Source organism: Mustela lutreola, chromosome 5, assembly GCF_030435805.1.
Source record: "Mustela lutreola isolate mMusLut2 chromosome 5, mMusLut2.pri, whole genome shotgun sequence".
In the NCBI taxonomy this organism is placed as follows: domain Eukaryota; kingdom Metazoa; phylum Chordata; class Mammalia; order Carnivora; family Mustelidae; genus Mustela; species Mustela lutreola.
The window spans coordinates 4,930,727-5,071,926 of NC_081294.1; the positions used below are offsets into that span (position 1 = coordinate 4,930,727).

A 141,200-nucleotide genomic window follows, 5' to 3' on the forward strand; every position below is an offset into this window, starting at 1 on the left:
GTCAGTTAAGCATCTGCTTTCGGCTCAGGGCATGATCCCAGGGTCCTGGGATTGAGCCCCACATCAGGCTCCCTGGTCAGAAGAGAGCCTGCTTCTCCCTCTCCATCTGCTGCTCCCCCTGCTTGTGTTCTCTCTCTCTCTCTCTCTGTCAAATAAAGAAAAAACAAAAACCTACCATTATGATTGTGAGTTCATCTATCCTCTATGTCTTGTCAATTTTGCTTCACATGTATTTTAAAGCTCTGTTATTATATGCACAGATTAAGATTGGTGATATCTTCTTAGTGGGTTGGCCCCTTTCTCATGCTCAGATGTTTATCTCTGGTAACATGCTGGCCTTAAAGTTGACTTGGTTTGGCATCAGTGTAGCTATATCAACTTCTTCTGGTCTGGTTACCAAGCATATCACTTTCCATCCTTTTACTTTCAACCTACCTGTGTCTTGGTGCTTAAAGTCTGTTTTCCGTAAATGGTGTATAGTTGGATTTTAAAAGCTATGAGTCACAGTCTTCATCTTTTTTCGTGGAATATCTAGGCTACTTATGTTTAATGTAATGACTGATAGAATTGTGTTTATATCTACCATCTCACTGTTTGCCTTTTATTCCATCCCTCTGCTTTATGTCCCTTTTTTCTCTCTTTATGACTTATGAAGTAATCAAATATTTCCATCATTTTATTTTTCCCATGTTAATATTGGTTATACATTCTCACAATGTTCTTATAGTGATTATCTAGATAACTTTTTATTTTAAAATCAGGAAAAAATCTATTTAAACAAGTATCAAAGTATGCTACAGAGCATACTGAGAAAATATATCAAAACAAAAATAGCAATTATAAGCTATAAATGCCAAACAATAATTCAATGTATATTGGTTTGTAGTATATAAATCAGGTGAAGACTAATGAAACTACATTTCCCAGAACCCCCTTTTCTGTATGGTTCTGTTTAGACCTGAAAGGAGAAATGCACAAACTTGGAAGTCCGGAATGCTCAACCTTAGCAGCAGAAGTCACTAATCATAGAAGGATGTGATGGCCACCTGTAGTGACAAACAAATGCACAGACAACTGGTAGACCCTAGCTATCTTTACTTTCCCCCACTCTGGGTCCAACTCATCCTCCTGATTGCTGGCCCTTCTAATCAACCATGTGCCCAGGCCACCACCAGACACCTGTTGGTCCTACACAGGTGACAGTTACTCAGAGGCAATATCTCCCTTGAGGCAAAAGTTTCCCTAGATTTCACCATGGGCGCTGCCCTGTGTGGTCCCACCTGTGGAGGCTAGACCTGCAAGGTCCCTTATGTCCACTAGCTCTGGGTCTTCAGTGAGCTGGTGAATAGCTTCTCTGATCCTCCCTTTCCCTTTCTAGATCTTCATTCACTGAGCTCCTCCCACACCTGGAAGCTCTAATTCCTAGGATAAGTCCCTTATTCTCTTATTCTCATAATACTAACAGTGGCTCTGTTCTTCTGACAGAATGCTGACTTACATACAGCACAAAGAGAATGAATAGAGCACAGGAGGTCATTTTATATTGTTAGATTGTACAGTTCAGAATGTCATATAACTTTAATGAATCAATTACCAAAAAACAGTACTTAAAAACAAAAGGCAAAACTATTCAGAAATACCAAAAAGAAATTGATAGAAACATGGTTTCACGCTATCAACTTGAAAACATTGATGTTTTGCTAGAAAGATGCAAATAGCTGAAGAGGATTTGATAAACAGGAAACCAGGAAAAGGATCTTGAAATTTCAGAAGTTATCAAAAATCTGTCTTCAAGAATTTTGTTGTGGTCAGATAATTTTACAAGTCATTATCATGAAATTTTTAGGGAACAAATGCCACTATGTCAACTATATAAGACTCACAAAAACTTTAATAAATATTAATGTATATTGTCTAGTAGTCTATTCTAGTAATAATCCCCCCAGTCTAAAGTATATCTTATTGCTGGAATGTAAAAATAATTTAACATAAATGAAACCATTTTATAATTCTTGAATGTATAACTAGGTGAAGAGGAAAAGACTATAGGCCTTCTTGATAAATATAAAAAAGGTATTTGAAAAAAAAAGGTATTTGATAATATTCACTTCCGAATTTTTAAAAAGCTTCTAGAACTAGGAATATAATGCAATTTTCTGGAGCACCTGGGTGGCTCAGTGGGTTAAGCCTCTGCCTTCGGCTTGGATCATGATCCCCAGGGTCCTGGGACGGAGCCCCACATAGGGCTCTCTGCTCAGCAGGGAGCCTGCTTCCTCCTTCCCTCTGTGGGCTTCTCTGCCTACTTGTGATCTCTGTCTGTCAAATAAATAAATAAAATCTTAAAATAAAAATTTTTTTAAATACAATTTTCTTGTAATCTATTACAAGAACCTATTGTAGAACCTACTGTAAACCACCAATGAAAGTATATTTAGCAATTTAAAAATATGGGCACTCCCCTTAAAATCAAGAATACAAAAAAACCCTGCAATCACTAGTACCGTTCATCACTGATTTGAAATTTTAGACAACGAAATAAGATGAGAAAAACATGAAGCTGCATACTGAAAACCAGGAAGCAGTATCATCTGTCTTTACAGACAGTTTGATCGTCTATCTGAGGAGCCCAAGGAAATCAACTTCTTAAAACTGCTTTAGTTAATAACAAACTCAAATGGAGTGGCTGGTTAGCGATCCAACATACAGAAATCAGTATCTTTCTGACACAGCAGCAGTAACAAGGAAAGTTTTAAAAAATCATCTCTGTATTTTTAGTAAAAAAAAATAAAGATACCATCAATAAACTTAGAAGAGAATGCGCAGAGTCTCTGTGAAGTCACGAATAACTAATAACAGTCACTAACAAAACTTAGAGACACACATTTCTGAGTAAGTAAAGTGATAAAATATCCTTCTGGGTGGGAAGACATATTAATTTTTATAATATTTAATACAATTTAATAGAACTAATTCATAAAATCTAAAAATGTAATAGTTAATGCATTTGAATCTATAGAATTATGGTTTTTCTTAACCTTGAAAAAATTATTCTAAGATTTACCTAGGACAACACATTTATTGGAATACACGTGGTAACTTGTTTCTTGTACAAAAACATTCAATTTTGGAGGTGGGAAACCCCCCCCCTCCTTACCAGACACTAAACAGATCAATTTACAATCTAATAATTAAAATTGTATTTTTCTGGTCAAGGAATGAATAGACCATTAATCATCAGAGAAAATAAATAAATAAATAAATAACTTTCGAAACACACAAGTGTTTGTAAGAATTTAGTATAGCATAATCTCAACAATCAGAGAAATAGTAATTGGACTGAATGATCATTTGAAAAAAATAATTAGATTTCCTATGTCACATTTTACAGGAAAATCAATTCAAAATGCATTAAAGTTTTAAATGTAGGATATAAAGGCAGATGGTGGAAATAAGGGTATTTGACTGGGGGAGGAAATGCTAAGAATGACTCACAAAAAGTATTCTATAAATAGCTCTTCTCTTTGCTTTAGCTGATCATTATTCTTAAAGTTTGCACTATATTTTATTCCATATTTATTTATTTTTAAGGAATTTGTACACCCAACATGGGGCTCGAATTCACGACCCTGACGTCACGTTGCACGCTCCGCGGCCGAGCCAGTGATGACAGTGCCCTCTGTCATCATTCTTAAAATATTATACTGACCCATCAAACTGTCGTTTCATGTTTCACGACCCAGTAGTTGAAAATAGTATACCTGGTTTTGTCTCAAATTATCCTGGGGGGGGGCACAGAAGTAGAAAATATTTCCAGCCTAATTTACCATATGTTTTTCCTCCCATAAAATCACGTGTCACGTCTCGGACCTCAGGAGACTGAGTCTCCAGGTGTCCCAGTTTGAACGTCAACCTTCCCGCCTCTCATGCGCTCGCCAGCCGAGCGGCCGGCGCGCACCCGAGACCGGCCGGCGCGCGCCCGAGACCCTCCGGCGCGCACCCGAGACCGGCCGGCGCGCACCCGAGACCGGCCGGCGCGCACGGTGCGGGCCGCGACCGCTCGCCGCTGGTCTCCGTCCGAGCTCGGACTCTGGAAACGCCCGCGCCGGGCCGGCCCGTTCCGTGGGCTCCGGGCGTTCCGCAAAGAAGATGCTGGGGAGCGGCCCTTTCTGTGTCTCCCGCGAGCGGCGGGAAGGCAGCGCCCCCGACGGGGTCAGGGCGCGGGGCACCCGCGCCGCCGCGAAACGACGGCAGCGAGTCCTAGAAGCGCCGCCGGACCGAGCCGGAGAGGAAGAGCGTCCGAGCCGCGCGTCTCCCGGGGGGGCCCCCGCGTCGCGGTGACGCTGAGGTCGCGGTGTCCCCGCCTGACGCTGCGCCCGCTCGGGAAGGGCCGCCGCTGCCCCCCGGGGTCGAAACCCGCGTCTCGCGCTTTCCTGGGGGCTCCGGGGCGGCGGAGCGGAGCCTCCCGACGTGTGCGGGTCCCCCGCCGCCTCCGCCCCGGCCCCGGTCCGGGCGCTGGGCCGTGACACGGCGGGCCTTGTCCGGGTCTTCCGAGGGGCTACGCGGGCGGGGGTCCCGGGACGGCTCCGTCCGGGTGAGTCCCGCCGGCCCGGCGCGGAGGGTGCGGGTGGCTCCCCGGGAGTCACGCCCGGGTCCCCAGCGCCTCCCGCCCGCCGGCCTGGGGCTGCGCCGGCCGAGGGCTCCGACCCCGGGGAGGTGAGTCCGGAGCGAAAGTCTCCGATTCGAGGAAAACAGCGAAGGGACGGGGGCGGAGGAGCGACTCCGGGAAAGTGTTCTGCGACCTCAGGACTTCCGACTGCGCCCCCCGGAGCCGCACCTTTTCACCGCCCGCGCGCGGTCTGGGGAGGCGCATCGCAGCAGCCTCGCGCCGCACCCGGAGCCTGCAGGGGGCGCGTCCGCCCGGGTGCGCCCGGGTGGTTACCGACTGCGGCCTGCGGAAGACCGCGCTTCCGCCCCCTCCCCCTCCCCCTCCCCCTCCCCCTCCCCCTCCCTCCCCCGCACAGCCCCTCCCCTCCCCCACACTCCTTCCCTCCCCCTCCCACGCCCCTCCTTCTCCCTCTCCCCCTGCCCCTCACAGTCCGCCTCCCCTCCCCCTCTCCCTCAGAATCACCTTCAGTCTGCGGGGCCCGGCCCCACTTTGCAGCGGTGGGGGCGAGCCTCTGGTCCTGGTCCCCTGGTGCCCACATTCAGAAGGAAGGAGGCAGTAGGATGAGCCCTTGTTCTCAGCACACAGCCCATTGCCGATTGCTGCAGAGAGCCCAGGCGTCGCCTCCATCTGTTTTTCTGGCCTCACAGAATTCGACGGAAAGCTCTCTGCCCTGTCCATCCTCCAACTGCGCCTGTAAGGGGGCCGCGCCTCCCCCTGTGCCTGGCTGGGTCCCGGAGGCCTCGCTGTCATGAGAAAAGAATTCACGGGTCCAAAAACTCGCTATTTTTAGGTCTTGGTGGATTTGAGCCAGTTTCCTGAGTATAGTAATTACCCAAATATTTTATTGAATAGGACCTTGAAAAATAACAGCTCGCATCTTACTCTACTCGGAAGTTCAAACAGGTTTAGACCCATGCCCCTAATCCGCGAAGACAAGTGACAGGCTTCTCTCCTAAATGCAGGACTTGTGTACCCCCTGCTTCCTGGACATCTCCTCAGACCTGACGTTTCCAAAGGGAACGCTTCTTGCACAACCGGCCCTAGGTGCTCCTCTGGGGAGAAGTTTTGGTCCATGGCTCCAGCCACCAGACTGGGACCCCGCCCTTTGCCTCACTCCCCAGTTGGCCCTGGTGCTCCATCTTCAGACTCTGTAATGAATCTGCCTCTGGGTCCCCGCAGCCCCCACCAGCCTGGTACCACTATGTCTCTTCCCCTGGAGCTGGTGCCTTGACTTCCCCCTCCCCCAGCCTAGGTACCTCTTCACACACACACAGATGGATCTGTTAGAGAACGTAAATCATAAATCGTAGATCCCATTTGGATGGCTCGCCTCAGAGCCATGCAGGTCTCCACCCCTCCCCCGGCCTGTGACGGAGGAGTCAGGTGCCTGTGAGTCCTGTCCTCTTACCTCTGTTTGCTTAATGTCCGGTACAGAAGCTTCGGACTCCGGTGAAGGTTTAGCAACGATTGCAAAGAGAGATGCCTCCAGCCAACCCAACCCCAAGTTTGCACAACAGAACAAAACACTCACCCCAAAGTTCAGCTGGGGAACGAGAGCAGTCAGAGAAATAAAAAAATTAATGACGTCATTAGAGTGGGGGCCAGTAAGCGGCTCCCTTGCATCAGCGGGGAAGTTGGAGTGTGCCCAAGATCGGAAAGCAGGCAGCAGTGCTCCGTTGGCCGCGTCTTCCCCTAATTAGAGAACAGACCGCAAGGGACAAAATTGCAAAAGAAATTCCAGCTTCTCTAAGAACCTCAGAACGATGGCAGCATGAGCACACAGTGGGCAGGTTCAACGCACGGGTCACTCTGGCAAGCATTTCACGGGCGCTGATCCTTCTCATCGTCACACAGTCTGAAAGTTACAACTCTTGTCCCTGTTCAGCAGATGAGCAGACTGAGGCCACTGAGGCTAATCAGCTCACCCGAGACCTCACAGTCAGGAAACGGCAGAGCCATTGCAAAGAAAACTGGTTCCGCACTCCCTGTTCCTAACCAACTCAACAGATCTGAGTTTGGGAATGGACTGGACGCCCTGCTTCAAGTCCAAAAACAGGGACATTTCAGCAAACTTCATAAGCCAGACCATCGGACTCATGCACCCAGAATGGCCTCCCTGTTCAGCCATGGCAGTGAGGTTCAGACAAGGCTGTCATGGACCTCAGCAGGAGAGGGGCCTGGCAGCCGCGGGGCAATTCGCTGCAGGTGTGTGGGACGGAGGATGACACACACAGACCCACTGTGTCCCTTGCTAAGGCAGTAGCTATTGTGCGCACCACCAAAACGTCCACCCCAGGCTCCTTGGTGGGAACCTGGAAGCTCTCCCCTCCTCCATATGGGATTAATTATGGGGCCTGAGGATGATTTTACCTCTGAAACATTCTGTGGCAGAGTCAGTACTGTTTGTTGGCCAGACCCGTTTCCTTTCTGCTCTGAGCTCAGCTCAACTGCACTTCTGAGACTCCTCCTCAGCAGCGGGGCCACAGGTCCGAGTTCTTTCTGATAGCCGGGATGCCAGGACGTCGGCCAGAGTCCCGTGTGGGCCACCGCAGCCTGGCCCCCCGGCCTCCTGCAGCATCTCCCATCCTCTCTGTTCCCTCTCCAGCAGGCACGCTGCAGAGGACAGCCAGGCCCAGGAGAATGGATGGAGGGGGGCTGGGTCCCTGGATGACCACATGGAGCGGACCTCCCTGCCACAGCCAGGCCCCGTCGCAGACTCACACTGGGCTGGGATGTGAGTAAGAAACACATTCACCGCACTGAGGTTGGAGGGTGTGTCCTGCAGCAAACATAGCTACTTGACTAATTTCTCTTCTCCTAGGTGATCCTTCCAGAGCTACCGCTGTGCCCATCACTGCCTTTCTACCTCTCTCCTTGCCCTCCCCGCCTCTGCCCCGCCTTCAGCCATCCCAACTCCAGCTGCTAAGGCAGAGCGAGCCTCTTAAAGCCCAAGTCAGTCTATCTGCTCCTTGGTGTACAGCTGACAATGGTACCGCCAAATGCAGCCTTGGAGGGACCCCAGTGTGGCACGTGGTCTTCCCAGGCCTGCTTTCGTCCACGGTCCATGGGCCAGCTTTGTGCCAGCTCTCTGTTGCCACCCACAGGGCCTGGCCACGGGTGCACTGGGCATTTATGTCTTCATGGCTGCTTCTCTCACCAGACTCCTTCTGGAATGTCCTTCCATCTCTCTGCTATTTCCCTCTGTCAGCTTAACTGCTCCTCATCTTGTGGGATGAGTCTGGCCACACCGCCTCCGTGTCCCCCCGCCACCCCCTAGGGACCCGCACACCACATACCACCACTGCACTAGGAGTGCTTGGCATAGAGAGTGTTGGTTGTCTGTGTCATTGACACAGAGCAGGGCCTCAACAACTACCCAACACCCCGGGAGAGGACAATAAAATTATCTCCGGACATTGTCCAATGTCCCCCGGAAACAAAGTGGGGCCCACCCGAGAAGCCCTGCTCTGGGGTCATGTCAGAGAAGGAACGTCTGCTAACTGTAACAAGAATTCAGAGGGCACGTTATCTTGATGAGCTCACCCTAGTCAACGCTGACCTGAAACCAGATTTTGTCCAAACTGGCTCTCAGAAGCCAAGTTGTGGGGACCCAATTCAGAACAGGTTCAGGGTAGCAGACCTGGGGTCTACTGAGTACCCACCAGCTGCTTCTCCTTTGCCAACAGACCCCAGGCTTTTTCAGCATGGCCATATGGCCAGCACAAGCAGTATGTTGAGATTGGTCTAGGCCATTCTGGATCATTCTGGATCTTAGTATCCCAGCCTCTCCTGCAGGTAAGGGTAGCCTTAAAACCAGTTCAAGACAAGGAGATACAGGGGAAGTCTGTTGTGAGGGTTTCTTAGATACTTTTGCTTTTCTGTTAGGGTCAGAAGCAACAGACACCACCCTCCTCCAACCTCTCTCCCTTTCTGATTGCAGGCATGAGGGCTAGGGCAGGGGGAGAGTCACAGATGAGCCAGCTTTGGCCTCCTGGAGCACACACCAAGGCCCTCTACCTCCCGCTTCCTTATTACGAGAGGAAAAGAACTCCTGGCATTTGTTTGTGTCCTTGTTTGGGTTGAACAGTGCCCCCAGCCGTTCATGTCCACCTAGAACCTCAGAATGTGGCCTTACCCAGCAGTAAGGTCTTTGCAGATATGACTGGACGGGGATCTTGACATAAAGTCAGCCTGGGTTTGGGGAGGGCCTCAATCCCATGACTGGGGGCCTCACAAGAAGGGAGGGGTGGAGACAGTCCAGGGGACAAGACCACATGGGGGCAAGAGGCGATGAGTGCAACAGCGCTGCCACATGCCTAGGGACACGAGGAGCCCCCAGGATCCCTCAGGAGCTGCAGGAGGGACCTTCCCCTGGGGGTTCTGGAGGGCAGCTGGGCCCGCTGACAACTTGATCTCGGTCTTCTGGCCTCCAGAACCGTGAGAGAGGCAATTCCTGTTGCTTCAGTCCGTGCAGTTTCTGGTCGTTGGTTCCGGGCCGCCTCAGGCAACAAGTGTGGCCCCTCCTGAAGTCTTCTGTGCCTTTAGGAGGACCGACTCATGAGCACATGGACGGGGAGCCAGCTCAGATCGCAGCCTAGGGGGGTTTCTCTCCAGGTACCCTCCGCTGAGGAGAAGGGAAGCCAGGTGGAAGGTCACTGTGGGGAGAAATGAAGACGTCTCTTCTACTTCTCCGCGGGACTTTTTTTTTTTTTTTTTTTAATGTGGCTCCCAATATGTACCACTAATTTATTCCTTACTTTTCACCATCGAGGCATTTACAAGGTGGAAGATTTATACAATCTGAAGAGAACCCTGAGTATCACTGAGACCTTTAAAATGGAGGAGGCGCATAGGCCGCTTCATTTGTCTTCCACTGTGAGGAAGCACAACTTCCCACACAAAGTGGCGTCACACAGAACTGAGGCTTCCCATTCTCTGTGGTCACAGACTTCGAATATTCTCTACTTTATACCTATTTAATATCCACTGTTAATTTGAAGCACTTTGAAATATCTATTTTTTGCTTTCTCAAACCAATATTTTTAAATATGCTCTAACTTAAGTAAGAATTTTTTTAATGTCATTTCATTTATATTAATACAAATTGTGTATGTTTAAGGTAGGTATACAACATGGGGATTTGATCCACCTATACACAGCAGCACAAATATTGCAGTGCTAATGAACTGATCCGCCTCCTCACTTAGCTGACCCCCTCCTTTTTTTTTCCCCCAGGTGGGGTCTTTTGGGATCTGCTTCCTTTCACAGAGCTCACCTTCTGGTGAAGGACCTTGTATACTTACCAGGGTCAGGGAGTGCTTTCTTGGGCAAAAAGAGCCCAAGTGTAATTTCTGGACCCCCTAGATCTAGATTCCCTACAGACCATTTTCTCAATTTTTCCATGTCCCATTAGGTCATAGTCCATGTGACATACCAAAGTTAATTTTTTATGGGGTTTAATTTGTAGGACTTGCTATGCTAAGCCCCCAACACTGCTCATCCCTATGGGCCTTTGGTGGCGGGCCAGCCTCAGAATCCCCACCTGGAAAGCAGAGACCCTGAGTCTGCTTCTTGAATGCTGTGAGAGGGGCTGTCCTGGGATCCTGCGGCATTTGAAGGGTAGGGAGATATAATTGGCAAATCTAGACTGTGGGATGAACCATGTTCTTCAACAATAGATGCCCCCTCACAACCTGCCCCCCAAAAGATGACAGAGAAACCACAGATTAAAAGCATGAGAAGATCTAAATCATTATAAGGACCTTTTGTTTTTGACAAAACCACCAGTAAAAAATTTTAGAAGATAATCAAAGATAATATGGATCAGATATTTGATGATATGAAGGAAGACATTGTTACTACTACTTAGATGTGGTCATATAGTAGTTACGTTTCAAAACATATGCTATAACTCACTAATGCATACTGTGTCATTTATGGATGAAAAGATGTGTTACCAGGGATTTGCTTTGAAATAACTGGAGGAGAAATCAGGTGAGGACATTGGTGAGCAAGTCTGACCTTGAGCTGATAGCTATTGAAGGGGTTCGGTATATATAGTCTCCCCAGTGTTATGCAAGTTTGGTACTTTCCATAATTAAGGATAGGAGGAAGATAGTTTTGCAGAGAAACTCACTCCCAAGATTTCCTTTAATGAGTGGCACTGGCGCCTAAAACTTTCAAAGGGCTCAGGGTTCACCCTTGCAGGCGGGAACCCACCTCTCTGAATGAAACCTTTCTTCAGGACGGGCACCACTCACCCTGCCCCATCGTATTATTTGTCTTCTGGTGACCAGAGATTACCCACAAGCTACGCATTACTCACAGAGACTTACAGGCGACCCTCCATGGCACTTTAGCATTTTTCTGATACTTGCTATCCTGGGTGCTTTCTGTAGCAAATTACAGTGTGACCTGCCCAGAACATGAAGCAACCAGGGTGGGGCTGGACTGGGGGCTATGGTGTAGTACGGCGGGCGCTAGGGGCCGCCACATTCATCCTGGTTCCCATGGCACCAGTCCCATCTCTCTTCTGGTCTCAAGGTGGCCATGGTGGTGCCAGGCATCCTACACAGAGAGAACTGTGTCCACTGGTGATGTGGAGAGTGTCCTCTGGTAGACCTCTTCTTCCTCACCTGGAAGACTTTCCCAGGAGTGTTCTGGCGGCCCCCTCCTCTAGAATGGGGGTGTGTACTATGCTTATGTTGGCACTGGCATACAGAAAGATGGCACCGGGGGCAACCTTTCTGCATACCTGCCATGCAGATTCCTGGGCAGGACCAGGGCTCTGCCACCCTGAGAAGAAAGGGGCGGTGGGGACAAAGGACTTGTGTGGGCAGCCAGCAGCATCTGCCTAGAGGTTGACATCTCAAACTGGGAGGACTCAGGCTCACGTCTACCTGTCCAGGTTCTCGGGAGACTTGACGTTGCTGACCACCTGTGGAGGAGTGCCTTTCCACTCCCGTACACCAGGCAGGTGCTCTCCTGGATCCTACGGTCCCCACCACTCCTCCTTCAGGTCCCACTGGAGTCCCCATGATTCTCCTCCCAGTGTCCCGCGCCCCTGACAATGTGACTGCAGCTTCTTCTGTCAGGACATGGAGGCTATTTCTCCCCCTCTCGAATCTTATCAAGGCCCCGTCATTTACTTGGATTCACAGAATGCTGAGGATTATGCTGAGGAAATAAAGACATGCCAGGTCTTACTTCAGGCATGTCTCTTGCTTTCTTGAAACCCTGTTCAGCCACCCTGAGAATAAGCTGGGGCTCCCCTGCTGGAAAAGGAGAGACACATGGGCCCATCAACCCTGGTGTTCCAGCTGCCAGCCAGCCAGCTGCCCGTCACGTGAGTGTGGCCACTCTAGACCAGCCAGCCTCAGCTCTCCTGTCAGCTGAGTGGAGCCTGAAGTGACTTGTAAGCCGAGATCCGCTGTGTCTGACCCAGATCAGCAGAACCACACAGTTGATCTGTAGACTTGTGAGCAATAATAAACACTTCCTTTGAACCACTGTGTTTGGGGGTGGTTTGTTACCCAGTAGTAGCTGACCGATGCACATACACCTTGATTTTTTTCAGTTACTTACATAACCTATTCAGTTCCTGTGAGCAATTGAGTTTGGGAACCCTGAATTAGGCTTAAAATTGCCCAGGGAATTTACTTAAAATGCAGATTCCTGGACCTCACTCTGAATAAGTTTCAGGTCCGGTGAGCCCTCGCTGTCTGCGTTTTAACCAGCATATCCGATTCTGGCACGGGAAGTCCATGGTAGTCAGAGTTCCAGAAACGATTTGTTCATGAAAACAGCATGAGAAGAGAGAGGAGTTGGTTTTGGCCACGGAAGGAAAAATCTGGGCTTATCTGTGAAAACTGATAAGCAGTGAGAAAGGCTTCCTCTGCCCAGAGCCACAGGGACTGCAACAGGGACTACATATGACTTAGTATTCCTTCTTGTTTTGCAGAAAGAAACATATTGCTTCTAATTTACATAAGAACTTATGATCAAATACATACAGCATGAAACCTTGTTTCTAATTATAAGAAATTAACTATGGCTGATGAATCAAAGTTAGAGGGATTAGCTAGAGACAAATTGCAAAGATAGAGCAGGAAGCCATAGGAAAAAACAACTTAAAATGTTGTAAAGAAGTAGAGCAATCTGTGGCTAGATCCTGAAGCCAGGCAAGGCTTTCATTCCTATTGAGTTGGTCAGCCGACTGTTGGTCATTTCACCAGTAGCCATCCAGGACCCGCCATGTGCCAATCACAGTTCTCAAGCTCACACACAGCAGGGAAAAGCACAGATAAAAAGCCCCCTCCTTGTGTAACTTAGATCCTAACTGGATGAGAGGACACAGATGATAAATAAGGTAAATAAAATTCATGAGATGGCACAGTGGATTGAATTGTGCCCCCGCCCCCTCACCAAATGAACTTCAAGTCCTAACCCTGGATATCAATAGAATGTTAGCCTTATTTGCAAATAGGGCCTCTGCAGATGGAATCAAGGTAACACGAATTCATTAGGGTGAACCCTAATGCAGTACGAATGGCATCCCTGTGACAAGAGGAGACACAGACATTGGGAAAGCTCCATGCAGTGATGGAGGCAGAGAATGAAGTGAGGCACCTACAAACCTACCTGCCCTGGAGACCTCAGAGAGAGAGCATGGCCCTGCCAACACCTTGATTTCAGGCACTGAGCCTCTAGAACAGTAAGAGAATACATTTCTGCTGTTGTGAGTCACCTAGTTTGTAGCCCTAGGAAACCAATGGAGATAAATGCTAAGAGAAACATAAAGCAAGGAATGGAAGCAGGGAGTGTTGAGGGTTGGGTTTGTAGTTCAGATCGAGCAATGTCGTCCCTAAGGTGTGAGAGTGGGTAAGGTGGGACCCATGGGGGTATGTAGCATCCAAGGGGAGAGAGAACAGCAAGTGCAAAGGCCCTGAGGCACATCTGTGCCTGCTATGCTTCTGGCTGGAACAGGCTGGGTTAGGGGATGAGCTGGAAGATGAAGTTGGAGAAAAGGAGAGAAGGACCAGCCAATGTAGGAACTTGTAGGTCATAATAGGCCTGAGTTTGAGAAAGGAAGCCACTGGAGAGTTTCGAGCGGGAGACTGACATAATCTTACCTCTTTTTTTTTTTTTTTTTTTTTAAGGATCACTCACAAGCTGCTCTGTGGAGAAAATGCTAAAGAGAACAAGATTGGAAAGTGACAAACTAGCTAGGAGGCACTGTTTCAAAATATGCTAGAAATAGTGGTGGCCTTAAAGGGCTGTAGGTGAGTAGATGGAGGGAGTGAGGGGTAGTTGTTGAATTTTGGATGTTTCTTGCAGGTAGACACAAGAGAATCTGTTGGTTATGGGGAGGGGAGACTGTGATGACCCCAGGGATTTTGGCCCTAGGCACTGGAAGCAAGAAGATCCAGAACAACTGCTGTCTGGCTTGTGTGTGATCTCCCAATTTATTTAATGCACAAGTTCTAATCCTTGGTCGTAATTTCCACGTCTGTATTGTACAGACGCCTGAAGCAAAAAGTCATTTATAGTTCGGTTAGCATTTGCCAAGAAGCCTTAGCAGGCAATACATGGATTTTCACGTTGTTAAGATGTCCTGAAGTGTCAAGCGCTGAGTAACGTGTACTCAGAAGAGCAGGTTAGAAAGGGCTTCTCTCAATGTTTAAGAGGAATACCGGCCCAAGCGCTGAGCTTCCTCAAAGTTGCCTGGCCAGGGAATGCACCCGCTGGGTGGGGACCAGGACAGGCCTGCGCTCCAGAGGGGCCACGGTGTCCACCACACCGGCTGGGCTCATGGGGCACTCTGGCATTTGCTCTGCACTCCACAGTAGGTGTGGTTAGCGGCAGAGTCCTAAAGACAGCACGGTCAAACCGGGCTTGAGGCATCCTCTGGACACAGGGGACTCGCCCCGCGGACAGGGTCTCTGTGGAATCCGGCCACCACTGTGCCAGCTGCGAGCCCAGACACCCAAGCACGTGGGCCGCTGCCCTGATAGGCAGCACTGCCAAGCCTGCCTGGGGAGTCACGCCAGTGAGCTAACTGCAAAGTTTTAACTTCATTCTAGTCAATAGGAAATCATTTCTAAAAGGAAACAAAAATGCCTACGAGGAGATCCTCCCAGGAGGGTCCGCTCCGTCCAGGGCGGCGGCTTAGCGGGAAGCGCCGCCCGGGCCGCTGGCTTGTGACCGCTGCTCCCGGAGGACGCCGGCGAGCACGTGGGCGGGCACGAGTGACCGCAGCGCTACCGGCTGCGCACGGACCCCGGAGGGTGGACGGCAGGAAGCCTGGGGGCACTTTTGTCCTTCTCCTGGGAGAGCGGCCGGACAGTGGTCCGTGCTGCCTCGGCTCACTGGCACCGCGAGCCGGCGGTCCCCGGGCCAGGCCTGGGGCCGGACCTCCGGCCTTGCCGGGCGGCGCGGAAACATCCACGCAGCTGCGGCGGCGGCGGCGGCAGCTGCGGCGGCGTCTCATCTCTGCGCACGCGCAGTGCGACCGGGCGGCTGCCGGGACCCCGGCCCCAGCGCGCATGTCTCCAGGCCTCGGCCTGCTAGCGATGGCGGGAGGTGGGGCTGGCGGAGGAAGTCGCGGCGAAGGTGGCGTAGAGTCCCCTCACTTCTTGCGCGCCACACTGCAGCCAAGTCTAGTCTAGAAAGACCCACGCCGCCGCCGCCCCTTCAGCCCCTCCCAGTCGCGTCTCCTTCCGACGCGGTGCCCTCCTCACCCGCAAGGGGGAGCGTCCCAGTGCGCAGGCGCGGTAACCAAGGCGGCGGTGTCTAGTGAGGATTTGAAATCGGCCGCGCGTGCGCACGGACGTCCCGGCCCCGGCGAGGGAGGCCGCGCTTCCTCCCCGCCCCGCTCCCTCCCCGCCCCTCATTGGAGCGGAGGCGGCGGTGCCCCCTCCTTCCCCCGCGCCCTGTCGCCGCCGAGAGTGTCTTTTCGCCGCCGCCACCACCGCTGCAGGAGCACGGAGCGAGCGGCGCGAGCGTGACCGAGGGCCCGGCGCACGGCGGCGGCCCTCCCGCGGGTCCCGGGCCGCGCGGCGCCTGGGCCCGCCCCCTCGGCCCGGCCGCCCGCCCCTCTCCGATGGCCTCTCCCCCCGGCCCGAGTGGAACGCCGCCGCCGCCGCGGCCCCCGCGCCCGCCCCGCGCCGCGTGAAGGGAGCCCGACAGGCCCGAGCCGCCCGCCTCGGCCTGCCCCGGGCCCGCCCCGCGCCGGGACCCCGACGGGAGCCGCCGCCGCTGCCGCGAGCCGGCCGGAGCCGCGGTCGCAGGCCCGCGCGCCCGTCAGCCCGTCCGCCCGCGGCCCGTCCGTCCGTCCGTCCGTGCGCGGCGCGGCCGGGGCTCGGGGCGCGGCGGGGGCGGGGCCGCGGCGGGGCGGGCGGGCGCGCGGGCCCGCGGGGCGGCGCGTGGATGGATCCGCGCGTGGCCTGGATCCAGCCCGAGCAGAAGGGGCCGGCCAATGCCCTGTGGATGCAGATCTGGGAGACCTCGCAGGGCGTGGGCCGCGGCGGGTCGGGCTTCGCGTCCTACTTCTGCCTCAACTCGCCCGCGCTGGACACGGCGGCCGCGGCGGGGACGGCGGGGCTGGGCGGCGGCGGGGGCGGCGGCGGCGGCCTGGCGGGGCCCGCGCTGCCCGCCGCGTCGCCCCCGCCGCCCGCGCCCGGCCCCGCCGCGCTGCCCCCCGCGCTGCTGACGGCGCTCGGGCCCGCGGCCGAGGGCGCCCGGCGCCTGCACAAGTCGCCGTCGCTGTCGTCGTCGTCGTCGTCCTCGTCCAACGCCGAGTCGGGCACCGAGAGCCCCGGCTGCTCGTCGTCGTCCTCGAGCAGCGCCTCGCTCGGCCGGGCGGGCGGCGGCCGCGGCGGCGCCTTCTTCCACTTCGCCGACGGCCCGCCCAGCGCCCCCGGCGCGGCCAACGGGCACCCCGGGCCGCGCGGCCCCGCGCCCGCCGGCTCCCCGCCGCAGCACCAGTTCCACCCGGGCCGCCGGAAACGCGAGAACAAGGCCAGCACCTACGGCCTCAACTACCTGCTGTCGGGCAGCCGCGCGGCCGCGCTCAGCGGAGGGGGCGGCCCCGGGCCCCAGGCGCCGCGGCCCGGCACGCCGTGGAAGAGCCGCGCGTACAGCCCCGGCATCCAGGGGTGAGTGCGGGGCGCGCGGGGGGCGCCGGCGGCGACCGCGGCGGAAGGCTTCTCCTTGCGCTGCACAGTAGACGCTGGTGCAGAGGAGCGGCGGGCTGCGGCTGCGATCCCCGGACCGACCGCGGAGGACGGCGGCCGCCGCGCCCGCCTTGGGCCCCTGGAAGGGGGTCTGGGGCCCTTCACCTTCTTCCCTCTCCCCAGACCTGTTGGGGACCCCGTGTCAAAGTGGGGCGCAGATGGGTGTGCAGCTTTATGTCAGCTGCAGACGGTTTTAGTATTGCCGGGAACTGGAATCGAGTTGAAGGCAGATACTCGTTAAATAATAACTTTTTTTTGAGAAAAATCTTTTTGGAAGATGATTCATTGTCTTTTTTTTTTTTTTTTTAAATTAGTGATACAATTTAACCAACAGAGAATTTAGAAGTAATTTTTTTGGATGAGGGTGTGTGTGTGATGATTCAATTTTATGCAGAAATTAACATAAAAAGCATTTTTCTAGTTTTGAAAAAGTAGTTGATTGTCTTCAAAGAAGACAAAAACATTTGTACCACGTATTCTTTGGAAGATGCTATTTTTATTTAAAATATTTCCACGTTGGCCTAGAGGGGATTCGAAGTTCTACTTAAGTTTAGTGCAGTTACACATGACAGGGACTCTTTAAAAAACAAAACGTGGGTGTGGGAGTGTTGGTTGAAACAGTCCCAGGTGAGGCTGCTCAGGTGGGAATGCTCCCTGCCCAGCCCTTTGGCCTTCCTGTGCTTTTCTGAGCATCTAGAAACAAAACCTTTGTATATAGATATTATGTCGTTATTTTAAGACTTAAATCATAAACTTTCTTTGCAATTCGTATGCTGATTTAAGAGCTGCATAAGGATTTTCCAGGATACTAGGATTTTTTTTTTTTTTTTAACAAATATTAGAGTTCTACTAATCCAGGGATTGCTAGGTGTTGAGATTACTTAAAGTAATTCTTTTTTGTTATAAGTCTGTTCATTCAGGTTGGAATATGGTTAAGTTGATACTACTTTAAAGCAAGTGAGATGCATCCTAAGAGCTTCATGTCCTGCAATTTGTTTCACCTGGTTTGGGTTAGAAGTGTTACATTCTTAAATTCCCTGAAGCCCCAGTGTGCATTTCAGCCCCAGGTAGGAGCCATTCTCCTCTTGCTTCTCTTTCTCCAGTCCTTACTTGGCAAACTGTCCAAGAAAGGGTGGTCTACAGCGATTTCTCGATGTATAGCATCATACCCGAGTTCCTTGGTTGGGGGGTGGGGTGAGGCATGCAGGTTTCCAGGCTGTCATGTTTCTGGAACTGACTCTGTGTCTTAGCACTAGGAAAATAGGAGGACATGTGGTCTTCACTGGTAGAGCATTTTGGGGTCCAGACGGCCCCAAATCTTGCTTCTTCCATGAGCTGTTGGCAGTGGTGGCATCATGCCCTTCTGCAAATTACTTAGGTCCTGGAAAATGTTTCCTCACCCTTAGGTTTCTAGCAATCTTCAATACATACATTATTTACTTATTTACTTATTTACTTGAGAGAGGGAGAGAAACACACACCAGGTGTGGGATTGGGGAGGAGGAGTAGAGGGAGAGGGAGAAGCAGGCTCCCCGCTGAGCAGGGAACCAGAATGGGGCTTGATCCCAGGACTCTGGGATTTGGACCTGAGCCGAAGGCAGATGCTTAACTGAGTGAGCCACCCAGGTGCCCGTGCTGGTGCTTTTATTAATAAATAAGCCCACCAAATATGAGGTTCTTTGCTAGGACCTGAGGTAGTAGTTGGCCTGGAAGATGCCCGTCTCTTGATCCTGCCTCTGAACCCTGGCCTCCATCCGCGTGCCCCTGCGCAGCACACACTAGCACAGTGTGCAGATCTTTCCTCCTCCTTGTCCGTCTCCCCCATCTAGTCTTTGATCAGATCTCTTTACCCTCACGCAGCACGGCACTGCTCGCGGAGATTGCTCCAGCGGCCAGCGGTCCTTGCACACACTGTTGCTGGCCCTTGGGCCTCTCCCAGAGTGGCCAGTAGGAGAATCTCCCCCATCAGCAGGTTTGGTTACATCTGTCCCCTTTAGAACGCCGTGATGGCATCTCTGCGGTCCTCCTAGGGTTAAAGACTGCAGCCCACAACTAAGCCTGCCTCCTGGGTGCTGCTGCTCTGGGCCCTGCCTGGGGGCCTACTGCGGGTCCTACCCTGCCCCCACCATTGGCCTGTGAGGTTTCTGCTCAGAGGCTGCGTGGAGGGTTGAAGAGTAGGTTCCGAAGCAGCCCAGCCAGGAGTTCCCCGTTTTAACCTACCTGAATAGGAGCTGGTGCAGTCCTGCTCTTGGTGATGCTCCTTCTTTTCTCCTTGGCTGCCTCTGTGGCTGACGTGTACCACTCGGGGTCTGTCCACTTACTGCCATCTCTGCCTAGAGGAGGAGCCTGCTAGGACTGCCTGCCGTGTGTCTGGAAGGGTGGGGTGCCCCGTCTTGGTTTGCTACACGGAATGCTTCTAGCAGGCCACCGTTTGGGGCGGGCGGGACTGAGCAGAGGAGCAGGAAGTCAGAGCAGCCCTTGGACTGTGGAGGTTTGCCTGTGGTCAGAGGAGGGAGGTGTCCCTCATGGTCCTGCCCGTGGCGGGCCGCTGGGCTTATGGCAGCTTTTTGGTATCGAGAAATAAGTCGGTCTAGAACTCGCCGCCAGCCACCAGCTTACTCAGAGTGATGAGGAAGGCCACCACCACGTGTTTCATTTATAGCTCAGAAGGGGAAAGGTCTGCGATGGGAGAGCCCTTGACCTGGTCAGTAGAAAGGAGCCTTGTTGGTGAGTAGTGGCTCAGACTTACTGTGTAGGCCCAGGACAGGTGTTTCTGGAAGGACCATGTCTGTAGTCCCTAGAAAGGCTGAGCCACTGGCTGATGCTGCGGGAGGCTGAGTAGCATCAGCCGAAGCCAGTCGGGCGTTTGCGTGGTGGCGTGTGGAACAGGCACACTGTCTGCTCTTTTCTGGGCTGGAAGGCGTTGCCCTTCGAAACTGTACTGGTGGCCTGGCCTCACAGGGCTGCCGGTCTGCTTCCACCCTTGAGGAGGTGACGAAGCCAGGGGAGGCAGACAGGGATCCAAACGGGAACCCTCGGAGCAGGGAAAGGGAAGCACTTGTCTTGGAGCAGCTGTTTTGTGTCTCCTTTGAACTCTCAAACTTTTGTTTTGGGAACGGTGTGGAATGTGCTCTCTCCCCTCTACCTGGGTTTCTGACTTAGGGACGTGGGCAGGTGTGGACAGGCTCCTGGGCCCTGCACTTCCCAGCTTCCAGCCCTCGTCACCTTCCCATGCCCTCACCTCCACTTCCTGGCCCAGCGAGTTGTTACGTTGCTCTGGTCAGTGCTGCCGGCTTCAGAAACCTCGTGAGCCTCAAGGCAAAGAAAAGTCCCAGGTGGGGGTGGGGGGAGCTTGGACCCCAGGTGTGTTGCTGCGTCCTTACTGGTGCCCTGTAGAGCCCCGGAAGGAGCGCAGTGAAACGAGGGAAGGCCCCTGGCCTCTGGCGGGCCCCTGCAGGCCGGGCCCTGACAGGCTTCAGTGTGTGCTTTGGCCATCTGTGGACTGTCCTCTCTGGTGTGCCTGAGTGTGAAATGGTCATGGAGCATCCTTCCTGCAGGGCTTTTAACAGTGTTTATTTTTTGACATTTTCTGTTCAAAATTCAGCTCTTCGTCTAATACTGGTGAGAAACGGACCCGTGTGGTTTGTAGGATGGTGACCCACACCCCGCAGGACTCCGTGTGTGTTTCCTTCACTCTTGTTTGGAGAGGCTGAGCCTGGAGGAGGCTTCAGAAGGCTTCACGATGCCTCCTCTCCCTCTGTGCTTCCAGCCTGACTTGGCACTACGTAAAGTAGCGTGTGGGTGACCCTCTCCCCCAGTGCGTCCTTGTGGGGACCCAGTGGGAGGGTGCAAGTGAAAGCCCAGCAGGGCTCCTGGCAGACGACAGCATCGCCACTCCTGGTGTGTCCTCTCCGTCCCCTGTCCGCCTATACACATCATGGGACACATGGGAGAGGTTAGAATGAGACCTGCCCTGCAAGGTGACAGTAGCACGCACAGGCCTCATTTTCTCAGTGTTCAGCATCTGCGAGCTCTGCGTATGGGGTCGTGCATGGAAGCCGTGCCCGCATTGCTGCTGCGCTGAGCGTGTGAAATGAGCTCCTTCTCAGAGGTTCCAGCCCCCTTAGTAAGAGTGTCGCTTGTTCCCACCCAGTGTGCCCTGGCCTGTCACTGCAAAGTGAGATTGAACATCTAGGGTGGCGTGCGGGCTGTGAGGAAGTTGGGGAGAGTTGCGCCTGGTTGCTGGTAAGTGAAGATGCACTTACTGCTGACCCTCGGAGAAGGGCTGGACAGACGCCTTGGAAAAGGATTGTGGTATGAAACAGGCTGGAGGAGTCCTGGGGGAAGATAGAGACCTCGAATGTTTTTTGCAGAAAACAACCTTGGTAATGCCCGCGCTGCCACTGCGGGGTGGGGCGGACCCTGTCGCTGCCGGGCTGCCCAGGGGTTGTGAGGGAGGAGCAGTGATGCCAGTGGCTTCTCAGCAGTAGCACGGGTGAGACAGCACCTTGGAGAAAAATTTTTAAGTAAATGTTTTAAAGTATCAATTTTTCATAACTTTGGGATTTTTCAAGGTAAAGCCTCAGACTTCCTTTGGGCACTATTTAATAAGAAATTTTGTTTCCCGCTGTAAATGGAATCGTGTACGTCCGATGGGTGGAGGCATCATGGTTATCCTGGGAAATGAGGACTTCTTGCGCATTGGTTTAGGACCTGTTTTTTACGGTGCAGAATGAAAGAAGCTATTAAAAAGCAAGACGGGGGCACCTGAGGGGCTCAGTGGGTTAAAGCCTCTGTCTTCGGCTCAGGTCATGATCTCAGGGTCCTGGGATCAAGCCCTGAATTGGGCTCTCTGCTCAGCAGGGACCCTGCTTCCATCTCTCTCTATTTCTCTCTCTCTCTGCCTGCCTGCCTACTTGTGATCTCTATCAAGTAAATAAAATCTTTAAAACAAACAAACAAAAAAATCAAGACAGAGCAAACAGCAGCCTGTGATGTTGAAGTTGAGAAAAGCTGTGTTGCTGCTGCACCTGGGCACGGGCTGACAGGTGACGGGGCGCGGTGTCCTGCTCACGGGGTCTCAAGGAGACTGCTGCTGGCCGTGACTCTGGAGAGGCCCCTCTGGACTCTCTGGTGTGAAGGCTGCTGGGTGAGTGTGGCACCGGCGTAAAGGCAGATGGGTGACCTCGGTGACTGAGACAGTTGCCCGAGATGCCTGTCCCCCATGCCAATCTGTGTCCCAGGTGAGGTGGTCAGGGGTGCATCTTCTTACAGTGCGGGATTTGCACCGCACATTAAATGGCTTACTCCAGGGTTTCCAGGCCGCAGTTATTCTTTGTGGCCGTGTGACAAATGAGCATAAACTTAGCAGCTTAAACCAATACTCCTTTACTGTCTCATGGACTCTGTGTGTCAGAGGTTGGGACAGCTGGGTTGGCTTCCTGCTCAGGCTCTCACCAGGGTGCAGGCACGGCGTTGGCTGCTGCGTTCCTGACTGGAGCCCAGGCTCCTCTTGCATACTGCTGGCGAATTCAGTTCCTTGCTATTGTAGGACTTAGGTCCCCCATACTTTGCTAACTGCCAGTTGGGGGACTGTCTCAGCACCGTAAAGCCATCTCTGCCTTCCTTGGCTTGTGGTCCCCCCATCTGCACACTGGCAACAGAGCTTTGACTCTCTCTGGCCACACCTGTGCCAGCTGGCGGAGGCCCTCTGCTGGAAGGGCTTGTGTGTTTGCGTCAGGCCCTTTCAGGTAGTTGTCTCTCTTAAGGGCATGTGGGGATGATTTTGTCTCCGCCACAGTTCTGAGGCTTGGGGCATGGGGTCTTCTGGAGGCTTCCTTCCATGGCTGAGGGCATGCTCCTGTAGGTAGACTAAACCATGTGGTTGTCTTTTCCAGCACTTCTCTCCCTCGACTGGACTCCAGCCCACTGTGATGACTCTGGTAGACTGTTGTCTGTCCTCTGGCTTGGTCGTCACGACTGAACTCAGGCAACCAGAGACTAGCTCTCGGGGCATTTCTGTGCTTGTCTCCTGTGTCACCTAAGAGACGTGTATGTGAAAGCCGTGTGAACGAGTACATGAGAACTACCGCAGTTGAAAAGTCCTGTTCCTGAGGCCACGTGCACTGGGCAGCTTGGGAAAGCTGTTATTCCTCTCGGGGGTCGGCGGGGATGCGACATGATTCACTCATGTTGCCTCTGGAATTTGGGTCTAAGCACATAACAGACCATGTGTGCTTTGCACAAGACCCCACACCGTGTGTACAGCAGCCCGAGTTAATGCGAGTGGGCGCTTCCCCCTCCACAGGCTGTGGCCCTCGCTTCAGAGCAAGCACACTCCCACGCATTTCTTCCGTGGCCTCTTCTGTGGAGTGACCGCTGCTCATACACAACTGACCATTGACCGCTGGTCTTCTGCTTCCCCTGGGGCTGAGGGGCCGTGTCTTAGCTGCATCCCCAGGGCCAAGTGGGTGCTGCTGGCCAGCTCTGCATCAGGCTCTGATGAATGAGTGAGCGTGCGTGACAGGGTCTGGCCGCTTAGGTGGTTTAGGTCAGATGCTGAAAGTAACTTTGTTGTCTTGGAATTTTTGAAGATTTGATTGCCAACTCTGAAGTTACTTAAGTGCAGAGTATTAAAGTAAAATTGATTGTAGTTTTTCTGTTTATCTTCCCAAAGAGTGTGGTTAAACCAGTTTTATACCTTGCAGTGTAGAATCAAAAACAGCTCTCAAAAAATTGTGTTTGAAAGGCATTTCCACTTAGATTTAGCAAGCTTCTCTTTGTTGTTCGAAAATTAATACCTAACCATGGCAAAGTCTGAAAACTTCGGGAAGTATGAAGATACATTGCCTGTCCTTCAGCCACCTGCTGAGTGTCCTGGGATCAGGCTGAGCATGGCCTGAGCTCAGGGGCGTGTGCTCCGAGCCCTAGCAGCAAGGAGGAGACGCTGGCTCTCCCTCGTGGCAGAGCGGTCCCTGCTCAGGGGTCTGTCTGTCTCCAGGCTGATGGGGCAGGCTCGGTGGGAGTGTCTCTGAGGTTCCCATTGGCAGGGAATGTCTTTCATTGTCAGAGATGTGCCTTTTTATTGTGGGTTTGTGCTCTTTTTAATTCCCAGATCAGTTGCTCTGTAGAACCATTTAGGTCCTCCTGTGGTTTAAGACTGGAGTTAATTTCCTAAGTGATAACATGTGGATGTAGGTGGTTTCTATCTTTCCGTATTTGAGAGAGATTTCAGATCGTCGTGTTTCTGGAATCCGGTGGATCTGAAGCCATGGCTGGGATGCAGGAGTGGAAGGGAAATGAAAAATCAGATCCTTCTGTTTTTTGCTCGGAGCCCTTCGGCTGCGATCTGCACATGGCCTTGAGCTCCCTTGGTTCTCCTGTGCTCCGCTCCCCTGTAGCCTCATGCACAGGCCTGGTGTTGACTGATTTCATGCTGGTTCCTGACTTTTGCGCCTCGGTTTCCCCACCTGGGAAGTACATCCACGACATAGCCCTGGCAGGATGTGCTAAACAGAGGAGACTTGGAAGTGCCATGTGAATTGTGACGTGGAGAGCTGAGCAGGCCACTCCTTTCCTTCCCTTTTCTCCTCTCTTCTCGGAGGAAATTGAAACCAAAAATTAGGTGGGGCACATTGCCAACTGGACAGAAAAGGCCTTTTGCTCCGGGTTTGAAAATACAAGTTTCCCTCTCAGGCCTGAGCTTTTCTCAGAGAAGCTGCTAAAGCCTGAAGGTCCGAGTCTTCAGGAACCCACGCGGTATCGTGAGACGCTTCTCCCTTGGAGTCAAGGCATTCTTTTCGGATTTTAAAAATTTAAACCGTGCCTGAGTAACGTGTTCTGAGGGTCTTAAATTAAGCGTCTTTCCAGATCTTTCCGGGCACCGCTCTAGTATCAGCTGTGTGGCTTCATGCGAACGGTGGGGGGCGGTTTAGGATTTCGGGTTCTGTGCACATAGTAGGAGTGCGTGCTCTTTCTCTGAGCGCTTTGCAGCTTCAGGCTTGGCCTCTGTGAACGGTGGGACGGGGCGCTGTGGCGCACTCTGTGAGGGCGGCCGGGCCCGGGTTTTGTGCGGCCCGAGCAGTTGCTGCTGGCTCCGTGTGGCCCTGGAGCGCTTGCCGTGCGCCTGATGCAGCTGTGGAACTGAATCTTAATTGCATTTCATTTTAATGAACACTTAAGTAGCCTTCTGACTTCTGACAGTGCCGACCTAGAGTAGCTTTAGACTCTCTTTATTGCAAACTCAGTAGTTGGTTCGTTAACTGCTGCCTAAATGAATCCAAACTGCAAACAGCCGCGGAAGCCGTGGTGCTCAGCGAGCCACCCCTGGAAAGCTCTAGAATTGGCGTTTCTGAGTTTCCAGCGGGTCTCCGTCTCAAAGGGCCACCTTTGAGTTGCGCACACAGCATGGTCTCAGTCACGCAGAGTGCGATGCGGAACAACTCAGTCCAGCCTGGTGGGGGGGGGGTAGCGGGGGACAGCGCTCCTGCCCGCCCGCTGGTGCCCTGCCTGGAGCCTCTGCTCTTCTCGGGCACTCGGGGCGGCCACGGCTCCCGGGGCGAGGGCTCCGCCGGGGTGGGCTCTCGGGTCGCTTGCAGGAGGGTCGTGCGTTCTCCGAGCAGGCCTCGAGATGGGTACCACACACAGAAAGCTGAAGCCTGGCCAGGCCGACATCCTCCTGGCCTGCTGGGGGAAGGGGACCTCTTCAGGACTTGGAAGGGGGTGGCAGCTCGCCCTGTGAAGCCAGCCTCCGTGTGGCTGTAAGGGGACATTGCAAATCGAGGGAGAGAGAGATCGAGGGAGAGAGAGAACCTGGGGGCACCTGGAGTCAGATGGCAGATGATGGAGATGCTGGGGGTGGGCTTGTGGGGGGCTTTGTGGGGGAGGGTCTGCAGGGTCTGCTCCGGTTCACTGAAGGTCCCGCTTTCTGCAGACCGTCCCGGACAGTGGGGCAGGCGGGGCTCCTCCCGTCTGGATTTTTTTGGCAAGTTGTCGTCCGGGAAGAGTGGAGCAGTTGGTGAGTTGCTGTTTCAACTGAAGACTGTTGAAAGCCGGAAGCAGGGCCAGTGAGCGTCTGTTGCCTGCCGCCTCCCATTTTTTCTCCTCAATGTTTCGGTTTAAAGAGAGTCAGCTTCAGTAGATGGAGCGTCTCCCCGAGGGGCAGCCAGGCAGTCGGAGAGCTGCAGCCCCCCAGCGGGCGCGCGGGGCGGTAGAGCCCGTGCAGGTCACCGCCACCCCCCTGGGAGGGAACAGGGGTGCCGGGATCAAGAGCAGGACGCAGGGACAAGGCGACCTGGCAGAGGTGGCGGCCTGCGTGCAGCGCGCTTCAGGTTTTTGGTTATTAGCATCTTCTCTAAACTGAAGCAATCAGAGTTTTAAAAATAGAAGGAGAACCTGAAGAGATGGCCGGCCTGGGAAAGAGGACACACACCTTCCTCGGTGGCGCCCTGCGGAGGTCCTCGAGTACCACGGAGCGTCTGCGGCCCCGTCAGAGGCTGGCTCCAGGAGACTGAGCAGCCCCCCGTGGCCGCGGCAAGCACGTGGGATGGAGACCAAGCTCCAGAGAAAGGGGACCTGTGCGAACTGCCCCAGGTTAAGGTTTGGGATGAACTGCAACTCACAAAATTGTTAAGAGTAAAAATGGCCTTTTTGGAGGGCTTTTGGGGTAAGACTATTGGCAGTGAGCACCTTGCAGTTGGGGAAGAGGCCCTGTGTTCTCCGGCCTTCCTTCGCAGCTGCTGTCTCCACCTCTCCTTCGCTGCCACCGAGCGAGTGGTTTTCCGCACTTGTCACTGTCACATGTGTGTGCTGTGTCACTCATCATTGGGGCCCCGTTGAGCCCACAGGCCTTCATGCCGCGCCCCCCGCCGCCCTCCCGGGTGCGGAGCAGGGGCGCAGCTCAGAGCACAGGGGTTGGCTAGCTCGCACGGCAGGTCAGTGAAGCACTGGCTTTGGATCCCAGGCAGTCTGAGGCCACAGCATTTCTTCTTAACCACTAGACGTGCAGAGCAGAGAGGGGGTTGTTCAGAGAGGTCTGGTACTAGCAAGAAGAGAAAGACACGAACCCCAGTCTCTGGGTAGAGACAGGACCTCTCAGGTTGCAGAGACCATCTTTAGGTCTGCCCAGGCTCTGAATGTGCATCCCAGTCTCCCCAGGAGGAGTTGGAAGTATTTTCTCGCAAACCGGGCCTGCGGTCTGGTGCTGTCCCCTACCTTGCAAGAGTGACTCCTTTAAGTGGTCAGTGACACACACTGCCACCGTGCGTGATGCTGATCCTCTTAACAGTTCTGTTTGCTGATTGCTTTAGTGAGAGGTAATGTCTAAGAGTGTTTTCTGCTGACTTTTAAATGATTATTTTTATTAAGTGGATTTGTGTGTGTGTGTTTAAAAAAAGAAGCTTAAAAATCATGGGGTCCATCCCCCGGCAATACCAAAATACAATTAGGTGACTGCCACTGTAGACCTCTCCTTTTAAGCCCATGGTGGACGGACACATGAATTGATCAATGGAAATACTTCCATTGCGAGTCATGTTCTTTTTAAACACGGTTTACTGAATTTTTGATTTTGGTGGAAAGTGAAAATAATGTGGAACCTCTCAGATGGAAATACTAGTTTCTAGGAGGTATTGCCGAGACCAAGAGCATAAATGATGAGGGGTGCCTGGGTGGCTTAGTTGGTTAAGTGACCAACTCTTGGTTTCAGCTCAGGTCATGATCTCAAGGTCACGGGATTGAGCCCCATGTCCTGCTCTCCTCTGGGTGTGGAGTCTGCTTGAGATTCTCTCTCTCCCTCTGCCCTCCCCCCCTCCTTAAAAATGATGAAAAGCTTAAGTGACTGAGTGCAAAAAAATCAAAGGAAAAGTTTTGATGACATCATATCCGTTTGCTTACTGCTGTGTAGTGTACAGCTGTTGTTAGTTCTTGCTGCAGACTGAGTTGCGTCCCCTAAAATCCGTATGTTGAAGCCCCGACCCCAGTGTGACGATGCTTGGGGAAGGGGCCCTTGGAAGTGATTAGGGTTAGATGAGGTCACAGAGGCAGGGTCTCATCCTGGGATTAGTGTCTTTCTAAGAAGGGGCCAGATTGCTTGCTGGCTGTCAGCCCTGTTACAGACCGAGTGAAAAGGCAGCTGTCTGCAAGCCAGGAAGAGGGCTCTCACCGGAGCCTGACTGCGCCGGTCCCCTGATCTTAGACCTGTAGCCTCCAGAACTGTGGGAAATAAATGCCTGTTGTTGGACTTGCCTAGTCTGTGGTGTCCTGTTCCAGCGGCCTGAGCGAACTAAAATAAAATAGCTCTTTCATGTATCTTCACTTCCTGATTTGCACTGAATTATTTTGTCAGCAGCAGTTAGGCGTTTATATTTTGTTCTGTAATTATAATCACTGCCATCTATTGAGCCTTGACTAAGTGCCGAGTCCTGTTCTGAGTACTTTGTCTGGAGTCATGAAATCTTCATGACAGCACCGTGTGGAGGCACTGGCCGCATCCCGCAAGGTCTGGTCGCTGGAAAGCAGCAGGGCCTCTGACCCCAGGCAGTCAGGGTTCCTAGTGACACTGCAGTCCTGCCCGGATGTGGGAGACCACAGTTTGCGGTGGGTGAGTCTCGGTTTTGTATTTACAGAGACGTCCTGCTCCCCACCAGCACTCGTCCCTGGACTCCTTCAGATTTCGGAGTTCTTTGCGTGGTCGGCATGTCTGGGGGGCTCCATGGAGGCTGTGTCCTTGCGGGCAGAGCTTGCAGGAGCGAGGCCGTCTTCCTGGCCTGCGTGTGCTGGAATGAGCTTCACAGCAGCAGACCGTGCTCCTCCGGCTGTGACCCTGGCCTTGCTCCCTGTGGTCCTGGCCCTGAGCTCGGCTGAGCGCCTGGGGCCCCGGCTCCCGCCCTGTGCTCATTCACCAGCTCTGCACGGGGAAGCCTGCGTCAGGATCTTTTTGTTGTGTGTGTTCAGTCAGGTCTTTAAAGAGAGCTAATTGGTGCCGCGTTCCCTGAGGCCTGCTGTGTGTCTCAATACCCATCTCTCGGCCTCAGAATTGCTCCAGAATTGCTCCATGTCTCTGGCTGTGAGTGTCGTCAGAAATCGGAGGCAAGACTCACTCCCCTCTTGGTGAAGGTGGTCCATGTTGGTTAATTTGTTAGTTGCCTTTTGGAAGCCGCCTTCTAGTCCACACATGGCCCTTGGTGCTGCGTCTGGCTCAGTGCGGGCCCCCAGCATCTGTTCTGCCTGGAGCACAGCTTCCCTTCCCCCCCACAGAGCGGGCTGTGCCTTTGCTTCAGGTACACCGGCTCTTCCACGCGACTCTGCGGGGCCTTCTGGGCTCCTCTTCTGCTGGCTGGCAGCGCCTCTGTCCCTCAGGAGACCTTTTCCCCTTGGATGACTTGAATCATTTCTTTTTTCTCTGTTCATCTTGTTGAACTAGGTTCTTGTTGCTCTGGCTCGCGGTGTGTGTCCTTAGCACGGTAGCTCCCCTGTGCCCTCATTCTGCTGACTGTCACCAGGTTTCTGACCCAGGTTGCTTTTCTATAGAACAAGGTCCTGGAGCAGGTTTTTCCTGAACTTGGCTTGTGTGTCTTCTTCGGTGCTGGGTGTTGGGTGCTGGTGTTGTTTCTGTCGTGTACTGGGTTCCTCTCCTGTTTGTTTTTGTTTGCTGTGGCCTGTTCATGGGGTTGCTGCCAGGGCAGACCTCATAGTCTGTCTTTCTGCTGAGGTGATGTGCGTGTGTTCCTGCTGTGCACCTTCCGCCTCACTGAGAAATTTCAGCTCAGGCTACAGGCTTGAGAGGCTGGCCATGTCCTGGGCTAGCTTTTCTGGGACTTGGCAGCCCCGTGGGGAGAGGGGACAGGCTTGGGGCAGTCGGCAGGCACCTTTGTCAGGGCCCAAGTCTTCCAGAAGGGCTCCGGCTTTCTCAGGCCTCTTTGGTCCCCTTCTTCCTGGCCACTGGGTATCTTCCGAAGCCTGGCACTCTCGTTTGCCCCACAGTTGGCCCAGGGTTGCTGCATTCCAGACTGACGGTGCCTCTGTTCCCAAGGCCACACGGGCTTCTCCTGGTTCCCGAAGCCTCCCAACCTCATCCTGGCTGCTGGGGCCTCGGCCTGCTCTTCCTTTTCCCCGGATGCTGCCCTGACCTGTGTGTGTCCGGCCGCCACTTGCTCTTCTGTCCGGGTTCCAGTACCGGCCCCTCAGCACCTAACCCGGGAGCCATGGGCATGGCCATGGGCCACCAGTTGGCAGAGTGCACTCTGTGCCCTCTGGTTTATTTTGGGGATCATTTCCCCTCTCCATGCTGCCCTGGCTCCGCTCCCAGCTCAGAGCAAGGGCCTCAGTGGGTCGCGCTCACTGCTCTGTAGCCAGTGTCAGAATAGTCGGGCTGCGGGAAATCACCGGACAGAGGCGTCTGCTTTCCACGCTTCCGTGTTGACTTCGACCTTTGGCTCCGCTAAGTCCTTTCCTGTCCTTTCCGTTTGGCAGTGTTCCAGCACTCTTGTGTTTTTTTCTTAAAAATTGTTTCTGGTCATCTTGGTGGGGCCTTGGGAGGTCGGTGAGTGTGATGTCTAGTTTGGACCCAGGAGAACTGGTGCACATGACTCGTTTCCTCCTTCCAACTAGTTGGCATCAAACCTGGCTGACTGACTGACAAGTCAGTGCTCTGTGTCAGCTTTGCCTCTCTGGACTTAACTGCGTACACGTATCGGATACAGTGAAGTGCAGCAGCTTCCTTCCTGTAGACCTCCCAGGTGCACCGACGCGCTCGCATGGGGGCCAGACCCGGCTCTCGGTGGCGCTGGCGTCCGGCAGGTGATGAGTGTCCGCTGTGCGCGTGTCTGCGGGCCACGCGGAACTGGACACGGGCTCCCTGGGTGCTTCACCGGTCTTGGTGATCATCACATCCCCTGTGGGGCACTGAGACGATGTGTCCCGTTAGAACAGCAGCACCGGAAGTGAGACTCCTCCTATCTGGCCTCTGATACCTGCTGAGGGGTCAAGGTGAGGCAGGCAGCCGGTCGGAACAGGGCAGTGCGGGGAGGGGGCCGAGTGGGCGGGTTCGCGCTCTGCAGGAAGCCGACAGGGCTGGGTGGCTGGGGGCCGGGAGGCTCCAGGGAGCGCCTGGAGCCGTGGGAGCAGCGGGAGCCATGGGAGCCTTGCTGCCCTGCCTGAGCTCTTCAAGCAAGACGCGCGCCGCTGGCAGGTGCTTTACGGGCCGAGCCGTCCGGAGAAGGGGAGGTGATGGTGCTTACGGGGATCGTGCTCAGTGACGTGTCGCACGGAGCCCTCACGGAGCCGGCAGGTGGCAGATGTCAGCTAATAATATGGATATGATGCACTCACCAACGAGTGGTGGGCTTTTTCCCGGCGAGCCTAAATGTAGCCTCCGAATCTTCTCTCAGCTGTGTGACCGCAGTGCCTGTGTGGAGAGCGGCCCGCGGAGAAGGCCCGTTCGCCGTTCGCTGCGCTTGTGGTGGTGTGGCCAGAGCGCTGCGCTGCTTCAGACCAACCCTCTTCCTCAGACACATCTCCTCCGGGCCGGTTCTCCCGCATCTGCAGAGGATTTTCTGGGATCGTAGGGGCGGTGTTTCTAGGAGCCCTGTCTGGTGGGGGGAGGCTGTGCCGCAGTCGGGAGTCCCTTCCAGAACCAGTGGCTCGGGTGGCTCTAGAGCCAGAACTTGAGGGCTGAAGGGACCTGTAGCCTGCTGGACTTGACGCTGAGCCGTCCGTGGGGTCCCCTGGGCCTCCGCGGTGCCGCGCCTGGCTCACTCGGGGCCTGGGACGGAGCCAGAAGGAGATGCCCCTACGGCGGCCCCTAGAGGAGAGGCAGGAGACCAGAGAATGAACACAAGCACACAGAGTTCTGCCCTGTGACCTTTGGGGGTGAAGTTGGTGTCAATTAACCAAGCCAGACAGAGTAATGCTTTTTTTGGGAGGGGGTTATGATTATAAAAACAGTAATGTACTTATTGAAGAAGTTTGGAAGATACAGAAGAGAAATTACCCTTAATTTTCCTGCTGACATTTGAGCATATTTCCATGGTTTTTAATGCTACTCTAAATACAGTGCACAGATGGCCTCTTGTATTTGTTTAAATCGGATTCAAGATAAGTGGTTCCTCTGGTCATTGAAAAGCTCTTTTAAACAATTTAAAAATATTACATGGATGTACATGATTCTCTAAATAAAGTTCTGTTTACAACTTTCTACTCTTTATAAAGGGACCCACAGTGAGTTTCTGCCCGTGTTTCTGTATGTTGGGTCACCCGAGTGTGGCTTGAGCTTTCACAGCTCTGGGTCTGAGTTTTGGCGGCATGATACTGGCTGGTGACCATCGGCCTAATGAATACTTAAGTTTTCTCATCTGTGATACAGAGACAGGAGTATTTGCTTTGAAGACTGTTTGGGAGGCTCTGATGAAAATGCCACAAACGTGGACAGTCCTGGCTGGTGTTCCCCAGAACGCTAACGTTTTCAGACTCTCACTAATCTTCCTCACAGGATCTTCCCAGCTCACTTTCCCAGTGAAAAGGGCTCTCTGGAAAGACGACAGAACATACAGCTATTTTCATTTCAAAAATGATGCAGCTAGTTCAGCTGGCGAGCAAGGCTGGGGACCCTGGCTTTTTGACATAGCCACGTGGTTCCCTCTGAGTCCCCTCTAGGTGGCTGCAGTAGTTGCTGATTATGTTGTGGCTGCCTTGCGTGCCTTGGGGCCGGTGGCCTGTGCCGGGGCAGGAGAAAGCAGCACAGTGTAGTGCCGTTTTGGCCCCTCCCTGCCCCCCAAGCAGCTCTCCTGGCTGTGAGCTCCTCCAGAGGCTTGAAGGCCCTGGATTGCATTGTGGGCTCTCTAGGACACCAGAGTCAGGAGACTGAGTCCTTTGGCCATTTTTGCCCCATGCTGGGTTATGGACGTGCTAAGCAAGTGGTTTTTCTCCAGCTGGTCTTTGGAGCATGGGGTGGTTTGGAGGTTTATAATGCAAAATGGTTCAGAGTAGTACTGACCCTCCGCAGGACTGTTGACTGAGGTTGTGAAGTGCTGGGTTACCTTCAGTCCGGTCTGTAGGTGCTCCCAGGTGCTTTACTAGAGTTTCTCTAGAAGCCAGTTTCTCTACCAGCGACAGGTAGATTGAGAAGAAATGGTTAAATTAAGAATGTTTGTCATAGCTTAAGTATAAGCTTGTGGTATCTGAGTTCTTGCTCTCTGTTCTGAGGGGAGGAGAAGACGGCTGTGGTTCTCTGGCTCCCGGGTGGCCCCAGGGCCTTTTCTTGCACTTGCAGTGTGCTTGGGTTTCCTTGGCTAAGGCAGAAGAGTGTCATTTCCTTTGTTGGCCTTCAGTTGAGGTTCTGAAACCCTGTCAGACATGTACCTGAACCAGGGTTCAAAGTGACCGATCCCCCGAGGGGTCTTGGTGGGAAGGGGACAGAGAGCTCACTTTTCTTGGGAGCCGATGGGCAGGGACCAGAGTTAGAGTAGCAGTGATGATTCCAAACTGTAGAGCCTTCTGACCTGGCAGTTTTGTGAATGCTTGGATGGCTTTAGCCTCTTCAACCCAGCTTGGCCTTGACCTGCCCCATGGCAACACTGTGCCCTCCCAGCCCACCCTGCCTACTCCCCCCTCCCCTAAGAGGTACCTCCTTTCCCTGTCTGTTGCTCTCAGCCTCCTCCTCTGGTAGCAGCTTCTCCCAAGGGCGTCACTCTTCCATTAACATATTAAAAGCATTGTAAGAGTAGCTTTGTTCAAAGCTTTTTGGGGAGAGATGGGTACACAGGTGGTCTCTGGAGTGGAGAGATGCTCATGGGGAGGCCCTTAAAGCAGGCTGATGGGAGCCTGGCGGGACAGCTACCCCATTAACAACATAAGTAAGGGAACATTCTGGAAACACACTGGGTTCTAATTTGCAGTTTCAGTTGTCTTTCTTCCATTTTTGAGCTTTTATTAAAACAAAACAAAACACGAAAAACCCAAAAAAACCTTTGAAGGTCTGCCTCAAGGTTTTCTAAGTAATTGGTGCAGGCATTAATTTCCTTGTAATGTAATTAAAAATAAATAAAAAAGGATTTGTGTCATTAGCTGTATCCACACATGGGTAATTTAAAGAGGATCATTCACGCCTGAAAATGGAGATATTCAGCCATTCCCGTGTGGATGTCTGCACTTGCCGTGGGCTCAGCAGCTCATTTCTTTTTTTTTTTTTTTTTAAGATTTTATTTATTTATTTGACAGAGATCACAAGTAGGCAGAGAGGCAGGCAGAGAGAGAGGGGGAGGCAGACTCCCCGCTGAGCAGAGAGTCCGATGCAGGACTCCATCCCAGGACCCTGAGATCATGACCTGAGCTGAAGGTAGAGGCTTTAACCCACCTGAGCCACCCAGGTATCCCTCAGCAGCTCATTCTTTCTAGTTAGGGTCTGTACCTGCGCTTGCCTCTTGCCAGTCTGTGCCTGTGCCCGAGGGGTGCGGCCCGAGTCCCTCGTCCCACTGCAAGTCCATCAGCGCTTTAACGTCCGTACCACTCCAGCAGTTAACTCCAAAATGGTTTCACTAAGACATGATTTGGGCAAAAATTTAGACCGTGAACATTGTGGAGCCAAGGGGAAGGAGCTCCAATTTCTGAGAAACCGCTGGCTTTTTAAGGCTTTTGAAAGGTTTTAAGAAGAGTTGGGCAGGGTAGGGCAGGGGAGATGGAATAAATTAACAGTGGAAGATGATTTCTAGTATTTTCTGTTGCATTTTCCATTGTAATGGAAAGCTTGGTTTTCCCCCAGCATTTGGAATTGACCAAGTTCACGGGGGATGTTCCGGGTAAACTGGGACCTGTGGCTAACAGTATGGACAGGGACCATGGGGACGGGCCCTGGGAACCAGTGTTTTGGGTTTAAGATCTCAGGGAGCTGGACAAGTCCAACATTGTGACCCTTTAGAGCGTGTTTGGAGGTTCAGATGCTGAAAGCTAGAGGCCATGTTGGAGGTCGCGCACGTGTTTATCTGCCTTCCCTGTTCCCCTAAGAAAGTGATGCATAAAATCTGCCCTGACCATTGCTTTCTTTAGAAGAAACAATGGGATTTAAAATCCCTGGGAGCAGACAAAGCCCCCTGTGCTTCTCCCCTCACAGGCCGGCATCATTCACCGTCAGGGGTGGTTCCTTTGCCCCCATTCTTCCCATGCTGTTTTATTTAAAATACATTTCATTGTCTTCACTTTGGGCCCCGTGTTTGTGTGCTTTACATGCTGCAGCACATCTGCCCGTCCTCCCTGGGGAATACACAGAAGTCTCCTTTGGGCCACTTGCAGTTTGTGCTGGGCTGGGAGAGGGATTGGGGCCTGGCTCTGCCTGGGGCCTGTTTGCCCAAGTCCCCCGAGTGAGGGAGGCACTTGCCTGAGGCACCTGCAGAACCAGTGCCCCATGGCCCTGACCCAGGCTCTGAGAACCATGGAACCCCACCAGCTCAGCTTCGAAAATCAGAAATCACCCTTCTGCAGTGGGTTGTCTGTGTTCATCAATAGCTCTATTTGCTGTGAATCAGATAGTTTGACTTGGTAACTGAATAATACATCTTTCACCTTTTAAAATAACCCATGGAATTGTGTTTCACAAATATTTACAGCAACCATACACCAGTTGCTCATAAGATAGACACTAAAATGTTGCTGACCTTCATTATTTGGTACTAAAAGCAGAAATTAATTTGGGAAATGTACTAAAAATTGAGCAGTCATTACCCTTTGAACGGTTGGACTCATGTAAGAGAGCAGTTGTAGATGAGAAACGCCTTTCTCATTCATCACAGAGCTTTATTTTCTAGTATTCTAGGATTTAGTTTAAAAGTACACCGGAGAATAATGCTTCGGAGGTCCAGTGCTTTTGTGATTAAAACTGAAAGTTACTGCAAGCCAGCCTCACCATGTCCATCTTAAAATACCCAGAAAAGGAATCATTCGGGGCTCGCTCCACTGTGATGTGCCAGTGTGAGAATCTCCCGGATCGAATCTCAGAGTTGCACCTGGTCTGTACCAGCCGTTGCCTTGGCCGGAGTGTCCGCTGCGTTCTGCTTCCAGAGACGGGCCGTCCGGGGTGTGCCATGCATTCCCGTGATCCTGCTCTTGTGCACAGGGCAGCAGCCCTCCTTCCCCACTGCCCATGCCCAAGCCGGTGACCTCCTGCAGGGTGAGGCGAGCATCTGTGTGCTCTCTCCGCGGCACCGGGTGCGCTTGGCTTCTTGGCTCCGTGCAGAGGTTCCTGACTCGATTCATGGCTCTGTGGCTGGACAGTGGCTGAGTGGGCCTCGCCTTCGTGTGGGTCCTGGCTACATACTCTTGTTGCTCCCCAAGCCTGTCATATGGTCAGCTTCTAATCCCGTATCCTGCTGGGTTCGAGGTGTCATTGCATGTAAAAAGTCGAACCATTTGAAGCTGCCGTTTTTGTGGGTCGGAAATACAAACTTTGTGTATAGGCACCTTCCTGTAGGGATCAGCTGACCTAAAAAGATGCACCGTTGTGCAGTGTACCATGAAGGAAGAAAAACGCTTACTTTTGAACTGATCTGGTGCCCAGCCACGCATGGAAACTTGCCTCCCCATTTCAGACCCGTGAGTGCTTCTTAGTGAAGATGGAACAATTGTCTGCCCGGCTCCGTAATCAGATCAGTTTCTTCGGAAATGCCCTAATCAGCACCGCTGTTACTGACCTCTTCTTGGGCCGTCAAAGCCTAGCTTCATTGTAGCGCGGAACACGTGTTGAAATGACATCAAGAGCTGTAACACCTAGCTTTGGCAGACATGGTTTGTGTCCACATTTAGCCCCAAGGATTTAAAACGTTTGTTTTAGAGGAAGTTTAGAAAAGAGAGTCCGGAGACCTACTAGGAAGTGTTTTGTTTGTTCTTAATGGAAGTGCAGTTGTCACACCGCGTCACATTGCCTCCGGCGCCCGGCACTGATGCAGCAGTTGCGTCTGTCTGTCACCTGGCGTTCCCTCCAGATGCGTGTGGCCACCACCTTTCTCCAGACGTGGCCTGCATTCCAGTCCCCGCTGCGACTCCGCGACTTATTTTCTAACCGGAAGTTTGTATCTTTTCATCCCTTTGCTTATTTGCTGCGTCGCCCACCCCCGCCCCTCTGGCAACCATGTTTCTTCCCTGACTTTATGAGTTCATTTCTGGGCTTTTTTTGTGGTTTGCATATTCTTTGGATTCTACATGTAAGTGAAATCGTCTGCTCTTTGTCTTTATCTGACTTATTTCACTTTGCATAATATCCTTGAGGTCCATCCATGTAGTTACAAATGGCAAAATGTCCTTCTTTTCCGCGGCCGAGGACGGCTGCAGTGTACCCGGGTGCCGCATCTTTGTCCGCTCACCTGCCGCGGGCCGCTGGCTTCTCCCGCACGTCGTTTGTGCAGATGCCTGACATCACGCATCGTCAGGGAGATGCAGGTCAGAGCCCCGAGGGGGTAGAGCCTCACACCTGTCAGAATGGCTGGTGTCAGAAGGACAAGAGTAACAGGTGCTGGCGGGGGTGTGCAGAAAAACCTTTGTGCGCTTTTGGTAGGAACGTGAATGGGTGCGGCCACTGGAAACCAGTGTGGAGTTTCCTAAGAAAATTAAATACGAAACTACCATATCATCCGGTGATTTTACTGGGTATTTGCCCAAAGCAAATGAAAACAGTACGTTGAAAAGGGAGGTGCACCCCTGTGTTCACTGCAGCGTTGTTTGCAGTAGTGTGTTGTTACTCCACGTGGCCTCCGTTGGGAGGGGGTGTTTGTGCAGGTGGCGGAGCCCCCAAAGTGAGCCTTACCTGCGGCGGACCACTTCTGTTTCTGTGGGCTGCCAGGCGTGCGAGGGTGGGAAGACGGACGACCTGGGGGAGTAACCAAGCCCATGCGTCCTGTTCTGGAGAAGCTTGAGAAGTGTGCTCTCATGGGGCTCCCCCTGCCTGCTCCCTCTTAGGTTTGGCCTGTCTGGGAAGAAGCAGCCAGAGAGCCTGTCTGAGATGTCACAGGTGGCTGTCCAGAGTTAAATGAAGTCAGGTGACAGCTGCAGTAGCCAGGGCAGGTGCTCAGTAGCCCCTCGCACAGAACCTGTCCGCGCCCGCCAAGTTGTGTTGGCTGCACCTTGCTGGAGAGCAGGCGGCTGCCTCCCCTCCCCTTCTCCCTCCCCTCCCCTCCTTTCCCTCTCCTCTTTTCCCTCCCCTCTCCTCCCCTCCCCTTCCCGCCCTGGGCTTGCTACCTGTGCACCCCTCAGCTGTCTGTGCTCAGCGCCTGCTCTGTGAACCCGGACCCGCACAAGCCAGCCTTGCTCTGGGAACTCATGGTCTTGGGTTAGGTGGACGGGAAGAGGCTTCCGGAGTTTGGAAGCTTAATTTGATCTTCTTCTTCTTCTCCCCCCCCCCTTTTTTTTTTTTTTTAATAAATCTGTATTCGTCATTAAAATTAGAGAATGCACGCCAGTAAAAAACAATATAAAAATCACAGTCTTGTCATCTAAAATGCAGTTGACTTTTTCCTGTGTATTTTTTAAATTTATATAATGAGCACGTTCTTGTAAAACACAAAAAGGCCTAAGTAGTAAAAAAGTATCTGGAGTAGAAAGCGGAGTGTTCGCACAGCAGCCCCCCTGCCCTTCTGGGTGGGAGACAGTGTGGGCTGGGCGTTGGCATGTGGCCTACTGGACCTTCTCACGTATGTGGTGCGTATGTGGGGCAGACATTCGTGTGGAGGTGGGGCTGTGTCTTTACCTGCACCAGCCGTCTGTCATGGGGGTCTTTCCTTTCTGGTGCACACATATCTTCCTCGTTCCTTTTCTTTCTTTCTTCCTTCCTTTCTTTCTTTTTTAAGAGTTTATTTATTTATTTGACAAGTAGGCAGAGAGGCAGGCAGAGGGAGAAGCAGGCTCTCTGCTACCCAGGGAGCCTGATGCTGGGCTCGATCCCAGGACCCTGGGATCATGACCTTAGCTGAAGGCAGCTGCTTAACCCACTGAGCCACCCAGGCAACCCCATCTTCCTTGTTCTTAATGAGAGGACAGTGACTCACATGGGACCATGACCTACGGCCAGAGGTCCCGCTTCATCAGAAGCGGTGAGTTGTCCGCTTACCCCAGGGTAGGCCATGGCCTGGTCTAGTGCAGACTCAGATTTGTCATGTTTCTGCCCTGTACAGTTGTCATTTGGCTTTTAGTTTGTTTATACTCAGCATGGTTTTGGATAAAATTCTTCAGTCTTGGTGTTGTGATTGCCGTTTTATATTGGAGTCTGGAAAAGCCTCCTCCAAGTCCAAATAGGGGGTGGTTCCTGTGGGTTTTTTCTTCTCTTGGCTTTTTTTTCACCTGGAAATTTCAACTCTGCATCTGTATCCCATTCTCAAGTGTAGAACAAGGGAGGAGTCTCACACCGTTCTCTTTAGCTTCCTGCATCAGGATTTGGTTTGGCTACAGAGGACAGAATTCATGGAGCCCTGGTTGTCCAATCCAGATCACGGGCTTATCCCTCTGTGTTGCCTGCCTGCCTTGCTCCACACTAGGGGCCTTTCTCAGGGTTGTGTGGGCCTCTCTGCCCTGAAGAAACCGTCTGAGGAAGTGTGTTGCCAGCCTCCGCTGGGGAGCATGTGCTCCTTGTGCTTCACAGGGGCCAGGCGATGGCTCGCTGGCCACCTGAGGCTATGGGAGGGGCCCCTTAGCATCCTGGTGGACAGCCAGCTTCTGCCACAGGAGGCCGTGTCCCAGGGCCTCCCATTAAATAATCATAGTTTCCTGCTGGTTTTGAGATGCCACCTCTGTGATCTTTCATAGAGGAGTTTCTTCTGTGATGGTCACAGCATAGAAATTGTCATGGGAGATTTGGAGACCGGCCGCTGGTGGGCTGACGCTGTGCCCTACGAGGCAGCAGCTAATTGTGGAGAAGGAGACTTCGGTGTGGTTTTCTGTCGATCTCTTGTCAGCTGTGAAATGCCTTTGAGGTTTGATACTGAGAGCTTCCTCGTGTTTGTTTCTGGGCAGTAACGATCGTATGGATGTAAATGATGATGTACGTTCATGAGGAGCTGCTTTGGAGAGTTGAACATGTGGGTCATAGGCCCATAAAATGGCCAGGGTTGTGCTGACGCCTGCAGTGGTGCGCGGCTGACGGCGCGTGCTGGTGAAAGTGTGTTGTCAGACACATGCAGCTTCTTAAAGTGAGAGTAAGTACGGGTAACGTTAGCACGAAGTAGAATATTGCGGGCTCTTTGGCACTGTTTGGGATGTGAAGGTGGGATATATTTTAAGGGAAACGTGATCTTAAATGACAGGCGCATAAGTGAAATATTTATTTAACTAAATGGTGCTTTGATTCATCCGTTCCCGTGGGTCAGATGCTGTCCACGAGCAAGTGGTGTTCTGGTGCCGGGATTAGGCCGTGAGCCGTGAGCCCTGCACCGGGCTCCGGAAGGGCCCAGGGAAGAGGGAGGGAGGGGCGTGGGGGCAGGGGTGCTGCCTGCCCCGTCTGGCGTGGGTTCTGTTCAACGGCTCTGATTCCACCGTTCCTCCCGGAGTGGTCAGCTGTCCCCTCCCTGCTCGAGTCCCCTGCCCCTCACCTGGTCCTTGGTCTTTGGTGCTTCCTCACTTGGAGGGCAGGCAGCTGAGGGGGTCTTGGAGTTCGCCTGGATGTCACGATGGTTAGACCTTCCTGTGTCTCTCTGGGCCGCTGGTGTCCTCACAGCCCAGAGCGCCGTGGTCTTGAGGCAGCTCAGGGGCCACCAGTGCCTCGCCGAACCTTGTTTGCCTTGAGGAAGGGCCAGCGGGGGCTTCTCACACCCCTGGTCGGCCGGAGTGCTCCTTCTGGTTCCGGAAGGCAAAGCAGAAATACTCTTCCTGGCTAACACTGGTTACCGCGGGTCACTTTTAGGCCCCATTCCATGCTCATTTCAGATGTGTGTGTTCTTAGTGCATCCTCTTGGCAGACGGGACACTTGAAACCAGCAGACCTGTGTGTTCCTCTTGGCGCCGCTTCCTGCTCTGGGAACGTGGGCATGCCTCGACCTCATTGTTCATCTGTCCTGAAATACGGGCAGGAGAGAAGTGCTCGGCAGCCCCTTCTTCTGTCCAAGCAGACATCAGATAGAACTGACACTGTCCCACCAATGGGATCGTGTCCGCGCGGACCGGCGCAGGCCTTCCCTTTGTGCCCCTTCGTGTCCCGGTGTGTGGAGGGTGACTGAGCACGGGAGTCCTGGAAGCCGGCAGGCGGGGCGCAGTTTTATGTTGTTATTTCAGATGTGCCGAGCCTAAGAGAAAGTTGGTGGCACAGTGCGCACGTTGCTATGCCCTGTTTACGAGGTGTTTTAGCTACTAAATTTCTGGGGTGTGGGTAGAACTTTAGCGTGCTAGCTTGGATATGCTTCTTTGACTTTGGGCTGATTGTTTAATTAGGTCTCTCCTTGTTATTTTGTCTCTAAATTTTACACTGTTAGCAGTACTAGGAGTTGTAGGAGAGCACATGCTCTTGTGCTTTCCAGGGACCAGGTGATGGCCAGCAGAGCGCCTTCTAGCAGTTCTCCGCCTCGACAGTGACTGACGCAGGAGACCCCACAGGATGTCCTTGCTGACAGCCAGGGTCACCTTTGGCTCTTCCTGGTGTGGCCACTAACCCACTAACCTGACGTACCGGGTCCTTTTAACCATGTGGCCAGTTGATGGCAAGTTCTAGATGACGTCTCAGACTCACACCGGCCATCTGAGCTACTCAGCCATAGGGCTGTGGTTTGATGCTTTACGGTGTTGTTGGTGCTTAGTGACTGTTGTTGAAGTGACAGAAGCTTTACTCCCCAAACCTGGGAGTTTGATAGGTATTTTGGGAAAATTCAATTTTGTATGACTTATAGCCTTCTTGGATATGTTAAACACTGTCCTCATGGCTGGCCGAACCACTGTCGTAGACGCGATAGACCTTAAGTTCCAGCGATAGCGTAATTGGTATTGTAGGTGTACCGAGAACAAGGGGCTTGAGGACTGGTTTCCTCCTAGGGTCCCGTGAATGCTTGCAGGGGCCTCCAGGCCCCCTCAGACCTGCTGCTGAGTGTTAGGAATGGTGGCTCTGTGTGGATTTTCGGGGTGTGGGCAGCACTTCAGGTGAGACAGAAGGGCCAGTAGAGTATGTGAGGGGATAGGAGGCCCCTTGCCTTTGTCACTGGACATTAATTGTCCTGTTGAGAAGTATTCCCTTCTGGTGTGCGAACTATTTTGCTAGCTGTTGAGCTAACATTGTATTATTATTGAGCAAATTTTATTTTGTCTTCTCTTTTATTAATCAAACTTAGAGTGAAACAGGTGAATTCGATTTGTCTTAATTTCCAGGATTTGGTTACTTGGCCCTTAGAATTTATCTTTCAGACTGACTGGGGATGAGGGTCTTTGCTTCTCCCAGGAGGAGTCTTCACTGTAGATCCTTGGCCCTGAAAGTGAACTCCACAAGCCCGGCCTGCCCCAGGACGGCCTTTTTCGCTTGGGGCGGGTGGAGGGCGCGAGAGGTGGCTCCTGGGGTTAGGGGAGGCTGAGTGCCAGCAAGGCGGCTCTCATCTCCCTCTTGTGGGAATGCTACTGTTGGAGCTCTGTTCCGAAGAAGGCCCTATCCACCTTGGCTTGGAGACTCCTTGGGTGGCTGGCGCCTTCAGGAGAAGCCAGCTGAGTGGTAGCCCTGGGGGGCTTGGTGGCCTGCAGGGTCCCGCTCTGGCCTCCAGGAATGGGATGTCCTTGGCTTCCCAAGGCCGGCCCCTCCGTGGCCATCGTGGATGCAGCTTTCAGCGCCCAGAGCAGTGTCCGTCCTGGCGCTGGCAGGGTTGGCCTGTGGGTCTGCACCGCCGCAGTGAGCCGGCTGTGGGGGAGTCTGTCGGGGGCACTCTGGGGGGTCTGCTGGGGGTTTCTTTGGGGGGGGTCCGCCTTGGGGCTCCTGTCTAGCCTGGGGCTCATGGTGGGAAGAAGAGCCGTTGTTTCTTGCGCAGCACGTGCTCAGCTATAACAGTAACTCGAGTGTGTTTTCTCTTTTGTCCTCCAGACTTCATGAGGAAATCATTGACTTTTATAACTTCATGTCCCCTTGTCCTGAAGAAGCAGCCATGAGACGGGAGGTGGTGAAGCGGATCGAAACCGTGGTTAAAGACCTCTGGCCAGCGGCTGACGTGGGTCACTCTTTACTGCACTTGGGTCACCCCAGGGATGGCGAGGGCCCGGGCTCCTAGGGTGTCCCTGGCCCTGAGTCCCTGGTTTGGCCCTCGAGGGCCCGGGGTGGGTGGCTGGGTGGCACCCGCGGGTTCCCAGGCCCTGCCTCGCACTTTCCCAAGAGGCTGCCGGGGGGCGGGGGCACAACCCGTGCTTCACACGCGCTCTGGGTGAGTGTGGGGACCGTGGGCTGAGGGAAATTTGTGTCTGGAGTAGTGTGATTGCCGTTCTTTTCAGCTCCCCTTGAGGTTAGAAATTCTACCCCTTGTCCTCATTATGCAACGTAGCATACGTTCCTTTTTGTAGAACTGGGAAGAATTCCCTCACCTCGCACTTCTACTGTGCATGAACGTGTGTGCCTTGAGATGGGGGTCGTGGGCACATGGGGTGCTTGGCATAGGCAGTGACCTGTGTCCTGTGACCAAGCTGACGACGGTCCAGGGCTCCCTGAACAGTCAGCCTGCCCTGCTGGTGGTGACATAACTGGAGACCACCCAGTGAGGGACGGTGAGCTGGGCTGGGAGGGTTTGCGTGCCCCCAGGGGGCAGGGGCAGCCCCTTCACTCCCTTCCTCTCCTGTGATTTCACTCCGCATCTTTGTCTGTGATCTTGGGTGCCCTGGGGCAGAGCCCAACTTCTACACTGTAGCTACAGGTTTGAAAATTGTCGCCAATAATTGTTTCATCTCTTAACCCGAGTTTGTAAACATTCCTTCTTGGGGTAGGTCTTTAGCTGGCGGGCAAAGAGGATTTTGCTTGGTGGGGCTTTGCTGCACCCTGCCCCGCCCCCCCCTCCGGCCCCTGCCTGCAGGGCAGGTGTGTCTGGCCCCAGAGTGAGCTTGTGGCCTGCCAGGGCACAGCAGGGGCTCAACAGTGGCAGCCGGTAGAGTGACGCGCCGCGCTTCCCTTCCAGGTCCAGATATTCGGCAGCTTCAGCACAGGCCTCTACCTCCCGACCAGGTGGGTTCCCGGCCGAGCCGCTCTGCTCGTGCTGCCGCGCGCTTGGGGTGGGCCCATCTGCGTGTGTGTGTCAGGGCTACAAGTAGGTTTCTCAGGCTAGAAATGGGAGCTAAAGGAAAAGACTGGAGTACAGAGGAAGAATTGCAAGTGAAACTGAATGTAGTGTTAGGATAATTGAATGTAGTTTTCTCTTGCACTCAGTACTGAAGTACCGTGCAAAAGTGCAGGCCCCTGAAATGTGAAGACCCGCGGGAGCGTCACCAGAAGAAAATGCAGTGGAAGACGCTCTGCTGGTTTTGGATAGGTTTTTGAAAATTGATCTTCCGTTTTAATGAAGATTCAAGCAAAATTCTATTTAAGTAGTATTTTGTCTTTTTTAATTGAAAAACATCCAACAAGATCGCGTCTTAAAGTTGTTCTGCAGTGTCTTCGTGTCAGGAGCTGTCTCGGTACCCAGATCCATTTTATGTGCATTGTTTTGTTAAGAGCTTGTGGTCTCCTCGCCCACTCTTAACAATTTGGACTGCAGAGGCTGTCCTTGGGGTCGGCATTAGCAGGGCCTGTAGGGAATTGACCAGATTCCAGGTGCCCAGGAAGCCCAGGTCAGCAGGCATGATGCCGTGTAGACGGCACAGGAGGAGGAAAGAGCCAGGGAGCCTCAGAGGGGCAGCGGTTTTCATTCCGGACCTCCTCGATTCCCTGGGGATGCAGGGGAACTCAGCCTTTTGGCTCTCCATCTCTGTTTCCAGTAGTTCAGGAAGTGCGCCTTCCCTCCCTCAGAGGGGCGTGCTTCACAGGGGTGTGTGTGTGGCCCTGGAAAGAGCTGGGTGTGTGCACGCCGTGGCACGGTCCGCCCCAGATGTGTGTGTTCCTGGGGAGTGATGTGAGCTGAGCCGAGCCTTCACACTCACTTGTTCTTCCGTCCAGTGACATCGACTTAGTGGTCTTTGGAAAGTGGGAGCGCCCTCCTCTGCAGCTGTTGGAGCAAGCTCTGCGGAAGCACAACGTGGCCGAGCCGTGCTCCATCAAAGTCCTTGACAAAGCTACAGTAAGTGTGGGTCCTCGGCCCGCAGCCCCGCGTGGGCGCTCACACACCTGCCGGCAGTGTGGTTCGCCTGCGGCTTTAGCTTAGGCTGTGGACAGGAGACCTCTCTCCTGCTGATATAAATGTACTTGCATTTGTTTAGAATGTTGGGATCACTAGCCGAGAACGTATTTCATGACGCCCCAAGTGACTGCAGGCTTGAGAGCATCACACTGCCCTTGGTGCTAAAATACGATTGTTTGACTTTCATTAGGACTGTGAGAAAAAGACGCGTTCAGGGCTGCCATTTCAGGCACACATAGTTGAATGGTGAAAGCATGCCATCTGCCCAGAAAGTGGTTACCACTGCCAAGTTATATTTAAGAAACAAAATTTGCCTATTCTTTCATTCAAAATTTTACCCGTATAAAAACCTTTGATCTTGGGGAGAAGTTGGAAGATGAGGGTCCTTTGACGTGTACTCGTCAAGGTTTCTCGGAGTCCAGGATTAGAGACGGCTCAGAAATGAAGTCACTTGCCCTCTCTGTGGTCACGATTAAATCCCGGAGCCCTGTCCTCTCGGGGCTCTGCCGTTTGTCCCGTGGTGTTGGCTTCTCGGAGAGAACAACGTGATGGCTGTCTCTGACCAGGTATCCTGCTTTAGATGGAGAGAGGTGAAGAGGCCAGGCCTGCTTGTCCTGGGCTCCAGAGCATTCTGGAGGACAGACCGCGTCCGGTAGGTGTTGCAGTGACACCACACCGTCTGCTCTGCTGCCAGGGGTGCAGCAGAGAGAGACATAAGGGCAACTGAGCCGCCCTGGTCTTCCGCTGCTCCTTTCTCTCCTTGCGAGCTCTTGCAGGGCAGCCTTCTGCGCCGGGCAGCCTCCACATCATCTGGCTCGGGGCCCCGGAGCCCAGTGTGATGGCTGTGTTTAAGAAGAAAGGTTGTGTATATTGAACACCCACTGAAAAAAAAAGTATTGTGGCACTGTTAGTAATCTCTAGGATCTGGGGTTCAGCCTGGGAGTATGTAGGAGAGTGTGCGGGGGCAGGTGATCACCAGGAGTGGTTTCGGGGAAGCACTCAGTGAGCGTGGAGAGGAAGGTCCCCAGTGGTGATGGGGACAGCAGTTCTTCACGAGGGAGGTAGTATGTTGTGGAGGCTTGGGCTTCTTCTGAAATAGTTCGTGGTAAGATGCTTGGGAAAGCGTCTTTTTTTCTGCCTTCCTAGACCACACTGGCTGGGGCTCACTGTGCCTGGCGGTCCTGGTGATCTCCAGGAGTCGCTGTCACCACCCGCTGCCCATCCCTGTCACAGTGTGTCCTTTGCAGTTTGCCACCCTGGATTCTGTGAGGTGTCCTAAGCCTCTAATTAGCCCTCGCTCGTTTTGGTCAGAGAACGTCCTTTTCCATTCCTTGGAGGCTGAGGGAGATAAAGTCCTGCCTTTTGTTCAGGGAAGGAGAGTTTTGTGTGGGGGTCGGGAGGAGTGTGGCCTCTGTGGCTCCTGGGGCCGCTTCGGTGAGGCTGGTTTTGAGCACCTTGTCTTTTGGATGAGAATATTTCCAAAATAGCTTCTTATTCTCCGGTTTTACAGGGAAGTGGTTTTTTGGTTTGGGTTTGTTTGTTTTTTTTAGTTAAATTGTCTTCGTGAAAACACTAATTCTCTTAGTGTAGAATTGTTTGAAGAAACATTAGCACAAAACCCAATTGAAAAACTGGCTTTTAACTTAATCTTAGTGTTTTCAGAACTTCTTGCAAATGTCATTTGGGGACCTGGCGCCCTGCTCCATCATCAGGCACCCCTAGGGGGTTGGAACTGGGGGGTCAGGGACTTCGCTTGTCCTCCTGGAGCCCCGGCCTTTCCGCAGATAGTGGCTGATTTTGAGTCTGTCCAGGAGGGCTGGGCAGAGGTAAACCCTAACTGTTTGGGCGTGGGGCAGGGGCCTGGGTGCCAGGACTAAGGTGGCCGACCCTGGCAAAAGTCCCTTTTCTTCTGATTTTTTAAAGTCTGGGGTTCATGATCTCTCAGCCCTTTCGTGAGTTAGGGAAAAAAACCTCTGTGTACAACATAGGAAACATTTTGATGCCAGACTGCAGTGAATGTTGGCCATTAAAGCTTAGTTTTTTTTTTTTAATTAACTCTTCACAGGTACCGATAATAAAACTCACAGACCAGGAGACTGAAGTTAAAGTGGACATCAGCTTTAACATGGAGACTGGGGTCCGGGCAGCAGAGCTCATCAAGAATTACATGAAGGTGCTGTTGCCGGCGAGTTAGCACTGTCAGAATGGGGACCTGTTAGGTTGGGCATCTTATGGGACTTTAAACTGAACAATAGTCTTTAATGATAAAGACTTACAGTTGAATTATTTATCTTGCAATATTATTTCTAGAGATACACCGAAGTTATGTAGCTGTTTTGTAGATTTACTTTCCTGGCTAACCACAAAGTTGAGTGTTATTTTAGAGAGTTTGTGAAAATGCTCTTCTCATGATTACAAAATGACCATCCCGAGAGCTCAGTGTGCCTGATCTGCGAGTTAAGTTTATTGGAAGTGGAATGCATCGTGATATAGTTGGCTTACTTTGGATCATCTCAGTGCCTAACGATGGGAGCTAGTGGACCAAGTGTGTGGTCCAGTTAAGTAGATGGTCTTTCGCTCCTGTTTTAGGGAAAGGGTTGAAATCCTTTACAGAGGCAACCTCAGCATCGTAATGTGGATAACTGCCTCTTCCCACAGGTTCAAGGACCTTGGTCCTTCAGTTTTTCCCTTAACTGTGCAGCAGCAGGCTTGTCCGCCTAAACTGCTTCCCTTAACTTCTGGGCCCAGCAGAACATGAAAACAGCAGATGCTTCCACTGGCCCCCAGCCCTCTTCGCCAGCCTCTCCATTTCCTTCTTACCTTCAGCTGCTGTCCATGTTCTTCTGCTCGTGGCTTCCTGCCTCATGGGCTGTACCATCCCCCCCCCCCCCTCGGTTCCAGGACCTTCCTGGCTCACAGCCTCATCCCCTCCCTCCTGCCCCCAGCCTGCACCCGTCACGGAGCAAGCTAGGCCTCGGGAACTAATCGGAAGGAAAACACTCCTTTCCTTCTCCCTGAGCTCTACTTTGGGGAGGAGCTCCTCCAGCCTCGACCTGGGATGTGGCTCCCGGGGGGCACTTAGCAAGTCTTCACACAGTTAATTCTCAGGCACCTAAAAATGGAGGATGATGGGCCTAGAGCCTTCTAGGTGGTAAGAGGATTGAGAAAGCTTTTTTTTCTACTATGTGAAGTTTGCTATGTGACACATCTTTAAAGGTATATTAACTGATCTTTTTTCTTTCTTTTTCTTTTAATTTACAGAAATATTCATTGCTGCCTTACTTGATTTTAGTATTGAAACAGTTCCTCCTGCAGAGGGACCTGAATGAAGTTTTTACAGGTGGAATTAGCTCATACAGCCTAATTTTAATGGCCATTAGTTTTCTACAGGTGAGTGTGCACGTGCTCCTTTGATGTTGTGAAGCCATTGCCTCGGGGGTTCCCACTGCCCTGGCTCTGCACGCTTCTGCTTTGTTTTAGAGAAACTGACTTCTGATTGTCACAATACAACTATTTTGATGGGTACTTCTTTCCTCCTCTCCTTTACAGCTCATTGTCATAGTTGATTGCACAGTTTGAGGGGGGCAGGCTCTCCTCGTCTGTCCATCAGGCTCATGCCGGTCTGAACTTGAGGACACTGTCCATGGAGAGACTTTCATGTCTTGATGGACATGAAAAACTGATTTTCTTGGTTACTGACTGTGATTTATGAAAAATTTGTTTCAGAAAAAAAATTAGGAAACACATATGGTAAAAAAAAAATTGCTGAGGAGAGAGCCTTTCTTCTCAGATTGACAAGACATAAATATTTTGTCTCAGATTTTATGTTGCCCTTATTTTATTGAGTACCGTGGGACAACCTGTCAATAGAAAACCTACCTAGACGTATTAAGTGCTGTGATGTTGGTACTTACTTGACATATAAGATAGTTTTATTTAATGTGTGTATACACTTACTTACATGTTAGTTACTTAACATATAAAATAGTTTCTGAGTTAATGGAAACCTTAACCCCATTTATATTTTCTTGAATGAAGGATATTCTGTTTTTCATGAAATCTTTCCTGTATCTTCTAGCTGTTTCTCCACGTTTGTCATTAATTTTGTATTTGTGATTGTGCTTAGGGTTTTATGTCCAAATTCAGCTCTTTTTCCCGTTAATACTGCTGATGGAGGTCGCGGTCACGCCGCCTCATTATTTTGACTTCCGTGGCGCATATTTGCCAGAAATACTGGAGGAATAGTGAAAACAGAATCCCCGCACCTGTTTTCTTACAATTTAATCACATTGCTTTGCCTTCCGTGTTTTCCTCCGTGATGCTACCCTTGGAGACATTCTTCCCTAATGTTTGGATATTTTCTTTTGAACTAAATATAACCTGTTGCTCTTGACTTAGTTCTTCATGTTTTTCCTGATTTGAATTATTTCAGTAGCCTTGTTATCATGCCTGCCCCTTGTTTCTATGGTGCTGGGCACTGGCCTCAGTGCCTCCTGTGTCCTTACCCCATGGGGTCCTGGCAGCAGCCCCATGACCCCACGGAAGCTCCCACGCAGAGTGGCTGGCTGGCTCGCCCCTCGGTGCCTTAGAGCTGTGCCTGTCGTGGCGTCTGAGTGCCTTTCTTGACTCACTGAGGTAAGAGGGCCCAGCCTTGCACCGGCCAGCTCTCGGGTGTTTAACTAGAAGGCAAAAGTGAGAATACTGTCCTGCCCGAGCAGATCCTCAGAAGCCACAGTGCTTGTGGACCCTAGAAATACTGGTGAGCGTCTGGAGGTGCCTCTCCTCAGGGAGTTGTGAGTTGTAAGTTCTCAGCCCTCCTGCTTCCGTCAGGAGCTGTGATTTCCCCTGGATGTGACCATCAGTATCCAGACCTGCGCCGTCCGTTAGACCTTCCCATGCCTCTGGCGTGTCCTGGGTCTGCACAGGCCATCAGGGACCCAAGCCACACGTGCCGACTAAGCGCTTGTCCTGTGGCCAGCCAACTAATTGTTTAATTAATTTGTTTTAATTAACTTAAGTAGAAATAGCCACCCATGGCTGTGGCTGTCCTCATGGGCTGCACAGGTCTGCACTGTGGGCCTCTTGGGTCAGGACGATGTCCGCAGACAGAGGCCGATGTTCAGAATAGGTCCATTACCTGCTTGAAGAAAATGTGGCACTGAACTGGGGCCGGCACTAATCAGTGTGACAAGCAGGGATGTAAATTTGGTGTAAATATTATGACACAATCCTAATCACCTGTACACAGTTAAAAATTAATCTCTCCTCTTCCGGACTGGCACACTGACACCGTTCAGTCTCATACTGCCCTCTGTGGGTTGTCTTGAATAATGGGATTAAGGTTAGAACCTATAGCATGATGTCTAGTTGACTCTAAATTGTGGAGAATACGGTCTGCTTAGTGATCCATTTTGGGTGACTTGTTAATCAGAGGTCTGTGTCAGTAGGAAGACCCTCAATGGATGATGAGTTTCAGAGAATTAAAATGTAATAAAAAATCCAGATTAGAGGTTTTCTTTCTTTCCAGCACTGTGTACTGACTAAGGCCTCCAGGCTGCGCGGGTGCCTCCGGGTGTCGCCCGGAGCGCCCGCAAGGACGCGGTGAGTGAGCAGGCGGCGCTGGGTTGTGTCCTTGCCGAGCCATGAGGTAGCGGACCTCGCTGCATGCAGTCTTCAGAAAGTGACTTGAGTCCAAATGTGGGGTCTGTTGCTTTTCCAGTTGCATCCGAGAATCGATGCCCGGAGAGCCGATGAAAACCTTGGAATGCTTCTTGTAGAGTTTTTTGAACTCTATGGAAGAAATTTTAATTACTTGAAAACTGGTATTAGAATAAAAGAAGGAGGTGCCTATATCGCCAAAGAAGAGATCATGAAAGCCATGACCAGTGGGTACAGACCGTCGATGCTGTGCATTGAGGACCCTCTGCTGCCTGGTAAGGGTGCCTTGCTCCTCACTGGCTGTGAGCCGGGGGCCTGGCTGGTGGCTGGTGCAAGGGAGGGGAAGCCGGTGTCTGCGGTCCCCAAGCCAAGGCTCCTCTGCCTCGATGCCGGTTCCCGCTGTCCTGACAGTTAATGGGGATACCTTCGGAAGTGTCTTAATGCCTTCTGGTTCACTTCTTATAAAGTTGGAATGTGTTTATGTTCTGTAATTTTACCAGAAAAATGTAGAAAATAAAAATTAAGGAATAAAAGTTTATTTTTTCTGATTAGGAAGGTATTTGTTACATTTCATCATAAACCACTCACTTCCAAAAAGTATATCACAGAAAAGCAAAGTAGACCACAGTCCCCTTCCATTCTGATGTGCATTTCTCCATTTTTTTCCTACATGGATATTAATATTTATTGCAGTCTTGTTAGTTAAATGGATCATGTAATACATATAGTTTTGCGACTTGTGTTTTTAATTCAGAACAGCTTCTAGATCCCCTCCGTGTGTGTGGATGGCATGTTCTATTGTGCGGATTGCTGCATTGGCCGTCCCGAGGTGGTGTCTGGTTTCCCTAGTTCTACTCCCAGGAGCATAAGGAAGGGCACGCCTTCCGCCTTCATTAGGGTTGGTCTTTATAATCCTCGCTGCTCCGATAGATCCATGCAACATACATGTGCCTTGAGTTTGCATTTCTTTTTTTTTTTAAGATTTTATTTATTTATTTGACAAGAGATCACAAGCAGGCAGAGAGGCAGGCAGAGGGGGGGGGGGGAGCAGGCTTCCTGCTGAGCAGAGAACCCGACGCGGGACTCAGTCCCAGGACCCTGAGACCATGACCTGAGCTGAAGGCAGAGTCTCAGCCCACTGAGCCACCCAGGTGCCCCAAGTTTGCATTTCTTTAATGATGAGTGAGGAGAAGCAAATATTTATTTATCTAGTCCACAAATACTTATTGAGCATCTAGTATGTGAGACACTGTTGTTACTGTTGGTGATGAAGTCAGTGACAGGTGACAAAAAGTGGTGGAGACCTTCCGCCCCAGGTGCACTGCACCGGTCTTCCTGTTGTGCACATTCACATGCTTTGTCCGTGTGTCTGCCTGGCTGTGTTCCTAGTGACTTTGTGGGATCCTGCCTCTTTTCCATCGTCATGCTCCGCTTTTTTTTTTGCCCAAGTTTGTCCCTTGCATCTGTATTTGGTGTTTTTTGTTATTCTGTTTCTATATATATTTTTAATGTCCTTAAATTTAATGGATTTTTTTGTTTGTTTCATTTCATGGCTGCTGGAGTATGAAATTCACTTCTTAAGAATCTTGTGGCAGGAAACTACTGAGGGTCCTGTTGTTCACAAGTAGCAGGACTGACGGATGTTTTTTCAGTCTGGCTTTTCCCAGCAGCAGAGGAACGTATTTTCACATCCGTTTGTCTGTGTTTGATCAGTTAAATTACAGGGATTCCAGTGTCTTCAGTGTCTGTTTAAATGTACTTGAAAAACGAAAGCCCACGTTATCACTGGATTATAGTGTCAGACCTGGAAAAGAGAAAATTCCAGTCCTCAGAATGGCTTCTAGAACGTTCTGCTTCCTTGAATTGTGAAGAATGAGTTCATGTGAATTAAAATCCCAAACTGTGCTGTTATTAAACGTTCCTTGACTGGGGTTCACTTGGTGACTGCAGTGACGGTGGCTTCATCTGATCTGCCACCCATCTGGTCCCAAGGAGACCTCATGCGTTCTGCCCTGAAGGATTTTCTTCCTGCAGGTCCGGCGGGTGCTGACTGAGCTGCAGGGTGCCCGAGCCAGGGGCCCGCTGCAGTGCACGCCCTGTCGGCACGGCTGCACTAGGACTGAGGCTGCTGCCTTGGCTCTCTGGTGTGGTCAGGGAGTGTGTCCATGGCCAGGGCCCACTGCAGAAGAACTGGGACGATCACACAGGTCTGGACGAAGGGCCCGGTGTCTGCAGGGTCTTACAGCTGCCTTTCTGTCTCAGGAAATGACGTTGGCCGCAGCTCATACGGGGCCATGCAGGTGAAGCAGGTGTTCGACTACGCCTACATTGTCCTCAGTCACGCCGTGTCGCCCCTCGCGAGGTCCTATCCCAACAGAGACTCGGAAAGGTAATGCAGGTCATGTGTCGCTGTCCTGGGCTCACAGCCCTGGTGGCCTGGCAGCTCTCTGCCTCCGCCTCTGTGCGGCGGGGGCGCTGTTGGCCTCGGTTGTTGGCCTCCATGAGGTTTATGGATGGGTTCGCCATTCATAGTACATTCTGTGTATATCCTACTACATAGGCGTAGAATGTGTACACCAGTATGCACCATTCTAGGACCTTCTAGTAGAACTTGCGATGATCGATGAGGAGGGCCATGTGTGGTTCATCCGTGGCTGAGCACTGAAAATTTCTTACTTGGGGGTTGTCCACCATTTCTTCAGGGCATTTTATTTTGGGGAAATGATTTCTGGCCTTTTCCCACTTTGGAATGTGATGCTTTTTCTTCAGGTTGTTCTCAAAATGCACATGATGAGCTTAAAGGGAGAGTACACGTGGGTCCGCACCCCCCCCCCGCCCCGCGTCTCTCCTGCAGACCAGTCCCTCATTCTGCGTTTGAGCTCACTTGTGCAGTGTGCACTTTTATTGGCAGTGAGAAATCCTGCAGAGTGGCTGGGAGGTGGCGGGGTTGGCGGGCGGAGGGAGGGAGTGAGGGCAGTGGAAAGGAGGAAGAGGAAGATGGTGGCGAGAGGCGGCGGGCGCTGTGCAGCACGGGGATCCCGGCGCTCGGACTCACCGCCTTTCGGTGGGTTCTGTGCCTCTGCCTACTCAGCGGGGCTTTCCGGCAGGGCTCTGTGCCGGGGTCCGCAGTCTCGGCACCGTCTGCTGGTACCAGACCTTCGTGGGTGCTGGGCGGGGTGGGCGGGTGCTCTCCTGCTCATGCGCAGGGTTGAAGCCATCTTCTGTAGTAGCCGGCTCTAGGCTCAAGGACATCTGTGTAAGGGAACCCACTTTCTCTGTAGTGTGATCTCAGAGTGCACTTGGGCTCCGGCATCAGAAATCAGAACACAATTTGTAAAATTATTTTGGCTTTCTTGTTTTTTCTTGACAAAGTGATATGTTGTTGAAAATATAAAAGAGCTAGTCAGAAGGGCTTGTGGGTTCCGCAGCCGCTCTGCAGCACGTTGGTTCCCCCGCTGTCCCTCTGCAGTACTCTAGGAAGAATCATCAAAGTGACCCAGGAGGTGATCGACTACCGGCGGTGGATCAAGGAGAAGTGGGGCGGCAAGGCCCCCCCGGCACCTGAGCTGGGTGAGAGCTTGTCCGGCCGCGCTACTCTTGAGCTTCTGATGCCTTGACGCGGGAGTGTCTTTCTGTCCCTCGGTGCTCATTGTTCCCTCTAAGGAAAGGCCTCGTCTTCCGTAAGCGTTTCCAGCTGGGAGATTTAGGGCAGTGGGAATACAGTGCCTGCCCTGCACGGACCTTTAAAGTTTCCTGTAGTAACTGCATTAAAAATGTGAAAAGAAACAGGTGAAATTCCTTTTCCTATTGTATTTTATTCAGCATAGTATTGAAAATAGTAATATTTCTTTCTTTTTTTTAAAATATTTTATTTATTTGACAGACAGAGATCACAAGTAGGCAGAGAGAAAGGAGGAAGCATGTTCCCCACTGAGCAGAGAGCCTGATGTGGGGCTCGATCCCAGGACCCTGAGATCATGACCTGAGCCAAAAGCAGAGGCTTAGCCCACTGAGCCACCCAGGCGCCCCCGAAATAGTAACATTTCAACATGGAGTCTGCATAAAGAGTCTTGGAGCGATTCCACCCCCCCGGGCTGGTGCTGTGCCCATGACACCCGGTGTGCACAGCGCTCCCTGCCCCAGCCTCCCCAGAGACGTGTACCCTGCTGCAGAGTCCCTAAGATTTACAGTTGAAAACTGTTTACACATCCAGGTTGTTCTAGACATATCTCAAGGTTGTCTAATAACTGAAAGAAGTACAATTTTTTTTTAAAGATTTTATTTATTTATTTGACAGAGAGAGATCACAAGTAGGCAGAGAGAGAGGGGGAAGCAGGCTCCCTGCCGAGCAGAGGGTCCGATGCGGGGCTCGATCTCAGGACCCTGAGATCATGACCTGAGCTGAAGGCAGAGGCTTAACCCACTGAGCCACCCAGGTGCCCCAAGAAGTACAATTTTTAAAATTAAGTAAATTAGGTAAATCAGAAATCAGTTTGGGAGTCTTGTTAGCAACGTGTCCAGGCTCGGTGGCCCCTGTGGCTGGAGGCTGTCTGGCGGGGTGTGCGCGACTGTTCTCTTAGCGAGTGGCTCAGCTGGGCTGTGTTGTTCCCACAGACAACAGAATTAAGATAAAAGAGCGAGTAAGTGCTTGCGACGGGGATCCGCCCCAGCGCCGGGACCCGGAGGCCCCGTTCAGCCAGCGCCTGACCTTGTCTCTGCCCAGCCCCCAGCTGCTCTCCTCCGGCTCTTCCGCCTCCTCAGTGTCTTCACTTTCCGGGAGTGACATCGTGAGTGTGCCCTTGGGGAGCGTCCGTCGCAGGGTGCGTAACCTCCCCTCCGGGTGTGTCTGTGCAGCCCCCCAGACAGCACCGCGGGGCCCCCGCTCTGCCACGAGCCTCTGCCGGCCGTCGGGGACCCCATCCTTGCCTCTCACACAGCTGTAGCGACTCCCTGGGAGAGCGTCTTAGAGCTTGCGTGGGGTGACGCGCTGAAGTGAGGGGTCTGTCCTGTCCCGTGTTCCCTGAGGGAACTTGGTGGGAGGGCATCTCAGTGGCTCGGGCCATGTGCTCATGCCCTTCTGCGGCAGCGTCATGAGGAAGCAGCACAACTCTCTGCGGTTGTCCCCGTTGTTTTTCCTACTCCAAGGACTCGGACACGCCGCCCTGCACAACGCCCAGCGTTTACCAGTTCAGTCTGCAAGCGCCGACGCCCCTGCTGGCTGGTCTCCCCACCGCCTTGCCCATGCCGAGTGGCAAGCCTCAGTCCGCCACTTCCAGAACGCTGGTCATGACAACTAACACTCAGGTATGCGGCGCGCCGATGCCCTTCTTCCAGACGGGCCCCTGGGGACCGCGTCTGAGCTGGTGCAGGTGCTCTTGGGGGCGCCTGGTACCATAGAATTAGAGACAGATCTTCGGAAATCTTCAGAAGGTACATTCCTATCTTGTAGGGCATCCTTGTCCTTCGTGGACAGATCAAATTAACTCCTGTCATTCTCTAGAAGACTGTGTCCTTGAGGATCACCCTGTGCAGTGTTTGTGCCAGGGGGGCTCCTGGCTCTCGAGCACTGAGGGTCTTCAGACAAGGTCCGGGTTGAGCATCTTTCTGAAAATGACTGATACCGTGCCCGAGACTGTGGTCCTTGGGGCCACGTCAGTTGGATTCTGGTACTACCTGCCCCACGCCCCTGGCAGGAAAGGACCACCGTCCTGCTTCCTCTCAGAGTGTCTACATTTATACTGTCAAGAAGTTTACACTAAAACTTTGACTTCCTCAAGTTATTATTAGACAGTATATAGAATATGTCCTCTGTTCTTTTTTTTCAACTTAGATGAAATTAGAAGCCTGAAAGATAATTTAAAAAATATTAAGTGTGGTATCCAAGGTTAAACATAATTGAACATGTATGTGTAAAAACCTGTGTTAATTCACCTGTGAAGGAAGGTCATCTCTGCGGTGTGGGTTGTAATTTGAGCAGAGAGAGATGTGGGCGCTGGCAGACCTGCAGATTCCTGTCTGTCATCAGGCTCTGCCCTGGGAGGGCCAGTTCTCACGGGGCTCCCGGGCCTTGGGGATGGTGTCAGTCCTGCGTGAGCCTAACGCTGGAGCCCAGGGCAGTGGTCTCCCTGATGCTGTGTGTGTGGTTCTGGCTGGTCACAGGCCGCTGCTGGCACCCTGGTCCCCTCTGTCACTTTGCTAACAGCGGGTAAGGTTGAAGCTAAGATCATTTACATCGTAAGCCAAGGCTCGAGGCCCACTTTCTCGTTTTGTTTCTAATCTGTAAACTTGGCTTCTAGTGGAGCAGCTCAGTACGCGCCCGCCGTGCACATCACCGGCACTCTGTCCCTGGGAGTTTGCGGACGACAGAGTGCCCCGCTTGGGGTGACATGGGCCCTGAGAGCCGGGGGCATGAGTCCAGCTGACCCAAGCGTTGGCTCTTCCCAGGGACATGGGCTCCCGGGTGAGGGAAGACCCCGCCGAGGAGAGAGCCTGCTGCATGGGCTCCAGCCCCCCGTGTGTGGGCTCTGTCACCCCCATAGAGCAGCGCCCGGGAGACCCCAGCTCCCGCTCCATCCACTGCTGTTGGGGTGGCGCCGCAGCCAGTCTCCGAGAGGGCAGATGCGTGGGGCTCCTCGGGGTGAGCTGTGCAGGTCCCGGAGGTCTGAGAGAGCTTCGCACCGGCACCCCTGCCCGCGGGCTCTGTGATGCAGAAAGACAGGCGGTCCCAGGGCCGGAGGGACGGGAGGCAGGGAGGGACCAGCCTTCTGCGGCACCCATCTGCAGGCCGGCAACCCTCCACGGGCCATCGCCTCGACCGGTGTCCGGCCTCCCGTCCTGGGTTGCGGGTGGGGCTGCGTTTCCGCTCTGTCCGGAGACCAGGGGCAGGTGTTACTCTGAGGACTGATCTGTTGAGCTGTGGCTTGGTCTTTGTGATGAACGAGACTTTACGACTGGCGCGTCACTGGACCTGCTCTCTGTTGGAGTGCCATTGCAGGGTGTGGAATGCTTCTGATGCAAAACAGATGCCTTCAACTTAGAGGCAGACACAGACTCTGTGAATGAGCCTGTTTGCAAATGGCCGTTCCGAAGGAGCGCCCTCCCCTCAGGGGCTCAGCACAAAAACTGCTGACCTCTGTTGGCCTGGGGCCTCATGGATGCCTCTGGTCTTTCTGTTCCTAGACCAGGTTTACGATACCTCCACCGACCCTGGGGGTGGCCCCCGTCCCTTGCAGACAAGTCAGCGTTGAAGGGACTCCGGCGTTGAAAGCTGTCCACCACATGTCTTCCCCGGCCATTCCGTCTGCGTCTCCCAACCCGCTCTCAAGCCCTCACCTGTATCACAAGGTAGGCCTCCTGCCTGGCCCGGGCCCGGTGTCCACAGCCCAGGGCTTCGCTCTCTCCGCCAGAGATGGGGCTCCACAGAGATGTGATTTAAAATGGAATTTGTTTTCTCATCATTCAGTTTCCTGTTTGTTTTTCTTTGTGGTGAATGAAACTTTAAAAGTTATTTTCAAATATAGTTTAAGCATCTGTCTTCCTTTTCCACTGAATTAACTTCCATGCCAAACACCTGGCTGATACGTCAGGAACAGATGCTGGTGGGACCCGTGGCGCGGTGCTGCCCGGCCTGTGTGGCTTCACCGGCTCCTCTTTTGTGTTGGGCGCCCGGGGCAAGGGCCCTGCATGGGGTCTGCTTTCTTGGTTCCAGCGGGGCCCCGGGAATGCATCTGCTGGTGCCCTTGTGGCTTCTCTAAGTCCAGAGTCTGCACACAAGCAACTGTTCTGGAGTAGGAAAACAGGTTGTTAGCTCATTCCCTGTGCCCTTGAAGGGCCGGAGTGTTTCTGAGAGCTGTGGCAACGTTTGCCTGTAGGAGTCAGGTGCAGTGTCTGAAGGTGAATTGTGTTCCCTTGGGCTCTGACGACACTGGGGCCACTGACCTCGATGACCGTCGTCCATTTCTCTGTTGCTTATCTGACTGTATTTTGCCGGTAAGTTTTTAATGTTTAGGGGTTGGCTCTCTGAAGCTGTCATTAAGGCCAGATTGTTGTGTTCATTTGGAGCTAAGTCAGGGAGCTTTCCTCCTGGGATTCACCCCTCGGGTCACAAGGGGGTTTTCAGGGCACCCCGGGCGTCTCCCGCTGGCCTGCTGGAAGGACGGGCACGAGAGAACTCCTTGAAGGGGAAAGCACCTTCCTTAATGCATCTTGGCTTTCCCGCACAACCCCCCCCTGCTGCTTGTTTGCTCTGCGCCCTTCCCGAAAGCGGCCGTGTTCTCCTGGTGGGCTTCGCGCCAGGCCGCGGGTAGAGCAGCAGCCTGAGTGCCCGCCTGGCGTGTGCGGCGTCCCTCCTGTGGGAGCCGGAGTGCGGCCCGCTGGACGTGAACTCCTGCGTGTGTCTGCACGACGTCAGAGCTGAAGCGGGGAAGATAACGTTCTGTGCCCACACAGGACCAGTTGGGAGTGTGACGCTCACGGCTTCAGATGCGAGAGTGTGGATGTGCTCTGAGCTGGCCGGGTCGCTAAGTGGGCGCGGTACTGTCTGCTGGGTGTAGCGGTCCCTGTGACCCTGCAAGCTTGGGGCTCTGCGCTCCTTCCTCCTTCCGTCCCCGGGACACTGCACGTGGCAGTCGGGTGCAGCCCTTGTGCGCGCTCCCCGTCCACGGGCCTGGTGTGGGGGGGTGGGGGGCGCAGCTGGGGCACATGGAGGCGTGCTGCCCCCGACCGAGCCCCGCAGCAGCGGCGTCTGGGGTCTCCCGGGCAGCCGCCCATGCTGCCGTCCCGCTCTGTCTCTCCAGCAGCACAGCGGCATGAAGCTGTCCCTGAAAGGCTCCCACAACCACAGCCAGGGCGGCACGTACAGCTCCGTGGGCAGTGGAGGCGTGCGGCCCCCCGTGGGCAACCGAGGACACCACCAGTACAACCGCACCGGCTGGAGGAGGAAAAAACACACGCACACGAGGGACAGCCTGCCCGTCAGTCTGAGCAGATAATAGCCCCTGATGGCGCCTCCCGCCCCCCCTCCCCTCGGCCTCGGCGCCCAGCCGGGAACTGAGACCAGCATCCAGCACGTCGGCCCGGGCCCCTCGGACCGCCCGCCGCTGACCACTCTGCATGTCCCTCGTGTGGTGGTCACGTCCATCTGAAAGAACAGCTCCTTGTGCTCATCTGTGAAGCCTTATTAAGCGTGGACGCTGTGTCTGCCTTCCCGGGACGCTTCTCCTTCAGGGCCGGAGCAGGTCTGGACCGGGACCGGTGGTACCGGCGGCCGGTCTGGGTCCGTTGTGGTTGGGGTGTTGCCAGGGCACGTCCGCCAGAGTAGCAGAGGTCAGCCCCCGTTCTCGCTCCTTCCCCAGTGGGTAGGGTTGGGAGGTCGCCATTGTGTCACTGCCCTCACGTTTTGTTTTCAAATTTCAGAACTGTTTTTCTATGTAAATATTGAAAACTTATGATTTGTGCAATAACTCAGATATTTTTATTTAATTCATATTTTCACATAAGTTATATTTAAGGGAGGAGGTTTTTTAAACAAGCTTAGGTCCTTTCCCGAGTCGCATTTTCTAAGTTGGGTTCATCGTGTCGGCTGGTTGTCTGAGGAGCACCGCTACCAACACCGCGAGGGAGGGGCTCGGGGTTTCTTTCTGTGTTTTTCTTTTGGTCAGACACGAGGCCTCTCTGTTCGTGGCGGGGGAGTCGAGCAGCCCCGCGCTTCCCTGCGGGGGCTCGGCTCCCAGGCCTTCTGACCAGCTGCCCGCCGGCCCTGCCGTCCGGCCTGTCTGTCGTCTCGCTCTGACCGCAGACCTTTAACATTTTGGTTTTCGGTTCTTTTCAAGTAGACAACAAATCCAGCATTTAAAGTGCCAGAAGTATAACTTTCTAAGGGGAGAAAGGGTTGTCACATTATAAAATCTTAAAAAAAAAAAATGTGAACTTTGAAGTGCTTCGGTTTGTTTTAGTCACATAGCCTGCCAGGATGGGTCCGGTGACCATCAGCGCGGACAAGGGCACCCAGTTTTAGGAATGTGGAGAAAGGAATTATGTTGATTCCGTTGAGGAATCTGTGTAGTAGTATGCGTTCGTTCTGTTAAGAGCAAATCTACGAAGAGTACTTCAGCTGCTCAGTGCACGGGGGAGTATTTGTAACGCGTCGCAGGAGGGCACAGCCCGGGGTCGGGGCCCGCCCGGAGCAGCCGGCACGCGACCTGGAGAGCAGACAGGTACACTGTGCAGGTGTGGTGTGCAGGTATGGTCTGCTATGACAGCCGCTGTCTTCGTTACCTTCATTTGAGCAAGAATATATCCACGTGGCCGAACCCTGAGTTTTTGGAGCACCACAGTTGTCCTGGGTGTTAGTTGCATCTCATAGGTCACCTGACCTCCCGTTTTTAAAATGGGGGGTTCCGGCCCTGCTGAACACTACAGGTAGGTTGGTCTTTGAAGTCCACTAGTAGAGAAGGTCAAGTCAAAGAGACTGAACTACCACGACATCTGATGGATGTGCGGAGCGGGGAGCTCGAGTGTGGCCTGGGGGCGGGGTCCTGGGCTCTCCCCCAAGACCCCCAGAGGCTTGGCTTTTCCCCGGGACCGGTCCCTGGCTGTGGCTGTGGCTTCTCCAGGGGGCCTTCCAGAAGAGAGTAGCACATGTTTGCAGTTCTTGATGATTGAAAGTTATCAAAAATATTTAAAGATATTTAAATTGTGAATCTATTGATAAAGAAATATTTATAAAAACTGATACGTAGGCCTGTACTAATCTCCACACATTAGCAATATTGACTGTCCCCCTACATTAAGGAACCCCTGTGGGCCGCGGGTCCCGCAGGGGTGCATTTTAAAGCTCGATTCACAGACACAGGCGCCACGCTCCACCCTGTTGTGGCGAGCCGGATGAATTGGCCTGGCCACCTGTGGTCGCGCGCTACACGGTGAACAAAACGGTATCATGTTTCGATTTTTTGTGTGTGTGTGGACAACAATGTGGAAGCTAAAATTGACATATTTTTATGTAAAGTTTTTCTATTCTTTGATTTTTAATAAACTTTGGAAACCAGATGGCATTTGTGTTGGAATGTTTGCTTTCCACTCAAGAGGAAGGGCGGCTCTACCATTTCACATTCTTGAGCTCAAACGGAGCAGTGAAAAGTTCCCTTCTCCTTGGTTTGGGGACTTCAGAGCTGTGTACAGAGGAACGGCAGCTGAAACCTAGGTTTGCTCACCTTCTGGGCCGGGAGGGAGTCCCTCACACCGTTGACGGGACACCGTCCATGTGCCGTGTCCGACCAGCCCGTTGTGTGATACTGTGGCACCGATGATGCTTTCCGGAGAAATTGCTCCTTCTACATCTCCCTTAGGTCATATTAGATCACTTAAAAATAGCACTTCACAAAAATTTTCTTTTTGAATTAGCACAAGCAGGGGGCAGGGCAGTGGCAGAGGGAGAAGCAGGCTCCGCTGAGCAATGATCCCGATCCCAGGACCCCGGGATCATGACCTGAGCAGGAGGCAAATGCTCAACCAACTGAGCCACCCGGCGCCCCTAAGAAGAACACATTTTAAACAGCCAAGCAGTCAAAATGTAGCTTAAAATGTAACATATTTAGAGTTTATGAGGAGGTATTTAAGGAGTCCTACAGAGCAGTGAGTGACAGAACCACGTGTGTCGGCTTCTCGGGCCCCGGGAGGGTGTGTGCTAGAACTTTCCACCGTGGGTCCTGGGACAGCCTTTCATTTGCTCCTTCCCCAAGGGTTTCCAGAGGGCTGCCAGCAGGGACTTCCCCGAGGACACAACAAGACCCACATGCAGCACCTACATTCTGACAAGGCTGCAACTACTGTGCCCCCACGTCAGTGCTGTGAACAGCGGCTGCAGGCGTAGTGACAGGTGTGTCTGTGGCTAGGGCCACTGGAAAGCCCTTGAGCTGGGACCAAGTGGCTTGAAGGAGCTGGCACGTTGGTGGCACAGCAAGGAGGCTGTGGAGCACTGGCCAGGAGCAGGTGCAGAAGCCGAGACTAGGGGGAGGGGAGCCGTGACGGGAAGGCAGAGGGTTTCTATGTCCCTGTGGCCACTCACTGGAGAGCGGCTGGAAGTGGTGTTGAGGTGGTCCAGGTGAGCAGTGACCACCCTGGGGGGCCCTGGGCAGGTGGGATGGGGCTGGCGAGGCCACACTGATGGACTGGGGCGGGGCCCTGCTGCCCTCGGCCCTCTGCACGACACGGTCCACAGGAGCCCCAGGCCCCTAGAAGGAGCCCATCGAGTCAGTAAGTCACACCTATCAGCCGGGAGCCCAGGGCGGGGGGACCACCTGTCTCCGGCTCAGGGCAGGCGAGAGGAGGCCCTGTTCCCTGGGCCTCCCTGGGAAGTGGCGGGGCAGCAGGGTGGGTGCCTGAGGCCGCTCACGGCTCACACCGTCCGTGCTACTCAGCTTTGAGTGGAGGACCCGCAGGTCACTGCAGTGACCTCCAGTCCCCAGAAGTCTTAGGATTCCAAATTTGCTCCCTTGTGGCCAGGGCTCCCTGACTACTTCCAGTTGTGTGGGGTCATGCCCCACCTTCATCCACGCTCGAGGTACTTGGGGTTCGTGTGCACAGAGTGTGGGGCCTGGCAGCAGGTGCACACGGGAGGCGACGGTCTCTGCAGGGTGGACGTGCCCACTTCTGGCACACGTCTTTGTTGCAGTCGGCCTGTGGTCACCTAACTGAAGTCTTGACAAGGGTGCGTGGTTTATCCTCAGTTTTTCTAACTTGCGAAGCCCCTACCAGTCCTTAAGTAACTTAGATGATTTAGGGAAGGGGAGTGGCCACTGAGAAACACCTCAGCCCTGAACATCATGACCTTGGGGCTAGTTCTCACTAGGAATGGCTGGAAAAGAGGTCTCTCTGCTGTGTTCCCTTGGCTTCCCGCGGTGGGGCAGTTCCTAAGATTTGTCACGAGGGCCCTTGGACAGAGCTGCCGCTCCCCTGTAGTCCCAGCAAAACCGTGTCCTGGAGCAGGGCCGGCCCATGACTTCAAGGCCCTGCGTTGAGTTCCAGGCAAGATCCATAAAGGGGGCCCAGATTCTTCCCATACTGCGCTCTTTCTGCACAACCTCTGACCCAGAGTTTTCGAAGCACTGATGGTGTTAAAGGTCACACAGAGGTTCTCTTGTGAGTCACTTCCAGGTCTGGAAAGAAGTGTGTGACAAGGCAGATTTGAGGCCTTCCTGCCTGTGTTTTCTGCGGTCCTGAGTGTCTTCACGGTGATGGCTGTGGACAGCTGTGGCCAAAGCCAAGCCCACTTAGCGGGTGCATCCTCAGGCCCGAGATGAGACCGTGAGGGGGCCGCCTGCCCTGGGGTGAGGACGTGCCAGGCCCCGAGGTGAGCAGCGTCCAGGGCCGAGCGTGCTGCAACCCCGCTCCCGCCTGCGACCTGAGGGACAGCGCATCCTGACCCTGACTGGGGGGGTCAGGGATGCTCTGGTTCTCCAGTGGTCTGAGAGCCGCTGCTCAGTTTGGGTGGAAAACTTCCACTTTAGGTTACCATCGAGTCCCATGAGTTTCCCAACTGGCCTGTTCCATGGTCCCCAGTAGGTAGAGCCTCCCTGGACGGTGGAAATTGTCCCGTGGACCCCATGGGGAGCCGAGAGCCACCTGCTGGGCAGTTGAAGTGGTTAGGGGAAAAGCTCTTGGCTCATGCACGGTGGAGCTTGGCTGCTGGCCTTGGCCGTGGTCACGATAGTGCTGCTTGGAAAGGCGGGTTCTGGAAGAGCACGCTGGGACCGCTTCAGACACAACCTCTAGTCCCAGCCCGTAGCCGGTTTAGCTCGCTCTGGACTTGCCTGCGTCCACCCCGGGCTTCTTGCAGGAGAGCAAGTCTCTGTGCTCAGAAGTCTCCGTCGGCTGTTTCAGTCCCATTCTCCCGGCCAAACCCCACCCTGCATCCACGGCCCCACCGGCCCCTAGGCCCTGCACGCCCGGGACGACTGCTGGAGCCTTCAGCCAGGCCGGGGTGCACCGCCTGTGAGGCTGACGGTGTGAGCTCAGTGGGCCGGCCCGGCCGCCACACGGCCTGGACCATCTCGTGGATGTGAGCTGGAGACCTGCGGGGACGTGCCGACCGCAAGCACTGTGCACGCCGCCACCGCCTCCGGGTGCAGGGACCTTTCCCATCTCCAGAGGAATAAACTGGGGCCCAGAGAGGGTGAGCATCCTCTGCTGCTGTTCAAGAGAAACTCGGAGGGGCAGGGTCCACAGTGCTTGGCCCTTCGAAAAGCCTCTCATGTGCTCAAGGTACACTGAATGGGGCTAGGTTCTGTCTTGAATCTGTGGAACAAAGAGGAAAAAATTCATGTCCTGCATTTTTAGCTCATTGCAGTTTTTGAAGGCCCCAGGGGTAGGTCTGGAGCAGGGCAGGGGCTCCTGCTGAATTCGGTGTCCCTTGGAGCATGGAGTGAATGCTGGCTGGCCTTCGGGGTCACTGCATCCTCCTTGATTTTCCGCCCTCCCTTTTGAGGACCGGCCCCTTCGTCCATGTCCTATGGGTCCCTTCTCCTTCAGAACAGTCCAGAAGGATTGTTTTTCTCTTTTCTAGTGTTGGGTCCTGGAATCCTCATTCAATAACTAATCATGTCTTCTCTTTGACATCCACTGTGTCATGATCAGAAAGTAAGTTTATCATCTTTTTGGGACACCTGGATGACTCAGTCCGTTAAGGCTCTGCCTTAGGCTTGGGTTGAGATCCCAGGTTCCGGGATGGAGTCCTGCATCGGGCTCCCTGCTCAGCAGGAAGCCTGCCTCTCCCTCTCCCTCTGCCGGCTGCCCCCCTGCTTGTGCTCTTTCTCTCTCTGACAAATAAATAAATAAATAAAAATTTTAAAAAAAGTGTATCGTCTTTTCTGCGTAGATGGTGAGCCTTCTGGAGTGTGAGCCCGCGGGCTCGCAGGGTCAGCACCGTGCCGGACGCCCGGAACTTGCTGACACGCTCCCCAGTGCCCGCCTTTGTGCGCGTGCTTCCTTCGTGTCAGTTACTGAGAAAGTCTGGAACAAATAAACAGCAAAACTTAGTGAATGAAAAAAATTTTCATGTTAAGAAAATCAGTGGCAACTAGGTTTAAGACTCAAGGTGTCTTTTTTTTTTTTTTTTCTGTAGGAAAATTGGAATGTAGGTACATACTAGGATTTTTTTAAATGTCCAGTCCGCCCCGAGGGCTGTGGCTGGAGGGTTGGGTTTGGGGCCCACAAGGGAAGGAGGAAGGGGCTGCCCGTCCCCACCCACGTCCTGTTCGTTGTTGGGCTCCTGGATGGGGTGTGTCTACTGACCGACCGTCTCCAGCGAGGGGGTGTCGGTGGGCATCAAGGCCCCGCCCCTGCCCCCTCTGAGTGGGTGCTGTGGAGGGCTCCCTCCCCGCAGAGCCCTGGGCCCCTCCGGAAATTCTAGCGGCTGGGAGTGGCTCTCTGCAGGGAAGAGAGGGGGCGCTGCTGCCTCACCAGCTGGTTTCCTCAGCCCCGCGCACCTCCGTCACCTCTGTCACCTCCGTGTCTCTGCAGAGCTGAACGTCTCCACAGTCACCCCTGGGCTGCAGAGGGACCCTGGGGGTGGGGAGTGGTCCCCCAGGTTGGCTGTGAATTTGTTAATATTTGAACGGAAACCGTGTGCTCTGGTTAAAAAGGACAGGGAAGTCAGACTGCCACCTTTTCTTTTACCGAAAAGAGGAAGGATCTGTAGCGTCCTCACAGTGACAACACCGGGTGAAGCTGGAGACCTCGGGAGAGGGAGGGGCTGGGGGTGGGGCCAGGCTTGCCACCTGCGGGCGGGGGTGGGGGTGGGGGTGCCTGTGGGTTCTGATGGGGGCGGTCACTGCCAATTGTTGAAACCAGACTCCCACTCTCTGCAGAGAATCTAGCTGTGCTCGGCCCCAGCAGGGGGATGAGTGGTCCCTCTGGTCACCCCGGTCCCCAGTGTGCTGGAGGGAGCCCACATGTAGACTTCTCCACAAAAGCCCTTTGCAAACCTCCAGCTGCCTTGCTTACTGCCCGCCACTCCCCAGCCCTTCCTGCCTGGGCTTCCCGATCACAGCTGCCCTCTCCTCCTCTTCCCCTGCCCCAGGCTCTCTGTCCAGCTGTCTTGGCACCGAGCTGCCTGGCAGGCCTCCTGGCAGAGGCTCCTGGGAGCTGCAGAAGGAGCAGCAGGGCACCGCGTGGGCCTCAGGGAAAGGTTGTGTGGGGAACAAGGCTCTTCGTTCCTGCAAGCAGGGGAGGGATCATCCCCTACTGTGGGGAGACATGACATCCATGCAGAGGCCACCTGAGTCCTGGGGGGGTGAGGGGAGGATGGAGGGGCTTCTGCTGAGGTGGGGGTCGGTGAGCAGTGCGGGAGGAGCTGCCACCACCACCTTGGGGACAAGAAGGGCCACTCACCTCCAATTCTGTCACCCCCACGGGAAGAGCAATTTTGGTGAATGGTTGCTAGACATCGAGAAGCTTCTTCGGTGGTGAATAAATGTCTTCTCCTGTCAGGGGAAAGCTCGACACTCGCTTCAAAGCCTCTGCTTTCCTTTTGGCACCAGCTGTCTCCTCTGCCGACTGAGGTCCTGGGGAGCGTGTGTGCCACGGGGCTGAGCGGGCCACGGGGCTGAGCGGACCACGGGGCTGAGCCGCTGCCTCTCATTCCCCAGGCCGAGCCCGTCCATGGGTGCCCTGGACTTTCCTACCCGCCTTCCCCTCAGATGGCAGGTGACAGGCCAAGACTCCACGGGGACGGAAGGCCACACATAGCTCAGCTAGCCTCCTTTCCCTGGTGGACGTGACCCAGTGTCCCCCAGGGATCCTGTTAATTCCTGGTTTTTCTCAGAAACCCAGTCGTCCCCAGGACCCAGGCTTTTGAGTATCTGACAGTTTGAACCCAATGATCGCGAAAGCTATTTCAATTCATGAATGTCCGGCTTCTCCTTGCTTCCTGTGATAGAATCCAAGTCACCCATCAGACAGGGGTCCTGGTGTCCCCCTGCTCCCCTGCGGGTCTTGTTAGCCACTCTTCCACTTTAGGACAAAGGTGGAGGCAGCACCCAGGCCACATACCCTCCCCTCCAAGGGAGCTGCATGGCAGATGTGAGGGTGACCCAGGAGGGCAGGCAGGAGGAAGTTCTGTTTGGACAGGAGAGTGGGCTTTCCTGAATATCGAGAATTAGGGAATAGGTGATGAGATTTCAGGAGGGGATACCAAGACCTAAGACCTTGGATCCAGAAAGTATTTGGGGCAGTGAGCATGGCCTGACCCCTTGCCTCTGCCAGGAAGCCTTCCCACGCATAAGTGTCACCCTGAGTGGTCAAGGGTGCTGGGGACGCTTGGATGTTCAGCTCAGCGGGGGAGTTTCAGCTCAAAGGGCAAGTTTCAGACCTTTGTACAGCCCAACGGGGCTCTGGTTGCAGAGGGCTGGGCTGCGGGCTCCTGGCTGTTCAGATCCAGTCTCCTCCCAGCCCTCACCTACACTTTCCATGTGACCCTTTTGTCCTGGCTAGAGGGAGATGTGCTCTTGTGGTGGCCCTGGAAGCCAGCCTCAGGGAGACTGTCCCAACCAGGCAGGAGCTGAAAGCTCTTGTCATTTGCAGTCCTCTCTGGGCTCACAGATGACCCGCACCGTCCCAGGAGAAAACCGCATGCGGCTATCGGGGCAGAGGGAGTCACGGCAGGTTCTGGAGCCCTTGGCTCAGCCGCTGTCGAAGTTGATAAAGACAGAGAGTGTTCTTGTGTGCTTTGTCACTGAAGTGTGTGTGAACAAAGTCGCTCATCCACGGCCGTCACAGGAACGTGAAGACGTCATCATCAAAACGTCTTGATCTGGGATCACACACCCATATAAAAAATCTGATGTTCACTGAAGTTAGCTCAAGCTTCTTCTTCTTCTTCTTCTTTTTTTTTTTTAGTTTTATTTATTTTAGAGCATGTGCAAGAGCAGGACCGGGGAGCGTGCTGAGAGGTAGAGAGAGAATCTCAAGCAGGCTCCATGCTGAGCGCAGAGCTGGACGCGGGGCTCAGTCTCACGACCCCGAGATCATGACCTGAGCTGAAACCAAGAGTCACAGCCTTAACCGGCTGAGCCAACCAGACGCCACATCTCAGACTTCTTATTACAAACATGGCATAAGATTTTACTGGGAAATTTTACACAAATTCAACTTGTAACATCTCCATATGTTGTATTTCATTTTAAACTTGTAATATGCAAAACGGGATTTTTTAACCAAGCTTCAACCATTTTTTAACCAAGCTTCATTTCAATGCTCCAAATTCCTTCCAGTTTACCCCAATGTATCATAAAACTGCAGCAAAATACTTTCTGCAGACTCAGACTCCTCTGTGTCACAAAAACTGGCAAGCCAGCCCTGGGGGACAGTGGGCTTTGTGGCCGCCACCAATGTTCATTATGCTGCCCTTAAATTTATTCTGCTCTCATGATAAAAATTTACAATTGATTTGTCATGAGAAACTAGAGAAATTATAAAGTTCGTGGATCAAATTTCCTTTTTACTCCTCGTGCGCTTGCTGTTCAAGTCCCTGAATATGGGGCCAGGGGTGGGGGGGATGTAGAGGCCTCGGGGGGAGGGGCTGCTCCTCCACAGAACGAAGGGATCTCGTGAGACCACATCAGCTCGGGAGTCCAGTGGTGTGGCCTTGTGTCCGCAGAAGGTTGAATCCCGCACAATCCAGGCACGGGATCTGGTCAGGTCACTGGATGCCAGAGGCTGGGTCCAGAGGTCTGCGGAGACAATCTGCCCGGCATGATCTCCCAGCAGGGTCTGTAGTGACTGGGTGTTCAGAACCTAGTCTCGGTGGGCAGGGAAACATTAACTCAGCCAGCCGGGCTTGCCCAAACCCCGCACACTACAAAGAAAGGCGCGGTCCTCAACCTTTCCTGGAGGTCACCTCTAAGCCCTGGAATGTTCTGCCTGATGAGTGTGTCTTTGTTCAGCTGGGGCTTTGGGCGCTGACGATGGCATCCCTTGGCTTGGAGACAGCATGGCCCCTTTTATAAGGACACCTATAGGGCCAGGGGCCTCCCCCGCTCAGCGTGACCTCATGTCTCCTAGCTACAGCTACGACAGCGCCATCTCCAAGGAAGGCCACAGTGTGAGGTCCCGGGCTCCAACAGAAGATTTGTGAGGGGACACCATTCAGGCCCTAGCAGGTGCCCATGTCCCTTCCCCTAAGTCTGCGATGGGACCGTGAGGAGGGGAGTTGGCAGATGTGAGTAAATGAAGGATCTTAAAATGGGGAGACCAATTTGAACTATCTGGGGGAGCCCTCAGGACCTTCACAAGTAGCTCCTGAGAGGGCAGCAGGGGGAGGTTTGGGCACAGGCAGGAGCCCACGTTCCAAGCAGAGCTGGGGCTGGCAGAGGCCACGAGAGGAACTGGGGCCATGAGCTTCCTGGGTTGGGAAGCGGTGAGTATGTTGTTGGCTTTGTGATGCTGGCATTTCTCAGTGCACACACTGAGGAACAGACCTTGGCACACATTCCCTTCCAAGTCCCTCCACCTCCACGGTCAGGGGAGACACAGCCTTGCTCTTCCCGCTGCTGCTCTTGGTTGATACACGTGCACTCGGGCATGTGGCTCTGGCCCTGGCAGGTGCAGGGGCTGCTGGCCTTCGGGATAGCGGCGGGAGGCTGGGCTGCAAAGGACCCAGCCTGTCTCGCTCGTCCGGGCACAGCCCAGCCTGTCTCGCTCGTCCGGGCACAGCCCATAGACGCGTCCTCACAGCCAGTCGCTCGCTAGGTGGCTCCCTCACCCTGGATGTCCCCACAGGGTTTGGAGGGGCGGTGGGCTTTCACAGTCCCATCCCGTTGCAGGGACCCACGGGGAGGGCCTCGGGCTGCCGCGTGTCGTCATCCTGCTGGCTGAGACGGACCCAGAGCAAAACCTGCAGAGGAAAGAGCTGCATGGGGTGAAGTCCTGGGAGCCCAGATGGGAGCTGCCCAGAGCCCGCTCTGCTGGAGTCGCACAGGCTGGGTTTTGCCCCTTCTGCGAGAGCAGAGGCTGCAGGCGGAGATGCCACCAGCCAGGGAAGCCCTTAGAGTTTCAGGGCCCAGGGTTCCACGGACATCTGGCCAGGTGGGCGCCTTCTGCCCAGCAGGGACCAAAATCCTGAGCCCTGGAAGGAAGCAGGGGCCAGCAAGGACACAGCAGGTCCCTCGGATCAGTCAGGGGACTGGGGGAGGCCCGCAGCCCACGACTTGGGGACGCCGGCACTGGGCCTCATCGCTTGACAAGGAGGGCACTTGATCTGCTAGAGCGCAGCGGGGAGGGGAACATCTTGAGGCCCTTTCTATTTCGAGGTGGCGTTTCGTGTGGAATCTGTTTTTTTAATTTTTATTTATTTATTTATTTATTTATTTATTTATTTTTTAAAAGATTTTATGTATTTATTTGACAGAGAGAGATCACAAGTAGGCAGAGAGGCAGGCAGAGAGAGAGGGGGAAGCAGGCTCCCTGCCGAGCAGAGAGCCCGATGTGGGGCTCGATCCCAGGACCCTGGGATCATGACCCGAGCCGAAGGCAGAGGCTTCACCCACGGAGCCCCCCAGGCGCCCCTCGGCAGATGTTTGTTGAGGGAGAGCGGGGATGTGTGGTGCGGCTTCCTCCGCCCCCAGCAGCTCGGCAGGAGTCCCCCAGCGCCACAAAGCCCTGCTCTGGCCTGGCCTGGGCTGGGTGGGGAGTCTCAGACCACACCCGACTCACTGGCCCCAGGGCCCAGGAGGGGAGACGTGAGGGCCGCACTCTCCATCCTTTTCCTGTGCTTTCTCCACTGCTGCGTCCGGAGTCCCGAGTGGCACCTGGGGCTTGGACACTCGGTATGTATCTGCTTGGGGGAGGGCCGGCCCCTAAACCAGGCTCTGTGATGAGGGGGCAGATAGCCTGTCTGGCGCAGTCCAGCCCCACAGCCCCAGAGGCCAGGGCTGGAGGGAGAGTTCCCTCGAGCACCAGAGATGCCCACGGAGGGGGTTGGGTGGTCTCGGGAAAAACCTACCCACCCTCTGCGGTCCGCACATTCTGGGCTGATTCCTGTCCTGTGCCTCCATCTCTGTCCTGGAAGGAGAGAAACAGGGCTCCTGGGAGCAAGTGATGAGGGGATGATTCAGGACGTTGGCTTCGACAGGAGGGCTGGGGCATCCCTGCCTCTGCAAGCAGGTGACTTGGAGTCCCATCTTCCTTGTTCTTTGGCCGAAAGCCACGCCTGGCCGGTGCTGGGCTCGTCCTGGCCGGAGCAGGTCCTGCTTCTGTCCTGTGAGCTTGAAGGCAGGGCCAGACACAGCCACCCCTTCTGCCCTTCTGCTTCCCTGCACATGATGGACTTTGGCCCCAGAAGGCGGCCCTGGGCCCTTGGGGGACTGCCCTGTTCTGCTACGGTAACACTGACCCTGTGTTGGGGAAGCCCCCTGCGCCAACCCCCACACCCCCTGCCGCAACATGCCTGCCCCAAGAGCCTCAAATACCTCGGAGTTTGATGGGCTCCCCAGGCCACTTTGGGCTGCACTGCACGGGTTTTCCCATGCACGAGGGCCCTGAATTAGGAGCACGCCAGGCTGAGCTGTACCTGCCTGGAGGAAGGGGTACTTCCTCCTAATTCTCACCAGGGACCAGTGGACTAACGGGGCAGGGGCAGCGGGGAGCCGGGCGCGGTCGTGGTGGGGCAGCTCTGCAGCCCTGGAGGTGAGCCTGCCTGGTCCCTGCTGCTCCTCCGGGCCCTGCTGCGGCTAGAGCCTGAAGGACTCCAGGAGCAGGATGGCTCCTTGGGGCTGCCAGGGCCCTCGGGGCTTTCCCTCACAGCACTGCCAGCCCAGGGGAGGCAGGCCCACAGTTCCTAATGGTGCCCAGCGTGGTGACTGGAGGGAACCCCCAAAGAGATGAGAAGGTCAAGCATGGAGCTTTTGCTGCGGCCAACAGAACTGGTGAGGTGCCTGGTCTGTTTGGATGCTGGTCCGGGTGGGGCTGCCGGAGAGCACCTGTCCCCTCCACCCTGAGTGGTCTTCCTCTGTGGCACACGGAAGCTCTTCTCCTTGACCATCTGGAAGCTCTACCGACTCTCCAAGACCACCCGATGCCTCCTCCATGCAGCACACCTACTCCCAGCCTCACTCTCCCAGCCAGGATCAACGACTCCAAGAAGAAATGCACGCTCGTTCCCACCTGCCTGGGACAGCGTCCTGCTGCAGCCACGGAGCCTGGGAAGGGCTCGAATGACGGACTTTGATGGAATGGGTGTTCGTGTCAGAGTCACCCTGCAGCTTGTGAAGGGCCCTGGCGATGCTACTTTCCCGTAATTACATTTTCTCCCTGAAACAATTTCAGTTAAATTTCTGTTTGACAAGGGACTGAGCAGAACCCATCTCACCTAGAAAATGACAGAAATGCTTTTAATCTTTCCAACTTAACCTTTTCATCCTGACTTAACCTTTCCCTCCTTGACACAAATGAAGAAATTAGGGCTCCCGACCGGTGTTGATTTGAGGAGACTCCGCAGGCCCTGCTCAGCCCCGCTCACCTCGGCAGCTGAGATCTCATGCTCCGTGTGTGGGGGCTCGGGCTTCTGAGAGAGGCTGTTCAGCCGGAGGCACAGCCCTGCCCTTGGCCCCACGGAGAACAGCCTAGCTGTGTGGGCGCCCCGAATTCCCCAGCCTTCGGCTACTGTCGATGTATTTAAATGCCCCCCCCCCCAAGCCCAGGAGATAGGCAACAGTATCAGCAGCTCTGCAGGGGGCTAGCACTTGGGGTCTGTGCATGACACCCCTGGTCCCCGAGACTCCCAGCTTAGTGCTCCAGGCCCGTGTTCCGCCTCCGCCCACAGGCCTCCCAGCTTGCCTCTTCTGTTCCGTTAGCACAGCACACACACGGGGCTGTGAGGGTTGCTGTGGGCCCGGGGATGTGCTCTACCCACGCAGAAGGCCCAGCAAGGGAAAGGCCAGGTGCATCCGTGGTCCTGCAGGTCACTCACTGTGACCGAAGCTGGCCAGTCACGGCCATCTCGGACGCCACATCAGAGCGCGGTGGTTGTCGGCCAAAAAATAGAACTTCTTGAAAAAAAAAAGGGTCACACATCACATCGACAGGTGGCTTCGATCTTGGGGTGCCCGGGACCCCAGCACGGTGTCCACAGATGCAGCCTGACTTGCAAGACCCTTCCAGAAGCGCCCCTTTGTTTATCCACTCGAGAGGCAGAGCTTCGCACAGACTCACAGGCTGGCAAACGTCGAGCAGAGCACACGCACAGGATGTACCGACCACCCGGAGTCGGGTCCGGGAGGAGCGGGGCAAACGCATCCTGGGGGTCCTGCGGCTGGGCCGCCGTGTCATGCTGCCCTGACTTTGGGAAGGGCCAAGCCTTTCTCTTTTTCTTTCTCATGAGCTCCCACTGGGCTGGCGGTGCTCCGGAGGCCTGGGGGAGGCCGGGGGTGGGGGGTTGGGGGACAGAGGCCCTCTGCCCGGTGGAGGACTTGCCCCTCCTGAGGCCTGGGAGCAAGTGTGCCACTCAGTGGCCGGGTCGGTTCCATGGCCGGACCCCTCGGCCTTTGAAACAGGAGAGAACCTCGGGAACAACCTAGAGGTGCATCCAGGGGGTGATGGTGAGTAACTCCAGGGGCCGTGACCCTGGGAATACTTCGTGGCCCTTAGGGACGTGGACAAATACCCAGGACCTGTTTACTGTTAAGAAAAAAAACCTCATAAAATGACACATTGGAACATGGAGAGGGCATGGGTGGATGCTTGATTTTGTAAAAGAATGTGAATGTATTCTTGCATTAGTTCCGTAATAAAACTATAGTTAAGGACAACTATGCATTAGACGCTTTTTTCCCCAGAAAGGGAGCTTGTTCGTGGCCACCAGCTTACGTCTATGTATAAAAAGTAAGCAGGTAGTCCCCGAACTGCTTACCTCCCTTCCACTCCCTTCTACTCCTAAGCCCAGAGAGGTCTCTGCCTTCCCCTGAGAACACACCGCAGGGGAGGGAGAGGGCTGGAGGGAGGGACCTAAGTGGGCAGGCAGCCCCGCACCGTGTCTGGGAGCCCTCCTGCGTGGGAGACCCGCCCCCCCGCCCGCTGCTGGACGGGTGCAGCCCCCGTCTGTCCCTTCTCCAGGAGTTCCCACGCCGGCCCTGCCAGCCCCACGGGCAGGAGCACAGTGGCCAGGCCGGAGAAGACCACCAGGATGGATGGAGGGGTGGCCTCAGCGGTGCTGTCCTCTCATTTACAGGGGTCCAGTATGTGCCCCCAGGCCTAGCCCTAGCAGGCCTGAAGCAGACCCAGGTGGGGCGACGTGCTAGTGGCCCCCAGGGACTGGGCTTCTGACACCTGGGCCTGGTACCTTCGACCCTGCAGCCGGGAGTGAACCCATTTCCAGCTTGGGCACCTGAGCCTGATCATTGAAGCCAAATGGGGGTGGGGGTGGAGCGCTGCCTAGGGTGGGGGTGAGGTGGGGAGGGGGCTCCCACCTGTAAGAGGAACCCGATCCTGAAATAGGGGGAGAGCACACCGAAGTGATCTTTAATGGACTTTTCGAGTCTTTGGTGAGCACGTAAAAAAGCAACATGAAATGTTTTGTGATTGTGCCGAATGGCTGAGCAAAACCAAAGTCATGTCAGGGGTTAAGTCATCATCAATGGCATTTGGGGATGCCAGAGGAAAAGAACATAGGCCCCAGAGGAAACTGCCCTGCTTTGTATCCTGTGTGACGTCAGCCAAGTCACTAAACCACTCTGTGCCGCCTCCATTCCTTGTCTAGCACCCACCTCTGTGGGTCTGTGAGAGGAGCTTGGGCCAACCTGTCCAAAGCCCTCGGATGCTTCCTGGCTCACAGGACAAGCCCCGGAACACAGCAGGGAGAGATGAGGGCACAAGCCTGGAATGTCTCTCTTCTCTGATGGAAGAGCTGACCGCAGTTTGTCCCTGTAAGAGACTTGCAGACAGAGCCCCATGTGCCAGCCCTTCCACGTGTGATGATGGTGATGGGTCTGCCAGGCGATGAGATGGAGGAAGGGACACGGGGTGGCAGCTGCCTGGCGTATGTGGCTGAGGCGCTGGCTTCTGTGGGCAGCGTGGGACCCGTTCCAGCGTCCAGTCCCCCTTCGGGGTGCTGGAGATTCTCCTGCGAGAGTCCTTTGTGGCTGAGTGTTACTCCTGCGGCTCTGTTCCTAGAATGTCACATGCAAACTTGGCGCTCTGGGCCCCCTGAGAATTCTGAAGGCCACCTAGCGCCTTATAATAAATCCTGCGTTACCCAGTCTGGCCAGACTAGAGTGTCACTCACATGCCGCGCAGGGGACAAGGTGCAGCATCGCGGGAACCCAGGAGCCGCCAGCAGCTCTGCTTCTCGTGGCACAGGACAGTTTCACCGGTGATATCGGAAGCATAGTACCAGCCTGATAATGTCTGCCTTTTAAAGTATAAAGATAATTATTTTTAGAATAAAGGTAAGATGCACACACTTTCAGACAGCTTGGGATATAAAAGAGCTCAATAAATATTACACCACACAAGCACAAGCAAAGCAAAAATAAAAATAAAAAAAAAAAAGCACAGAGACAGTTCCAGAAAGCATAAAAAGAATAGAAGGCCACCAGTTATAACAGTAAATGAGAATTAATGAGCTCTTTACGTTAAGAAAGGTTAAGATACAGTTTTACAAAAGGTATTAAAGAACTTTGTATTATTCATGAGCGACCTGTAAAACAAAATGGTTTATGTTAACTGTTTTCTGGGAAGATGTCCACAAGAGAAAAGTGGCAACATAATGATCAAAGAACTCCAGGAGAAACACTTGAAATAGGAGCTAAGGGGCTAAAATGGGAGGGGGAGATGACAAATCACAGGGCTGGTAAGGGGCCAGTCAACCTACGAGCGCTGGAACAGCTCTAGAAGTCAGGTGAAGTCACTCCTAGCCCGAGACCACATTTCCACCGTCAATAAGGCAAGAGAAGCTGCACCCCACACTTCTGCACATGCTTCCCTAAGTGGACCCCAGGCCTCCTCACTGTCAATGAGTACATTACTGCATTTTTCTTGGAAGGCATTTTTAAAAAATACATTCTGAGGCAAAGGTTCATTTAACCTTCAATACAAAAGTGTTTGTTAGAAGAAATCTTCAGAAAATCCCCATCCATGTTATTGCCAAATTTCAAAGATTTATTTATAAGTTTTGTGTTAGTCGGTAAGTGGCCATAATATAACTTGGCCTGAACATACACATCTCAGTCAGGGTCTGGTCAGGAGACAAGCCCCGCAGCCCTTGTTTGAACAGGAAACTCTAACATCAAGAATTACAAACCAGCAGGAAGTGACTAAGCACCAGAAGGTACCAGGGGAATTCTAAGGGTTCCAGAAGCACCAGATGCAAAGAGCGGCTGTCTCCTCAAGACCAATGGTCCTCCCTCAACTGGACAGGTTTGTCCCCAAAGAGACTATCTGACAATGGCAAGAGACATCTTGGATTGTCACAGATGGGAGGGTTTGGGTCCTGCTGTCCGGAAAGCAGAGGCCAGGGATAGAGCTGACGTCCTGCCGTGCACTAGGCAGCCCCACGACAAGGAACCTTCCAGCTCCAAACGTCAGGGATGCCTTGGCTAAGTAATGTGTGTGCGTGTGTGTGTGTGTGTGTGTGTGTGTGTGTGTGTGATACGTGTGTAAGTACGGTGTGGTGTGTCTGTGATATGTGTGTGCTGTGTGGTGTGACGCGTGTGTGTCTGAGGCAGGCAAAGGCCTGCCGATTATGTCACCAAACGCCACTCTGTCTTGTCTAGAGACAGTGGCTGTTGTCACCTCGGCTGCAAGCCAGTTGCTTCTGGTCTTACAAACATCAAAGAGAGTTACGAAAACACTCCATATGCGACATGAATTAGGCAGGATTCATCAACTTTCTGCTTCTAGATGGAAAGCAGATAAAATATGGAAAAGAAGACGTTGATGAGGGGAGGAACACTCCAGAAAACAAGGAAGAGCTGGTTGTAATGTGGTCTGCAGGTCCCAGATGAGGAAGAGGCAGGGTCAGAACTGCCCCTGCAACAGCCATGGTCCTACCCCCTCTGCCCTTCCCCCCCGCACCCTGCACCGGGCTTGCATCCCTGCGCGTGTGCCCTGACGGTCTCTCTCCTCCTTCTGACCAAGTCCGCTCCCGCACGCCTGTGCTCACACCACCAAGAGCACAGAGCTTCCAAGAGGCCTGCTGTTGAGTGGGTGCCTTGAGGTCACAGGAAGCGGAACACCCGGACGCAGGTGGACACGCCTGTGTAGAGGCACACACAGCAGCCCTGCTCCCACGTCTCCTCCCCGCGTGCCCCCGCCCCCAGCCCCGGGTCCCTAGAGCATCACCACGAAGGAGAACCCACTCAGGGAAGTCTTGGGAAGGAGGGGTCTGCTGTGTGATTCTTTTAAAGATTTTGTTTATTTTTTATTTGTTTGAGGGAGAGTGAGGGAGCACAACAGGGGGAGGAGCAGAGGGAGAGGGAGAAGCGGACTCCCTGCCGAACAGGGAGCCTGTGGGGGCTCTAGCAATGGATCCCAGGACCCTGAGATCTTGACCTGAGCCAAAGGCAGCCGCTTAACCCACTGAGACCCTCAGAGTCCCCTGCTGTGATTCTTCACAAATGTATTTTCTCAGAGCTTTGGGACTGGGCTCAGTAAGAATAAGGAAATTCTAAGTAACTCTTGTTGGGCAAATAGAACAGTGTGTCCTGCTAAACCAAGTTCTCAAAACCTAAAATTTAAATATGGTTAACTGAGCTTTCTGGTCTAGACCACTTCTTAAAAACCTCCTAATTTTGAAATAATTATAAATTGAAGGGAAGTTGCAGAAATAATCAGAAAATCCCTTGTACCTTTTACTCAGTTTCCCTCATGGTTACATTTAACATAGTAGAGTTCAATACCTAATCCAGGAGACTGACATTGGTACCGTGTGTGTCTACAGCTTTATGCTATTTTATGAGATGCAGATTTGCATACTGTTTAATTCAGAGCAGGGCTCCATTAGGTATGGCCCAGGGCCAAATTCGGAAGGTCTCCTGCTTTTGTAAACAAGGTCTTGTTTGAACACCACCGGTCTCGCTCATTCATATCGTCCATGGCTGCTTCTCGCGATGACGGCTGAATTGAGTACTTGCGACAGAGGCTGCATGGCTTGCAAAGCCTCTAATACTTACTCTCTGGCCCTTTATAGAAAATACTTGCTGACCCTGATTTAGAGAATCACTTTTTTTTTTAATAAAATCTGGAAACAAACTCGGAAATCCTATAGTGCAGCGCTTTCTTTTTGTACAGGAGGAGACAGAGGGTCAGAGGATAGACCAGGGTCACCTCTGGCCTTCCCCCTTCTGCCTTCAGCAGGCCCCTCAACCAGCTGGATCCAGGCCTGGATTTTACTTTCTGAGCACATTTGAGGGTAAGGCAGTGGGTGAAGTAGCTGTATACCTTCCGTACAAGTTTGTCCTCTGTTTCTCCCGCCGGGGTTCATTGTATAATTTGTGTTGGCTTTCTTCCTCATTTTAGTAAAGGAACCTACGTGTTGCAGCGTTAAAAATGATGCAATGAATGTGTCCACCTGAGCTGCAAACTCAGTGCCCTCCTGCCGCTGGATGTAAACACGGGAAGCAGGCCAGGTGCCCTGCTGGGACCACTACAGGGCAGAGCGGGGACTGCAGCAAAGTGGATGGAAGGAGGGTGCCCAGGGAGAAGGGCAGCGGCCATCTACCTTTATGTCACTGTTGAATGCAAGGCAAGAGGGACCAGGCTTTCCAGCTTTTTTTTTTTTTTTTTTTTAAAGATTTTATTTATTTATCCGACAGATAGAGATCACAAGCAGGCAGAAAGGCAGGCAGAGACACAGACAGCGGGAAGCAAGCTCCCTGCTGAGCAGGAAGCCCGATGCGGGGCTCAATCCCAGAATCCCAGGATCATGACCTGAGCTGAACACAGAGACTTAAGCCACTGAGCCACCCAGGAGCCTCAGGCTTTCTGGTTTTTAAGGACAGCAAGGAAGCTGTGACTTCTCTTAATTTTTACATAGTAATAACTAATTTAAAAACTTGTAGACCGGGGTGCCTGGGTGCCTCAGTGGGTTAAGCCTCTGCCTTCGGCTCAGGTCATGATCTCAGGGTCCTGGGATCGAGTCCCGCATCGGGCTGTCTGCTCAGTGGGGAGCCTGCTTCCTCCTCTCTCTCTGCCTGCCTCTCTGCCTACTTGTGATCTCTCTCTGTGTCAAATAAATAAATAAAATCTTAAAAAAAAAAAACCCCAAAACGTGTAGACCTTTGTCAAGTCAAACCAAGCAGTCCAGAGTCAGCCTCAGGCTTATAATTTACTATTTTTTGTTCTGGGGTCATCATGAGAAATCTTAGCCATTTGAGGCATCAGACTTGAGGGGCTGCGGGCAAGAGAATGGGACGGTTAAGGTAACCTATCAGCATCCTCGGCCGTGAGTTCAGTCCGTGGCAGACCAGTGGCGGGTCTGGGCCTCGTCTCCATAGGTGGCTGGTAACCCACCGTCATAATGTGACATGCAGGCATTTCCCATCAGGAGATCTCCCCAGGAAGCCCATCGTCAGACTCCCCGGGCTCTCCCAGAGGAGCTGTGGACAAAGCTCAGTGGCACATTATGAAGACAGATGACGGCGTGACTGCAAGATGGCCTCACCAAATCCCAGAGCCTTCATGGCCCCAGAGTGGGTTTGATCAACACATACCAGTTCTCAATGGGATAGCCCTCCCCTGCCCCAATACACGCACACACACACGCTCCCTGGGGACATTTGTCAACATCTGGAGATACTTCAGTTACAACTGGGGACAGCTAGTGGCATCTCGCCGGTGGAGAGGTACAGGGCAGACTCCACCATGAAGAATGATCTGCCCTGAAACAATCGCCGTGCCCCGCTTGAGAAGCCCTGAGCTAGAGCAACGGCCTAGACACCCCTCATCACTCAGCCAGAGGCCCCTAGTGACACAGCCGTCAGCGTTCCGTTCGGGAAGGGTGGAGGGATTGAGCACGGGGGGTGGGGGGTGCGCTCTAGGCTGTTCCATTCACGCTCCCGCGAGGAGCCACACGCACTGTCGGGAGGGCTGGGAGAGTTCGCCGGTCCTGACGGCTAGTGATGGCACCAGGCGAACTGGCCTCTGGTCCACAGAGAAAGTCCACTGATTTAAAGGATTTGCTTAAACTCTACATGGGAAGGCAGTTACTTTGCGGGATCCAGCTGGTTGACAGTGAAAGCAGCAAACAGTACAATGAATGCTCATTGCTTGTTCCACGTGTCAGCAGAACATCGGGAGGCAGGATTGGATTCTCTCCAGCCTCACATATCATCAGGCGTGTTGTGACCCCCGAGCCCTGTCGGAGGGACTCACCTCAGTGCCATGAGAGGCAGGATATTTGCGGAGAGGAGCAAAGACACTTCAGTTTGTCGCATGTTTCTGTTCCCGAGTTTGCGGTACAAGAAATAAAAATACTTCCCCTCCTTCCTTCCTTTCTTCCTTCTTAGGAAAATGTGTTGAAAAAGAGAATTTCATCCACTTCCTTGAGGAAATCACTGTGTGTGTGTCTGTGTGTGTGTGTGTCCCCACACACATGCATGTGCCCGCACAGACTAAGGACAGGAAGTGAAATAAATAAAAATCACAGGAGCCAAGTATTAATCAATAAATGCCAGGCTACTTGTAAACAGTGTTTGGTTTCTACAAGAACAGCCTCTGAACCGGGGGGTCAGCCTTAGTCAATAGAGCTGACCAAGGTATGAGCACGTCACGCGTCTCCATAAACGCCCATTTGAAAAATACAGACCAATACAAAGAGTGTCAAGACCACCTGGAACCCCAGCATCCGTGGGTAACATGTTAAGCACTGGTGTATTTTTAGGGCGAGGCTCAGAGAGCTCGGGCCCACGGACCACATCCAGGCTGCTGCCTTGTAAACCCGGCTTTACCGGAATGTGGCCATAGCATTTGCACATCATCTAGAGCCGTTCACACGGCACGGTGCTGGAACCCAGTAGTTGTGACAGATACCGTGTGGCCTGCAAAACTTGCAATATTTACTCTCTGGCCCTTTCTAGAAAAAGTCTGCGAGTCCTGCTCAGGGCAGTCTTTATCCTCTGTGTGCCTACTGGGTGCACAGTGACAGACCCGTCAGGCGGCACTCAGTGGTCTTAGTGAGGGAACTCTCAGAAGAGCTGGTTTCAAGATTTCTGAGCACATCATGAGCTTGGTCTGGCCATTCTGAGTGTGAGGTAGACACGGGGGGTGGGGCCGAGGGATGTTCTCAGGGGAGGGGAGGAGAGTCGTCTGGGACGAGAGGAAGGGTCTTGATAACTTGGAAGCCATGCGCACACATGAGGACAAATGTCCACGATGGAGGGGGAGACCAGTGATGTGTTGGCCGGGGGAGGGGGATGCTGGGGGGGCGGCTTGTGAGGGCAGGGGGCTTTGAAAGAAAGAAAACAGCATCCCGATGCCTGGGGAAGAGACTGGCCCAGCAGGGACAGCCGCTGCAGACATGGTGACTGAGCCGGGTGTCCGGGGCCCATCAGACTGGAAAACGGGCAGGTGGCTAGTGACGTGTGTGCTCACACAGGCTGCCCAGGAAGGGGTGGGGGAGGGCGCGCCCGGATGGGGAAATGAGATGGAGGCACCGAGTGTTCTGGAAGATAGGTATTTCATGAAATAAAAACGTGCACTGACAGTTTTGTGCACAGAGACATAATAATCCACCTGTAAAGGATTTCTTCCACGGGACTCAAAATTCTTTTTTTTTTTTTTTAAAAGATTTTATTTATTTATTTGACAGAGAGAAATCACAAGTAGATGGAGAGGCAGGCAGAGAGAGAGAGGGAAGCAGGCTCCCTGCCGAGCAGAGAGCCCGATGCGGGACTCGATCCCAGGACCCTGAGATCATGACCTGAGCCGAAGGCAGCAGCTTAACCCACTGAGCCACCCAGGCGCCCCTCAAAATTCTATAATTATATAAGACTCTGAGCTGGTGGCACCAGTTACTGGAAAGTGCTTTTTTCCCCCCATTATTTTAATATAAATTGGAGAATAATCTTATCAGTGATGTATAGATTTTTTTGAATAAAATGCTGCTTCATATATGTAAGAAATTTTAATATGGCATTATTCATCAATTTATGTATAAGTTATGTTGCCTCAGTGTGTACATAAATTTAATCTATATATTTAATAGTCATAAGGAATGGCAAACCCTAGGGAGAGAAATTAGAGTAAGAATCATTTTGCAAAGTCAATAGCTACAACCCAGTTTTGTGTGAATCTGCATCTTTGCATGCAGGTTGGCTCGAGGAGATGCATTTATTAATGATCTTCAAGTTGAGATAGTAAATGCTTATCTCTAAGAAGGCTTAGGAAATTGTTCAGAATTTAATGAAAAACTACCCTCCATTTTCAATAAACTAGAACTGAATGCCAATATTTTGGCTTCTTTTAATTTAAGGTCATTTCATCAGGTCGTTGTGTGACTTTTACCTAGGAGAGGGGGTGTGAGAGATGTGGGAATGTGGGGGCGGGGTGGGGGAGGGCATGGGGAAGCGGAGGGGATGGGAGAGTGGGGGGCAGGCAGTGGGGGAGATGGGTGAGTGCACTCTGATCCTCTGGACGGTGTATCCTGACAAAGGCCATCCCAGGAACCCAGTGTGGACGTGTGTGTGGCAGCAGCCCCGTGTGACTGGGGTAGAGACCTGGGACACGCAGTCCCACTGATGAGGGCAGTGCTGGTTCCAGAGGCCTCCAGTGTCGGGGACATCCTTGGAGGTGCTCCCGGGAGAGGTGCGGGGACGGAATGAGGAAGGCTCTGCGTGGTTGTGGGAGCCCCGCCGGGAGGCTGAGTGGGGACCCGGGTGGTGACGCTGCGGCATCAGGCTGCCTGGGGGAGTGAGGACCATCGTGGGCAGAGGCTGGGAGCTCTGAGACCTCTGCGGATCCAGCTCAGCCGTCCTGAGGCCCCGCTGAGGTCGAGTCCCCCCCCACCCCGCCCCCATCTCTCTACTGTCCTTGGCTCCTGGATAAGCTGCGCTTCTTACTCTTTGTTGCTTCAGGTTGAAATGGCCGTCCTGCAGCTACCTGACCCCCGAGTCCGTGGCACCTGAAATCAGCCCACAGAGAGGGGAGCCGGGGACTCTCCGCTGAACCTGGAAGGGGTCCCCCCCGGCCCCCCGGCAGGCTCTTTTGTAGGGAGAGGAGACTTCAGAGGCCTTTCCCGCACATCTCCTGGACCAGCACTGGTCACCTGCCTCTGGCCTGTCGGGGAGGGTCCCATCTTCTCTGCCATCAGGGGGCCGGGCCTGAGAGCGGCACCAAACTCAGGCTCAGTGGCTGAGGAGGTGCCGGGCACATCTGGGGCCTGCAGGGAATGGTGTGCGGCTCAGGCAGGAAGCCCTGCCCCGGGGCTGACGCGTGGGGCTCTCCCCTTCCCTGTGCCCGTGCACAGATTCCCCGCCTCGTCCCGTGGCTGACGGGAGGGGTCCCCACGCAGGGCACACTTCAGACCTCGCCGGGGTACTGGGCCCGGCTGGCGGTTCTGTGACTTCGACAGAGCAAGAAAGCCTCCGTGGGGTGGAGATACTGGGCCTGGTCTGACGCTGGGCGAGGAAGGGTGAGGACTCCGCAGTGAGGGCTGGAGTCCAGAAGGTCCAGAAGCATCGCTGGAGACAGAAATAGCGGCTGACTGGGAGGCCGCTGCCCGCCAACGAGACCAGGAGGAGGACGTGGTCGTTTTCAGGCAAGGCCCGGCCGTGGGCGCCCGAAAAGCCTCCCCTCCTCCCCCTGGCCCTGAGCGCACCGCGCCCGCTGGGAGTGCCCGGCCCGCGCTCCATCGCTCCCAGAGGAGTCTCCGTTAGCGAGCACCCCGGCTGTCCCTGGCCCTTCCTCGCTCTGACTGCTCCCCAGGGAAGACAGGGGCTTGGTGGGCCCTGGGCAGGCTTGCCTGGACCTCTGGTCTTGGCATCAGCCTGACACCTGGACCTCTTTCCCAGTTGAGCAATCTCTTTCCAAATGGAGGGGGTAAACCTGGGTGTTATTATGTCCAGTGACCCCAGTGCCGTAGTACTTCACACGTGATGGGTGCTCACTGGAAGGCGGCTGAAGAAGGAAGGAGTTAAATAAAACGATGTTTAATTAATCTTTCATCTCTTGAAGTTCTAATGAAAGATGACGTAGAAAGCACTGGAACATTCAAGAAAACACACAGTCTCCAGAACCCCAAAGACTTGAATCCAAACCCAGAGGCCACCACTAATCTCTGGGTAATTTCTTAATGGCTTTGAGACGCTGGTACAAAGTATGAGCAAATGGCTGGGGAGAGCCTCAAACCTGACGGCTGCCTCCCCGATTCTGCTTGAGGACATGCCTGACGGGGCGGGGGCCCCTCACCCCTCCAACACGCAAATGCATCTGTCGGCTGCATCCTCGTGCAGGTGGAGAACCTCCGCGGATGGCGTCTGCAGTCAGCGCCAGCCCTTCCCTTCCCGGGCGGAGTGGAAATGGCCCAGACGCTGCCTCGCGTGCGTTGGGCTGAAGTCATATATTTGGGTGTGAACCTCACACTCGGGAATTGTGTGTATTTGCAGAGCACAGCTAAATTGGAGCAGAGCCTCTGCAGAGAGAGAGAGAGAGAGAGAGAGAGAGAGAGAAATATGCAGAACTTCACTATATTTAAACTGAATTTCCTGCTGTGCCAGATCAATTTAGACTTTGAACTTTAAGAAAGCAGCTCCTGGGGTTACGTAACCGGCACCACACTGGCTGTGAGTTGGAAGGAAGTGACGGGACACCTCACACCCAGCACGGAAGAGCTCTGCTCCTTCCCCCCAGGGCAGCTGGTGCTGGAGGGGTGCGAGCCAGGTGTGGGGTGGCCGATGCCTTCCCTCTGGAGCCTCTCTTTGCAGCCGGGCCCCACACATTGGCCCCTCCCTCTTCCCCATCCCCTGCACGCCCCGCAGAACTTACCGGTCCGGGACCCTCCGCTTCCGGGCTCTGCAGGGGGCCGAACAGATTGACCCAAAGTGAACAGGAGCCGTGGGCTGTGAGAGCGGGACGCGGTCCTTCGCCAACCCTGGCTGCTCCTCATGCTTGCCCGGAGCTCATGAATCTGTTATGGCTGCAGCCTCGTTCCCAGACACCAGGATTTCATCGGGTTGGAGTCGAGCCTGGATCCCTGTGTTTTCAAGTTTAAAGTTCTCAGCATTCCTGGGGTGTAGTTGGGGGTCGGGCTCCACTGACTGAAGGTGTCGCTTTCCTAGATAACAGGTGTCCGCCTTCCTCGGTGCCAGGTGTGGCCATACGTGGAGGGGTTTGGCTTAGATCATGTCTTAGCTCGATGGGTCCCATCCGTTTCATGGTCTTGCCGGATCCCTGACAGGATTCGAGGCCACAAAATCCTCTCCAGATGGCATTGTAATTTGCTACCTTATACCTGCCCCCTGGGGCTTGTCTGCATGGAGTTTCAAAATTCCTGATGAGTTCATTTATTCATTGTCTGCTTCCCTGGCCACTGAGTGTGCAGACCCATGAATTCCCACAGGCTGAGCGCACCCACGGAGCTAAGCACCTGCCAGAGCAAGTCACGGAGTCAGCCAGCCCCTAAATTCCTCCTCATCTTCCTTTTCAGTCACTACCCTCTGCCCCCAAGAGGAATGTCTATCTTGACCCCCATCACCATAGGTTGGCTCTGCCTGGTCCCGGACTTGGGGTCAGTGGCATCACGCTGAATCTTTTCTATTGAATGTTCCCCACTTCACTATGTCTTTGAAACTCATCCACACTGTGGTGGCTCCGTAGTTCTTGTTCATTCCTGAGTGCTGTGGACGGAATCTGTCCCCCTACCCATTTGGTATGTTTAACCCTAACCCCAAAGTGATGGTATCAGGGGCCCTTTGGGAGGCGATTGGGTTATAAGGATGGAGCCCTATACATGGGATTAGTGCCCTTATCAGGGGACGAAGAGCTCTCCCTCTGTTATCCGTCACGTGAGCCCGCAGGGAGTCAGCCATGTGCAAACCAGGAAGCAGAGCATTGCTGGACACCGACTCTGCTGGCACCTTGATCTTGGACGTCCAGCCTCCAGAACTGTGGGAAACACGGGCTTGTGGTTTAAGCCACCTGGTCCTTGCTGTTCGGTTACTAGCCTGAGCTGACGAAGGCTCCATGTTACATTCCATTGTCTAAATGCACCAGAGCAGAATCATCTTTTCTTTTGATGTACACTTGGATGGTTTCTAGTTTGGGGCTATTTCTTTTAAAGCTACCAGGAACATTTCTGCATTCATTGCTGATCTTTAGCAAATAGTATTAACTTGGATCTGCAGCATCAGACCTTTGAAATGCTGATGTGGACCTTAGGGAGGCAGAGAATATAGGAAATATGCCCACAAGAGATCTGTTCGGTTTCAATGCGATGTGCGGAATGACACGGCTAGTGCACTCAGACCTGACTGAGCTGTCTGATCTTAAAGATGCACTTGGCCACTGTAGTTTAACTTAGAAAACAGACAAATGGGAGCTGTGCTGGGCAAGTGGTAAATGTGCCATTGTGCAGATTGTCCCCAGCCCTCCTCTCCCTGGGGGTAGTGGGAGGAGCCAGTGGTGCCGTGCAAAATGGAACAGAAGCAGATCATCACACCAGTGGCGCTCACCTGGATGATGGATGTGCATCCCGACGTACACCGGGACCCCGCGGACTCCACAGATCCCAGCGTACACCAGGGCAACCCTAGGACTCTGAACTGCCTTTCTTGCTCAAGCTAAACCTTATCTTTTGGAGAAATAACACAAGTCTTACAGATGATTTTTGAAACTATATAGTTAGAGCTGAGGACGATATTTTCCAGTTTCTCTGCGTTTCTGACTGCTTTGGTAAAAGTGGAAAGGCCATGACTCTGTCATCCAAACTTGTTGCCTATTTAATACAAGCAGTACATAGAAAGCTTGTGAGAAGCAAGAGAGGCACTGACTTTACTACCGCTCCCAACTTGTCACCTTCTCCACGGCCAGCCACGGGCTACACTGATGTGTGAGGTGTTCTCTGCATCTAAATGTCTCATCAGCCTTCAGTAGGATTCCACAATCAGTGATGCTTCCATTTCATTTATGTTGTGATCCACAGGTTGGCTGCGTTGATGCTGGCAGTGGCTTTCAGGTCCAGAGGGTTTTCTGTGGGAGTCCCTCAGTGCCTGTTCATGGAGAGGCCCCTGGGAGCAGCTCCAGGTCTCCCACTGGCCTCCCCTGGGGCTGGGTTCTGCAGCTGCCTGAACAGCCATATTCCCAGAGGGCTCTCTCTGCACTGTGTTTGGTCTTTTGGAACCCTCTTTATCAGGTGTTAGGGCCATGACAGCCTTGTAAGGTGAATTGATGGGATTTCTCTTTTTTGTCTGTGGTCTGGAACAGTTACATAAGATTGGAATTCTTTGTCATTGTAGATTACATCTTCCCTCAGATGCCCACGTGGCTCACTTTCTCACTTTGTGAGTGATTCTATGTTCATGTGAGAGTGGTCCCAGAAGGTGGTTCCAGGAAAACCCATGTGACTGGAACTTCTTCCAGCACCTGTGCCCCTGCTGTGTTTGCTGTCCCTCTGGCACTTACAGCACCTGCCATGTGGTATGGGTCACGTCCTACGGCCGAGCCTCCTCAGGGTATTATAATGACGAAGAATGGGCGTTTTATTTGTTTTGTTGTTGCTATATCCCTAGTGTCTAGAACAGAAGTGGCATATGGCAGGGGTTTAGCAAATATTTGTTTGAATGAATACATTCAGCTGTAAATCTGTCAAGCTCTAGTCTCCTCCCCACCCCTTTTTTCAGTCGAGCACTTTTATGGACTATGTAAGTATTCTAATTCTTCCTGGGTCAGTTTTTATTTTGTATTTGATCAGAAAAGCATCAGTTTCCTCCAGCGTTCCAATGTGTCCAACACAGAGTTTGTGCGTGGCACGCTCTTAGGCTTCTTTATGGGGGTGACATCTTTTTATATTGAATCTTTTATTTTTTATTTGGTGAGCCATTTATTATATATCCAGATCCTTTGTAGATCTTTACAAGTAAACTTTTTGTAAAATTCTTCTAGTTTGTGTCAATCTGGGGTCCTTTGTAAATCTTTAGAAGTTGATGACTTCTGTCTCTTAAGTGACTTCAACTGAGTTTTCTCTTTTAGCCTAAGATCCAAACCTTCCTTGATTTGGGCTCCTGGTTTGATCTCTGATGCTCCTACTTTCATGCCCAAACTGTCAGTCTATGCACCAGGACTAACCTTTTAAAACCTTTCTTGACTTCACCAGGCCAGTTAAATTTTTGATCATCATCCTTGTCTGTATTATCCCAGGTGGTCCCGGGATGGATATGTCAATCAATCTGCTGGATGTATCTTATTTCCCACCCTCCCCAACACATAGAACAATAGGTGAACTCCAAAACATAGGCAAGTTTGTTTCCCATTAGATTCTTTCTGTCAAGACTTGACCTCTATGTACAGAAACCGTTAAGTCAGCTCAAGCAATCCCAAATGCTGGTGGGACATTCCCGCAACTTGGAAGAGAAGGAGACTTCATTTAACAGGAGAGTCCTGAGGAGAATGGAAGAATTAGGTCTGTGGTTTGTGTCTCTAATCAGAGGAAGCTCGAGGCCCCAGAGAGGTCTCTCCAGCTCCGGAGCCTGAGCAGGACCTGAGGCTGAGAGCCTGGTGGATTGGCCAACACCCAGTTCTTAGACACCGTGCTCTTCTGCCTGATACTGATGGAGCTTTCGCAGCAGCTCCCAGACAAGGCTGATCACATTAGTGCTGTCTGCATATCACATCCCCCTCCACCATGGCCTCCTTATTCATAAACTGGGGTTGATACCATCTCTCAATTCTATTGCAAATGTGATTACGTAGGAGGGGCTCTGCAAAAGCAAGTTCATGTTATTTAAGCAAGGAATCCATCATTCATCCTCAGCCCTGCCCTGGGTGCCCTCCCATCTCGTCACACACGAGCCGCAGGGTGGTGGCAGTAATCCGGCAATGGCATCAGGCTTCCCGAGTGGCCGGAACCTCTGACCTACTTGTTAAGCTCAGATTTAAGAATCTAATATCAGGCGATAAACTGAAACATGGAAAAAACCTGCAGGAAGCAGACCACTAGTATTATTTTTAATGATGCAAAAGAAAAATAATCCAAATGGTCCCCTGAAAGAAAGAATAAACCTATTCACCTATATTCAGATCTAACTTTAAACCATTATAATCATTTTTTACTTAGTTTTAGACACCTCAGAAATGTTCACTTTCAAAGTGTATATGAAATATCAGAATCAAAAGTGTTATATAAAGTACAATGACAAAGATGTTAACATAAACACACACACACAGACACCAAAAAAAAAAAACCCCAAAAAATTAATTGGTGATTTTTGAGTTATGGAATGAATGTTTTTGTTTTTTCTACTTTTCCAAATTTTCTTTGTTCATATCAACACATTTATCATTGGAAAAGAGTGAACTTCATTTTCCAGGGAAATCAGCAACCCTGTGTGTAGAGGGCCCCCGGGCAGGGCCAAAGGCGGAGTGTTTTGGTTCCAGCCCCTGTACGGAGGCTGCTGCTCTGTCCCTGTCCCTTCCTTGTGTCAGAAAAGGGCTACGCACAGACGCTATTTGCCAAACAAATCATCAAGTGTTTTGAGGTTTTTTATTTCATAAGAGATGCACCAGAAAATTCCCATGGTTCACTCAGATTATACTATGACTCGTTTTTCGGCAATAGCTGATCTTCCATAAATTCTACATCTGAATAGACAGTCGGTGTTTGTTCTCTCTTGTTCCAAACAATCAGGTCTCCTCCCCTTGGTCTGGTGATTTCCTGAGCACGGTGCACTCACGTTAGGAGATGTTTGAAAGTCACAGTGGCTTGTAGAAGAGACTTGTGTTGAAATGAACCTACCACAGTCATGTCTACACCCACACACCATATACACCATATACACCACACATTAGATACACTCCACACACACAATCCTACAGAACACCCCACACTGCATATTACACCTCACCCCACACATAACACACACACACACAAACAGACATTCCCTACATGTTGCACAATACAGACATACCACACATAAAAAGCAACACACACACCACAAAAATGCATACACCACACACCCACTCACTACACACCCACTCACAGTTCAGTACAATTCAACACAGACATGCAGGACAACATCACACATACCACACAGACACACTGCTCCATACACAGGCAACACACAGATACACACACATTACATATTACATACATATTACACATAGTCACACACGTAGCAATGCAGATCTATCAAAAAATTGCAGAGTCAAGAGACAACATCAAGGCAAACAGAAGACTGTGCTGTGGTCAGGCACATGCATGTGTGATGCTCATATTTCGTTCATATGAACAGGAGCTGACGTTTAAAAAACTCCTCTGAAAAAACAAACCAAGCCCCCCCTCCCAAACAAACAAACAAGCAAACAAAACAACTGTTCTCTGCATAAGAAGCCATTTTTTTTTTTTTGCCTGGAAACCCGCACAGCTTTGGCAGAGTCTGGTGTTTGTTTCTTATATTCTTCCTACGTGAAAGTGTTCTGAAAAGGGTTCTTTATCTTCATGGGGGATATTATTACAGATGCCTTGCCGCTGGCTACCACCACATGCTTATTGGAAATAAGAGTCTCCAGGTGGCAAGGGTGTCGCTCTCTGTGTCCTACTTTCATGATAGGATGGAGTCAATTTGAGAAAAACTTAGATAAATAAAAGTTTCAAGCAGGTAGTTTTGCCAAGACCTAAAATGAATCTGTATTCCATCATCTTCATGGAGGTGAAGAGACTTTCTATCTGAAAAATACCAAATTCAGATTAAAATCATATTTGTTCTGCAATTCAGCCACATGATTGAAGGATGTAACACTTTTTTTTCTTTTGCCTACTAAATCTGCTCATCATTTAGTCATTTTTGCAAAGTAAGATTTCCTAAGTGTTGTTTTGCTTAACTGTAAAGGTAACTAACATAGGACAGGTGGGTGAGTTCCTAGTTCTGAACACAGGAAGAAGCACAGTTTGGAGAAAGTTCGTAATGGGATTCACGACATTCAGTTTGCCTTGCTAACTTCTTACTTTTTAAAAATACATTTTTAGATTCGTGACGGATTTTGAAGTTAAAAATCCTTGCAGAGATCACCCACATTAAGAAATATGATTTTGTTAGCCTCCCAGAAGAATCTCATATGTTTTGTGCCTATCCATAGTTTGAGTTATTAAAAAGCATAAATCAGTTTAAATTGTGCCCAGTGCTGTCATGGTTTGCATCTGTTGACTTAAAAATATGGTTTTTCTCCTTAGTTTAATTTATGATAACATTGTGAATTGGATTGGTTGCTTTTTGAATACACAACTGCCGTTCCATTCCTGGAATACTCCCTGCTTTTTCATGGTATCGTATCTTTTGTATCATCACGGAATTTAAATTGATCATATTTACTTAGGAATTTTGAATATATATTCATGAGATTTATTCACAAATGTTGGGAAGTATTCCCTCTCCTTATTCTCTTTCAGCTGTGATGCAACATTGCTTCCTATGAAATAAAAAAACTTTACTTATCTACCTCGGTTTGGGGTTTTCTTTGCAGTAAGATTATTGAGAATAAATTCACTTTCCTTAAACAGACATCAGATGGTATTTTCTACATATTCTCCTATTAGAATTGCTCTGTTGTGTATTTTGGGAAATTTGTAGATGTCACCCCGACTGGTAAATCTTTGGGGGTAAACTTGTTCACAATATCCTTTTACCTTAAAGTTTGTAAGATCTGTAGTTATAGCTTATTTTTTCTTATTTGGCAATTTGTGTTTTATTATTCATCTACTTTGCTGAGACTTATTTCAAAGAACTGCCTTTTTGCTTTATTCTCTTTTTATTGAGTTTGTAATGAAATTCAGCTCTTTTGTTTTTTAAATTTAATTTTAATTTTTTTGAAGTAATCTCTACACCCAGCATGGGGCTTGAGCCCCCAACACTGAGATGAAGAGTCGATGGCTCTTTCCTTTTCCTTCTCTCTGTCATAAGTGTGATTTGATCTTTTCTCCCCTCTAGCTTCTTGCAATGGAAACTTAACCAATTTTCCAGGCTTTATTCTTCTTTTGGTTCATGCATTTAAAGTCATAAATTTCCTATTGTTTTCTGTTTCACCATTTCTCTTGAGAAGTCAGATATTAGTCTTATTTTTGCTTATTTGAGGATAAAGTGTTATTTCTTTGGCTGCTTTTAAGATTTTCTTCTTTCCCTTGATTTTTAGCAGTCTGATATTGATGCAGTGTTTACACATGATATTCTGTATATTTTCTTATCTTGAGGTTTGCTGAATTTCTTGAATGTGTGGGTTGATGTCTTTGGTTCTCAGCCATTATCTCTCCGAATACTCTTTCTGCCTCATGCTCTCCCCTGTCTTTCTGGTAATGCAATTTTATTAATTTAGACCTTTTGAGAATATCCCACGTGTCTCTTAGTTTTAAAAATATTTTTTCTCCCTTTTCAGTTTCGATCTTTCATTTCGGGTATCTTTCTAGTGTTTTGCCTTCCAGTTCATTCATTCTGGGTGCTTTCTGTGTCCCAGCTTCTGTTACAACTATTTGTTGACGGGGCGCCTGGGTGGCTCAGTGGTTAAAGCTTCTGCTTCGGCTCAGGTCAGGATCCCAGGGTCCTGAGATCAAGCCCCACATTGGGCTCTCTGCTCAAGCAAGGAGCCTGCTTCCTACTCTCTCTGCCTGCCTCTCTGACTATTTGTGATCTCTGTCTGTCAAATAAATAAATAGAATCTTAAAAACAAAAACAAAAAAAACAAAAAGACACCCCAAAAATCCCTATTCATTGAATTCTTAATTTTGGATTTTGTAGTTTTAAATTCTGCAATACTGATTATTTTCTAAAACTAAATTCCAATTCTCAACTGCAATTTGCCACCATTTCATTCATATCGTCTCTTATGTCCTCTGTTTTCTCATGCATATTGGTCATGGTTATTTTAAAGTAATCGTCTCCTACCTCTAGTATCTGGGTCATTTGCAAATTTAATTCTTTTTTTTTAATTATTTAGCACTTTTGTCTTCTTTTTGTACATGGCTAATAATGTGTGTGTGTGTGTGTGTGTGTGTGTGTGTGTGTGTGCTGAATATTCTGTATAAAAGTCTGTAGAGAAACCTATCACGTGCTGTTCCAGTAAAGAAAGCTCCCTGTGTCCTCTAAGAGAACGATGATTCGGAGAGGAGGACGGTTAACCAAACCTAATCAAGGACTGAGCTTCAGGGCTGAGAGTGAGGGCATCGGGGGTCTGGAGAGCTTGACCGCATCACCCACTAACCCTCAGAATGGAGGAAGGGAAGACTTTCCATGCTCTCAGTTCAAGCCCTGGGAGCTCAGGTAGGTTGAGTCTGATCCATTAGAATTTGGCAAACCCACTGGCGGAGTAAATGCCTGTTTGGGGTTCTGCAGTCTCTAGTTTGGTCCCCCCAGAGCACCAAAATCTTTACTGATTTTTCCGCTTCCCAGCAGCAGCCTTTATCAATATCCAAGCCTGATTCTCAGCCTCAGGTGATACCTGAATTTGTCCAGCGCCTAGTAGAGTGGCTCTCGGTCCTGGTGTCCATTCAGCATAGGCTTGCATCTTGAGCCTGCTCTCTTTTCAAGGTCCTTCGCTGAGAGTTTCTTTGTCTCCTAATTGCCTAGAGATTGATGCAGTTTGACTCTCACTTTTCAGAACTGTTGGCCTCACTCTAAGCCCTCATGCCCCTGACCACCGAGCCAGAGAAGTCAGTCAGTGTTGGGTGGATGAAAGACCCCTCACGTAAAGTGTGATTTATCACCATAGCCCTTCGCTTCCCGTGATGGCTTTCCTGGATTCTCTTTTCCAGCAGCATCCACTATGTGGCCCAAGTCAGATTAGTGGGCTTGTATCTAGAGCTGGAAGACGTTTCCGGTGAGGAGTGGGTATGGGTCCTCCATTTCCCCCTCTCTGGGACTTCATGTAGTCTCTGTTGATTCCAAAGCTCTCCAGTGCTTTAAAAATCATTTTAGTAATTTATCTTTTCTTTCTTTTATGATTTTGAGAGCTGGAGCATTGTCTGTGACCTGCAATATCCTAATTATAATTAGAAGTTTGTGACACAAGCTTTGACTTTCTTTGCCATTGTGCGATGACCTGATTACACAACAGTACTCTTCATTGTGTGTGGTAATCCTTGGACTTCACACTTGTACTTGTAAAAATCTTGCATGAGAGCCATTTCCAATGGTCACAGGCTGGGATTTTCCTTGTGAGGCTGGGTAGTCTTTAAAAGAATGGAATCTGGGGGCACCTGGGTGGCTCAGTGGGTTAAAGCCTCTCCCTTCAGCTCAGGTCATGATTCTGGGGTCCTGGGATGGAGCCCCACATCGGGCTCGCTGCTCAGCAGGGAGCCTGCTTCCTCCTCTCTCTCTGCCTGCCTCTCTGCCTGCTTGTTATCTCTGTCAGATAAATAAATAAAATCTTAAAAAAAAAGAATGGAATCTGAAAAATGAACTTCATCAGAATTGTGATGTAATTCTCCAACTCTTGGACCAATATGGCTCCCAGTGGGGCTGGATTTCTTAAAGACCCTCTGTTTTTCCCTGTAAAGTTACGGCATGGTTAAAGTAGCCTGTCTGGGAAGCGCCCTTTGAGGGCTGCTATTCCCAGAGCCGCTCCCTTTTAAAATTTTTCCTCTTAAGGCATGAGGTGGAGGACTGGTTTTACTGGGATCTGGGGCTTTGGGTGTGTATAATTTATTGAGGTTGAAGGAATAAGTATCAGCCTAGGGAACGTACAGCTAGAGCTATAGCTGAGTCTGCCCAAAGTCTTTGCATTGATTCACTCCGAGTTCTTTCCCTTTTCCCCTTTTTCTTCTTCAGGCACTGGATGGTCATTGAGCCCACCACATATACCACTCTTGAGTGTCAGATTAATTGGATACGTTTCCAATGATTCTTCACGAAGAACGGTTTTCACCGTCTGAGTTACAGGCGTAAGCCAGTGAAAGCCTTATTTGATTATTTATGCAATCCAGGAGCATGTTAGGCTCATTTTTTTCTGTAAGAGGGGGAAGAGGGCAGAAACATCAATGAAGAGTATTTTAGCGTGGAAGAGAAGGAGCCTGTTGGAATGGGACTATATTTGGTGGTGTGTGTGGCTCCGGCAAGGTCTAGGGGAAATGGCTTCTATTTCAGAAATGAGGATTAAACCAGTTGCCCTGAGGGAGGGGGAAAGAGGCCAAGATTGATGCTGGTGGGCTTTGGTGCTGTCTGAAGGCAGGAGTGGGATGTTGAAGGTGTCCCCACACCCTGAGATTGCTGTCCCGTCCCTTTGCACCTGCTGTCTACTTCCTGATGATTATTTCTCTACCTCTGTCTTTCCTGTGTGGCTTGGTATCACTCACTGTGCATCCTTGTCTCCTGATTCCCTCATCTTGGAAGTGATTGTTCCCACCTTTTCACCCCTACAAGCACGTGGCAGTATTTACCCACCACACTTGTGACTGTACTCACAAGTCAAGATCTTACCTATCTGCCTGGTGGTGTAACTTCAGCAGAGCGATATGTCTTAGTTCTTCTGAGAATGAGGCCTGAACTCCGATTTCCTGGGTGCAGATCCTTGGGTCTGTCTCACTAGCTGTATCTACAGCAGCTAACTTTTCCCATCTGTGAAATGGGCCAGAACTTGGCACTAAACTTCAGTGAATTCTGTGAGTATTAAACATTAAAAATAAAAACAGTTAAACATTAGACAACTCATTACATTTGGTTTAATTAATATGTAGAAAGCACCTCAAATACATGGGGTATTCAATCATGCTTGCTTGCCTGACTTTTCTTACTAGTTAAGTGAAGTAATACACATGGAAGATTTAGGATACCTTACCCTTTAAGTAAGTATTATTTTTCTTAGTTGACATGCTTTGATGATAGATATGGGGTCCTACCTGCCATGAAAGGCACCGTAGTGGCTGCTCTTCCACTGGGGTTATAGGAAGGTCACTCTGCATTTTTAGTGGAGGTGCCTTGGGTCTGCAGGGAAACTTTTCAGAGGCGCTCTGATGTTTGGGCTTCCAAATGCATGTGGATCTTATCCTGAACCGTGAGTGCCACGTTCTGAAAGCCTAAAAAGTGTATGTGTGCTCACTTACAGGCTCACCTGTTTAGAGTTCGCTGAAAGATTTGCAAGATCTGGAACATTTAAGGAGGCGAACCGGAGGAAGGAAGCTAGGGCAGGGAGTTTGCGGTCATGGTGGGAAACGGGGTGGGATTTGGAGGCTCAGTGCACCACCCTGACACCCGTGCTCACACGGGCCTCCGAGGCTGTTTGTGGAAGCATCATGGCTTCCTGCCTCACCTCCTGGAGGAGAAGAAGCTGTGTCGATTCTCAACATTTATTTGCTGACTCAATAAGTTCCATGACCTGGTGAGGATTAAGTACAAATTGTCACTTCAGGTCCTTAAGGGTCTTCCTTTCCCTGGATTCACCTGTAGATGCGAACAAAGCTCACAGGATGTTTGCCTTCAACTGAGGGTGGTCTCAGGCAGGAACTGGGGTTGGTGGGAGCGCCAGGTCAAGTGGGAGAGCCTGGACCCTCAGAGCTTGGCCCGAACCATGACAGCTGCAGGACAGCTGTCCCCAGGCCGAGGAATTGAGTTATACGGTGGAGTAAATCGAGTTGTAGACAACAAAGTGGTGAGAGAAAAACAAACCTTTATCTTGAAGTCCCAGCATATGATATATTCATGGTTCAGGACTCCTTAAACAAAGAAAGAGTAATAAAAAAATTCGTTAGAAAAACAAGTAAACTGGAAAATGTTTATGAAACATTTATAAGATGCAAGGCCTTTGGATATGCAAGAATTGATTAACTAATATTTTATCCCAAGAAGGGCTATTTTTGAAACCCAGTGCAATTGTTCTGGAAAAAGGCCCAAATCAGTGAGGAATAAAAACAACACAAGAACACCAAGACTTTAATTATTGTGATTTAATTATTTTTTGGGTCGGGGGGAAACTTACTCAAAGCCTATAGTCTTTCCCCATTTGAAAAAAAATGATACTTGTATTTCTTTGGTAACGAGACCAGAACTGTTATACTCTCTCATGTTCACTGGTCTCATGTTCCCTGCAAACACCGCGACATACTGATATTCTGTATTTCAGGGCTGGCTTCCAGAACTTTCTGCGATGGTGGAAATGTTCTGTATCTATGCTGCCTGATAGAGTAGAGCCAAAGAGAGCTGTTAAACACAGAAATTGTGGCTAGTGTGATGGCGGGACAGATTTTAAAATTTCATTTAATTTTAATTAACCCAAATTTAAATTTAAATAGCCACGTGTGGTGAGTGGATTTTATATTAGACACTGAGGATCTACAGTATCAATTCTGTATGATTCTGGGCATATTTTACCTTCTTATTTCGTTGCTAATGATTTAATAAAGATGGCAGCAAGCTTTACTGAGATACTCGATTGCATTTCTTTCTTATGTCATCGTACAGCACTGGCAACATCTCTTGGCTGTCTCTTCCCTTACTGAAGCACTGGCTGGGACCTCTGGGTGGCAACATCCCCAGGACCTTATAAGCCTTAAGATATTCTTATCTGATGTAATGATCTAGGTGACTCAATACTTTGAAGACAACACTCCTTTTCTTTTTTTTCCCCCCTCAAATCCATTATTGCTACTGAAAAATTGGATGTGGATCCAATTCTTGATCCTTGGTAGATGACATGTCCTTTCAAGAGGCTTTGAAATTTGTCTTTTCGTCTGATATTTTGAAAGTTCATTCACGAGACTTTATTTTCTTCTTCGGCACTCCAGGGAAACTGCTGATATGAACCATGGTGTTATTTTTGTTTTTTACTTCTGGGGAACTGTTTAAAACATTTCTTCAGATATTTGCCAGTCTCGTTTTAACGAGCTCCCTTCTGCCCCACCTCCCACTGCTCTGGAATTCCTTGTGTTTGGATTTCTCTACATTTTTAATTTCCTCCCTATCATTCATTTTCCCGCACTCTCTAAGTCTTTGTTGTTTCCTCTTTCTGGGGCTGGTGTCCCTGCAACACTGTCTTCTCGTGGCTGTTTTATTCCTCCTCGGGGCCCACCCTGTTGTTCTATCTTGTCATTATATTCTCTTTTTCAACGATTGTATTTTTTTTTAAATTTTTTTATTTTTTATAAACATATATTTTTATCCCCAGGGGTACAGGTCTGTGAATCGCCAGGTTTACACACTTCACAGCACTCACCAAAGCACATACCCTCCCCAGTGTCCATAAACGATTGTATTTTTCACACAAAATGTTTCTGTTTGTTTTCTGATAGCTTTCCTTTTTGTTGCACGGCTAATAGAATCCCTATTTCTTTTCCAACATGTGTTAGTTTGATTGCATTGTTCTGATATTTCTGCTTCTGGTGAAGTCTGTCATCTAGTCAGCTTTCCCTATGACCGCGACGTCACCATCAGCGGTGCTGTCCTTTTTCTTTTTTGTGCAGGAAGTTTCTTTGCCCTGTGTTTTGGCTACTCTGTCAGCCAAGGGTATAAGGAGGCCCAGATCCATTGCCTGCCCCCCGCCAGGAGGGGACGGGAGCTCACCAGCCCCTGGGAAGATGGGCCGCAACAGTCTGAAGTTGATCAGGCTCTACGCACGTGGTCAACTTCTTGTGAGCAAAGAACATCTGGTCCCGGTGTTCCTCTTGTGGCCTCGGGACAGTGGATCAGAGTCACCCCAGATTTGGAGGGAGGCGCTGCCTCAACAGAATGACTGGGAGATGAAAGCAGAACTCTCGAGAGTCCCCACCAGTGTTGCTCTTCCCATGGCACCCAAGCTGCCCCGCCCCCGCCAAGCCCCCCTCCCCAGAGTTCAAAATAGCCCTGTCCCATCTCCATCCACCGGTGTTTTATCTCCAGCGTAGTCTTGGCCAACGGAGCCTGGGGTCCTGCTAGTGTCAATTCGGTGGGAAATTTCCAAATTTTCCTCTTTACAAAGAAAAGATGTAAAACATTCTTCAAGTAGAGTCTCATTTGTTAGAATTAAGAGCTTAGAATTAAGGGCTACAAAGATTGTTGTGTTCCCAGACGCAGGTTCCCAAACCGTTCCCAAACAGGTAAACACAGCGGACCTCCACCCGCTTCAGGCCTAATTCAGAATCTGCAACAATTGGGACAGAGTTTGGGTGGTTTATCCATGAATCTTTGAATGTTTATTACCAATCAAATCGAAGGTTTATTTTGGCTTGTGGCCATTGTCACAGTGGTTTAGGTGGAATAATTCGAAGTGTGCCTCCCTTTCAGATGAGGTTAGTGGGAAGCTGTCTCTTCCCAGGACTCTAACAGTTACACTTATGGAATTAATTCTGAAATGGAATTACATAGGTTGGGTATGGTTTTAGCTCCTGGTTGCCATCACTTTGGGCCTTAAGTAAATAATGTTTGTGTCTGTGAGATAATTGTCCAAACCTGAACTTTGCAGGGCAAGGAACAAGATTGTATTTCCAATCATAAATTTAAGCCTCGAGACAGTTAGCTCCAGGATGTGATAGAAAGCAGAGATAAGACGATTTCTCTGAGATCACCATTAACAGGAAATTATCACTCACTGAAGATCATAATTCTTACATTTTAAAAGATTTAAAAACATAGAGAAAAATACACAGGCATAGTCATCCATGATTTAACAGATGTTAACATTTGGGTGTTTTCCCTTCAAGTTACTGTTTCTTCTAATTTATTGAGGTATAGTTGGCATGCAATATTATGTGAGTTTTAGGTGTATGACATAGTAACCTGACGTTTGTACACGTTGTGAAATTGTCAACAGAATTAGTCTACGTACCATCTGTCACCTTGCAAAGTTAATACAATGTTATTGACTATATTCCCCAGGATGTACATCACATTTCCGTGAATTCTTTATTTTACATTACATTTTGCATTTCTCCGTATTTAACGTGTTTCTAGAAAATGTACACGTAGAACTCACAAAAGTGATCATGGTGTTGCATTTGGCTAAATTCTCTAGCAGAGTGACGGCCGACATCGTGGGAGGGCAAGGAGACAGAGACCGGGGGCTTCGTCCGTTTGTGGCTGGAAGTGTGTCTCTTCACTTATATGGATCCTGGGCTGGTCTCAGTCATCACTTAAGAAAACAACACAGGGAACCTGGAAAAACTTTTAGCATAAAACCAGATAAGGGCTCTAAGGGCTCTTAGATCACCTCGTGTTATGGGTGAGAAACGGAGGCTCAGAAGGGAAATGAAGCTTCTAGTAACATAAACTTGTTCCCTGAAAGTTACCTTCTGAATAAATGGTCAGGAAGAGGTCTGGAGAAATGATGATTGTTTCCGAATAAGTATAAATGGGAGCTTTGAAATAATATGTTTTCTAAATGACAACCTGGAAATCGCTCTGCTGCAGTCTTGGAAACGTATGGACCAGAGTCTCGAATCAGTCTTGGCTGGCGCCTCTCAGGTCTCTCCATGGAGCTTTTGTGAACTTAGGGACATTGGTTATTAGGAGGTGACAGCACTGCCTCCAGCAGAAAGGAAGTGGCATGGGATAGTCAAGTTTTTTACACACTGGTTGAGAAAGTTAAATTTTTTTAAAACTATGGGACTTTCAGAGTCTTTAGTATGCCAATGTGCAGTGCTTCTCAAACTCATTTAATCAGGGTACTCTTGCTCAGAGCGTGTTACAAAGCAGTGCCCCACAGAATAGAGGCTAAGACATAGTTGCCGGATGGTAAGAAGATGTCAGGAAGGGGACAGTAAAGTCTTTAAGTAACTATATCAAATTGCATATAAAGTACTTTAACTGCAACAAAACACTGAGTCTTTGCAACGACTTTGTAAGGTGAACCAGATTACCGGTGAGGAGACTGAGGCACAGAGGTCCATGAGGGGCTGGTCAGTGACAGCTGCTATTAAGTGGCAGTTGATTTCCGCTCTAGAGACCAACCTGCTAAGCCCTAGCCTCTGCGGGCTGTCGTCAGCTTCCAGGCCTGCCTCTGCTTCTGCAAGTCAGAGCAAGTCAGAGCCCTCTTCACCTTCTTCCCTGCATCTTTGCACACTTTTTATTTCCTATAGTGAATCATGCAGCCACCACCATAGGCCCTTTGAACATGCGATTTCCCTTTTCCTCCCTTAACACCTACTCAGCTTTTCAATTTCAGCTCAATGTCACCTTCTTGGAATGCCTTTCCTGATCTATCAGGCTTAATTAGGCTCTTGTGTTGGCCCCACCATGTCACTTATCATAGGTTTCATAAGTATGTAAATGGAACGTAAATGGAGTTACTGATTGATGTTGTTCCCCTCTGCAGGGAGCAGGCCTGGTTTGCCGTCCAGTCCATGTACGTGTATGGCCTAAAGGCAGGGGCTCAATTAAAATGGCAAAGATGAGTCTTTCAACCTTCCAATGCTACAGAAGACTGGGACATTTGTTTGTTGGCTGATCATGTGTTTGTTCTGTATCTTGCAATAGTTAAAACATTTTTCATGTTTTTATGGACTGTGGTCTTAAAATCTGTCTCTCCAAAATAAAGAACATGCACACACAAATTTATATTTCTCTGTTTTTAAATAGCAAGTGCTACATCCCAAAGTATTAATTAAAGCAGTAGCTTTTTTGACCTTTGCTGTCAGTGGTATTTTTAGATACGAATTTTGATTATCTGGCTCTTATATGGTAAGAAGAAAAACACCATCACTCTGCTGCTGACACAGAGGAGAAAACTAACTTCTATGAATTTTTAAAAGTCACAACCTGAATAGAATGAAAGGGTTTTCATTTATTTTGAGCTTTATTTTCTAGTATGACACCTTTGTCTAAGGATCAAGTCACTGTCCTGCTTACTTCTCTGAGAAGATAGGAATGAGCATCACTGACCCCCACCTGCGGTGACTGTGAGGAGAGATAAGTAAAGCTGATGGAAAAGCACTTTGTAGTTGTCAGCTGTTACATAAATGCTGAATTATTGATCACCACTGTTCCCCACCCCCGCTGGGAACTCCATCTGGGAACAGTAATTTTAAGATGGAGTTTTTCTTTGTGTGGTTTAGGGAAAGCTCAAGATCAAAATCTAGCTTACAAATGTCTTTTATATTTGGAAGTATCTTTACAGGATACTGTGGCTGGTTTTTCTGCTCCCACAGCCAAGCCAGAACAACAAAATTATCAAGTGTCCTTATTCTCAGTGAGCTTTGAAGTTTCTTTGGTCATTTCTTCAAAAACATGTCTTTACTGGGTAGACACCCCAAAGATACAAATGTAGTGAACAGAAGGACCATCTGTACCCCAATGTTTATAGCAGCAATGGCCACGGTCGCCAAACTGTGGAAAGAACCAAGATGCCGTTCAACGGCCGAATGGATAAGGAAGATGTGGTCCATACACACTATGGAGTATGATGCCTCCATCAGAAAGGACGAATCCCCAACTTTTGTAGCAACATGGACGGGACTGGAGGAGATTATGCTGAGTGAAATAAGTCAAGCAGAGAGAGTCAATTATCATATGGTTTCACTTCCTTGTGGAGCATAAGTAATAACATGGAGGACATGGGGAGATGGAGAGGAGAAGGGAGTTGGGGGAAATTGGAGGTGGAGATGAACCATGAGAGACTGTGGACTCTGAGAAACAGACTGAGTGTTTTGGAGGGGAGGGCTGGGGGGTGGGTGAACCTGGTGGTGGGTATTAAGGAGGGCACGGATTGCATGGAGAACTGGGTTTTGTGCATAAACAATGAATCTTGGAACACTGAAAAACTAAAATTAAAAAAAAAAAAAAGTGTGTCTCTCAGTGCTAGCCATTGACCCGTCCTCAGAGCCTAATGGGAAAACACATGCCTGTCTGATGTCTGGACCTACCACCACTCACCTGCCAAGACCAAGATTTATCTCTGGGGGCTCCCAAGACAAGCCGGAGCCATCACTGACCTGGACGAAAAGGAGACGGGCATTTTGTGAACAATGTCTCCTGTGTGAGAGGTTGTCTTGACTTTTAGACTTGTCAATCTCCCCCAAGTCTTGGGGCTTGAAAATCTTGCAGCACCGATAAGCAGGTGTGTAGTGTTTGAATCTGCAATAGTTACATTTCATCTTGACCTGTTTTCCTCTGCCCTAGGCTGCAGGCCAAGCCCCTGCCATGAGTCCCTGACTCAAAGAGACAAGACGTGATCTTCCTTAGCCATTTTCAGATGGTTGTTCCCAAGGATGTGGAACTCAGCACCACCACTGAAGAAATGCCAGCTCCCTGTGGATCCATCATAACTCGATGAGGCTCTCTAATGACAGTTTCCACCGGGCAGCAAGATTAAATCAATACCCTTGGACTTGCAAGAACCTCAGTACTGGAAGAACGTTCAGTTAGGTCTCAGGACTTTGAGCTCAACACTGGGCTCCCTTGGGGTACAGTCTGTAAAGGCTGAAGAACCGTGCAGTCCTAGCTGGCCTGGCTGGCTTAGGTCTCAGGTTTCCAGCTGGAAAGTGAGAGAATACTTCCATCAAAGGGCATTGGATGAAATGAGGTGTATGAGATATTCGATTATTCTGTGAGTAGGATAAATGCCCAATGGATTATTGTGATTTCCAGGGGTCTTCTGTTGGACCTTTCTTGGCCAGGCTTTGTGTCTGATGACTACACAGCTGACATCTTACCAGCTACCTGCTTGGATCCCAGCCAAGTGGGAAGTATTTTTCTGCACAGAATGATCTGTGGACTGAGAGAGTCATGAGCTGGCATCTTGTTTTCCCAGGTAGAGTGGCCTGGGAACATGACTTTGAGCACCCATGTCAGCCGATGAGGGTAAATATACCTGACAGGTTGTTCCAGGGTTAAGAGTAATGCCTACAAAAATCCTGGCATGGTAGACACGTAAGAAATGGGAGCGATCTCGACTACTATGGTCTCAACCACAGCTTGAATCAAACTTGGCTGCAAGGTTCAAATCCCTCTGGTTTGGTCTGACATCACCCTTACAGGCATGGGACCTGAGCTGGTCTTAGACCAGCAGCCTGATACCGGAGGCTCTTCACCTTCCTTTGAAGCATTGGGCTCCATCGCTCCTCAGGGAGTGTGTCATCCTCTGCCTCTCTTGGGTCTGACACTGGCCCTGCCACGGTGGCTTTCTTTTCTTTTCTCTATTCTTTTCTTTTCTTTCTTTCTTTTTTTTTTTTTTTTAAGATTTTATTTATTTATTTGACAGACAGAGATCACAGTAGGCAGAGAGGCAGGCAGAGAGAGAGGAGGAAGCAGGCTCCCCGCCGAGCAGAGAGCCCGATGTGGGGCTCGATCCCAGGAACCCGGGATCATGACCTGAGCCGAAGGCAGAGGCTTTAACCCACTGAGCCACCCAGGCCACGGTGGCTTTCTGGCTCCAGCGGCAGCAGAGGCTAGCCCTCCTCCTTAAAATCAGGGTGGTTCTCCCAGGTCCCCGGCCGGGCCACGCTTTGTGGAGATCACCACTCTTCCAGCAGAAAGCAGACTCTGAGGTGAAGCCTCTCCCACCTTTTTGCTGACTCCTGGGGGTTGGACATGGGCTCAGTTTTCCACCTCTCTGACGTGCTCCCCCCATGACGCGGAGAGAAACGTGTTTCTTGTGAATGGGTTCCATGCTGCGTCATTCGCTCATCTTTGTCCCCCGCCCCCGCCGACTACCCTTAGCTCCTCACTGTGCTTCCCCTGCCCTGGCAGGGCTCGGGACACTTGTAGGGCCTGTGCTCAGGAACTGCAGACAAGAGGTGCGAATCGGCTCTGTATTTCCAAATACACTCCTGTCCTCCCAAGGTGTGTGACTGTGTGCACGTGTGCGCGCGTGCATAGGTGTGTGCTTACGGAGCCGCAGACGGGTGCGCAGAAGCAGTCGTGGAAAGAACAGACTCCCTCCTTCTTTCCTTCCCCCCGGCTTCCTTCTTCCTCTCCTCCTGACTGTGCGGATGTGTCATTTTCTGGCAGGACAGGGGGTGTGGGGGGTGAAGCCCCTCGTCTGGCGTGCCCACGCTCTCCCGTTGGGAGGGTCTCGCCCACGAGCTGGGGCTGGGCCGCCGAGGTCACCAGAAGTGCACCTGCAGGCCGGCAGCTGAAGTCACTCTCCAGGAGGCAGAAGAGGACACACTCCCCGAGGAGCGATGGGTGTCTCAGTGACAGGGTGTTAGAAAGAATGCGATAGAGGAGTTGGACGTTGGGTACGGGCTTTAGGAGAGGATCTGAAAAAGCGGGCATTTGCTCTAGTTGGATGCTGTCAGAGAGCAGGGAAGATTCTAGGACTGGGCATCTCACTACATCGTGTGACCATGGACGATTGACTGCCATAGAGGGAAAACCACCAGAGGTGAAGAAGTGGCTGTTATGTCTGACACAGAGAGGGGTCTGCAGTGTCCTGGGGGTGGCCCGGGGACCTTGTTTTTGTCTGTGCTCAGACAAGATTGTGAAGGGATGTGCCTTGTCTCTGTGTCGCGCTGTCAGAGGAACCTGTGTGAGGCGGGCGTCCATCCCATTATGTCAGACAGGACGATGACGTGCCTGGCAGTGGGTGCCGGCCCCCTCCCGGACATCAAGGGAAGATTTCCTTTCTTGCCTGGCTGCTCCTCACGGAACCCAGTGGTTTGTTAGAGCACGTGTTTGTCCCTGACACTCATGGGTGTGTGTGCATGCACACGTGTGCATACGTCTGTGCACATACACACGTGTCTATGGGGATGACCGGTAGGAAGGAAAGTCAAACTTATTTCATGTCTCATGTAAACCAGCTGAAGGTAAAGCTTCTCATCTCCCCGTCACGCTGGTGTTTGGTCACGTTTGATGCCGGTCACCCTCCCCCCCCCACGAGCACTCCCCTGAGCCATCGTCCTCACGAGTCCTGCTTGCTGGACTCCTTTATCATCTGCCTTCCCTCTTCTGCTCTGTTTTTCTGGCTCCCTGTGGACGACCCCGACCGTGGGGATGATTTTGTGGTTTCAGCGCCTCTCTTTTTAGAGGCACTAATTAGCTCCCCAAATTATTTGAGAAATCGTCATCTGTGCTGGACAGTTATGTAAGATCACGGTCCACCAGGTCTTCTGGAAGCCATTTCAAATGCCCAGAAGTGCACTGGAGTTTCACCACTGCGACGCAGCCGAGAGCCCAACTCCGGTGCCCGTGAGCAGCTGCAGGAGAAACGAGAAGCATCACCGGGAGGCGCTCTTTCTCCACCGAGCCTCAAAGTGGCTAAGCAGCCGGACTCCTAGCTTTATTTCGTTTTTCTGTGTTTTCGTTCCTCCTTCCCTTTGTAACTGTGTTTTCTTTTCTGCGTTTTCACTTTTCTCCTCCTTCATAGTTGTGTTACCTTGTTTACAGTCCATGAAGAATTGTTGCCACCGCTTGCCTCCTGGCTTCTTACTGTCTCTTACTCTTCTTCTCAGTCACACCTTGCGCCAGTGTCTGAGCTGATCTGTTTATCCCGGTACGGACTTAACATTATTCTTCTAGCACTTTACTTTGAAGTAAACTGCTGCTTCCTTTTTTTTTTTTTTTTTTGGAATTTACTAAAGTAACATAGTGGTTTACAATCGATCAAGACTGTGTTTTCTCCTGGAAAGTATCTAAATGGGGTTGAACTTCTGGGTTAGATTTACATCTCCCTCAAAAATAGAAACTTCAAATATTTTTGAAGTACATCATGCTACAGAGACATTGACTGCTCAGTGGCTATCCATATGATACCCACATTTTCCAGGCTCCTGGAGTTGGGTAGGGCCGTGTGGCAAGTTCTGGACAGTGGTTCCAAATCATAAGTATCATTTCTGGGCTTTTAAAGCACTACTAGAGCAGGTGCATGACCCTACAGTTTCCTGCCCCTCATGCAGTGAGCTGGAGGCCAAGGGACACAGATGGTGGTTGTAAGAATCAATTTGCTTCGGTCTCTGAGTCACTGAACTCAGAGTCCCTAGAAAGTGGCTAATATCACAGAAGACTTTGTGAGAGAAACAAATGATCTCTCTCTTTAAAAAAAAACATTTATTTATTTTTTTGTTTGGGAGAGAGAGAGAGAGCGAGCGAGTGCAGACACAGGCAGGTCAGAGGCAGAGGGAGAGAAAATCTCAAGCAGACTCCGTGTTGAGCGTGGCGCCCGACACAGACTCAGTCCCATGACCCTGAGATCACGGCACAAGGCAAAACCAAGAGTCAGATGCGTAATAGACTGTTCCACTCAGGGGCCCTGGAAATGAACCTTTATAAACAAAGCCCCTGAGATTTCCAGCTGAGGTTGTAACTGCAGCACAGCCTACCCACTTCTGACCAACACAGGAAGCAGTTCCATGCTGGAATATTCCTATATCTGCAATAACTAACTGAACTGATGCATAAAAAAAGAGGTAACCAATGATTTAATAGCCTTTTAGAAAGTTGGAATCCTAGTGCATGGGAAATGGGGTTTGGGATGTTTCTGGGAAAGGGCTTGACAGGAAGAATCAGAGGCCAGCATTAGTGATGGTGTTTGATTTGATTTTGAATGCCTCCATTTTTGTGATCTTGATACAGGCCCCGAGAATAATTAGAGTCACTGCTACGTTTTCACTCATGAGTGTGAAGGAAAATGCACTCTCCTTAGACCAGAATAGTGAAACCAACAACAAAAAAAGAGGAGGCATTTTTTTCATGAAAGTGTGAGAAAATGATTTCTCTAGGTGGAAATGCCATGGGTATGAGCAGTAACAGGAGAGAAAGGAAAGTCTCTGTCTCTTCATGATTGGAGTCCTAATTCCGGACGCTTCCAAGAGCCTGGCGCGGGAAAGGGGCTCAAAGTCTGGCAGTTCTTCCCTTCCTCGCCCCCAGAGGGCGCCACCACCCCAGAGCAGCTTGGTTGTTGGGTCTGGTGACCCCGCAGGTTTCAAAGGGGCTGTTGGGGCTTTTTGCACAGAGAGAATCTAAGAAACTTAGGTTGTGTTTGTCACATTCTGGAAATAATTTTTCTATGTATCACTTTAAAAAGTCGAAGTTAGAGAATGCAGCTTAAATTCTCCTCTAAATTTAGGTATTTCTTTGCCTAAGGACACCCAACGTGCTTGAAAAAATCTGTATTAAGCAAAACACAAGCCAGAGAGTGATCGTTATGCCTTATAAAATAATTTACGTAAGAATTTTTTTAAATGGTAATCTTCCTACTTTATTTAATAAATTTGTAATAATTTCTTTATGGCAACATTTTAGAAGCAGATTTATTTAATAGAGCAAAGCATACGAGCGTGGTAGAAATCAGACTTAACTTGCTGTTGCGTTTCCTGGCCTCTGCAGACTATCGGTTGTCATAACGTAATAGGAACCGTGCCTAGAATGACTTCCCGGAGGCACATTTCGTGATGCTAACATCAGTTTGGAATGTATTCCTGCTCATCACAAAGCCATAAACACTTTCTAGTTAATGCTTGCTGGACGATCACGAGCTGTACAATTTTCTGTTTTTCAGGCTTTTCTTCGAAAACTCTTGAGATTACACGGCGGAAACACACAGAAGATGGACATGCGTGTGCACGTGTTCCGAAACAGGTGTTCTTCTTCCATGCCGTGGGAAACATTAGAGGTGTGTTTTCAAGGCAAAAGCAATCCTTTAGGAAGTTTTTGAAAACCTGCAAAGTAAGGAGATGATGTGTTTACACTGATTCACGCTGTTTCTCCAGGACAAGCATTATGACTTGGAGCTGCTTGTTTTCATCTTTTGGGGACATCTCGGTAGGATTCAGAGTGAACTCAGCCCGAGGAAAATATGAAGCAGGGTGTGTTGGAAAGATTCCAAGGACAACCAGCATAAAGTGGGTTGAGATGCAACATGGGTTGGGACTTTCCCCTATGACACCCGCCACCCCCGACTCCAACCGGTCATCAGTGTAGGGACACCGATTTCTTTAAGCACAGTTACGCTTTTTTCAGAGCGTAAGACACAGCCTTGCTTGGTGTGAGGTACCCATGCACCAGGCTTTCTGGGGCTCCCCACAGAGGAGGCTGGGGGTCTGCTGCTGTGGTGCACGTGCACACACACACACACACACCCCGTGTGCTCCCTGGCTGTGTGCCAGCAGTTACAACCATATGTGTTAGATGGGGTCCACGCTAAGAGGCTGGTTGTTGCAGGCAGGTGGGTCATGTTCAGAGGCAAAGGTCCGGAAACATGCCTGCTTGGCACAAAAAGAAGCCTCACGGCCTGAAACATGTGGGAACATGGCCTCTTGACAGTACAGAGCGTGTGGTCCCCGTCTGACACGACATAACCCGGCTGTCCCTGCTGGCGACACAGCAAGACGACCGAGGGGACAGCGAGGCGGTGACACACGCACCTTCCTGTCTGAGAGTGCGGCTCTGAGAAGATGACGGCGGAAAATAGTTGAGCTCGGACATCCCACTCTGATCACGCCAGTTTGGCGTCTAGGAGATGACGAGCTGTTGGGGTTTCTGCAGTGAGACGAAAGCACGACTTAGGAAATCCAGCCTCTTTTTCATCTGAGATTGCCCAGGGGTAGTCGTCCTCCAAGTTTTTGGAGAGCTCCTTTGTAGACCACGATTTGGGGCTCCCGCAGGTAACACGGCCGTCCTCGGCTGGGAGCATCACTGACTTTGGGGTTTTAGGTGGATGTCGCTGGCTCACTGGGTTCATTCCCCGGGTGAGTCGTGTCCACATCTCTGCAGACCTGTGCCCTTTCTGCCCCGGCTTTCTGGGTCACCACCGAAGACACAGCTGTGTGTTAGTTTCTTCCCCTGCCCCGCCCTCACCAAACTGGCGAGAAGCCATGGCTGTCTTCCCCGGGAAATCCAGCCAAACCAAAGCCGCCTGCACCTCTGTGAGATTTCTCAAAAGTCCATAGGGCCACGGTGAAGGATGCAGTCAAGGAGCGCAGACTTCCGGTGCTCTGCTGCCTCTCTCCAGGCAGGTGGCAGCTTCTCCCCCTGCCCCCCTGGGTTCTGCTGCATAGTGGAAACCTCCTAGTCAGCTGGCTTCTGGTTTGATCTAACCAAACCAGAAGCCAGAGGAAGAAAGGGCACAGGTCTGCAGAGATGTGGAAATGACTCACCCGAGGAATGACCCCAGTGAGTGAGCGACGACCCACAGAAGAGAGGATATAAGAAGACACATGGGTATCTCCCCCTGCCTCTGCTCAGGAAGTGTCTCCAACAGGAGCTCACCCCTCTGTCACTACCCTTTCCATCAGGGAGACCTCTTGTGTGTCCAGTTTTCCATCCCCAGCGGTCCGTCTGCCGCTGTGGCGAGGGTGGCCATAGCTCTCTCGTTGTTGTCCTCTGAGTTCTAGCCCATCCCCGTCTGGCTTCTCAGCTCCCGCCTCCCAGGTAACCAGCGCCCCATGTTAATTCCACCCCAGGGGATCACGCAGCGCACCAGCCGGCTCCTGGCAAGACCTGCTCATGCGGCGTTGTCCCCCCAAACTCTTCCATTTCCTTCATCCTCATTTTGTGCCATTAATATTCCTTTGTCTTCCAGAACGGTACAGTCCTAACACATAATCCTCCTGTCACTTTTGTCCCTCGGGGAAATCGTGTCTTGACAGTCCTGTCCCTGTGGGCGAACATTAACAATACGCTTTCTCTATTTTGTTACAAACGACTTGGCAACATTTTGTTTCACATAATCAAAACGTACCCTTGACAGTCCTTGGTGGCTAATTATGTTTTTTAAAAAAACTAATAGATCTTTACACTTGAATTTACAAGCCGGAGGTCAACAACTCCAAGTTCTGTGTATGGTTAGTTTAGAAGACTCTCTTTTTAGGACATGAAAAACAATGAATTTTACCATTAAAGTTTAAGAGAATAACTTGGACATACCCTGTTGCTGGTGAAGCACCTTTCATCTGCATTTATTCTGTTTCTTTTTGCAGGGATGCCAAGTTTTCATTTACGGGATAAGCTGTGTTTACTTTCTACATCTACCTTCTTAATCCAATCTTCTACAGTCTTATAGGACATTTTCCCTACGTTCAGGGATTTTATGATGCTTGACTGAGTACGGATTCCGTTTCCTCTCCAGTTAATTCTACCCTTCGAAATTTTGGGGCATGCTTTTTCTGTGTTATGTGTGTCATGTAGGGTTAGATTCTGCGTGGTCTGCGTGGTCTTTGTGCGGACAAGCCATTCCCTTCTTGCTCTGGGACCTCATCCACTCAGGTGGCCTCTTGCCCTTCCCAGTGACCCCCTGACCTCCTCTGCCTCACCAAGATTGTGTGCTGCTATGCTCCGATGCAGCTCCAGTATTGGTCTGTGTATTCGAAGACTTTAAACCATGCCTTAGTGCCATACCCTGTATGGTTCCAACCATATGACAGTGTGGAAAAGGTAGAACTATGGGCACAGTAAAAAGATCAGGGGTCACAGGAGGCTGGGGGAGAGGGAGGGATGAAGAGGTAGAGCAGAGGGGACTTTAGGGCAGTGAGAATACTTTGCGTGATGTTATAGTGATGGATACACGTCATTAATATTTGTCCAAACCCACATGAGGTGTAACACCAAGAGTGACCTTAATGAGACCCATTATGATGGATTGGGTGACAATGTGTGGATGCAGGTTCATCGATTGTCCCAAATGGACCCCTTTGTTGGAGGGTGTTGACAGTGAAGGAGGCTGTTTGTGTGTGGGGATGGGGGAGTTAGGAACTCACTGTACTTACCATTCATTTTGTGAACCTAAAACTGTTCTGAAAAACAAAGTCTATTCAAACATATACATATACATGTAACTGTCTTTCATGCAATTAAAAAAATAATATGGAGGCTTTAGAATAAAGCATAAACATTATCAGTTTTTTTTTATAAATGACTCTGGAGAGTGTTCTCTCTAGAGAGGGAGATAGGTATTTATATTCTAGAAGGAACCAGGACTATGCATCCACTTTGTATCCTTCTAGATCCTTCCTGTGCCTTCACAGACATAAACACACGTGTGCACACACACAATTATAACACGCAAAGAAGATTACACTGCACCTACTCTTCTGCATTTTTTCCAGTTCCATATCTTCAGGGCACTTTGATGTCAGAATACACTTCTAGAACTTTCTTTGTCACTGGTTCATAATTTTACCCATTTTTCTCTGGGGTCTTTTTTCATTTTCTTGAGTGATGGGTGATTTCCAACAGACATTCCAGATATTAATCTCCAGCCTGTTGCACATATTGCAAACATTTTCTCTTATTTTTCCAATTTCCTGCTCCTGTGTTTTTTGGATCGCATGTATATTTTAAGTAGTCAATCTGTCAGTGTTTCTCTGAGTTTTGTGACTAGCCCAGAATATTATTCCTCATCATAAGATTATAAAATTATTCTGATATTTTCTTTTCATGCTTTCACTTAGACTTTATGGTTTGGTCATGGTATATGTATTTAATTTTATTTTACTTCTAACTTGATGGCCAATTACTTTAGTACCGTATCAAATAGAACATTTTTTCTACACTGATTTGTAATACCTCATTAGTGATATTTCCAGATTTTCTGTTCAGTACTGTTGATATGTTTTTCATTCTTTCACAAATACATTTTTCTAAATTATTATGTTCAGTTAGTCAACATATAGTGCATCATTTATTTTTCATGTAGTGTTCAATGATTTATCAGTTGTGTATAACACCCAGTGCTCATCACCACATCAGAGTGCCCTCTTTAATACCTATCACTTGGTCACCATCTCCCTACTCCCTTCCTTCTGTAACCCTCAGTTTGTTTCCCAGAGTCCATGGTCTTCCATGGTTTATCTCCCTCTCTGATTTCTTCCCTTTCATATTTCCGACCCTTCCTCTATGGTCCTCTGTGCTATTCCTTATGTTCCACAGATGAGTGAAACCATAAGATAATTGTCTTTCTCTGCTGGATTTATTTCATTTAGCAAAATCTCCTCCAGTCCCATCCATGTTGATGCAATTGATGGGTGTTCATCGTTTCTGATGGCTGAGTAATATTCCCTTGTATGTATGAATCACATCTTCTTTATCTGTTAATCTATTGAAGGACATCTCAGCTCCTTCCACAGTTTGGCTTACAAATATATGATTTTAATTTCTGTAACAAGACAGTATATTTTGATATACGGCCTGAATATTCCCCTTGTTTTTTCTTTTTCTTTATTTTTAAAAAATTTCTTTTCAGTGTCCCAGAATTCATTGTTTATGCACCACACCCAGTGCTCCATGCAATAGGTGCCCTCCATAATACCCACCACTAGGCTTACCCAACCCCCCCCACTCCTCCAAAACCCTCCGTTAGTTCCTCAGAGTCCACAATGTCTCATGGTTCATCTCCCCCTCCAATTTCTCCTCTCCATCTCCCTATGTCCTCTGTGTTATTACTTATGCTCCACAAATAAGTTAAACCATATGATAATTGACTCTCTCTGCTTGGCTTATTTCACTCAGCATAATGTCTTCCAGTCCCGTCCATGTTGCTAAAACAGTTGGGTATTCATCCTTTCTGATGGAGGCATAATACTCCATAGTGTGTATGGACCACATCTTCCTTATCCATTTGTCCGTTGAAGGGCATCTTGGTTCTTTCCACAGTTTGGCGACTGTGGCCATTGCTGCTATAAACATTGGGGTACAGATGGCCCTTCTTTTCACTACATCTGTATCTTTGGGGTAAATACCCACTAGTGCAATGGCAGGGTCCTAGGGAAACTCTATTTTTAATTTCTTAAGGAATCTCCACACAGTTTTCCAAAGTGGCTGCACCAACTTGCATTCCCACCAACAGTGTAAGAGGGTTCCCCTTTCTCCACATCCTCTCCAACACACGTTGTTTCCTGTCTTGCTAATTTTGGTCATTCTAACTGGTGTAAGGGGGTATCTCAATGTGGTTTTGATTTGAATGTCCCTGATGGCTAGTGATGATGAACATTTTTTCATGTGTTTGTTAGCCATTTGTATGTCTTCACTGGAGAAGTGTCTGTTCATGTCTTCTGCCCATTTTTTGACATGATTATCTGTTTTGTGTGTGTTGAGTTTGAGGAGTTCTTTATAGATCTTGGATATCAGCCCTTTGTCTGTACTGTCATTTGTGAATACATTCTACCATTCTGTGGGTTGCCTCTTTGTTTTGTTGACTGTTTCCTTTGCTGTGCAGAAGCTTTTGATCTTGATGAAGTTGCAAAAGTTCATTTTCATTCTTGTTTCTTTTGCCTTTAAAGACACATCTTTAAAGAAGTTGCTGTGGCTGATGTCAAAGAGGTTACTGCCTCTGTTCTCCTCTAGGATTCAGACGGATTCCTGCCTCACATTGAGGTTTTTTTAACCATTTCGAGTTTATCTTTGTGTATGGTATAAGAATGGTTGAGTTTCATTCTTCTACAGAGAGCGTCCAATTTTCCCAGCACAATTTATTGAAGAGACTTTTTTTCCATTGTATATTTTGTTGAAGATTATTTGACCGTAGAGTTGAGGGTCCATATCTGGGCTCTCTACTCTGTTCCACTGGTCTATGTGTCTGTTTTTATGCCAGTACCATGCTGTCTTGGTGATCACAGTTCTGTAGTAAAGCTTGAAATCAGGCAACATGATGCCCCCAGTTTTGTTTTTCTTTTTCAACATTTTCTTAGCAATTCGAGGTCTCTTCTGATTCCACACAAATTTTAGGATTGCTTGCTTCAGCTCTTTGAAAAATGCCGGTGGAATTTTGATTGGGATGCCATTGAAAGTATAGATTGTGCTAGGCAGTATAGACATTTTAACAATGTTTATCCTTCTGATCCATGAGCATGGAATGGTCTTCCATCTTTTTGTGTTTCTTTCATGAGTGTTCTGCAGTTCCTTGAGTACAGATCCTTTACCTCTTTGGTTAGGTTTATTCCCAGGTATCTTATGGTTCTTGGTGCTATAGTAAATGGAATTAATTCTCTAATTTTTGTTTCTGTATTTTCATTGTTAGTGTTTAAGAACACAACTGACTTCTGTACATTGATTTTGTATCCTGCCACATTACTGAATTACTCTATGAGTTCTAGTAGTTTGGGGGTGAAGTCTTTATACAAAACATCCACCCTAAAACAACAGAATACTCATTCTTCTTGAGTGCACCTGGAACTTTCTCCAGAATTCACCACATACTGGGTCACAAATCAGGACTCAATTGATACCAAAAGATTGAGATTATTCCCTGCATATTCTTAGATCACAATGCTTTGAAACTGAAGTTCAACCACAAGAAAAAGTTTGGAAGGAATTAAAACTCCTGGAAGCTAAAGACCATTTTGCTTACAAATGTTTGGATCAACCAGGAAATCAAAGAAGGACTTAAACCATTCATTGAAACCAATGAGAATGAAGACACTTTGGTCCAAAACCTATGGGATACAGCAAAGGCAGGTGTACGGGGGAAATACATAGCCATCCAGGCCTCCCTCAAAAAAATTGAAAAATCCAGAATACACAGCTCTCTTTACACCTTGAAGAACTGGAGAATCACAACAAATAAATCCAAACCCAGACACAAGACGGGAAATAATCAAGATTAGGGCAGAGATTAATAAGATAGAAACGAGATATATAGTAGAAGGCATCAATGAAATTAGAAGCTGGTTTTTTTAAAGAATCAATAAGATCAATAAACCATTGGCCAAACTAATCCAAAACAAAAGAGAGAAGACCCAAATTAATAAAATTATGAAGGGAAAGGGAGAGATCATGACTAACACCAAGGAAATAGAAACAATCATCAGAAATTATTGTCAACAGTTACATGCCAATAAGTTAAGCAACCTAGAAGAAATGGATGTATTCCGAAACACCTATAAACTTCCAAAACTGAATCAGGAAGAAATTGACAACCTGAATAGACCAATATCTATTAATGAGATTGAAGCAGTGATCAAAAACCTCCCAAAAAACAAGAGCCCAGGACCTGATGGACTCTCTGGGGAATTCTACCAAACTTTCAAAGAAGAAATAATACCTGTTCTCCTGAAGCTGTTTCAAAAAATAGAAACAGAAGGAAAAGTTCCAGATTCCTTTTATGAAGCCAGCATTACCCTGATCCCCAAACCAGGCAAAGTCCCCACCAAAAAGGAGAATTTCAGACCAATATCCCTGATGAATTGGATGCCAATATTCTCAACAAGATCCTAGCTAATAGGATCCAACAGTACATTAAAAAGATTATCCACCATGACCAGGTGGGATTCATCCCTGGGTTGCAAGGGTGGTTCAACATTCGCAAATCCATCAATATGGCATTTCCCTTAATTATACATCTCAAATTAGAATTTCATTAGTTTATTATACTTATTAATTACTTGTTCTGGTACATTCATTTACTCTGATAAATGAGGATGAGAATCAGCATGTCAGGTTCTAAGAAATGCTGTTGCAATTTTGTTCAGGATTGCATTGAATTTGTAAAGCAATTTTAGTGGAGAATTGACATTAGTTCAGTGTCTGTTCTCATGTTGTATCTATTCAGTTTTAAAAATATTCTGCCAACAATATTTTACTGGTCTGTTCTTTAAACATTCTGTGGCTTTTACAGGTATTTATATAAGTCTTGCATATTTCTTGTTAGAGGCATCCCTAGGTTATTTTATCTCTCTCTCTCTACCCCCCCTTTTTTGTGATGAGGATCTTTTTCCCCATTATAGTCTTTAAATACTTGAGACTGGTTTGAAAATTGGCTGAGGGTAATGAATGTTCGCTTCTATAACAAAGAGCCCCGGTGTTCTAACACCAGGACATTTTATGTCTTGTTGGTGAACAACATGATGTAAGTTGGGTCATCTCCATCTAAGTGGTGATTCAGTTCTTGTCATTCCAGCCAGGGGGAGGGGTCCTGGAGTTCCTTCTTGCATGGTAGCTCAGATGTCTGGACTCATCTCTTTCTCCTAATTGCCTTTTGCAAGAAACTGTAGCCAGGGCACTCCATTCCTCTCTGTTCATCTTCTCTACAACCACGTGACTCACGGGCATGGGACCTGCCTTACAAGCAATAAAAGGTGTGGGCTTTATCAAATATCTTGCCACAAGTACCACTGGTACATTTTTGCAGTCTTAAATATCAATTTTCTTGCCATCCACCTGCTACGATAGTGTTACATATTTTAGCTTTCATTATGTTTAAAATTATAAAGTATGTTCTTTCTAGTCACTACATTCTGTCTTAATGTAATTAAGTGAGCTGATGTAACAGTCTAGAAATCTCAGTGGCTTCCTGGTGGAAGCTGTATTTCTTTTTCATGTCACAAGGCTAATGGATGTGTTCTGTTTTTAAATGTGTGTGTGTGTGTGTGTGTGTGTGTTTCTCTCATTTCTAGGAATTTGGGGCAAGGGTGAGGGGAGCAAGGTGAATCTTGGTCTGTCTGTCACCTTGATCCAGTACTTGCTCGTGAATTGGTTTGTATCATATTTGAAGTGTGATGCCCAGGACAGACCCCATGTGCTCCTGGCCCCATCAGCTTTGAGTCCTTGAACATAGTCTATCCGGCAGGAAGTGCATCAGCATCTCCAACCTCACTTACCGACTGGGAGCCTGGAGTAACTCTACCAGCATGCCTGCGCCCTTAGCATCTCTGGTCTCTGGCTTGAATGGGAAGCCCAGGAGGACTTGAGTTGAGTCCTTCCTTCCTCCTGAAGGCTTCCTCCTCCTCCTTCTCCTTCTTCTTCTTCTTTTTTAAAAATTTATTTGATAGTCAGAGATCACAAGTAGGCAGAGAGGCAAGCAGAGAGAGAGAGGGAAGCAGGCTCTTTGCCAAGCAGAGAGCCCGATATGGGGCTCGATCCCAGGACTCTGGGATCATGATCTGAACTGAAAGCAGAGGCTTAACCCACTGAGCCACCCAGGTGCCCCCTCCTCCTTCTGTGGGTTCCTCACAAACAGGTGGGCGCACTTGGCAGCTCTCATTCACTCTGCTTCCCAGTCCACTCTGTGGTGTGAGATGAGCTGCGCACGGACTCCAGCCCACTGAGCTTCTTCCAGCCCTTCTCACTGGGGAGTTGGCCTTGGCCTTGCGTCCCCGAGGGAAGCCGTGCCTGCCTGTGAGCACCTGCCAAGACCCTCCCCAGGTGACCTGTGCCCTGCAGACTCCGACCCCGGCCCAGACTCCCGCGCCTCCGTGCCGCCCACGCAACCCTAGCGGAATGTGGGCTCAGCATGGCTGTCTCAGGGCTGCTTTGCCTCTGCTTCCTTCTTGTTTTCTCACAGGAAGGTTTCTTTCCTAGTGGGTCTGGCTGCTTCCTGAGCTCAGCCGCTGCTCCCGCCGGCTCTCCCTTCTCCAGTTCCACCCCCCGTGGTGCACGGTTCTGTCCCCTCTGTCCTCTCGGGGCTGGTAATCATCCGGACTCCGAAGCTCTTGTTAAATGAAAAATGTTCCTGGAGAAGGCACGGGATGGGGCAACTCATTCTTTTCCACTAACGCTTCAGCAGAAATTAGTTTTCTCATATGAATGACACAAAATCATAAATTGGTACTAATCAACTCTGGGCACACAGTGAAGCCTCCTTCATGCAGTGAGAGGGTTCACTTAACAAATTTTGCATATAACCAAAGGTTATTCTTTCCAGCGGCAAACTTGTGAGGGATATCAGTGTAAGCTTCTGCAAATCAGCAGAAACCACGGAGGCAGAGGGGAGAGAGGTGTGGGAAGGTCAGTCTTGAAGAGACCAGGTAGCCTGAGAAGCGGAGGGGCCCCAGAGTGAACCTAGGGGTCCTTGCTTGCCTCTGAGTTTCATTTCTGAGGGCCATTAGGAGGAGGGTGAGTTGCTTTCTGATAACGCTTCTGTCTTGCAGGTGCTTTTTCTGAGAGATTTGTCCATAGTTGTCTCTATATCATGTCAAAGCCCTAAAACATAACCAAACACAATTGCATTGGATAGGGTCTTTATGGGGTTACTAAGATTCTTGCCCATAAGAGGAAATATCACATTACTAATGCAGGGAAGACATTAGGTTTTGAAGCCAAGGGCCAAGAAAGAATTCTTGAGATGTCTTTGGTACAAAAAGGTGGTCTTATTAAAACACAGGGACAGGGGCCGTGGGCAGAAAGAGATGCACTGGGGATACAAGGAGTGGCCCATTATAGACTTTCAAGTTGGCAGGGGGTTAGGGATAGTGCAAGTCTCTAAGGAATTTGGAAACGAGGTTTCCAGGACCTTGAGGAGGCTAGTTATTGTTGGGAAAAGGTCCTTTACTGCTGTCTAATAAAACCTTGGTCACGAGACCCTTAGATGTGGATCGGTGGGTCATATGCTTGGCGGATGATTGCCAACACGTATCTTGGAGGTATAGAGACAGGGCACATTTCTAAAGGAATGTTCGTATGTTAAAGTAGACTCACAAGGTCCTGGGTGTTGGGTTAAGATTGTCCTTTGCCCTTAGTGAAGTGTCAACATTGAGGCAGTTGAGTCCCTAGAAGAATGTCCCTCGGCCTGTTTCAAGGACTTGTCAATGGGCTGTAGGTAGTGAGGACATTTACCACTTTTTCTTCTGCCTCTGTTGCCCAGATCAGTTACTACCGGTGACATCACCGCAGCCGACTTTCACGGTGTGAACTGAAAACGTGAGGCCAGATCTGCTTTCCCTTCTGTACATGGGAGGAGTTCCTATTTTTGGGTCCCACAAGAGGGGCAAGACTCTGCCTCCTCAATTGCTAGATAAACCAAAATATACACCAGCTTTTGGAAGATTATGGTAAGCGTCAACTCCTTTTCCTCTTTCCAGCTCCCCCCAAATTTACAGTAATGAAAACCACATAAGTCTATGGAAAACAGTGTGTACAGACGTGTGCACATTATGGATTTGCATATAAATGAGCAGAAGATAAAGAGCTTGTTTTCATTATATGTGGGTATTCTGGGGGATGTTTTGAAAGAGAGAAAAGCAAAAAAGCTTTTTTTTTTTTTTTTTTAAGACAAGTAATGTCTATAAATAAAATTGAAAAGAAAAATAAAAACAACCCGCTAAACACTGGGCTTGAAAAAAAAATGCAACGAATCTGAAGAACATTTTTATGGTTTTTAAAGGAAGTTTGCATCTGATTATGTTTCTTCCTGAAGTTTCATGAATATATACATCAGATAGAAGAGATTAAAAACCCCAAATACTTGTCCTAGAGATGAGGATGTAGGAAAGAAGACCCTTTTATGCCATTTTTTTTTCCTCAGAAAATTTATACTTTAACATTTCCCCCTCTGGTTTCCACTGGAAAGTAATTTTCCCTAGAAATTAAATGAGTAAGGATCTTGAGTTCACCCGAATGTTCTTTTTTTGAAACTTGCACTTTGTAGTGTTTTCACTTTCAAACCTGTCTCTCGAGTCTATGCTTCTGTTCTCCAGTCTGTGAACTTTTATCTGTTGGCAAAATTGGATAAAGGAAAAAATGAACTAAATCAGGGGTCAGCGGACTTTTCTGGACGGGGCTGGAAGTGAATGCTTTCTGTTTTGTGAGCGAGACCGTCTCTGTCAGGGTTCCATTCCGCTGTCCAGAAGGGGGGTTGATTAACGGGACCAGGACATTTCCACAATGTTTGTGGATAGCAAGTCTGCATATCACACACTTCAAGTATCTTGCAATTTTGTCCGTTATGCCTCAAAAAGCTAAGAGTTTAAAGCAAAGCAGCCATAGACAGATGCCAGTGAATGGGTGTGGCTGTGTCGGGACAAAAGTTCATGTTTGGCTGCTGAAATTTCAATTTCATGTGATTTTAACTTGTCACAAAATAGTAAAGGTCGTTTGACTTTTTAAAACCATTTAAAGATGCCAGCTATCCCCCACTTACAGGTCGTAGCAAAACACATGATGGGCTGGATTGGACCCATGGGAGGTTTCTGTTGACTTCTGTGTGAAGTCAGATTCTTGACTTAATGTGCCTTTAAGGTGGTTGTCAGAAAGGCATTCAAATACTCAGAACTGGGGAGGGCACTCAGCTGTTTGATGGGATACTGTTATCTTTGATCGCTGACCCGTGTCTCAGGAGAAGATGTCCAGAACTTGAGCGTGACTCCTGGGTCCCCTGACTGTGACTGCCCACCCCAGGCAAGCAAGGACCACATACTGAGGGAACAGCTCAGAATGAAGCAGAACTCACCGTGTTTCTGGAACTGTCTGGGGTGTTTTCCAGTATCAGTCCAGGTGGATGAACCACAGTGTACCCATGAGAGAGGTCCTGACCTTGTCGCCAGGGGTCGGGGGATGGGGAACTCACTGGCCCTCTGGGGGCCATAGGCTCTGAGTGGTGGCACCTGCTTCTCCCAGGCACTGTGCTGAGCCCGGGGACGTGTACCTATACCAGAGCATCCTGGGAAAGGAGAGCAAGGCGGTGAAAATCGGAGCACAGCCCTCGTATGTGGCCGCTTCATTGAAGAGGAACCCACGACTGATTCTAGAACCTTCCACTTTATCAAATTATTGGTCAGCGCTCCAGATGGGGCTCTCCAGTGTTCTGCTTCTCGTTTGAGCAGACAAGTAACAAGCTGGAAGGAACAGCCCCCTGCGGTGCTTAAATTCTACTTGCTGCTTGCTAATGAACCAGGTCATTTTCCTCAGAGTTCCATTTGTGTGTCCCTTTAACATTATGTCATGGATTGGTGACATCCATGTCTTTGTTTCTTCTCCTCTTCCTGCTCCTTTTACCTTTTTGGCCAGCATTCTCTCTGCACTATGAAATCTGGAAGTCAGCACAAAGCTTTAAAGCTCATCCAGTCGAAGTTCTCATTTTGAGCTGGGGTGCTGGTGGCCAACGGCCCTCTGGGCGTCACTGCAGGGTCGCCCCTGCCAGGAAGGAGCCAGGGTGAGTCCCCCGCATCTGGAGGGCGGCCCCGTGCAGGACAGCGGACACATGCCTTGCTGGTCTGTACAGCTTGTTCTATTTTACACTGACCGAAGGATGGCCCTGCCAACGGCTTCTTTGGAGACAGACCCAGGAAATGTAAAATCACCATCTGGAAACAAAGTGAGTCACAATCCTTGCACGTTCTTTGCTGATGTCGTGCAAACAGGAGCACGGACATGAGCTCGTCCACATTTTATGGATTCTCTCTTCTCTCTTCTCAGACGGGACGTGATGGAGGGGAACAGATTCATTATTTCAGTTTCTGTCCTTGATGACGGCAGCAGCCCGTTGCTTACACGGGGCTGACAGGGCTCTTTACGTGAGTAGGTGTTTCCATCCACATTTTTTGGGCAAGGACCCTGAGGCACAGTGGGTGGGGAAGGTTCCCCAGGTCACACCGCTGGGAACCGGCAGACCAGTGGCCTTCTGGGCTGGGTGAGTATTCCCTGGTATCTCAGGGTATCAGACAGGAAAAGGGGCCATGGAGCCCCATCTGGCCACTGGGCAGCCAGTGTGGCCTGTGTGTCTCCTGGCACAGCCTCCCATCAGGGCATGGGCCTGTTTGGGTCCGAAACACGGGAGGTGAGATTTTGCAAGCAAGAAGCAGAATGGATTCCCTCCATCCTGACTCCTCGGCTTGTCTGAGGTCGTGCTTCTTTCCTTGGGCCCAGTGGGCCACCAGGCAGGTCTGGGTCTGTGGAGCCCGGTCCTCCCGGGGCCCCCACAAGGCAGGAGTGAGCCCTCTTCCTCGGATGCAGCGTGAGTGGGGCCCCGAGAGTCAGCCCCTCTCAGCCCAGCCCGACAGCCCACAGACAGCTGCGGCATCAGTCCGGTGGCCATCGGGACCGCCTCTTACTCCGGCTCATGGAGAGTTGCTCTGTGGATCCTATTTGCCTTTTTTTTTAAAGATTTTATTTATTTATCAGAGAGAGAGAGGGATTGAGCGAGCACAGGCAGACAGAATGGCAGGCAGAGGCAGAGGGAGAAGCAGGCTCCCTGCTGAGCAAGGAGCCCGATGTGGGACTCGATCCCAGGACGCTGGGATCATGACCTGAGCCGAAGGCAGCTGCTTAACCAACTGAGCCACCCAGGCGTCCCTCCTATTTGCCTTAAATATGAGTCAGTTAAGCCCTCATTCGACTTCTAGGAATATGCACATGCTTCATGCAGTTTTAGAATCACCAGAGAGAGAACCCACCAAGGATACTTTAAGGACAGTGACATCCCCAGCCCGGGGCTCCTTTGGTTGGATCCGGGCTTCCCCGTGCTAATCCGAGACACGGGGCCTACAAGCCCCAGGAAGCAGTCTCCTAGTCCCAGCCAAGTGGAGTGTGTTTTCACTAAAATACAGTAATTAAAAATAACAGAAGAGCCTTTCTATTTATAGAGGTTTTATAAGCATTCTTTAAAAAAAGAACAACAACAACAAAAAACCGGCCCTGAGTTTGGTTCCAGTGATTGGCAACTGTTCTAGGTTCCATGTGAGTTTTATTTTTAGTGGCACAGACCCATGTCTAAAGGCATTCAGCTGTAACAACAGACCAAGGCCACTGGCAGCCTTTGCGAAACAGCAGGCTCCTTACGTCGAAGCGAGTGGCTGTGAGTGGGAGGGTTAGTTTTAGTGACAGTGTTAATTCTCTTGGAGATCACCTTTGTTCATCAATTTTAGATTATGTGATTTAAGGTACTTTCCGTACATGGAGTGTTTTTTTCAGTGCCTACACTGGTCCCAGCAAGGAACGGGAGGGAAGTTTTGCCTTCTAATTTCCGTGTCAGGGATGGGGAAACTGAGTCACAGTGGGCCCGGATGGGAATCCGTGCTGCGCTGAGGGTGGGTGTCGGTGTCCCTCTCCCCAGGCAGCTCCAGGTCAGTAACAACTGATCGAGATGGGAAACGCTGGGCCTTGTCAGCATTTACGGCTGTGTTCTCTCCTCCGAGTCTAGAACCTTCTGGATTTTTAGAGATTCTTGGCTATTTCGTTCATCAGATAAAACCAAGGTTACCTCGGGTTTGGTCGTTCGTGGTGAGCCCTATGGGTGAAGCAGAGCGGGAGGCTTCCTTTCCTAGACTTGCGCTCGTGCATTTGCTGACTAAATGGATGTCCCCGTTTGCGGGAACTCACTCGGGGTCAGCCGCTCACCTGACCTGGACACTCGAACGGAGGAATAGGGTGTGGGGGAGGGCGGAAAGGGGAAGTATTTTTTTAGCAAGTTCTTTGCTTGTTTGTTTTTTTTTCTGGAAAACCACAGGATAAGACAACGGTCAGTGTTGGTGTTGGGCTCTGTCACCTGCCAGGCGCCGCGACCTCTGTGGGCCTCGCGGGGGTGTGGGCACAGGCTCTTCCTGCCATCGGCTGGTGAGTGCGGCACAAAGAAGGAGCCCACGATGAAGATGCTGCTCACGCTGGAGCCCGGGGTGGCGTGCCGGGTCCGCCGGGGCCGTGGGCTCGTTCACTTGGGGTGCACGAGCCAGGAGACGAGGAAGGGGCTGCTAAGCACAAGAGGCTCCAACCCTCGGGAAGAGGAAACGGATCGTCTGCGTTTCTTCCTGAGGGGCTGCTCCTGCACGTCACTGTCACTTAGTTTCCATTATCATTTCAGGCACGTGTTCCATCGGCGCGTCTCAGCTTGTGTGTCTGTCAGGCACTGCGGGCGCCTGGTACAGTCTGTAGGACCTGTCCTAAGGCTCTCCGAACACCGTATTTCTATTCGGATCTGATTCCCCCAATTCACGTGAAGCATCACCCTCCGAGGTGTCTTTCTTTCACCCAGACTCTCCAGACCCCTTGGGAGAGGCAGCGGGGGGTCACGGCCATCCTGTGCCGAGGACGTGGGAAGATGCGGCCTTGAGTGGCCGGCGAGTGCCTGGAACTCTCTGAACTTCTCACCGGCCGCTCTTCCAGGGACAGGCACTGGCCCCCCCGGCCCCCCTTGGGCTGCGCACTGTGCTCCAGAAGGATATTGCAAAATCTTGTCTACAAACTGCCGAAGCCCCAGAGGCACCGCTTGCCCTGAGCATTCGCATCCGTAGCTAGCGTGTCACGTGGGATGGAGCACTCGGGCTCAAACTCAGTTTCCCGGTCCTCAGACGTAAGAGCACGGTGACGCAGGTATCGGTAGGTGACACCCGAGGCGCTTCCGGCCACGAGCCCTTCCTCGCGTGATGGGTGGAGAAGAGCGGCTGGAACGAGGCGTCACGAGGGGAAGTGAGAGCAGCTACGGTCGCACACCAGTTCGTAAAGAATCCTACAGTGCCCTGAGGAGGTGTTCCTTCGATTCCTAAATGCTCCGTGTGGGCGCGCGTGCTTGTCATCCTCGGGGAGGTTTGGCTCCCGTAGTCACAGACGACAACACGGACACCCAGAGGAGAGAAGCCACTTGCCAGAGCTGCAGTGTTTCATGGCAGAGCTGCAGGATCAGAGGATGCTGAGGAAAAGGAACACCCTGGCACTGGGTGTTCACGGTGGGCCACTGACAGCGTGGCCCGCAGGGCAATTTCCTGTCTCTTCCTGTGCTCCGACGTGGTGAGGCTGGGGTTCTGCCCATCGTCTGGTGAGTGGGCCCTGGCGAGGGAGCACGGGGGCTGGGGATTGTTGCTCGTGGAAGCCAAAGCAGCCACGGTCCCAGACCTGCACCCGCCCCCAGGTCTGCGGCTGCTGATGGGGGTGGGGGTCCTGTACAAACCCAGCTGGGACCTGACTTCGGAGTAAAAAAGAAACCTGTCCAGTGGCATGGCTGTGGGCGGAGATGGCACAGCCGCTCATGGGAAGCCATTACAGAAATACGGATGTATTCCAGTAAAAATGCAGAAGTCCTCTCTCTACCTTCAGTCCGTGCCCCAGCATTAACCGATCGATACTGGTGGTCACACCTTTGTCGTCTAACAGTTACTTTCTTTGGGGTCAGCTCTCCCCTCGGGTGTAGACAGCAAATGCACACTCTCTTCCCGGAGGTCTGGGGTGGGCTGGCTTTGTCGGATCCCCCCTCACTACTCCACACCCGAGCCACCGAGGGCGAACACGGTGCAGGATATTGAAATGTGTTGGAAATCGGCCGAGCCATCCAGAGAAATGGAACCTTAGAGACCTTGTTTGACTTTTTGAGCCCAAATTTCCTCAATGTAAAATGGAGACAAAAAGACACCCCTCCTCTGTTCACAGCAGTGTTGTTCACCATGACCAAAAGGGGGAAGCCAGCAGGGGTCTGTCAGTCGGTGAACGGATGAAAGTATGAGGTCTCGCTCTACAGCCTGGAAAAAGAAGGGATTCTGGCACAACTTGGATGGATTGTGAGGGCAGTGCGCTAGGGGGGAGAAGCCGGCCACGAAAAGGCAAATATTGTATGAGTCCCTTCAGGTCACAGGGGAGTCACACTCACAGACACAGAGGTAGAATGATGGCTGCCAGGGCCTGGGGGAGGGGACCGCGGAGTCCCTCCTTCATGGGGACAGAGTCTCAGCTGGGGAAGGTGACCACATTCTGGAGGTGGGCTGCGGAGCAAATACACTGGAAACTACTGAGCTCGAAAGTCAAAAATGACTAAGATGGTCAATTCCACATTATGCACGTTTTACCACAATTAAAAATAAATACCGTGCCCGAAAGGGATGGTATGGATCCGAGGAGCACCAAAGGTCACTTCCAAGGTCTCCTGCCTCGGTATGGAAATGAGGCTTCGGAAACCTTGGTCTCTGTGAATTTGCTGATGGTCTCCAATGAACAAATGTGGGTGATCCAGACTTTCAAGCGAAGACTTCTTGAGAACTGCTGTGTGCTGAACCCTAGAGCATCAAGCAGCGTCTCGTCAGAGGACAAATAGCCTGAGCTAGAAGAGATTCAGATAAAAAATATTAACCAGCCATGGGAGATTGAGTGTTGACAGGTGAGGAAACTTACAGCAGATGCCGCAGACCCAGCGGGTTCAATACCTCCAGGGCTGGGGCCATGCCCCCACGGAAGGGATGAATTTGGGAGGGGCCCCTCTCCCCGAGATCCTGGCCCGCTCAAGGAGAAGCATTTGCGGGGTGTCACAGTGCGGGCAGCAAGCAGGACTCCCCCCGCTGGGTGCCAAGAAATCGCTAGGAAGCCACCGTGGATGCTCAGTGTGTGTTTGGGGGGCGGTTAGGGTCATGATGTGTCCCGCATGTGATGGTCAGGTCAAGAAGGTCCCTCCAGAACCAAGCAGCCACAGAACAAAGCCCCTTCTTCCTCCTGCAGGGGCCGTGCAGAGCCCTCTGACAGAGCTGGTCAAGAAGGGGTATTTACGGGGTCCAGATTTGGGTCCTGAATTGGGGGCCAGGAGGCAATCTATTGACCAATGCCCCAGCTGGTCTGGTGATGGGATGGGCACAGCAGTGAGGAATCTGCAGGTTAAGAGAACAAGGAAGCAATGAACCACTTTTCAGAACCACACATCTCTGCTGTCTGCCTGGAGGTGCCCATACCCTCTGGAAGAAGGAGAGGAGGCAGAGCAGCCCCGGACGGCTGAGTGGTCATCCCAGACCCTGTCTCCTGAACTTGGCTGTGTGACCTGGAGGGCACCAGCTCGACATCGAACTTTGACGCTGATGCCCATTTGTCTCAAAGCAAACCCTCTCCCTGGTGGGCTGAGCTGTTCCCGGGACAAGAGCATCTCTCCCTCTGAACTTGAAGAATAAAGTCAGGCCGACCAATATCTCTGTATTCCCCGAAACTAGTTCCAGACCCACAAACCTGCGAGCGATGTGCCAAAAGCCAAAGAATGACGCCTGCAGAAGCATTTGTCCTGTTCTGATCTCAGGTCCTGTTCTGGCGTGGAGCTCTGGAGGGAGGGTCTCCACAGCTTGTGTTTCGATGGGAGCAAGGACTCTGAGCACGTGTTTTGGCAAAATGAAGGAGAAGACTGAGAGCATTTGTCGGGTGGGGGCTCGGAGGACCAGCTCAAATCCCAGCGCGTATGTGCCCCGAGCCTCTTCTACGTCAGCAAACAGCACTTCCTCCCCATCCCACTGGGCTCACCTCCTGTAGGCTCAGGGCCGTGTGGGCATGTAAGTGCCCATCGAGTCAGTCCGGGGCGAGGCGTCAGATGCTGCCCAGCTTAGGAGGTAACTCCCCGTAATGCGGGGCGGGGGGCAGGCTGCCCTCCTCTCCTCCTCACAGGGACCTCACCCGTGTCCGAGCAGCTGACTCTTCTCAGAGTGTGGGGCTGGCTCTCGTCCAAATGTGCACATTGCCCCTCGGGGCCAAATGGGAACAACCTTTCAGCCGCTATGATCCGTGCCTCAGTGTTAGAGCAGGAGGTCCTTGAAAACTGGCAGAAATTTATGCTTTTAAAAAATGACTTATTCCGGGGGCGCCTGGGTGTCTCAGTGGGTTAAAGCCTCTGCCTTCAGCTCAGGTCATGGTCCCAGGGTCTTGGGATCGAGCCCCGCATCGGGCTCTCTGTTCAGCAGGGAGCCTGCTTCCCCCCCACACCCTGCCTGCCTCTCTGTCTCCTTGTGATCTCTGTCTGTCAAAAAAAAAAAAAAAAAAAAAAAGACTTATTCCTGTCTTAAGACCAGTCAAGAGCCATTTACTCCCACCTGGAGGAGACTTCCAAACTCCAAAAGTAGGATCTTAAAATACCTTTGTCCTCTGGCCTCCCAGAAGACCCAGGGGACTTTCCTTGTCTTGTTCTGGAATGTGTCTGCAAGTGGCTCCGGACCCTTCTGTGATAATGAGAAGTTTTCTTTGCCTGAGGGCCTCTTGGACTCATCTGAATGACCAATAGCATGGGCTCAGCCCCAGAAGTTCTGGGGTCACTAGCACGGGTGCTCAGACGGCGAGCTGTGTCCCTGCGTGGCAGGGAGGGATCTTTCCTAAGTGTGTTAGGTTTCTCTCTGATTTCAGCTCAGTTCAGCTCTGCAGAGTCAGGCTGCCATCGAGGGTGCATGGAGAGATAATGGTTGTGACCTTCCTGCTTAATGAAGCTTTGTCATGTATTAAGACTCTAAATCATTGAAGCCAAGAACTACTATTAATTAGAACTGATAAAAGCATTAAAGAAATATTTAATCTCCTTGCTCTGGGAGCTGGAGGTTTCCACAGCCTGACATTTGCGCAAGGAAAGGGACCGACTTCATTGGTGTAGCGTGGCTACAATGGGTGATTATTGAAGGCCCTGTTTGCTGGCCCCCCGGTGAGCCATGCTTCCTCCCTGAAGGATCTTCCCCGGTGTTATTTTATGACTGTCTCTGGCTGCTTTTCAGTGGCTTCGAATGAACCCAAATGCTCCTGTAAAATTAGTGTGCAGAAGGAATTTGTTGAAAATTTGCCCCCAGGTATAAGGGGTCAGAATTAGCAGTGAACTTAGGAACACATTCTTAGATACCTTTCCTATTAAATCTGTTCTGTACTGGCAGATTTTTATTTTCCTCCCTTTAAAATATGATGCTTTTTAAAATACGACACCATAGGATCAGCTTTTGAGAGTTAATCGTCATGATCAAATAATTTGTGTGGTTTTGGAAAGCAGATTTTTTTTTTAAAATAAGATTTATTTTAATAAAGAAGTTTTGATAAACATGTTCATGCATCCAAGCTATGGTTGATAGGTGAATTTGTAGCTAAACCTGTATCTTCAACCCTCAAGTAAGCATTTGCGTGGCTTGCATTTGGTGTGTCTTTGAACCAGGAAAAATTGCCAGAGCTGGGGGTCGGCAGAGGAATCCAGAGCATGTCCATGGCCGTGGGGATTTGGGTGAGGCAGTGAGGAGACGTGGTGATGAGTTTTAATAACAGGGACTGGAAGTACGCTCTTCCTTGACATTGGCTGTGACTTTGGGCTCTTGCTCAGGGATGCAGGGGCACTTCCGCCTGAAGAGTTCCCAAGATGGACCCTTCAAACATGATTGGACTGAGTCTGGATTTCTCACCCCTACGCTCTTCCTTCAAGCTAGCCCTCCACCCCCCACCTAGGACTTCAGAAAGAGAAATTCTTCCTCACCTTGTTCCACAATGTTTAGTTTATAACCTCGGCCGACAAGACTGTTGCATTAAAACCTCTTTTGCCCGTCCTAGGTGTTTTTGTTACTGAAATTCAAGTGCTATAATGTCTCATGGAATCCTTGTAAACGATGCTTCTTTGTTTTATTTTATGCCTTTCACCCGACGGCTTGAGCAGAGTGGTAAGACCTGCCCGCCCGCTGCCCCACATGCCACTCAGCAGACACTGCCCTTCCTTTAATTGTTCCTTTTTTGGGGTTCCCAAGGCAGACATAGTAAAGCACAGGTATATTCAATTCCAACAACTGAGAAGTTCTTTTTTTTTTTTTTTTTTTAAAGATTTTATTTATTCATTTGAGAGAGACAGAGAGTGGGAGGGACAGAGGGAGAGGAAGAAAGAATCTGAAGCAGAATCCACACTAAGTGTGGAGCCCAATGTGGGGCTTGATGCCACAACCTTGAGATCATAAACTGAGCCGAAACCAAGAGTTGGACCCTCACCTGACTGAGTCACCCAGGTGCCCTCAAACTGATACATTCTGTGAAGGGGGGATCACAATTTAGTAAGCCGGATGAGACCCCCAAATTATGTCACTAACTTTAAGTGAATGTGTTTCCACAGTCCACGGGATGGAGGGGTGGCTGGGGAAGAGAGTTGGGTTCTAGTTTTTATCCCAGTTGGGAAGCTCCTACAATGTTCTCGCTCCTTTGTTTTTTAAGTTTATCTTCTGCCTGAATTTGTTACGTTTATGTATTCTTTTTATGTTTATGTATTGAATTTGTAGCCAAGCCTGTATCTTTAACCCTTACAGAAGCACTTGTGTGTATCCAATGCAAGCCTTTGCTCACCTGAAGCCATTCCTCCCTCCTGCCCTCTGCTTCTTCCCAGGCTGTAGAGTGTGAAGATTCTTCATCTCAGGGAAGGCTGGTCCCAGGAGAAGGACCAGTATTGCCCTAAGCCATCTATTCTGACCCTGTTTCTCTTTGCCAGGGGACCATGGACATAGGGTCTAGTTCTGGCCCATAAGACTTGCATTAGTTGTCTGTCATGTATAACAAATCACCCCAAACCATGGTGGCTTAAAGGACGATCAAGGTCCATTTTCTTTGAGTCTCTGTGGGTGAGGAATTTGAGGGTGGCTTACTTGGGTGGTTCTGGCTTGGGCTCTCTCATGAGGTCTCAGTCAAGAAGTCACAAGTGCTGTGATCATCTGAGGACTTGGGCTGGAGGGTCCACTTCCAAGGCAATCTGTTCTCCCGGCTGGCAAGTTGGTGCTGGGTGCTGGCTGGAGGCTGTCCTCCGTTCCCCGCCATGTGGGCTCCTCCAGCATGACTACTTCATTAAAGCCAGCCAGGGAGAGTCAGTGAGAGAGTTGTCTAGCAAGAGGAAGTCAAAATTTTAATGCAGTTCCTGTGATGCCAGCACAGAGGGGGCATCTGCTCACCTTTGCCATGTTCTGGTGGTTATGAGTGAGTCAAAGGTCCTGCCCGTACTTTGAGATGGTGGTGGTGGGATTGTCCTCAGGCATGAACACCAGGTGGCAGGATCAGAGTCTGTCTCCACAGCCACTCCACACCATCTGCTATTCATATAAAGCGAGTGCTAAGTCTGGCCATGGTCAAGAGGAGTGGAACAAGGCTCCACGCTTTGAAGGCAGATGTGTCAAAACTCTGCTTTCCTGATAGAGATAGCATCTGTGGTTCTTCCCCTTCACCCTTCTCCCTGGCTGTTGCGTTGGCATGAAACCTGGAGCCACAGCCACCATGCAGCATCCAGATGCCCCAGGGAGCAGGGTGAAAGGCCAATAAGCCAAGGGTGGGACAGAGAATGGTGCAAGGGCCCTGATCATCGGCAGCACTGTGGGGGGCCCACGGGCATGTCCGCAACTGGCAACCTCTGGATTTCTAATTGTGACTACTAATAAACCTCTGGATCTTTTAAAAAATACATTTTAGGGGCGCCTGGGTGGCTCAGTGGGTTAAGCCTCTGCCTTCAGCTCAGTTCATGGTTCCAGGATCCTGGGATCGAGCCCCGCATCAGGCTCTCTGCTCAGCGGGGAGCCTGCTTCCTCCTCTCTCTCTGCCTGCCTCTCTGCCTACTTGTGATCTCTCTCTGTCAAATAAATAAATAAATAAACAAACAAAAAAACACTTTTTATTTTGAAATAGTTTAAGAATTGCAAGAAGTTGCAAAGATAGTACAGCAAGTTCCCATGTATTATTTGTATAACTTTACGTAACAGGACACTGTCAAAGCCAGGAATGGGCATGGCACAATGCCAGCAGTTCCTCTACAACTGGATTCAGACCTCCCCAGAAACTTGTGCATTTAGACAGCACACTGCTGGGATTTGGTTTTTACTTGCAGCCTAAAGCACTCACAGCTGAAATATCACAAAACTGTCAATATAGAAACACAAGCCCACCATTTACGATTTTCTGATAGGATTATCAGTACAGAGACATGTGAGAATGCTTATTTTCAGAGGTATTTCATAGGAGTTTCTGTCTGACTGGCAGAACTCAGGAGTGGCTTTGTTTTGAGAAATTGTGTGTTGTTATGGTCTTCACAGAACAGGACTTACTCTGAGCTGTAACTTTTAGAGTTCTCTCCCATGACTTCTCTAGGATTCACCCTCACTGCCATTCTTTCGCTTCAATGTAAGTGATTATCTCCAAATATTCAGGTTTGGTTTCAGCCCTTGGGCAACCTGAAGGTCACTAGATCCTGTACCAGGGTTCAGGGCGTGCCTCCTGTAAACTCATCCTTCCATTCCCTGTGTGGTTTGGCATGCCGTACATGCAGGTGCTCAGCAAGAGAGTGTTAAGTGAGTGAGAAAATGAATGGGTTTAGATGGCGCATGGCATTGGGTTTGGCTTGTGATGGGGATGGGTGGGTGGGTGATGAGATGGGCACCACCTTGATGTCAGTGCTCTGACGTCACCTGAATAAACCCACTCTTAGATCCACTGTCTTATTTGACAGAGCTGGGCAATCATATTTGTGTGCCCAGGTAATGTCAGACAGGGCCACCTGTTCAATTGCCTGGGGGCCAGCTCTGAGAGTCGCAGTATGACTGATACCTCACATCCCACAATTCAGGGTCCTGCAATATACCAAACATTTATGGAAGGTGTTTCTAGATTAGTTCATGTTTAGGTCTTTTTGAAGCAGGAGTAGGAGACTGAGAGCTGCTCTTCTCAAAGTTGACACCACAGTAATTCATGTGGAGATGTGGCTGTCTGCAGGTGGAGAGAGATCTGAAGATGCAGTGAGCCAGGAGCAGGGCTGCTGGGGGCAGCTGGAGTGCTAAGAGGGTGCAGTTGGTGTGGAAGGAGATGAAGGGGGCAGAAGGCGCGGGGAGGAAGATGGTGCAGGTGACCCCTGAGGACATCAGTCTGCCCATGGCAAGCCTGAATGGCCTCTGCAATTTGTTGCATGTTTTGGGGCTTTCCTTGTAAGCACCCCACTTTTGGCACCAAGTTCTATACCAGTTAGGGATGGTTCAGCTGCGAATAACAAAAATCCAAACTGACAGTAGCTTGAACAAGGATTTTTCTATTTCATGAGTCATCCAGGCCGGGTATGACTGACTCCTCATTGCATCGGGCACCTGGACGCTTGCTTTCCGGGCTGCTAGCACACCTTCATGCTCACAGGCCAGGAGGCAGGGTACTGTGACATCCATATTCCAGGAGGAAGGATGGAAAAAGAGGCCATAGACTGGGAGCGATACACATGCCAGCCCTCCCAGCAGCTGCCCTCCGTGCTTCCCTTACATCCCATTGGCCAGAACATAATCCTGTGAGTGCGCTTGTCTCCAAGGGGAGCTGGAAAAATGTAGCATTTATTCTGGATAGCCACATGCCCGGTTTCTATCTCTGTAGAAGGAAGGAAGAAGCAGATTTTAAGGAGGGCGCCAGGAGCCTCTGCCTGAAGGACCATTTATCTCAGTACTATTTACACACCTGAGAGCACGTTCCCCCAAACTGTCAGTCACAGTTACCTAAATTCAGTGGCAAGAACTGTGGGTGGTCCAAGATCTCATCCTACATGCAAGCTAAAACGTTGGCTTGTAGCAACACCGTGGTTGCTGGTAAAAAACCAGAAACTCCTGGGTTCGTAAAAAGTAGTTTGTTTCTTATAGAGATAGCAAGTGCCGGAGCATCAGTTCCATGTGCCTGCCTACCTCCCCGCCAATTCCACAGGGTTGTGTAACCGGGGGTGGGGGTGCAGTCCTGAGCTTGGGGTCCTGTATCTTTCAACAGTGGGCAAGAAGGGTGCCTGTCCTTTGCTCGGAGGAGGCCTCCCTCAATCACCAGGGCTGGTCACTCTCCTTGAGCGCACAGCGCAGAAGGAAGTCACCTTCAGAAATGCAGAAGCCCACAGAGAGTTTTCCGGCCACCTTCCCTCAATGTATTGCTTAGATAAGGTTTCTTAGCATCTCTGTGTCTATTTCTTATAGGTGTGCTAGCAGATCATATAACGTATGATATTCAGGCGGTCTAAAATATCTCGAGAGAGGCTTAGCAAGAGAGTCAGGCTGGAAATATTTCCTTTTCCCTCTGGATCTTAGTTCCTTCTATTTCTTGCTCCTGTCTCTTGTCTCTCCTGCTGCAGCAAAGGTGCTAGAGGGCTGGGGCTGGAAGCTTCCTCCCCCCAGGAGAAAGCTTTCACTTAGCCAGAAGGAGAAAGCCAGGCCTTTGGCTGGTGCTATAAAATGCATATTAATGGTGCTCTTTGGACAACTGCTAATGTGGCGGTTTGTCTCTGGGGGATAATAGTTTTCATTATTTTCAGCACTGGTGATGCCATCTATTTATATCTTTAATGTCAGATCATTCTTTTTTAATTTATTTGACAGACAGAGATCACAAGTAGGCCCTGAGGCAGGCAGAGAGAGAGGAGGAAGCAGGCTCCCTGCTGAGCAGAGAACCCGATGCGGGGCTCGATCCCAGGACCCTGGGATCATGACCTGAGCTGAAGGCAGAGGCTTTAACCCACTGAGCCACCCAGGCGCCCCTGTCAGATCATTCTTTTCAAGCATTTTGAAGCCTTACTTTCTCATCATACTGTGCTTGTGGTCAGTTTTCTTCCAGGAAGTTTGGTCTCCTGGTCTTTCCCCTTTCTTCCCCTGCAGGGTCCCCTCTTCTGATGCCCTGAGTGTTTTCCTTTTCTTGATCATCTGAGGGCAGAGATTGTTGGGGGTGGGAGGCATCCTCCCATACCACTGCCCGTCGACGGGTGACCTTCTGGAATAAGAAGACAAGCGTCCCAGGGCCCAGGCCTTCAGACTGGCCATCTCTGCACACCTGTGACAGCTGTTGGTGGGGACCAAGCTGGACTGAATGTCCCCTTTGTGTTTCCTCCCATTCAGAGCGCCAGCTCCCAGCACCAAGACAGAGCAGGCTCCAAAATTAGATGCTGCTGTTCTCATTTGTTAGTTAAAAATAGCTGTTCCGTAGCCTTCATGCAATCGCCCAGGGGCTGTTTTCAGCAAATGTTTATGATAGAGGAAGGCATTTGCTAATTCACTGCTTATTCAAGGAGAATAGCCCGTATTTGCCGATCTTGTGCAAATAGACAACCCAGGCTGCTAGTGGCGATTCTCTCGCATTTTCTTTGGCTTTACACAGCGGTTTTGTTCTTGGAGAATGGTGGTGAGGAGAGAGAGGCGAAAGGCACGCGTTTCACACGACTCAGCAGAAGAGGCGATTACACCGGGCTCCACACCGGGCTCCACGAGGAGAGGACGCACGGTGCCCGGGAGCTCTCACGGGCACAGAAACAACCGAAACTGTCGTTTAGATGGTGGAGGGTTTGCAGTCCCTGCCCGATACCCTGTGCTCCTGCCTCCCTGGAAGGGACAGAGGAGGGAGCTTCTGCCTTTCAGATTCAGGGCTTCCCCTCCTTCTGGTTCTGAGTCAACACTGCCTTGCATCTTTAAGCAAGACACCCTTGGAGGCCACTCTCTCCCTTTGCTCCTGTCTTATCCCTTTTCCAGGGCTGTCCTCCACCCCCCGTTGGTCCTCTGCTGTCTCTGCCCCCCTTGGAGCCTAACTGATGGGGGCGTGGCCAGCAGCCACCAGGCCCAGAGGGCTGGAGGGAACTGGTCCCGCCCGTGAACTTACCTGGGGGTTCGAGTTCTTTCTATCTCTGGCAATAACAGCATGGAACTATTTTAGGGGAAGCACCAAGTCTCAGGCATTTTAAAGTTCAGTTTGCCAGGAACGGAGAGTCTGAAGACATTTATCTTCAAGGCAGTGTTAACCCTGAACTTTAAAGGCCCTGCACGGAGAAAAGCCTCTTTAAGAAATGGCTTTTGGGTCTCAGGGTGGGCTGGGAAGGGAGCCAGCCAGGGGCCAAGATTCAACCTGGCCTAAGACTGGGTATGAAAAACCGGGAAGACAGGGCACAAGCCCACAGGGAGATTTTGGCCAAATATCTCGCATGTTCGAAAGATAATGTTTGTCCAAAACACGATGAGTCATGGACATGATAAATGTGGACAAGAACATGCTTGTCATCCTTGAGACTGTGTCGTGGCGGAAGCAGTGTTCTCGGAGGAGCCATGATTCTGGGCCCTCGGGAGCCTGGCTGGAGCAGGGGGAGGGCAGAGAGTCGTGCCCTGTTGGCAAACTGTGTTTCTGTTTCCTGTCTTGTCAAGATCTGCTGGGCAGCAGGCAGCGTGAGCGAAGGGGCAGAGGTCAGGCGAAGGGAGGCACAGTGGAGGGGCCTGCAGTCACCAGGAGGGGAAGCTGGGGGCAGGGCGGCGTGCCCGGGCAGACTCCCTGCTAGCAGAGTCCTGATGTAAAATAAACAGGAGTGTGTTTGCATGGCGCGCTCTCTTTGCTTTCTGTAAAAACAGATCAGGAAATAGTTTTCTTCAAACCCTACCAGCGTATCGGTCGTCCCTTCGGAAAGCCTTGGCTCCTGAATGAGCTGGGCATAGAGGCCCCAATCCCTTCTTCCGTCTCCGTAATCAGGAGCCGTGCATTTGCCAGGACTTTCTGCAAAAGAGTTGTGTTTGCTTTTCCTATTCTCCAAAGGGACTTTTCCAGCTTTCTGATTTAAACTAAGGTTGAGAGAAGGTTTCAGAGCCGCTGCAGAAGTTGCAGGGCCCCTGATGTCATTACGGGGCCAGAAAAGTAATTAAGATGCCTTTAAGTGCTAATTTATTTCTCCAACATGCAGCTTGAAGTCTCTCTCTCTCAGCTCATGAGGCCCGAGGCTGAGGTTCTCCGTATTCATCACAGAGCTGTGCAGCAGATCCAGGGCTGGAGGGAGCGCTGCGCCTCGGAGAGGGGTGACTGACTCACCGTGGGAGAATTCTGCAGCAGACAGAGTCGGGCCACGTATCAAGGGCACCCATGCAGAGCATGAAGCCCGCTGGCCTGGCCTTCCCCAGTGGGTTTTGTGCTACGAGGAGCACACGGATCTCCAGGCCTGACCATCCTGCTGGGAGAGGAGACTCAGACATCAGCCAGGAGGCATCAGTGCATGGCTGGCAGCCTGCCGGAGGGAGAAGGGCTGTGGGTGTGAGATTGTTCTAAAGGTGGGTCTCGAGACAGACCCAGAGGGAGGCTGGCAGGATGGGGAAGACTGGTGGAAGGACCACGGGAGACAAAGGACAGCTGATGGCATCTGCAGGGTCTGGGGTAGAGTGAGTTCCATAGGGACGTGGTGGGCACGGTGGGGGGGGGGTGGTCAGGCAGCGTGGGGACGGACTGTGGGCGGGGCCGGGGTCTCCTCTCCCTGAGGGGCCTGGATCCTCACTAGTTCCATACTCTACCCTCTGGGCCGGCACCGCTCCCGCTGGGGCTTGCCACCCTGAGAGCAGCACGCATGGACGTCACATTTCTCTGGAGTCGTGGTGGGCACAGCACAGAGACGGCAAGGACGGAGAGCCACGGGGCAACATTGTCATTAACAGCTCTTGCCTTGGCTTGTTCTGAGCAATCGAGATTCAGAGCCTGAACCCAGCGGCCTCCTGAGCTGGTGGTCTACGTGGAAAGAGGGCCACATGCCAGGGCTCGGGCTCACGTCAAAGAGCTTCAGAGGAGGGAGGGGTAAGGACATGGAGCCAGACGGTGGGGCTAAAGGAGCCGTCCAGGCCTGCCAGGCAACCAGAGCACTTGTGCACCTTGGTTCATTCGTTCGTCTACCCGACGAAGAGCGAGCCAGCAGTGTGCTCGGCGGGTGCCGGGGGATGGCGGCGAGGGCTGCGGCAAGACGCCAACCCCGGGAGACCCCACGTGTTCTGGGGAGAGAAACCACAAGTGTTCAAAGAGTGACTGCGATTTCGGATGCTCAGTAAGAACGTAGTAGGGTGAGGAGGGGTGGCCGAGGGACAGAGCCCGACTGGGCCACCCGAGAAGCTCTGTCAGGGGCACAGACTTTGAGAAGAGACCCGCGTGATAAGATGGGGTGGGGCTGCCGCTGGTTTTCTCCAGAGGGGATGCTACACGAGTAGGAATGCAGACATGTGCGGCGGAGGCAAGAGCAGCTTGCTGGGCGCCTCGTGCCATTCTAAGACGTCCACGTGCTGGGCGGGAGCAGGGATGTGCTCAGGTCAGCAAGCTGAGGCTCAGAGGATACCTCCACCATTCCAGATCACGGCCAGGAGTTAGTGGGACTGGGACATGAGCGTCCATCCCCTGTCTCCAGGGCAGATTTGCTGTCGGCTCGCTCAACATGATCCTCAAAACGACCTCTTCAGGGAGCCAGCTGGGCCCGGAGAAGTGAGCTCCATGAAATGCAGAGCCCCAAGCACACATCTCGCAGAGGAGAGCCAAGAAGAGAAGCCAGTGTGTCCGGGGACAAAGACTGTGGCCGTCCTGCATATCCCGTCCTCCTGAGCAGCTGGCGACGTCACCAGATGGAACGGGAGATGCCGAGGGCAGTGGCCTATTCTTGACGTCTTTAGGACCACCCACGGTTCTGACGGGGACTCACGCACGCAGAGTGGAACCCGACAGCAGCAGGGCTGAGGGTGTGAGTGATCCCGCAGAGAAGACCCGTCTCTGAGTCATGGTGCTACAGGCTGACTGGGGTCCCCCTAAATTCCCATGTTGAAGTCCTAATCCCCAGCACCTCAAAATGCAATCAAAAGAGGGGCTTTGCCAATGATCGTGTTACAATGAGGTCCTTGGGACGGGCCCTAATCCAATGTGGCTGGTGTCCCCAGAAGAAGAAAGAAATCTCGATAAAGACAAACACAGAGTGAGCACGCCCTGTGAACACGGAGACAGAGGTCATGGTGTTCTGACACAGGGCAAGGAAGGCCCAAGATGACCAGTCAATATGGGCTGACTCGTGTCTCCCCCAAATTCCCCTATTGGAGCCCTAATCCCTAATGAGACTGTATTTGGAGATGGAGCCTGGAAGGAGGTATTAAAGTCTAACGAGGTCAGAAGGGTGGGCTTTCCTTGGAGGTCCCTGGGGTCGTCATAAGAGCAAGAGGCCCAGAGCTCTGCCCGCTACAGGACGCACAGTGGGAAGGCCGCTCTCCACCATCTGGGATGAGGGCACTTGCCAGAAACTGCCTCTGCAGGCGCCTCGTCACTGCGGTCCAGCCTCCAGGACGGTGAGGAATTACGTCTGCTGGCTCAGGCCCCCAGTCTGTGGCAATTTGTTAGGGCCACCAGAGCCCGCTGAAGCACCCACAGACCACCAGAAAGGAGACCAGAGCGGCCGCAGCAGAGGGAGCGGCCGCGGACAGCCGCCCCGGGGCCGCTCACCGTGGCACCCGGTTGGGGCCAGCAGGGTGTGGGTCTTTGCTGCTGCAGCCCCGCTGAACGCAGACACACAGAAATCCTGGAGACAAAACCCTCCCAAGGCGGGGAAATGCCACGCCATTTCAGGAGTAACGCACCCAACACTCGTTATTTTCTGTGTCCTCAAAATTTACTGAAAATGCCAGTTTCCGAAACGAACATGATAAATAAAGATTTGAATTTCTAGCAATGGTGGCAGCGTGAGGCCAGATTATGGTTCCGAGCTCACCCCACTTCTTTGGGATTTCCTGGGGAGGAGCACAAACACGAGGAAGTTTTAGGTTTTATAATGGCACCTTTTTTTTTTTTTTTTTTTAGAAATTAAATTCCAAAAGTTATGAAACCGATCTCTGAATATTTGTTAAAACAAAGCACAGCTTGTTTAAAATAGGCCATGAGACCTATATTTACACATCTTTGAATAAATTAGTTCGCTTAAGAGAGAGAATATTCTTCATTTCCATCTAGTGTCGCAATGTCCATTTGGGGCCTAAAAATAGTTCTTTCTCTGTGTGTTATATCAAATTTTTTGGTATCATCCTGGGCATCCCAGCCTTTGGGGGCACTGCCAGGTTTCACCTGTGAGCTGTCAGACAGGGACACTGGTCTTCTCTGCTCCTGGTCCTTGCTCCTTGCTCCTTGCCTTCTCTGATGAGAAGGTCACTCCCTGGGGACTGCAGCCTGGGGGCCTCACATCGGGAAGGGGTTGTCTGTTACCCCTCATTTGGGATGTTGGGAGCGCCTTTGTTTTGTCCCTGCTTGCTCTTTCTTAGCAGGGAGTGGGGGGTGGGGCTGGGGGTGG

At 51.0% G+C, this 141,200-nt stretch overlaps 2 protein-coding genes and 1 long non-coding RNA gene across 4 annotated transcripts; all 3 read left to right on the forward strand.

Moving 5' to 3' along the window:
* Positions 1 to 3,923: 3,923 nt before the first annotated feature.
* Positions 3,924 to 4,874, forward strand: LOC131831504 (basic proline-rich protein-like). The gene is made up of 2 exons (XM_059173525.1): positions 3,924 to 4,040; positions 4,262 to 4,874. The coding sequence occupies exons 1-2, from the start codon at positions 3,924 to 3,926 to the stop codon at positions 4,715 to 4,717; spliced, it is 573 nt and encodes a 190-aa protein (XP_059029508.1). The 3' UTR covers positions 4,718 to 4,874.
* Positions 4,875 to 6,214: 1,340 nt separating this feature from the next.
* Positions 6,215 to 12,175, forward strand: LOC131831567 (uncharacterized). The gene is made up of 2 exons (XR_009353702.1): positions 6,215 to 7,400; positions 7,488 to 12,175. It is a non-coding gene; the product is annotated as an uncharacterized LOC131831567 (long non-coding RNA).
* Positions 12,176 to 15,493: 3,318 nt separating this feature from the next.
* On the forward strand, positions 15,494 to 61,850 carry TENT4A (terminal nucleotidyltransferase 4A). Of its 2 annotated transcripts, none has more exons than XM_059173604.1 (13): positions 15,494 to 16,821; positions 42,914 to 43,037; positions 43,989 to 44,035; positions 44,963 to 45,083; positions 47,209 to 47,316; positions 48,405 to 48,533; positions 50,863 to 51,076; positions 53,064 to 53,190; positions 54,271 to 54,371; positions 55,416 to 55,588; positions 55,947 to 56,105; positions 57,981 to 58,145; positions 59,597 to 61,850. In XM_059173604.1, the coding sequence occupies exons 1-13, from the start codon at positions 16,094 to 16,096 to the stop codon at positions 59,789 to 59,791; spliced, it is 2,391 nt and encodes a 796-aa protein (XP_059029587.1). In that variant the 5' UTR covers positions 15,494 to 16,093; the 3' UTR covers positions 59,792 to 61,850. The 2 variants fall into 2 exon arrangements, with proteins under 2 accessions (XP_059029587.1, XP_059029586.1); XM_059173603.1 differs by having other exon boundaries at positions 59,600 to 61,850.
* The last annotated feature ends 79,350 nt before the right edge of the window (positions 61,851 to 141,200 follow it).

Bases quoted from the DNA above. Each gene is read 5' to 3' on its own strand.
- TENT4A (XM_059173604.1), top strand. From the start codon at position 16,094: ATGGATCCGCGCGTGGCCTGGATCCAGCCCGAGCAGAAGGGGCCGGCC. The intron at 43,038-43,988 runs GTGGGTCACTCT...CTTCCCTTCCAG, and splicing joins ACCTCTGGCCAGCGGCTGAC to GTCCAGATATTCGGCAGCTT. The intron at 53,191-54,270 runs GTAATGCAGGTC...GTCCCTCTGCAG, and splicing joins CCCAACAGAGACTCGGAAAG to TACTCTAGGAAGAATCATCA.
- LOC131831504 (XM_059173525.1), top strand. From the start codon at position 3,924: ATGCGCTCGCCAGCCGAGCGGCCGGCGCGCACCCGAGACCGGCCGGCG. The intron at 4,041-4,261 runs GTGCGGGCCGCG...AGCGAGTCCTAG, and splicing joins GAGACCGGCCGGCGCGCACG to AAGCGCCGCCGGACCGAGCC.